The 119,328-nt window shown below is 36.5% G+C and overlaps 3 protein-coding genes across 9 annotated transcripts in view; 2 read left to right on the top strand and 1 right to left on the bottom strand.

Annotated features, from left to right (window-relative positions):
- Window positions 1-15,183, top strand: part of ASPM (assembly factor for spindle microtubules) — a 64,343-nt gene extending 49,160 nt beyond the window's left edge. For 3 of the 4 annotated variants that reach the window (XM_025855223.2, XM_025855221.2, XM_025855220.2), the window contains 9 exons: window positions 1,429-1,525; window positions 3,269-3,478; window positions 4,483-4,632; window positions 5,485-5,676; window positions 6,132-6,324; window positions 6,471-6,625; window positions 8,039-8,215; window positions 9,175-9,344; window positions 14,181-14,406. In XM_025855223.2, the coding sequence (XP_025711008.1) occupies window positions 1,429-1,525; window positions 3,269-3,478; window positions 4,483-4,632; window positions 5,485-5,676; window positions 6,132-6,324; window positions 6,471-6,625; window positions 8,039-8,215; window positions 9,175-9,344; window positions 14,181-14,283 (1,447 nt within the window). In that variant the 3' untranslated portion in view covers window positions 14,284-14,406. Of the gene's footprint in view, window positions 1-1,428; window positions 1,526-3,268; window positions 3,479-4,482; window positions 4,633-5,484; window positions 5,677-6,131; window positions 6,325-6,470; window positions 6,626-8,038; window positions 8,216-9,174; window positions 9,345-14,180; window positions 14,407-14,605 lie in introns of those variants that run through there. The other variant, XM_073884464.1, reaches the window with a different exon arrangement.
- Window positions 15,184-26,554: 11,371 nt separating this feature from the next.
- F13B (coagulation factor XIII B chain) lies at window positions 26,555-54,376 on the top strand. 2 transcript variants are annotated; one of them, XM_073884481.1, is made up of 12 exons: window positions 26,555-26,624; window positions 30,246-30,446; window positions 32,230-32,415; window positions 34,052-34,228; window positions 34,617-34,790; window positions 37,727-37,906; window positions 37,994-38,179; window positions 39,218-39,400; window positions 41,684-41,884; window positions 42,819-43,001; window positions 49,172-49,385; window positions 53,742-54,376. In XM_073884481.1, the coding sequence occupies exons 1-12, from the start codon at window positions 26,561-26,563 to the stop codon at window positions 53,860-53,862; spliced, it is 2,070 nt and encodes a 689-aa protein (XP_073740582.1). In that variant the 5' UTR covers window positions 26,555-26,560; the 3' UTR covers window positions 53,863-54,376. The 2 variants fall into 2 exon arrangements, with proteins under 2 accessions (XP_073740582.1, XP_025711081.1); XM_025855296.2 differs by lacking the exon at window positions 53,742-54,376 and adding an exon at window positions 52,829-53,222.
- Window positions 54,377-71,992: 17,616 nt separating this feature from the next.
- On the bottom strand, window positions 71,993-100,464 carry CFHR5 (complement factor H related 5). 3 transcript variants are annotated; one of them, XM_073884556.1, is made up of 10 exons: window positions 100,284-100,464; window positions 97,404-97,616; window positions 96,112-96,288; window positions 89,637-89,807; window positions 88,158-88,340; window positions 87,862-88,041; window positions 81,433-81,609; window positions 77,087-77,269; window positions 73,772-73,954; window positions 71,993-72,455 (listed from the first exon to the last, which is right to left on the bottom strand). In XM_073884556.1, the coding sequence occupies exons 1-10, from the start codon at window positions 100,360-100,362 to the stop codon at window positions 72,259-72,261; spliced, it is 1,743 nt and encodes a 580-aa protein (XP_073740657.1). In that variant the 5' UTR covers window positions 100,363-100,464; the 3' UTR covers window positions 71,993-72,258. The 3 variants fall into 3 exon arrangements, with proteins under 3 accessions (XP_073740657.1, XP_073740658.1, XP_073740659.1); XM_073884557.1 differs by having other exon boundaries at window positions 97,404-97,601; window positions 100,284-100,456; XM_073884558.1 differs by lacking the exon at window positions 77,087-77,269 and having other exon boundaries at window positions 100,284-100,460.
- Between the last annotated feature and the right edge of the window lie 18,864 nt (window positions 100,465-119,328).

Below are 119,328 nucleotides of genomic sequence, written 5' to 3'. Positions count from 1 at the left end.
TGTGTGTGTGTGTGTGTGTGTGTGTGTGTGTGTGTGTGTGTGTGTGTTAGCCAAGTCTTTATATAAAATAATAGTGCTTATTGATTTTTCTTTTAAATATTTGCTATGCCTAACTTGTATGGTTTGTTTTGTTGGTCTTATCACCATTAATGTAACAAAGTATATCTCTAAGACTATCTTATTTTTTGAGATAGAGCCTTGATATAATTCAGTAAAAAGTACTTCAAGTTGATTTGGTTTCATATGGGGATGAGGGTAAAGGGAAGTAAATAAAATAATCCAGGAAAATATTGGTTTCCTTATTAGTGCATTGGTCCGTTTTGTTTGCCAATTTAGCTACTGGCAAAATGTGTTTTCTCACTCATTTTTCTTTTCTTTTTTTTTTTAACTTAGCCCCCACACTCTTTTACCTTAATGATGAAGACCTAATTACCAACTTATTTATGTTCATTGTATTTTCCTATTCCTTGTTCATTTCTTTGAAACACCTTTTCTAAAGCTCTTAATCAGATTATCGATATTATTTTTTATTTCATAGTGTAAGAATTTTTCTTCAGTTACCAGAATTGATGAATTATTGTATCAGTGGTGGTTTTAAAGATTGTTTTAGGAGAACACACTAGTGTTAGAAGAGTTTCTTGATAGATTCCATGGGTAGAAGCTCAGGGCTTGCCATATAAAGATATAGTTGCTGCTATCAGCTGTTAAGGACCAGTATCTAAGTTTCCTGTTCCAAAATGCTGAATTTTTCTTATTAATGCTCAGCTTTGTTTTCTAAGAAATGTGGCAACATGTAAGTTAAATCCATTCTCAATTTTTATGTATTACACCATGTTGACACCTAAAGTTTAATCTCTGGCCCTCACTTTCTAAGTTTTTCTCCAGTTCTACTTACAGAATATTTCTTTTTAAATATTTGCATGATGCCTAGCTTTCCTTTCAAACAAGTGTCCATTTCTCATTTGCCTGATGCTCTTCTAATCTCCCAAGTTCTCTTAGTGACCCCCTCCTGTCTGCTCAGTGACTCAATTGCAATGACTCAGATTTTATACTCTGCCATTATTTCTACCCGCACCCCCTTTATCTAGGCTTTGTCTAGGTCTACATAATTGTACTTTCTTTTGATCCTGTTCAGAATTCTTTCTCATTCTAGAAATTCATATTTCTTATCACTGAAATATTGCCAATATTGCTAATTGCAAAACTTCTTTTTCATTGTGTCAGTTCAGGGTGTGTGTATGTGTATGTATAAAATTCTGATGACTACAATTTAAATATAAATTATACTTTTCCACTTTCTTTTATTCTCATTATCTTTCTTGTGTTTTCTTTCTCTAGTATTTAGCTGGGGGGAGTGAGGTGTACAATAAATACTTATTGAATAGATTAAAGACATTTGTAATTGCTTTCCCAAAAACTACTTTTTAGGTTTCTGAATGTGAGAGCATCAACAATTATCATTCAGAGAAAATGGAGAGCTACACTTGCTGGAAGAATAGCTCGTGAACACTTCTTAATGATGAAAGTAGGTGCAGAAAGAAAAAAATAGCTCCTTTGCAAAGAATTATTTTAGGAAACAAAAATTGTTTTTTGTTAACTATACATTTTAAACACATCACTGCAGTTATTTAAAAATTGTATTCACTCATAAAAATATTTTATGAATGCTTTTGTTTGTATATTTATAAAATATTCTCAAATCCAAGTTTGAAGTAACTAATTTTAGAGTAAATAATTTATTTGGAGGAAGTCCTAATAGATGTAGCATATTTTGTCTACTATAAGTCAAACACTTAATAATATAGTCTTTAACAAAACCAGCCACATCCCTGTCATACACGATGCCATCGGCCTGTGGGTCCCAAATTCACGGTCCAGCTGCCCTCCTGCCTGAGTCGGCGTGCACGGCCTGTCCCCTGCTAAATGCCAAGTCAACACGCCTGCACCTCAGATTGCCAAGGGCTCAAATTGACACTGTTCCCCTCAAATTTCAGCCCCTGTACCCAAGTTTGTGCACAAAAGTGGGAATAATTATAACAGCAGAATGAAGCAACCTATTTCTGTGGAATACAGAATGGATAAAAGTTGTGTGCTAGGCTGAGAACATCTCCAGAAAGCACATGAACAATACATACAGCATGATTCTGGTTAGTTAAAAAAAAACCAAAAACCTGGGAGGAATAAAACAAGATGAAACCAAAGAGGGAGACAAACCATAAGAGACTTCTTAAGCATAGGAAAGAAACAGGCTTGCTGGAGGGGAGGTGGGGGGGGATGGGGTGACTGGGTGGTGGGCATGAAGGAGGGCACGTGATGGAATGAGCACGGGTGTTGTATGCAACTGATGAACCACTGAACTCTAAAACTAATAATACACTATATTGTTAATTATTGAACTTAAAAAAAAGGAAACCCCCCAAAAAATAATATAGTCTTTAAACTACAATTGATGATCTATTAAAAATATTTAACATCAAAGTTTAGAATAGCTGCAGTACCTATAGCCTTTTATTAAAGAAATCAAAACTAAAATTCTACTTATAAATTTCAACATTCATGTAATATTCACTATTATTATGTAGCCATTATTATTATACCTACTAGTGTATATTTGCTAATTGGATTCTCATAATCACCCTCTGAAGTAGTTATTAGCATACCTATTTTACAAATGAGGAAACTGAGGTCTAGAGAGATAAAGTGACTTGCCCAAGGTCATTCGGCCAGTTGGCCGGGGAATCTATGTTTTAAAGCAAACCTAGTTCCCATTTTAATTTATATACTTCTTCAGGTGTCTTAGAATTTGGTTGTGGAGATGTTATGTAATTCAAACTAAGATGTGCTAGTTCTAAGATGTACTCTAAGGTTCTTGAAGCAACAAACAGCTTCCCTGATAGCTGTTTACAATACCCATTCTGTTCTTTACATTGCTAGCATTTTTATTAAATGTATAGGTCCTGTGGTAATATTCGTTCTTTTCTCCCTCACAATGAGAGGTATCAAGAAGATGAGAGGGAAAGAGCACCAGATATCTATTGACCTTGGCTTGCACCTTCATAAAAATTTAATTTTTAGCTGTAGACCTATATAGGTTTAGAAATTATACACCATCACCTTTTCTTTTATATGAAATATGACATTCTTAAGCTAAAAATGTAAGGAAAAATCACAATTATACGATCTCATTTTACATTGAGAAATTCAGAAACCTATGGGTTGAAATTATTAAGCCTTTCTATTAATGCCACTTGTACATTTTTCCTTATAGAGACATCGAGCTGCTTGTTTGATCCAAGCGAATTTTAGAAGATACAAAGGAAGGCAGGTCTTTCTTCGGCAAAAGTCTGCTGCTTTGACCATACAGAGATGTATACGAGCCAGGAAGGATGGAAAGTGTGAAAGGATAAAATATGTAGAATTAAAAAAATCTACAGTTGTTCTGCAAGCACTAGTGCGTGGTTGGTTAGTAAGAAAAAGAGTAAGTATTTATAAGTAGAATATCTCAGTCCTATGAAATGAAAATATTTGATGTTAAATTGTGTTAAGAAATTTTAGATTTTGGAGAATAATTTCAGAGCTAATATAACCATTAACTTGAATTTATTCAGCTTGTGCAGAGCCATGTAACAAGATCACTGTCTGCTATCGAGTTTTGTTCTTTGAGCCTGTTTCTCATAGATGCTCACCAAAAATGCAAACTAAATTTTCTCTTGTGATGAATCTTAACAAAGGAACTGAAAGAAGAGTGAGGGAAGAGCTCCACACATGAAGGAGGTTGTGATTCAGGTAGCCATTTGCTACCACCAAGCAACTCTTTGAGGTGTTCTGAGCTACCATTCCTGTGATAACTTCCACATCTTCAGCAAGAGAGAATCCTCTGGGAGAGTTCATGATGTTTTTGGCATCTAATATATATATGAAGCACTGGCAAAGACAAAAAAATTTGAAATGAAAAAGGAAATCTTTTATATTGTGTTCATTAAATATAAATTGGAAGTTTAAAGGCCACTATTGAGAGGTTCTGCTACAGGAGTCTTGTGCTAGATTTGTGCAAGACTGCCTAATAACTGGAGAAATTGATTCGAATAATTTTGTCTGACTTACTATGACCATCTCTAGCAGTTCTTCTTAGAATACTGTAATTTGTTTTGAGTTTAGTATTCATACACTTCTCTCATTATAGTTAGTACATCCAAAGCTTTAATTAGCTGTTTTTGTGTAGTCTAGTTAAATTAAATACTGTTCTTTAGTAAGGTGCCCAAAATACAATTTTGCTTTTTATACCCTGAGTTAGGGGTTACACATGTGGAAATATTGTATGGTAAAGGATTATAATCACTTTGAGTTACAATGTAAATAATCTTAATTAAAAGTTAACTTATTGCTAATTTACATAATTTGGTATTGAGGAAATACAAAAATAAACATTGATCAGTTGTCCTAAGAGTCAAATATCTGGTTAATTTTTTATTTCTCTTTTAGATTTTAGAACAGAAAACCAGAATTAGGCTTCTTCACTTCACAGCGGCTGCATATTATCACCTGTCTGCTCTTAGAATTCAAAGAGCGTATAAACTTCACATGGCTTTGAAGAATGCCAACAAGCAAGTTAATTCAGTCATCTGTATTCAGGTTAGCTTTTCCTTTGCAGCAGTAAAACTATGGAATAATTTTTGTTACAAATTTTCTATCTTAATAAATAATTTCCAAATACCTTATGCTAAGGTCATATAATATGTAGCCTTTTGCTTATAGGATGACATATTTAGGATGGCTTGATGGGTTAGAAATAGGTTGATGTTTTAAGGCACAGGAATAAAGCTATGAATTATTTTCTGAAATAATTATACTCATTTATACTCATAGCAAAGTCTGAGGGTGCCTGTTTCTCTACATTCTTGACAACACTGATTTTTGCTATTTTGATGAATGGCAAATTGCATCTCATTTTTGCTTTGGATTTCCTTTCATTGCTAGCAGTTCTAAAAAATGTTTCATGTATTGGCTATTCAAATTATTATCTGTGTATTGTGTGCTTTTTCTTAATGTATGTGTGTGGTTTTTTTTTGTTGTTTTTGTTTATTCATATACTTTGCCCTTTCCTCTTTTGGATGTTCTTTTTTCTTATGATTTATAAGAGTTCTTTATGTATTTTGGATAATAACTCTCTTTACATACATTAACATATACTTATATGTAAAATATTGAGTGAGAAAACAAATTGCAGAATGACACGTACAGCTTGCTAGAGTTTGGATAATTTGTGAAATGAAGGCTATGTTGTACAGGGTTAAATTGACACATACCCAATGAGGACTGGAAGATTTGCACCCAGTGGAGTGGAGAAGTAATGCCACTGGGGAGGGTTGAAAGATATTTCAATATAATCTTCTGTTTATTTCACTTGTGTATGTATGTGTATATATGTATTTATTTGTTTTAAAAACCTGAAGTAAAGAAAATCTCTATATGTTTTACAAACAGAGATGGTTTCGAACAAAATTACAGCAAAAGAGATTTGCTCAGAAGTATCATAGCATCATCAAAAGTCAGCATGAAATTCAAGAATGTATGAGCCAGCAAAACAGGGCTGCGTCAGTAATACAGAAGGCAGTACGCCGCTTTCTCCTCTGTAAAAAACAGGAAAAATTTAATAATGGAATCAGTAAAATTCAGGTAACTGGAAATATTATGATGTTAGTTCCAGACTTTGGTTTATGATTCACCTACATGATATCTAACATTTTAAAAACACAGTCACATTTTAAAAAGCTGAGATTTGCCAGTTGAATAACTCATAAATACTGTATCATTATTAAGCCCTTTATTTTCAAATTTCCCTAGAGACATTTAGGATTGAGGTGAAAAAGTATTTTAGCATTTTGTATAGATTTAGACATCTTTGGTCAATGAATGATGCTTCAGGTTATATACAGGAATATTATATATATTTCTTTTTATAAAAATCTGTGTAGCTATTTATTAGAACATGAACTGAGGTTTTATTTGCAAAGTGTCTGATTATATCCTATAGATTTACTGAAAATACTTATTTTGTAGAAATAGATGTAGATATAAGTTCAAAACATCATGGGATTAATCTTAAAATTACTGTGTTTTGTCTTTTTAAGGCATTATGGAGAGGATACTCTTGGAGGAAGAAAAATGATTGTACAAAAATTAAAGCTATACGACTAAGTCTTCAACTTGTTAACAGGGAGATTCGAGAAGAAAACAAACTCTACAAAAGAACTGCACTTGCACTTCATTATCTTTTGACCTACAAGCACCTTTCAGCTATTCTTGAGGCTTTAAAGCACCTAGGTTAGTTTTTCTAAACAATATCTTGTATAAGGTTAGAAATGCATTTTTACCTTTGAGGTGTACAAAGAATGTTATAGTACAGTATTAGCTAAAATTTCATTTTGTTGCTATGAATTTATCTCTCTCTTTTTTTTTCCTCCTTTCAGAGGTAGTTACTAGATTGTCTCCACTTTGTTGTGAGAACATGGCGCAGAGTGGAGCAGTTTCTAAAATATTTGTTTTGATCCGAAGTTGTAATCGCAGCGTTCCTTGTATGGAAGTCATCAGATATGCTGTACAAGTCTTGCTTAATGTCGCTAAGGTAGTTTTCCGTTTTAATAATGAATTGTTCATTGGTCAAGAAATCTAACCCAGCAAATTAAGTTCATGCTTGTTCACCACTAGAACTTAGATCGCCCAGTTAGAATTCATTTATGTGCAAGAGTCTTAGGGGGGAAAATATTTACTCTGTTAACATAATTGTACATAGAAGCACTAATTTTTTATGATTTTATTTTTTCTGTCTTTATGATATTAATAACTGATTACTAACATTTATTGAGTACCTCCTACGTGCTAGTGTTTTCCATGCATCATTTAATTTTTCTTACAATAATCCTCTCAGGCAGTTCATGTTGTTATTCCGATTTTATAGAGAAGGAATAATAATCCTTATAGAAGTTAAGTCTCCTGCCTAAACACTTGAGTGTGATAAGTGATAGAGCTCAATTCAGATCCATGTTGTCCACCTCTAGAGCTGGTGTTCTTATCCACCGCATTGTATCAAAACAGTAGAACCTCTTATAATCATGTCAGGCAAAACATGATGAAGGTATTGCTATCACTTAGTTACCCTGTATGTAAGACTCTATATAGGTATTAGCATTTAAGATTTTTGGCTTTGGACTAGTAATAGATATCTGTACTAAACTGTAATGCATGCAGTCAAAAATACTGAGATGACAGATTTGTCTTCCCCACCCAACCCCTTTGCCATAACTTAGAACACTTTACCTGATATTTTCTTACTGAGAAGTGGTGGTTAAGAACACAGACTGATGCCAAATTACCTGGGTTTGAATCACAGCTCTGCAGCTTATTATAGGTTATTTAGCCTCTCTTTGCTTTACTTTCTTTAACTATAAAATGGGTATAGTAATGGTATCCACCTCATAATGTTAGTGTGAGAATGAAATGAGTCAATATATATAATGTGCTTCATACATAAAAGTGCCAAATGTTAACTGTTAATATTGTTTTATTGTTGTTTTTATCTTAGTATCATTAGCATTATTTGTTCCCATGCAAATTTCAGTATGAATCTAGTGATACAATTAGGTATTTGAAGCAGGAAAAATATATCCCAATCTTAGTCTTTATCATTATTTTACCCTGTGATTAACTACCACAGATAAGTTATCTTTTTCCTGTGAGGTTCTCAGTAAAATTGCCTTGTCATTAAGCTTTTTAGGGTGTTCATGTTCAAAGATTTTAGATTTGATTCATAATTTGTGGAACTTAAAAGTCAGTTGGGAAGAAAACAATTAAAATGCAGATATGCATATAAAATGGATCCAGAAATGATAGTAAAATCAAGAAGTCATTTCACAGAGTCCTTCGGACTTGCCATAGATAGTCCAAAAAGTTGGCTCTAAGCTTTTTTTTTTTGATTGGGCCATTTCTAAGGCTAACATGTGTTTGTTACAATGTTTGCTTTCATTCTGTTCTCTTCAAGTATGAGAAAACTACTGCAGCAGTTTATGATGTAGAAAATTGCATAGATACACTGCTGGACCTTTTGCAAATGTACCGAGAAAAGCCTGGTGACAAAGTCGCAGACAAGGGTGGAAGCATTTTTACAAAAACTTGTTGTTTGTTAGCTATTTTATTGAAAACAACAAATCGAGCCTCTGTAAGTATTAGTTATCTTCCTTTGAGGTTATCTTTCCAGGTTTTTAGGTTTAAGATTTACATTTTTCCTTCAGTAATTGTCACAATTTAAATAGGGTTTTGTGTATGTTCAAACCTGCCTTTTAAAAACAAAACAAAAAAACGTGCCTTTTTTGTTGATATAGGAGGTGTTTGCCTGTTGTGTTGTGTGCTGTGTGTGTTGTGTTGATATAGGAGGTTTTCTAATGTATTAAAGAAACTAAATTTTAAAAATAAAGTTTATTACAGTTATATAAGTAGCCATTTCCCATTTACGAGGAAAGTAACAAATTATCCTAGTAAGGTAGAATACCACATATATGTGACTCCTCATCCTCCTGTTGTAACCATAAATACATTTCAAGCTTTTCTATGGTAAGACCTCTCTAGGTGTTACAGTCGAACATGGGGGAACCACAGGCTATGATAGAACAAAACCACTGAAGGATTTTACATGAGGGAGTATGTTCTAGTTTAAATTTCAACATGACTTTGGCTACTGATTGAAGAATGGATTTGGGAAAGTGTGTGTGGATGTAGGGAGACCATTCAGGAAGGAGGGACGTATAGATATGTAGTGGTCTAGGCAAAGAAGTGTACTTGACCTAGGGTTGTGAGAGATAAGTCGATAACTTTGGAAACCTACAGAAAATTCACAGGACTTGGCAACTGGATATAATAGGTCTATTGACTATAATACTTACCCTTTTATTCAGTATGGAGCTAGGTATACAATCTTTAAATATGTACCTTTTTTATAATTGTCTTACAAATTAGTTTATAACTTAAACCAGTCTAACTGCTCAACTTGGAAAGTATGGCTTTTGATTTTGTTAAAGACACATAAGTTTATTGTCTGGTGGTTATTATGGTTGATTTTACTAGCATAGAAGGGATACCAAATTTTTATTAGTTTTAATAAATGTATATTTTGTTTTTTAGGATGTTCGAAGTAGGTCCAAAGTTGTTGACCGTATTTATAGTCTCTACAAGCTTACAGCTCGTAAACGTAAAATGAATACTGAAAGAATACTTTATAAACAAAAGATGAATTCTTCTATAAGTATCCCCTTTATTCCAGAAACACCTGTAAGAACCAGAATTGTTTCAAGGTAAGCAGTAAATGTGTACTCTATAGTTTTGTGTCACTGTTCATTCATTCATTCATTCATTCATTCATTTAGCGAACATTTTTTGAGTACGTACTATAAGCAAGATACTGTACTTGACAGTGGAGAAACAACATATGAGTAAAAATAGAATCTTTGGTAAATCTAAAGTAGACCTTCTCAGGAAATAATGAAGTAATACTAACACTGTGGCTTTGGGTATTTAATAGTTATTTGATAAATTCCTTGTATTAAATAGTTAAGTACTAAGTCTAACAATTAGCATTTTATAAGCTTTGCTGTATAAACTTTTTTTTCCTTGCATGTAGAACAAACTACACTGTTCAAAAGCTGCCAAAAATCCCTCCTGGCTACAGTATCAACTTCCAACTCTTCTCCTAATCATCATGATACTTGAGATTTCTCCTTCTAAAGAAGTTCTTTATGAGACCCTGTAGTAGTTTCCCTAGAGCTGCTGTAACAAATTACCACAAACTTGGTGGCCTTAAACAACAGTAACTTATTCTCTGATAGTTCTTGAAACCAGAAGTTCAAAATCAGGGTGTCAGCAAGACGTCGCTTTCTCTGAGGGCTCAAGGGCAGAATCCTTCCTTGACTCTTCCAGTTTCTAGTGACTCTAGGTGTTCCTTTGCTTGTGGCTGTACAACTCCATTCCCTGCCTCATGGGCCTCTTCTCCTCCTCCCTCCTCCTTAAAAGGACATGTGTTGGATTTAGGTCCAGTTCAGATAATACAGGATGATCTGATCTCAAGATCCTTTAGTTAAGTATATCTGTGGAGACCCCTTTTTCAAAATAAGGTAACATTTACAGGTTCTAAGGATTAGGATGTGGACATACCTTTTTGCGGGGGGGGGGGCGGCCATTCAATCAACAGCAAACCTATAGAGATAATAGTAGCTTAACTAGTTTAAGACATGTACCTTTAGAAATTTTTTAAAAAATGGGTATTAGCTTATCTGGTTAACCAAGTAGACACCTTTATATCAGTGTCAGAGTAAGTATGGTATGGAGCTGCACCCTCTGCTTTAAAGTGCTGAACTTGTGATTATGACACAGCATGGAGCCACATACTTCAGGAGAATGACAGTAAATAGGCAAATAAGTGAATAAAGTAAAGAGAATAACTTAGAGGACCTGCTAAAATAGTGTGACTGGGAAATTGTCTCTGGGATGTAGTTACAAGAAGTAAAAGTCAGAAAGGACAGGAGAAGATAGAGTGGGAAGGGGCATTGAATCATGGGTTTTGTTTTGGAAAGCCTGAGGTTCCTGTGACAGTTTAGAGGAGGAGAGAAGCTATTAGAAAATCAGGGCTGTGGTTCTAGGCAGAACAATCAGTCTAGAGATTTAAATTTGGTAATCCAAATTTAAATTTGGATTCAGGAATCATTAGATCACATTTAAGGGTATGGTAATAAATCCAGTCATCTCAGGGGAAGAGAATTCCTAGAAGAGAAATTCCCAAACCGAACCTCAGGGTAACCCCACTTTCTCCAGAACTCAGAGAAAGAACCAGCCAACAGCTCTGAAAAAAATTGGTAATTAGATAGAAGATATTCCAAAGTGGTGTCCCATCAACTGTGTGGAATGCTGCCGAGAGGTTGTTAGATAAGGTACGAAAAATGCCCATTGGACTTGGCAAGATGGAGGTTAGTGGTTAAGTGGTGACACGTATAGATTAAAGAGGATTGAAAAACAAATGGACCGCATCATATGAAAAATTCATGAGTTTATGATGATACTAAGGAAAAACATTGGTTACCCTTGAAGAATACTAGAGAAACAACTCGTGATGCTTAGTATGGGTAAAAGGAAAAAATCAAGTATGTCCCATTTTTCTTATATAGACACTATCTTAGGGCAACCCAATGGCTGATGTAGGAGTTTTCTATTAAAAAAAGTGTTTAATAAATACAGAAGGAATATGAAATTATCATTATTTGTAGCCCCAGTGAAATAATAGGTCTACTTGAGGCCACAATTCATGCAAGTTTGATAACAAAGCTTTAGATGAATTAAATCTTTGTAGGTGACAATAATCTGTTGATGAATCTTGACATAACAAAAAGATAAGACAACCAAATATTGTCTTTCTGGGTACACAAGACCATCTGAATATGATTATTGTCACAAAAGCACACCTGAATCACCTCATGCCTTTTTGCACTATTCTGAGTGTTACCCCTAGACCCGTGCCAGGTTGCAAATTCAGTTACTGCTCTGTGTTGCTAGAAGTTCAGAAGCGTGGCGTCAACGTTTAGAAACTTATATAGTAATTTAAGCATGCTATTACATAGTTTTTTAAAGTCAGGTTTATTGGGATACAATTTACAGACAGTAAAATTCATCCTTTTTATTACGTGTAACATTTGATGAATTTCCTTATGACAAAAATTGGTCTTGGGCGCCTGGGTGGCTCAGCTGGTTAAGTGGCTGCCTTCAGCTCAGGTCATGATCCCAGAGTCCTGGGATCGAGTCCCACATCAGGCTCCCGGCTCAGCGGGGAGCCTACTTCTCCCTCTGACCCTCTCCCCTCTCATGCTGTTTATCTCTCTCTCTCTCAAATAAATAAATAAAATCTTTAAAAAAAAAATTGGTTTTCTGTTGTAGGGAACTCTAGCAACATTCTTCAGTTAGATGATATAAATTAGAATTGTAATACTGATTTAATCTACAAAATTGTTTTTATTTATGAATTCATTTTTGGCCCAAAATTTATAACATTAGAACTTCAGCTATGACTTTTATATTTTGCTGAGGCAACTAAAATTTTATTTAAAAATGATTAATTTAGCATTTTCTGGTTTTACGTTGTTAATAAAAGATTTAATTGATTTTGATGAACTAAGTTAACTGATGATGTTTAATATCCTTCTTTCCCTCCCCACTTCCTTCCTTCCCTGCCTGTCTCCATCTCCATGACTCAGCACTTCTCTACAAATCATAAATCCTACAGTGTTGACAATACACTATTTTTTGACCTGGGTTATATAGCAGTTAGCTTTATAGTTACTCATAATTATAAACTATGTAGTAGTTGTAAATTGGTTTTATGCTTACATATTTCACAGTATAACATAAAAAAGAGCCTACTTGCTTGAAACTTACTAATGAGGACCATTTCTACATTTGATTTCTATTTAAGGAATTGGGAAATTTTAATGCTAATTATGTTTTTAAAACTATAATTAACATGGGGCGCCTGGATGGCTCATTTGGTTAAGCATCTGCCTTTGGCTCAGGTCATGATCCCAGGGTCCTGGGATGGAGCCCTACATCGGGCTCCCTGCTCAGTGGGGAGCCTGCTTCTCCCTCTCCTTCTTCCCCTCCCCTTGCTCATGCTCTGCCTCTCTCTCTCTCTCTCTCTCTCTCTCTCTCAAATAAATAAATAAAATATTTAAAACTGTGATTAACATGAACTAACAGCTTCCCTTTTTCTCAGCTGAGATAAAATATTTCTATCACACCAAAGTTACCTTGTGCCCCTTTGCAGTCAGTTATCTCCTTTTAACCCCTAGATTCTGGCAACTGCTGATCTTATTTCAATACTTTTAGCTTTGTCTTTTTTATATGATTACACAAATGGAATCATACAGTATGTAGCTTTTTGTGACTGGATTCTTTTTTTAGCTTAATGTTTTTGAGATTTATTTATATTGATGCATGAATTAGAATTTCATTCCCTTTTATTCCAGAGTACTGTTCCATTGTCTGGCTATACCACACTTTGACCATTTACCAACTAATAGATATTTGGATTTTTAACCAAATGGAAAGACTAAGAAGATGGAAATGCATAACATAGTAGGGAGTTATGTGAGAAAGATGTATGAGCTCCCCTCCAATGGATGTTATTTTCTTAATGAAGTATGAGATTATAAGCATCAGCTCAAAAGCAGACCAGAGAGGGTGTGGCAAGGACATTTGAAAAGAAGAAAGGAATAAAATGGTCATCTTGGGGAAAGAGGAAGGAAGCATACTAGGCAATTTCAGGCACCCATTTAGTTCTGTAATTATTGATGTAAAATCAATCAGCCTGGTTCTGCGATCTTTCTTTTCTTCTGGTTCAGCTGTACAGGAATGGAGAAGGCAGATATTTGGATTCAACTTGGAATCCAAATAGAACTTTCCATTAGAAATTAATAGGAAAGAGAAACAGTAGCATTAATGAAATTTGCCAAGGAGCTTATATTGATGGATCTAAGCTAGACAAGGAGGGAAGTGAGGTCAGCATTCTGATGGATGATGGGTACGTGTTGAGGTCAGTGAATTAGAGATCTCAGTGGGGTGGAAGAATATGTGCAGTAGATGTATTAAATCAAATGACATGGATGAATCAGAAGTGGGAGAATGGCAGTCTCAAATTGAGATGTCAGTGGTGGGGTACTTTCTGATGATGATGAAGGCAATTATGTGATCATGTAAGAAGGAGTTGGTTGAGGGGGTACAGAAGGAAGGGGGTTGCAAAACTGCAGATGAGATTGTTGGATTTTCAGCTAGCTACATGGATGTTGAAGTTACTGAGAATGGTGGCAGGAGTTGAGAGAAGACCAAGAACCAAGTTTACAAAGAACAGAATCCCGGGAGTTTGATAGTTGACCAGAAGGCAGTCGTGAGCAAATAGCATAAGCCTCAAAGGAGGAAGGATGGTGAGAAATAGCCTGACAGTGGTAAATGGCGATAAACCCTCCCCTGTTTGAGATGGTTGTAAGGGAAGTGATGTGTTCAGGAGGAGCCACATTTTTGTTAAGACAAAATAGTGAAGGTAACGCTTTTAAGAGAAGAACTTTGTTAATCCAAGATTTTTATTCTTTTCACAGACTTAAACCAGATTGGGTTTTGAGAAGAGATAAAATGGAAGAAATCACAAATCCCCTACAAGCTATTCAAATGGTGATGGACACGCTTGGCATTCCTTACTAGTAAATGTAAACATTTTCAGTATATACAGCAAAAAGAAATATTAAAGCTAATCATGAATGTGTAAAGTGTTTTTGGCTTTCTTTTGTACAACTTCTAAAATCTGATTTTGTATTAAAATTTAAAAAAACATATATATAACAATAAACTTTTCATATTTGTTGTTTCTTTTATTATTTTATGGCTTTATGCATGTAAGAAGCCACTATGTCATAAAATGATTCTAATACTATTATTCATGTCTATTATCTTAAAATATTATGTTAGTCTGAATATAATCATATTCCAAAAGGGGAAAGAATAGCTTATTACTCTCATTTTATAGGTGAAGCGTTTTTCTAAAACAAATTTTGGAAATATAAGATTCTGCCAACACACTTAGAAGTGACAAGAGGACAAAATAATCTCACAAATGCTACAAACAACATTTCCATTTATCTCCCTGACTGACTGGACCATCCAGATAGGCAAGTGAGCTCCTCTAGGCAAATTAAATTCAACCTGCCCATTATATACTAAAAACCCTTAACTTTGAACTGATTGGAGTTATAATTTGACCTGAAAAGAACATGCTGTTGCTTACAAGAGAAACTTGTCACCTAGTCCTGATAGTGATTAGGTGTTGAAACCTAATTCGTTATTTTCAACAGCTTTGGGTCACTATTACCAGTACTAAACCAGTGTGGTTTCAGGACCACAGAAGCCTAATTCCAGTGGCTGTTTGAGATCTGATCGCATCCCAAAGTCTGTTCATATATGGAAGCCATAAAAGTTTTTAACTCTCTTAAATGAATAAAGAGTAGCTAAAAATGCAGAGATCATTTAACCACTTAGTTTACTAATTTGTTAGAATAAGGATTAAACCTAATTAGTCTGAAATTGGCTCAGATTTGGTTAGGATAGCTCTAAAGACCATTTTGGTGTATTAGAATATATTGAAATTAACTGTAGAATTTTTGGTATTTCTTTGCCATTTTTCTTTCTTCTAATAAAGTGTTTTAGGAATTCTCAGTACTCAGTATTTTTTAAACATGATTTTTGTTGACTTTCCCAAATGTTTTGCTTTTCTCTTTGATTTAACAAAATCTTAGTATAAGCAATCTATTTACCTTGGTAAATTATACTACTAGGATATAATGTTTATTGGTATTAATTTCCCTTAAGATGGTTCTTTCTTTTTTAGCAAATATTTTTATTTTTATTTTTAAGATTTTATTTATTTGACAGAGAGAGACACAGCGAGAGAGGGAACACAAGCAGGGGGAGTGGGAGAGGGAGAAGCAGCCTTGCCATGGAGCAGGGAGCCCAATACAGGGCTTGATCCCAGGACCCTGGGATCATGACGTGAGCTGAAGGCAGACGCTTAATGACTGAGCCACCCAGGCACCCCTAAGATGGTTCTAACCAAAAAGTATTTCTATATAGTATTATGACTTCCAGATGTTAAAAAATTTTCCATTGTTGAAACTTAGACTAAATTTTTTAAAATATTTATGTTAGAGAGAGAGAGGGAGAGAGCGAGCATGCACGTACTTGCGAGAGGGGAGGGGCAGAAGGAGAGCAAGATAGAGAATCGCAAGCAGACTCCCCACTGAGTTGGGAGCTCTTTCCCAAACCCTGAGGTCCAGACCTGAGCTGAAACCAAGAGTCCAACACTTAACCCACTGACCCACCAAGGCACCCCAGACTAAATTTTTATGAATTTTATATAATATCCTACACTTATATGTAGAACATTCCTCCTAAATTTATGTGATAAATCCATATCAGGATTCTAAGACCTAAAGGCTAAAAGGCTTGTCTGTCTGTGTTGATGATTGGGAGGACTGGTTGAGAAGTAATTAAACCTTTTTTACTTTAGAAGTAACTATTTTCCACAGAGATATTACATTATATTAAGGAAGGAAAATAAATATATTAACTGCAATCTAATTTTATTTTTCATGATTTCATTAATGGTGAAGTTAGGTGAGTTTCAAATTAACCTTCTTGTTAACTGTTATTAACCCAAATGTCCAGTAGATGTCATTATGCCTATACAGTATCATTTTTAATTTAGTTTTAAATGTATAAATAAATATATTGTTATATAGCTATGATTTTTGCAAATAAAATACATACTTTTAGATCCTTGGAAAATTTTATCTATATATCCCTAATACAGCTTGTTATTCCTACTGTATTTTGGCTTCATGCTTGAGAGGAATAAATTCACATTAGGCATTCTATATTCAAAATTGTTGAATTTTTTTCAATAGGTGATTTTTTTCCAGGTTTATTATCTTTGTAACTTCTAAATTTTTGCCTGTAGCATTGAAAACCTAATACATTTACATTTACTAAATAAGAAAATACTATCTTTTGGATTGCTTGTTGCCAGTAGCTAAATTTTCTAATAGGCTGGCTTGTTTTGTTTTGTTTTGTTTTGTTTTGTTTTGTTTTTAAGTAAGTCCTACCCTCAACATAGGGCTTGAAATCCTAACACAAGATCAAGAATAGTATGCTCTACTGACTGAGCCCTCCAGGTGCCCCATCTAATAGGCTTGCTTTTAACTTATATATTGTTCAGTCATTGATTCTTATTGTAAAGAAAGAGTGATAATAATCTTCTATAGTTCTGTTTTCAACAAAGAGGGAGAATCCCAATGAAAATACTTTGGTTATAACTTCTTTATTATTTCTCAAATAATGCAGAGAAATATTTATTTCAATTTATATTTGAGGGCACATATATTTGAGTGTGTGTTAAAATTTCCAACCTATGTAAAGGAAGAAGGAAATATTCTAAAAACTTGCCTATTTCAAGAAATGTTTGTGGAGGACCACCTAAAACAGCTTCTGAAGCTTGTGTAAATTAAGGACACATTTTTACCTGATAAATTTATAGAAGCCTATTTCAGAATGTAGAGTTTTATCCTATGAATAATATTTCATTATTACTGCAGATAACTTTTTATTTGTAATGGTGGTATTTTTATTTGTAATAGTGGTATTTTTTACAATTTTACAATTATGATCTAAATGAAAACAAAATGAATTTGATCTAAACTTTGCCCTTGCTTTGCCAAAGCATCATTAAGTTTTATATCTGCCGAACATTGTTTGAATATTTGAAATAAATTCTTCTTGCTGTCAATCTTTGCAATTGATCTTTATCAGGGTACATCAAAAGAATAGTCCAATAACAATTACTTTCACAGTGTTACTGAAGACGTTGATTTACAATGTTGCTCAGAGTCTTCCTCCTACTGTTACTTTCTCTTGAGGCCATCTGAATTCCATTGCCATTTTCCTAAAAGACCTTTCAGTTCCATTTGTGTTCGAGGTACTGACTACTGGTAAGCAGAAGCAAGCTCCTTCCCATCATACCCAGGCAGCTTTCCCAGGAAACACTCGTCTTGATTCAGAGCCTCACTGTCAGCCTGCAGATCTCTGATATTGTGCACTCTGGGGATACTGTTAATTTCAGGTTACCTGGAAACCAATCAAGGAAATTTAGACCACAAATGATGAGCCAAAAGGTGGCTCCAGGCAGATACTGGTATTCAAATCCCAGACAGTGTTGCATCACATCTCCATTTTGTCCAAGTGGAGACTGGGCAGATTCATAAATCAGCTTGAGTCCAGTTTTTCTTCTCTGGGAAAACGGGGTCAAGTGGCTTCTAGCATTAGCCGTTAGCACCAGAGCTGAGAGAGACAGCTAAGAGTATTTTCAGGTAAAACCCTCTTGTTTGCCAGAACTCCTATTCCTTTTCTTGCCTACTGTTTTAACCCAGACCTTCCTCCCCTGGCTCAGATTTATTAATTACCAGTAAAGCAGACAGTAACATCAATCTTACCATGGCTTCCCATTTGTCCTATTCCCAGTGAGATGTGTTAGATTTGACAGATAAAGAATTATAGGACTGCCCTTGCTGCTTAGTAATGGGACTGCAGATAACCCTAATTTAGCCACATAAGGGAAAGGTGTGATGGCTCTGACATTCTTTTAGGAGCACATACCGTCAACTTTAATGGTATGAACGTTGCATTGTCTTGTGCATTGATAGCAAGCTCCACTAGTACACAGCAGTGCAGGGCCAGTCTGGAGACAACTGGGTCAGTCAACAGAAAAGAAAATTTTGTGAGGAACAAAAAATAGAAAGTATCACTCTATCCATCACCCCTCATTCTCATTTTCATCTCTGGTTCTAGATGCTTTTCCAGTAGAGTCTCCTCTTTGCTCTTTATATCATATTGAATGTGTGAACAAGTTCACTTAATTGACTTTGTCAGCTCCTCACATCTTTTCTCCTGGTTTATTTGTCCATTACAATTTTCAATGAGACCACTGCTCTGAGGGAGTGAAGCAATGCAGTATGTCTGCCCAATATGTTTCTTTGCATATTTATATATTGGTAACATCCTCAGGAACACTTTCTACAGTCAAACATAATTTTAAAAATTCTATATAGATGAATAGTGTTATCTCATTGTGTTTTAATTTACATTTCTCTAATTCTAATGATGTTGAACATCCTTTCATGCATTCTTTTGCCATCCATATGTCTGATGAAGAGCCTGTTCAAGTGTTTGTCTACTTTTTTTTTTTAAGATTTATTTATTATTTTAGAGAGTGCAAGTAAGTGGGGGAAAGGGACAGAGGGAGGGAATCTTTCAAGAAGACCCCGGCTGAGTGCAGAGCCTGACCTGGGGGATTTGATCCCATGATCCATGAGATCATGACCTGAGCCAAAACCAAGAGTCAGTCGTTTAACTAACTGAGCCACCCAGGCACCCCAAGTCTTTGTCTACTTTTAAAAACTGGGTGGTTTTTCTAAGTTTTGATGATTCTTTATTCTGGATAGAAGTCCTTTATCAGATAAATGACTTGCAAATATTTTCTCCTTGTCTGTTACTTGTCTTTCCATTCTCATAACAGTGGCTTTTGAAGAGTAGAACTTCTTAATTTTGATGAAATCCAGTGTACCAATTTTTTCTTTTATTCTTTATACTTAAAGTGTTGAGTCTAAAAACTCATTACTTAACTCAAGGTTACAAAGATTGTCCACTGTGTTTTTCTGCTAGAACTTGTATCATTTTGTTTGTTGTGTTTTTTTGAGCCATTTCAAATTTATTTTTGCATATGGTACAATGTATGGATCAAAGTTTATTTTCTTACATCTGGATAACCAATTGTTCCAGCATCGCTTATAGAAATGACTATCCTTTCTCCACTGAATTGCTTTTGCACATTTGTCAAAAATCAATTAGCCATATAAGTAATGGTCTCTTTCTGAATTATTTTCTTTTCCACTGACCTGTTTATTTTTTTGCCAGTGTTATGCTGTGTTGATTACTGCAACTTTATAATAAAGCTTGAAATCAAGTAGTATAAGTCCTCCAAGTTCTTTTTCAAAGTAGCTTGACTATTCTAGGTCCTTTGCATCTTCATATGAAATTTAGATCAGTTATTCATTTCTTCTCTTTACTTGCAATTTCATTTGGTCTTCATTTTTTAATTCTTGTTTTTTTTTTAAGATTTTATTTGAGGGAGAGAGAGACCACAAGCAGGGGGAGTGGCAGAGGGAGCAGGCTTGATGATGTGGGGCTTGATCCCAGGACCCTGAGATCATGACCTGGGTCAAAGGCAGACACTTAAGCGACTGAGCCACCCAGGTGCCCCCATTTTCTAATTCTTGATGTAGAACGTGAGTCAATATTTTGAAATCCTTGTTTTCTAACATAGGTAATCAGTGATTTAGATTTACCTCTAAGTATTGCTTTAGCGTATATCTCAGAAATTTTCATATGATGTTTTTCATTTTCATTTAGTTCAAAATACTTTCTCTCTTTTTTTTTAAAGATTTTATTTATTTATTTGAGAGAGAGAGAATGAGAGATAGAGAGCACGAGAGGGAAGAGGGTCAGAGGGAGGAGCAGACTCCCTGCCGAGCAGGGAGCCCGATGTGGGACTCGATCCCGGGACTCCAGGACCATGACCTGAGCCGAAGGCAGTCGCTCAACCAACTGAGCCACCCAGGTGCCCTACTTTCTCTTTTGATCTCTTGTTAGATCCATGGATTATTTACAGATGTGTTTATTTTTTTTAAAGATTTTATTTATTTGAGAGAGTGAACGTGAGAGAGATCACAGAGGTAGAGGGAGAAGCAGACTCTCCACTAAGTGGACAGCCTGATGTGGGGCTCGAACCCAGGGGCCCTGGGATCATGACCTGAGCCAAAGGCAGATGCTTAACCTACTGAGCCACCCAGGCATCCCTATACATGTGTTTAAATAACAAATACGCGCAAATTTTCTAGCTCTTTTATTAGTTGTGGAAATCTTTAGGATTATTATGTTGTCTTGATAAATTGATCACTCTATAATTGTAGAATGAACTTATTTATCCTTGGTAATATTCTTTGTTCTAAAATCCATTTCACTTGACTTAAAACAGCGACTCCTGTTCTCTCTCTTACATAAAAATATTTGTGTTAAAATATACATAACATAAAACTTAACATTTTAATCGTTTTGAGTTCATTGGTATTGATTACATTTACATTGTTCTATACTCCAGTTCTCTCTCTCTCTCTCTCTCTTTTTAAGATTTTATTTATTTATTTGGGGGGGAGAGTAAGAGAGAGATCATGAGCAGGGTGGAAGGGTAGAGAGAGAAGCAGACTCCCCGCTGAGCAGGGAGCCCAATGTGGGACTTGTTCCCAAGACCCTGAGATCATGGCCTGAGCAGAAGGCAGACGCTTAACTGGCTGAGCCACCCAGTTGCCCTCCAGTTCTCTTTTAATCATTGTTAGCACGTGGATTAGTTTCATAGAGCTTTCGTAACAATTGCCACAAAATTGTTGATTTAAAACAACAGAAATGTATTCTTTCATGATTTTGGAGACCATTCATCTGAAACCAAGGTGTTGGCAGGGCTGCACTCTCTCTTGAGGGCTCTGGGAGAGAATCTGTTCTTGCTTTTTGCAGTTTCTGGGTGGCTCCAGATGTACCTTGGCTTCTGGCCACATCATTCCAATCTCTGCCCTTGTGGCCACATTGTCTTCTCTTCTATATAATTTTCCTCTGCCTCACTCTTCTAAGGGCATTTGTCATTGGATTTAGGGCCTACTGTGATAATCCAGAATGATCTCAAGATTCTCAACTTAATTACATCTGCAATGACCCTTTTTTCCAAAAAGGGTCACATTCATAAACTGCAGGGATTATGCTATAGACACATCTTTCTGGGGCCACCATACAACCCACTACAGTGTGGTATATCTATCCATATTTTACTTTTAACCTATTTGTATATTTGTGTAAGATGGGTTTCTTGTTGAATGCATATAGTTGGGTCTTTATATTTTAATCCAGCCAGCCCATCTCTGCCTTTTACTTTGGATATTTAGACTTTTTACAGTTAATGTAATCACTGATATGGCTGAGTTTAAATCTGTCCTCTTGCTGTTTATGTTCTATTCATCCCATCTGCTTCCCTCATTACCACCCTTTTGCTTTCTGATCTGTTTCGGATTAATTAAATAGGTTCTTTTCTTCTTTTTTAATGATTCCAACTTATCTACCTTGTTGGCTATTACCTATAACTCTTTGTTATGTTATTCTATTGGTTACTTTCAGGTTTTTAGTAAATATCCTTAACGTATCAGAATCCACCTGTAAGTGATATTATACCAATTCACATATACTATAAAGAAAGGCCTTGCAACATACTACATTTCTGCCTTCTCAATCTTTCTGCTCTTGTCAACATTTTACTTTTAGTATATTATAAACCACAATAATTTGTTATTTTCATCATTTTTGCTTTAAACCATCAGATATCTTTTTAAAAGATTTAAATAATCTAAAAATCTTTAAACTTGCTCACATAGGTGCTGTTTTAAGGTGCTCTTCAGTTTTTATGTAGATCCAGATTTCCATCTGGCATCATTTTCCTTGGGCCTGAAGGAATTCCTTTAATATGGTTCATCATGCAGGCCTGTTAATGAAGAATTTCAGCTTCTATATGTCTGAAAAACATATTTTGCTTATCTATTCTTTGGCTTTCATTTCTTAAAAGTATTTTTACTGGGTATAGAGTTCTAGGTTGCAGGTTTCCTTTATTTCTTTCTTCTTTTTTTCCTTGTACTTAAAGATGTTGTTTCAACTGTTTTCTGACTTGCAGTGTTTCTGACAAAAAGTCTACTCACTTCTTGTTTTTTTTCCTCTGGGGTGTTTTTCTTCTGAGTGCTTTTAAATTTTTCAATTTCTAGGTTTAAGCAATTTGATTATGTTTTGTTTTACTCTAGTTTTCTTTATGCTTCTTGTTCTTAGTGTTTGATCACCTTTGATCTATGTTCTTATAGTTTCCCTCAAATTTGGAAAATGTTCAGCTATTATTTCTGCAAATACTTTCTTTCCTTCCCATTCTCTCCTTTGGGGACATTGTGAATCTTACCTCTTTGGTTATTGGATAATTTTGTACTCCTATAAATACTTTTGAGTTTGTTCTGGAATTCATTTACTTTACTTGGGAACTGATCCTTTCTGGTATTGCTTTAAGCTCAGCTTTTCCCCACTACTAAGGTAAAAACCTCCTGAGAGCATTATGAATGCCCTGTAAATCATGAAGAGTTCCACTCTGACTTGTGAGAACAGGAATTCTCCCCAATCCCAAGTGGACTCCAGGCATTCCTCCCTTTAATCTTCTCAGATGATACCTTTCTTGGCCTCTGATACGTTTTTCATTCAGATGTTCTGGTCAGTACTCAGCTAAAAACCTAACGTGGACGCTCTGCAGATCTGTCTAGGCAGCTCTCTTCTCTCCTGTACTTTGCACTCTGAATCCTACCTGCTTTGGTTTCATAATTCTCAGTTCTATCTCCTCACCTCAGGAAGACCACCATACTGTGTAGTGTGGCAAGAAACCCTCAGGCACTAGGCTTGGGTGATCACAGGGCTCATCTCATTGCCTAATCTCCAATGTCTTAAAAACTATTGTTTTTTTAATTTTGTCTTTTTTTTTTTTAAGTTGTTTCAGGTGGGAGGGTATATCCAGTTCCTGTTACTCCATCTTAGCCATAAGCAGAAATCTGTTTTTGTTCCTTCCTTTCTACTTTCTGGTCTTTATTTAGGATTATCATGTGTGAGTTTTTTGTAATTATTTTTATCCCTTTAATCTATTAATTACACATTTTTTAAACATTATTCTGTAGTGGTTAACCTCGAAATTTTATATACTGAACCTTGAGTAATGATAATTAAGTAGGCATTACTACTTCTCCAACTTCTTTGAAAGTCCTAGAAACCAAGCACACTGAGTCCATTTCTTCCCTCTTGGCTTTTGTGTTATCGATGCCATGCATTTTAATTCTACATATCTATTTGCTATGTAAGCATTATTGGTTTTCTTTTGTGCAGTTAATATTCTCTTATATTTACCCACAGACCTAAGCTCCTTCCCTCACCCCTTATTCTTTGGTCTTATTTCCTTCCTGAATTTTCATGTTTCATTTTCCTTTAGTCTACAGCACTCCATTTAGCCATTCTTTAGGTAGAGTTCTACTACTATTCTTTAGGTAGAGTTCTACTAAAGTTGAACAAAAGTTCTACTTTAGGTAGCTACTAGGTAGACATACTCTTTATATTTTTATTTATTTGAAAACATCTTTCTTTTATTTTTGAAAATATTTTTAGTAGTTATAGCATTCTTGGTTGGCAATTATTTTCATTTAACATATTAAAGATGTTATTCCACTTTCTCCTTGTTTTTATCACTTATGTTAAGAAGTTCATCAGTCCTATTACTGCTTGTTTGAAGGTAACTTTTTTTCTTTTAATAATATCAAGATTTTCCCTTTCCCTTAATTTCCATCATTGTTATACTGAGGCTCCAGTTAGATGATGTTACCCCACATACATATATGCTCCCAGTACTCCTAATAGCACACCACAAAACTGGCCTGGGCATGAGCTGCTTCTGCCAAGATCTTGAAGTTGAATCAGGAACACACCTGCACAATGCTGGGGTCAGGACCATACCATATTTACTGTAATTGTTATCAACAGTAAATACTTCATAACCTGCCCCTTGACATCCATGAAGCTAGACACTAGAGTCTCAGGCTTCTGCTGCACCAGTTTCAGTAAAGCCATGTGCTTCCAGGATTGTTCAAACTAGGCAAAATGGTAGAACCAACATAAATGTGGCTTCTGCTTTATGATATTCACTTTTGACATCTGTTTTTTTCTGAGCATGCATCTACTGGGTAAAATCTAGGTTGGTATAAGAGCTGCGGTGTCCTAAAGTCTTGGACGTGTATTTTGGCATGTATTAAGCAAACTTTACAGGAGATACAAATAAGAGAAGTGAGCCACACTTTTCGTTGTTTATCCCTAATGTGCGAATTTTGGAAAAATGTTGGGTATAAATGATATTTTGTCAAGTATGTATATAGTCCATAGAATATACTCAGTTATATAATTAAAAAGAAACTGTTGTTATAGTTGGCTATTCAAAACCTATATGAAGTAGAGAGATTTTAGATTTTTATTATTGACAGGTAAGTTTGAGAGATAATGAAGGAAGAAAGAAGGAAAGAGAATTAGAGAGAATGACACATTTATAATTTCATCTTTATTATCTTTTAATATTTCCACTAAATGCATTATTACCCCTTTTCCCCCCTGAATTGAGATATACTTCCTTGGAATGTAATTATGAAATTTGGCTTAGGATCTTATTTCTAAAATCATTTTTAATAGCGACTTTTTTAGGGATCAGCAAAATGTGGAGTACTAAATTATCCTCAGTAGAATTTCCATAACATGCTTGAGGTAGCTACTATTTTTACAATTATTTTAGAAATGTGGAAATGTAGGTACAAATGAGTCCTCATTTTCCAAAGTCACAATCTGGATATTGAGATTATAAATCAGCATTGAGTGACTCCAAAGTCTTCCTAACATGACAACGCTCTGGAAAAAAATGAGGCTGTGGGGCGCCTGGGTGGCTCAGTCAATTAAGTGCCTGCCTGCAGCTCAGGTCAGGATCCCAGAGTCCTGGGATCCAGCCTGAACCTGAGCTCCCTGCTCAGCGGGGAGTCTGCTTGTCTCTTTCTCTCTGCCCCTCCCCCACAATTGCCAGAGCGCACGTGGGCGAGCTCTCTCTCTCAAATGAAATATTTTTTTAAAAAAATGAGGTTGGGTACTTTTCTGACACTGTTCACAAAGATTTATTTTACATTCATTGATTAAAAATTAAACCAAAGGAGTGTTGTAAGATACCATGGCAATATAGAGAGAAAGGGGAGAGAGAGAAACGCGCACGCAAGTGAGGGGAGGGGCAGAGGAAGAGAATCCTTAAAGCAGACTCCCCCGTGAAACAGGGAGCCCGGATGCAGGACTCAATCCCACAACCTATGATGTGCTGGTATATTCTGTTTCTTATTGTGAAATGTGTTCAGCTAGTGAGAATTCATTGTTCTGTGCTGTTATGGCATGTGTACTTTTCTCCGAATGTATTTTATTTTAATAAAAAGTTACAAAATAAAAATAATAACAGCTCTCACCTCACTATATTATTTTATAGTTCAAATTAAAACGCATTAGAATGTAAACTCCATGAGGACCGTAATTTTAATCTTTTTCTTTCCACTGCTATATACCCAAGATTAGAGCAGGACCTGGTATACAGTGATCACCTAGAACATTTTTCACACATGAATGATAATAGAGCACATGCTGAGTTCATCACCTGCCACAGAACACAAACGCTCTAAACATTAGACATTACTATCAGTAATACAGTTTTATCATTGCTTGAGACAAGTAGGTCATTTTTCTCTTTAAGCAGTGTAACCTAGACAACTGTGTTTTCACATGAGGTATCCATTACCTCATGTTTCTAAGTTCACCTCTCCATTTGATCAATGGTGGTAAAGAAATCAATGACCACAGGTGAACTTTACTCCATGGACTTACAATAGGGAATTGAAGTTGAAAATTTACCTTGATCTTATGCAGCCTGAGTTAATGATTTGTGCTGTTGCTATTGTTGCCCTTATGAATTATCGCATTCTTATTGGACTCTGGCATGAAAAGTATTGTTGATTAACATAGTCATGTTATTTTAGAATTATTTGAAAATATTTTAAATGAAATATAAGTTTTGTTACAAAGACACTTTGACAGATGTTGTAAATAATTAACTTTTTCTTCAGGCAAAGTATTGTGTACTTAATGAGTCCCTATTGCTTTAGAATTGTTAAAATCTTTGTTGGGCACACCATTGAAGATGAGGTCAAAAGATTTGGCTTTTATCATCATATTAATCATCTCAGGAGAAGTCTATGCAGGAGGTAAAATTAATTTTTCATATTCCTTATTCTCTAAAAATTATAAAGGGAAATTCTAACATTCATTTAACTTGAACTTTTATAGTCTTTCATTTTTACGTATCAACTTTATAAAAAGCATACTTCTTATAATTTGTTATAAATACATAAGCAGATTTTTTTTTTCCTTTGGGCATAACTAGTAAACTATTCTTAGAGTGACAAACTTAGAAAAACAAAAGACAAAAAAGGAAAAAAAAAACAGCTTTGTATCTCTAGGTTTTATGACATAGGAGGTGAGGATCTAAACACTTTAAAGGATTTTCAGTCTAACAGTACCACCATTTAGAAGTCATATGTTAATCTTAATTCTAATTTCATACTAGAATTTATTCCTAACATTGCACAGCTTGTACAATTTTAATTTTCTCTTCATAAAGTTCATAAAGTGAGAGCTTAGTGTAGGAGATTTGAAAAAGAAATAGCCATGAATCATCAAGATTTTTGAATCTTCACCCTTTGATTTTTATCCTAATTTATTCATTGGTTGAAATTTGTAAGTAGTGATTAGAAGGAGGACTGTATAATTGGTTATGCAGATAAGGACATTTTTGAGAGTGAAATGGAGCTCTATTAATAATTATGTGAGACACCAGTATAAGTTAGGACTGTCCAAACCAATACCCATGGACTCCCTAACTCTTAGAAATCTTTATAGCCAGAGCTCCGTGTGTAAATAAGTGTGAGTGAAGCAGGCAATAAATAAGTGTGGGTTATTTAGGAAGAGTTAATAGTGTTATTAGGCTGTAGGGATAAGAAACAAGAAAGGATAATTAGGTGTCAGCAAGAGTGAATATACAAAAGAGGAAACCACAGCAGTAAGACTTTTCTAAAATAAACACCTTAGGGAATCTGTTGAAATAAAATATTCTATGGATTATAATTGCCTTGTAGGTAATAGTTTGCTACAAATTTCCTACCAAAAAAGGTCTGCAATTAAGATTATGAAAGTGAAATAAATAGAATTCATCTTATTTGATACATTCAATTCTATAATAAGATAATTTTTGCATGAATAGTTTCCTTTGGTTTTATTTTTCTGTCTAAATAGGGAAAAACCAGCTGATATAATTCTCTGTCATCTATATACCATGAAGACATTGCATTTTCCTCAGGATGCCTGGGTGGCTCAGTTGGTTAAGCGTCTATCTTCAGCTCAGGTCATGATCCCAGGGTCTTGGGATCAGGTCCCGCATCGGGCTCCTTGCTCAGTGGGAAGCCTGCTTCTTCCTGTCCCTTCCCCTGCTTGTGCTCTCTCTCTCTGACAAATAAATAATAAAATCTTAAAAAAAAAAAGACATTGCATTTCCCAGATAATTTCCTAATTATTATACGGTTATAACCTTCTTTTACTCAAACAAACAAACAAGCTAACAATAATCTCATCTTTCCATGCTTTCTCTCATCCCCATTAAGAATATTCGGGGCAAGAGTTGAATTAATGGTACTTCTCATTTTGTGGCAGGCAATCATCATTGGCCTATGAAAGTTTCCACTTTTGCTTTATTTATACACTTCCTCCCTTTATCCCTGACCCTGAATTCCATTTCCCCTACATCAAACTGGGAGCCACTATTGTGTGTTTGATATATTCTTAAATATGATATGTGACTATCTTTCTGAATTATGTCTTCTTTTGTGTATGTGCTTTACATTCACATAAATGAAAGCTTGCCATCAGTTTGATCTCTGTACTGTTTTGTTTTACTTGCTATCATTTAAATACAGTTCCATGCTGCTGAATCTATTCTGTTGCTTTTAACTGCTGCATAGTGTTTCAGATATTTTACTTATCCATCTTACTTGTGATGGACACATCATTACCTCTAATTTCCTTCTAACCACAAATAACATTTAGAATTATGAATGTGTCATATAATCACCTTATTTCTTGTTACAACTTGTCCTGTATATGTTCACATGTGTGTGTGTGTTTTTTTTTTTAGATTTTATTTATTTGACAGAGAGAGACACAGTGAGAGAGGGAACACAAACAGAGGGAGTGGGAGAGGGAGAGGCAGGCTTCCCACTGAGCAGGGAGCCCGACGCGGGGCTCGATCCCAGGACCCCGGGATCATGACCTGGGCTGAAGGCAGACACTTAACGACTGAGCCACCCAGGCGCCCCATGTGTGTTTGAAAATTGCTAAGAGAGCAGTTCTTAAAAGTGCTCATCACAAGGGAAAAAAATTGTAACTCTGTGGTGACAGATGTTAACTAGATTTATTGTGAAATCATTTTGTAATATGTGCAAATATACATGTGGAACCATTGTGCTGTATATCCAAAACTAGTATAATGTTAACCTCAATTATACCTCAATAAAAAATTATGTCAGTACATATAATATTTACTTATGTGTGACAGTCTTCTTTCACTAAGTAATATGTTTGTGAGATTCACTATTCAACATTCACTACTGCTGCATGATATTCAGCATTGCATTGCTGTATAATATTCCACTGAATGCATGTCTAAAATGTGTTTGTCTTTTCTTCCATGGAATGGGCATTGGGATTGTTTCCAGTTTGGGACTACATGAATAGTGCTGCTATGAACATTCTTTTACATGTCTTTGAGTGCACAGATAAATACTTTTATTCTATCTTTCATTTTGTTGATGTGGTGTGTAACATTGACCAATTTTCATATGTTGAATCATCCTTGCATTCCAAGGATAAAGCCCACGTGCTCATGGATCCTTTTGCTATGCTGCTGAATTCTGTTTGCACTATTTTGTTGAGAATTTTTGCAGCAGTGTTCATAAGGGATGAGTGCTTTTTAAAAATGGCATGCGTACATTCTGCCTTAATATTGCCAAAGAAAGCCGAGTACTTTTTATGAGGTCTGTGACCATTTACATGTCCTGTTTTGTAAAGCTCTTGCTCGAGCAAGATTTTTTAAATTTATTAAATAAGATTTTTTTAAACTTATTTTTTAATTATTTTCTTATTATTTATAATTATTTTTAATTAGTTTTCTGTCTTTTTATTTAAAAAAAGCCATTCATTTCAAAATTTTGTGGGTTTGCCTATTTAAGTAGAACTTCATCTGTTCTAGAACCCTGCTGTCCAGTATGGTAGGCACTAGGTATATACAGCTATTGAAATGTGGTTAGTCCAAATTGGGAGGGGCTGTAAGTATAAATACACTCTGGAGTTCAGACTTAGTAAGAAAAAAAATGAAAAACATTTTTAATATTTTAATGGGTTAAATAAAATGTATTATTAAAATTAACTTCAACTGTTCCTTTTATTAATGTGACTACTAGAAATTTTAAAATTACATATGCAGCTTGCATTATATGTCTATGAGAAAGTGCTGTGTTACAAAGTTAGGGAAAGCATCCCTGAGGAAGTAGCCTGACCAGCTTTATTCTGACTGTTGGTTATTGGGGTTGCTAGCAGATTAATTCTGACTGAAAAAGATTGCCACAGAATCCCCTTAAAAAGCCAGGTAATAAAAATAAGTACGAGTTAAAGTCACTGCAAACACTTTGAATTTAAAAATTTACTGCCATTTGATCACACATTCCATGGTTTTAGATATGTTTTTTAGTTTTCAGCTTGATATTTACTCATTTCAGAGAAACCCTGTGGTCTTCCTAGTGTGGAAAATGGAAGGATTGCCCAATATTACTATTCTTTTAAAAACTATTACTTTCCAATGAGAATAAATGAAAAACTGTTGTTTTCCTGCTTGGCTGGTTATACCACTGAAACTGGGAAACAAGAGGAGCGAATCACATGTACCCAAGAGGGCTGGTCTCCAGAACCACGTTGCTTCAGTGAGTCTGTGGGCTGTGTCCACAAAATGTTTATAATATTTAAAGAGATCAGTCCATAAAGGTCCAAGAAAACTTGGTGGGTGGTGAAACCTTTTGGTCGATAAGAACAAATTACAGGCCCACTGTCTCTTTTACAAAATGAAGACATATTTTGAAATTCTGTAAATAATATTTCTTATTAAAGTGTTATTGTCTTTGTTTTTAATAATACCCTATAAAGAGAATACGGATAATTATTGAAAATGGTATTATCATATTGCAAGAAACAGATGCAAATGAGTTACTTTAAGGAATGAGGAACTTATACAGATAATAATGCATAGGAAGCCAGAAAAATGCTTGACACTGGACTTAGGAAGAATAAAATTGTTACTCCAGTGTTTTATCCTTTGAAAGACTCATCTCTCCTTTGTGTGCCAACTTCTCCCACAAATTCAGAAAAATGTGTTTTCTGAATTTTGAGTTCAAATTTAGAAAAAGGAAATCTGATTGGTTCATCTCATTATTTCATGCCAGGCTACCCTATAGTCAAACTATTAATGGGCTTCCATTAGATCAGCTGACCTCTCCTGAACAAAAGATTCTCTAAGCTCTGTTTTGCAGAGTAGAGGCTTTAGTTGGGTTTGTTTTATTTGGAAGAGGAAATGAGTATGATGGTTACCATGCTTAATATATCTAGTGACCATATCCATTTAGAATAATGATCCTTTCCATGACTTGAGAACAGACCATAAATTTAAGCATTGCACATTTAGTATTAACATAGACCACAGATTAACTCAAAGAAAGAAAGAAAGCAATATTCATAACTAGAGCTTAAAAATAAATTTAACATTAGCAAGAGCTTTGAAATAGGCACCAGAAGAGAAGAACTCAGGTTTAGCATGTAGTCTAATGGTTAAGATACAAGCTCTGCAGTTCACCTGCCTGCCTTTGAATTCTGCTCCACCATTGGAAAGTGAGCATTGTGAGCCTAAGTTTCTCATCTATAAAATGGGCATAAACCTGCTTCACTAAGATAATCCATATAAAGTGCTTGCCACACAGCAAGTACTACATATATTTAATACTAACCTTGGATAAGTCTCTTAACCTTTCTGAATTGGTTTGTTATGAGGGTCTAATAGTAGGGCTTAAAAAAATTACTGAGCTGAGGTACATATATTATCTAACACAACATTGTTGCAAGTATTTGATAAAAAATAACTCTGCAAACTCAAAGGTTTTGAGTAACATGTCTATGATTCAGTCACGGTCTACACAGCCTGACCATGGACTGGCTACACGGACTTATTGTGTGGCTGAATTAAAAGAAAAAAAAGAATGAACAAAGTTTTCACATTAAGGTATCTGCAGACTTATTTAAGGATCCATAAGCTGGGTATGTGCTTTTGTTACATGGTGTTAAAAATTGTCAAACACAGTAGATTTAAAAATATTAGGAAGTAAATCCAAATGAAATTCCTTCCATTTGCCATTAATGACAGTTAGTGAAAGAGCTCTGTTATATTTTCTAAAAGTAGATATGATAGGGTGGGAGTCACTACAAGAACTGAAGTCAATAAGCACAAAGAATGTCATTGTGAAGTTGAATCAGTTTTTGAAGAAATTTGATGCAGAACATGCAGGATAATTCCAAAATTAAATCAAATCAAGGAATTGAGTGAGATTTTTCTCTCTCCTTTAAATTCCAAGAAAAATATTAAACTTTTGCCTTGGTTTTACAACTAAGTAAAAGACAAGCTTAATTTCACCAAGTTAAGCAAAGATTTTTTTCCCATAGAAAAATGCACTAAGCCTGAGCTGAAAAATGGTTACATCTCTGATGTAACATTAGTGTACAAAATTCAAGAGAACATGCGTTATGGTTGTAATTCAGGATATAAAACCACTGGAGGAAAGGATGAAGAAGTGGTTCAGTGTCTTGCTGATGGATGGTCTTCTCAACCTACCTGTAAGAAGGAACATGGTATGTGTTTAAGAATCACTTCCCAAAACTGAAGATAAGAGACTGCGAGGCTAGTACTTTCTTATATTGATAGGCATTTTTATTTAATAGAATTAATTTTTCAGTATGTCTGCAAATGCAAGAAGTTGATATTATATTGTTTTTCTTAAATGTTAGGTGTTTCCTTAACCCAAGAGTTCTCAATTCCCACAACTCACCTACTCCATTAGTTCCTATTTAATTTTTTTAATATTAATAGACTTATTTTTAGAGCAGTTTTGGATTTGCAGAAATATTGAGCAGCTAATACAGAGAGTTCCCATGTACCCCTTCTTGCCCTTGCCCACATACACTTTCCCCTATTATTTGCATTTTGCATTTAGTGTAGTATATTTGTTGTAATTGATGAGCCAATACTGATACATTAATTGAAGTTCACACTTTAGGGTTCATTCTTTATCTTATACATGCTGTGGATTTTGTCCAGTGTATAATGACATGTATCCACCATTAAGATATCATACAGAATAGTTTCAATGCCCTAAGAATCCCTTGTGTTCAACCTATTCATCCATTTTTCCTTTCCACCAACCGTTGGCAAACCTTGATCTTTTTTTTTTAATTGCAGTAAAATATACATAACATGAAATTTTAACTATTTTTAAGTGTACAATTCCATAGCATTAAGTTCATTCACAATGTTGTATAACCATCACTACTATTTCCAAAACTTTTTCATCAACCCAAACAGAAACTCTGTACCCATTAAACAACAAACCCCTCTATCCCCCACCCTACCCCAGTACCTGGTAACTTCTATTTTCTGTCTCTATCAGTTTCCTTATTTTAGGTACTTTGTATAAGAGGAGTCATGCAATATTACTCTTTTGTGTCTGACTTATTTCACTTAGCATAATGTATTCAAGATTCATCTAAGTTGTAGCAGGCATCAGAATTTAATTTCTTTTTATGGCTAAATAATATTCTATTGTGTATGTATATAAATATACATATACATATATAGATATATCATATATACACACTTTGTTTATCCATTGATCCATTGATGGACACTTGGGTGGGTGGCAGTTCTTCTAAAAATTAAACATAGAATTACCATAGGATCTAGTGAATAAATGAAATCTTAGAAAAAAAAGAGTGGAATGGAATAGGATGAAAAAAACTTTAGACCTTTTTCTGGCAACATATATAAATTACTGTTTCCTTTATTAGAGAAGAATTCAAGATAATGCCCATTATCTTTATTGGTAAACCAATATCAGGCATACTTAAAATAATCCAATAATTTGAATATGTATACTTTGTTAGTGTGTTTTTAGTTGTTTAAATTGTACAAATCCTCAGATGGCACAGAATCAAAAAAGCTGTACAAGGCTTCAGTTGAATTGTGGCCTTCTGCCAAGTATACTAGAGTAGAATTTCAAGAATAGAAGACTGGTGGCATTAAGACACAAGGTGTATTAAAAAAAAGGAAATAGAGACACAAAGGCAAACTGGCTGTTTTTCAATTTGGCCAAAGGTGGATTCAGCCAAATATGCTTAAGATTTTGTGAAAATACATTTTGAGATTTCTTTTTAATATTATAGTTTTAGTGATAAATTTCATAAAATAAATAACATTGATTTTTTTTTTTAGAAACATGTTTGGTCCCTGAATTATACCATGGAAATTATTCCACAACGCAGAAAACATTCAAAGTGAAGGACAAAGTACAATATGAATGTGCTGCTGGCTACTATACAGTTGGAGGAAAGAAGACCGAGGAGGTAGAATGTCACACATATGGATGGTCTCTCACACCAAAATGTACCAGTAGGTTCTCATTTTAAAGACAATCTAGTCTCATTTTCAAAACTTTCTCTCGTCCAGAAGTGTATATAAATTGTCACACTCATGTTTCATTTTTCATACTTTTTTGGGTTTTTTTTTTTTTTTTTTGCTTCTGGTTTTAATTATTTTGATCATAGGCTTTGATCACTTAAAGATCTCAAATAGAAAAAGAATTTCTTTTAGCTCAGATTACATTAAAATAAGCCTAATGATATTTAATAAATATAGGAATTGACAAGCTTTTGTTATATATAACAAAATATGGCAAATTTACTAATTTCTATTCCAGATATGGAATATAAGTAGTAGGTGAATTTTGTTCAACAGAAAAAATAACACTTTTGTATTTTATTTGTTCTTTCATTTTTAGAATTAAAGTGCTCTTTAAGATTAATAGAAAATGGTTATTTTCATCCTATAAAGCAAACATATGAAGAAGGAGATGTAGTTCAGTTTTTCTGTCATACAAATTATTATCTAAGTGGATCTGACTTAATTCAGTGCTATAACTTTGGTTGGTACCCAGAATCTCCTGTATGTGAAGGTAATTTTTAAAATTTCACACTCGTACAAATAAAATATCATGTCTTAATCAGCTTTAATGTCTATGAAAAAAATGTTTCTGATGATATCTAATTCTTGTCCTGAGTGCTTTTTTTTTAAGTTTCAGAGGCAGAGTTTAGTGATTTATCAGTTGCATACAACACCCAGTGCTCATTACTTCAAGTGCTTTCCTTAAAATGCCCATCCCCCGGTTACCTCATCCCCCCACCACCTCCCCTCCTGCAACCCTCAGTTTCCTAGAATTCAGCGTCTCCTATGGCAGCATCTCCTATGGTTTGCCTCCCTCTCTGTTTTCGTCTTTTTATTTTTCCTTCCCTTCCCCTATGTTCATCTGTTTTGTTTCTTAAATTCCACATATGAGTGAAATCATATAGTATATGTCTTTCTCTGACTGACTTATGATTACTCAGCCATCAAAAAGAAGGAAATCTTGCCATTTGCAATGACGTGGATGGAACTGGGGGTATTATGCGGAGGGCTATTTTTAAAAATAAGTATGGTCTTTTAAATCATTGCTAGATATTTTCAGCAATATTTAATCTGGAAGAAATCTTAAATTTTGCATTAGTTTGTAAAGTGGATATAACTTTTAAACTCTCTTATTATAAGGAATAAAATATTTATTGGGAATTACTAGACCCAACTATCCCAAGCTGGCAGCTTTGTGAGGCATCTTTCCTATTTGGCTACATATTTCCTGATGTGAAAAAACAGTCTTCAAAATGGTGTGGGTAAAGAACAGAAAAATCAGGAGAATATTACCCAGAGTAAAAATGAAAACTATGGTCCTCGAGTAAGAACTCTCCTAAAATGTAATGTCTATGTATGGTAAGTTTCTACCACTGCACATGTCCAAGCAGATAGTATGATCACCTATTGGGAAACAACAATTCAAGCATCATTTAAACATACCTACAATGAGATATGAAGGAAGTCCAAGCCTAGCAGAGGGAACAAATTTGAAAAAGTAATTGACATAATGTGACAAATATAATCAAGTCAGGTATAAAGTATTTGAACAAACCCTGAAGATTTTGATTGGTATGGTGTGGGATACCATTTTTGGAGGTGATGGATAACATTTGCACTGAAAGATAAAAAGGAGTTTGAGGATTTGGGGGAATGGGGAGAGGTAAAAGTCTTGATAGCCTCTATTTTCTCTGCGATATAGAAATTAATGTCATTATTGATAGACAAGAGGAAGACAGGAAAGTGGAACTTGGAAGAGGGGGTGAAGATTTGAAGCAAATGCTAGGAGGGGGTGGAAGAGGGAGATGACCAGGGGTATGAAATGAGATTGCCCAGAATGATCCTAATTCTTTAAATGCACCAAATGATAACTTCAATGTTTTTATTTTAGTTTTTAATTTTCCAGTCCTGCCCAAGAACTTTGGTCTAACAGTAGAGAAGAAGAATGTTATCAAATTGTCTCTAGCATGTTATTTCAGAAATAAATGGTAAACCTACTTAAAATCTACTCCATCAGCCCCCATCCAAATTAGCATGCAAGTGTGCCTGTTATTTTCGCTAGTAAATAGTCATTAGATGTATGGTAGGCAGTGCAGTTGGCTGAATAATAATAAATTACATCCTAATCCCCGGAACCAGTGAATGTTACCTTACTTATATGGCTAAAGGGACTTCGCACATGTGATAAAATTAAAGATCTTGAGGTAGGAATAATTTCTGGGATTATCCATGTGGACCCTAAATATAATCACAAGCCTCTTTATAAGAGGGAGGCAGAGGGAAATTTGACTACAGAAGTGGAATAGAGATGTGACAATGGAATGGAAGCAAGAGGTTGGAGCAATAAGAGGAAAGGTCATGTGCCTAGGAACGCATGCAGCCTCCAGAAGCTTGAAAAGGCAAAGAAGCTGATTCATAAAGCTTGCAGAAGGAATGCAGCTCTCCTGACAACTTGATTTTAGCCCAGTGAAACTGATTCTGGACTTTTGGCTTCCAGAACTGTAAGAGAATAAATTTGTGCTATTTTAAGCCACTTTATTATAATAATTTGTCACAATAGCAATAAAAAATTAAGACAGTCTGTGTTTTAGAATACTGAAGAACAGATTTTATTTAATTCATATGGACATAGGTACAAGAACAGATCCACCATTTAATAGTTAATTTACTTACTTCAGAAGTTTCAGTTTATTTATCTATAATATGAGACAAAAATTATCCCTGCTTAATAAAGTTATTTTAGGATTAGAGGAGGTAATGAATGCTGTTTTAATTTGCTTGCTTTTTTAGTTTTCTATTGGTCCATAACAATGCCATTACAAATTTAGCAGCTTAAAACAGCACACTTGCATTATTTCATAATTTCTGTAGGAGTCTGAGCCTAACTTATCTGGCTCCTCTGCCCTCCTGTTGGACAAAGCTGCAATAAAATGTCAGCTGGGGCTTCAGTCTCATCTGAGGCTTGACTGGGGAAGAATCTGCTTTCAAACTCATGGTTATTGGTAGCACTGAGTACTTGGCTGACAGCTGAACTGAGAGCCTCAATTTCTTCTTGGCTGCCAGCTGTAGGCAGCCCTCTGCCCCTTGCCCCCTCATTTGGAAACTTACAATGTGGGGGCTTGCTTTTTATCAAAATCAGCAGGAAAATAGTCTCTCAGCAAGAATGGCCTTACCATCCTCTGTTGCATATCATGCATACATAATCACATACTCCCATTTTCTTTGCTGCATTCATTGGTTAGAAGCAAGTCACAATTCCTGCTTATGAGGAGGGTTATCACATAAGGAAGTGAACATCAAAAACATCAAAAGTGGAGATCAAGGGGGTGACCTTAGGGTCTGTCTTCCATACTTCCTATGGTACTTGGCTCTATGAATGTGCTTATTAAATCTACATATTATTTTTTGTAATTATATGACCAAATATGGTGATTTTTTTTTAATAAGGAAGAAGAAATCGATGTCCTCCTCCGCCTCTGCCTCTAAACTCCAAAATTCAAAGATATTCAACAACTTATCGTGATGGAGAAACAGTTCATGTAGAATGTGAACTTAATTTTCAGATACAAGGATCAGAAGAAATACGTTGTAAAAATGGAAAGTGGACAGAACCTCCAAAATGCATTGGTTAGCAACACCTTAATCAGCTTTCCCTAAAATTAAGTCTGCATGTACAGCCAAATGGTCTCTTCTCTTTAATTGGTCTCTTTTCAGAAGAAAAGGAGAAGACAGCCTGTGGGGACCCACCCTTCATTGAGAATGGTACAGCAAACCTGGACTCTACAATTTATTACAATGGGGATAAAGTGGCATATGAATGTAAAAGTGGGTATCATCTTCGTGGATCAACAGAAATAACTTGTAAACGTGGGAAGTGGACACATCCTCCTGAGTGTGTTGGTATGTATGCTACACTTACCAGCGATAGCTGAGCCTGTTGTGTAAAAATTTTTCATTTTCCTTATTTAATCCACATATTTCTTAGAAAACACACTGATTCAGCACCTACTCTGCTACTTTTTTTGTGTATATGCAGCCTTCTTAGAATTTAACCCAATATAAATAATTGGGAAACTAAAAAAATTTTTTTGAATATACATTAGTGCTAACTAAGCACTCTTATCTGACCTGTTTGACACCATGACTTCTGAGCTTTAGATGAAAGCACATAAGTAACAGTGGAATGGGTGACTGGCCTTGATCATGATCTTCTTTCTCTTCCTTCATGTCCTACAAAGTCATGTTAGAGCACTCTGTTCCTGCCTTTGGGTCAATCCTTCTGATATTACTTATGCATCTGGCCAGTTTGAGCCCTACACCATTCTGAGACCTGTCCCTGGTCTTTTGTTTCACTAACGCACAACCAGGCTATGGTCACACCCACTCCTGGGTGCTACAGTTCCTGTCACCCTTCTCATTTCTTGATCTCTCCTAGAAAGATCTCCACAAACATGTTTACTTAAGATATTTATTGCATAAGAGAAAAGCTATTGAGGATGCTAAAGAAATGAGCAGAGTAAAAGAAAAACTAAAGAGAGAAAAAGTAGACAATTTCATCCATGGATTGACCGAGATCTGGGATGAAAAGAATGAGAATTAAAAAATAAAAGTGGATAATGACAAAAAATAGTTTCAGAATTGACCATAATCTTCAGGTTATTGTTTACCTTTCTATACATTTTAAGAATATCTGTATCATGATTCCTTCATAAGAAAAGTGACAGATATGTGTTTTTAGGCAAAACATTTACTGTTTATTCTTAGTAAATTTTTAAAATATTTGGTCTGAATAACATTTTTCTCATTTCTGGAGAATTTAGAAATCAACTGTCCTAAACTATGTAATACAAATAATGAGGGACAGGAGTATGAGTAACTATATGATATCATTAGGTTGTTATACATTCATATGAATTTTAAAATAACCTCTTTTCTTAGAAAATAATGAGAATTGTAAGCCTCCACCTGATGTAATAAATGGGGCTGTTGTTGATGGATTATTGGCAAGCTACACAACAGGATCCTCGGTGGAATATAGATGCAATGAATATTACTTACTGAGTGGAGCAAAAGTATCTCACTGTGAACAAGGAAGATGGTCATCCCCACCTATTTGCTTAGGTAAGACAGAGAACACATTGTATTTTTTTTAAAAAATTTCCCAGCTCTATTGAGATACAATTGACATATAACATACGAATTTAAGGTGTACAATGCCATGAGTTGATACACACATATGTTTTGAAATGACTACCACAATCAGGTTAATTAACATTCCCTTCATTTCACATAGTCATAGTTGTACTACTGTTGTTCTTGTCTTTATGATGAGTGCATTTAAGATCTACTCTCTTGGCAACGTTCAAGTATTCAAAACAATATTGTTAACTATAGTCACCATTATGTACGTTAGATCCCTAGAACTTATTCCTTTCATAACAACCCATTGAATTTCTTATACCATTACATTTGTATTTTTATGTGATTTTTTATATAACATTTTATAGCATGGGAATGATGATTTTTGTATAAATCTTTTTTTCCAAAGTGTTTTTCCTTCTCATTTTTGTAAGCAGAATATCTAATATCAGAGGGTCTAAAACTACATTAGTTCTTACCTACTACTTTTTAAAAAATTGTGGTAAAATTTGAACAACAGAACTTTACCATGTTAGCCATTTTTCAGTGTTCATTTCAATGGCCTTAAGTAGATTCACATTTTTGTGACTGATTACTTTTTTCCTAACTGATATCCTTAGCATCTCTCCCTATATTATCCCCAGAATGTCATTTGGGGAGAATAATCCATCCAATTCTTTCCTTGGTAGAGCATATTGTTAATAGCTTTCTTGGCTGTCAATTCCTCACTTGGATGGTCACCTTTGTTCTATTTTGTTGAGCAAATAAAAACATGTTTATAGTTTAATAATAATTAATTAATTAATTAGTATTAATAATTAATACTTTAAATGTATTTTGAAAGACGTGGTATAACTAACATTAATGATTCAAGTGGAGATTTAAGAGAACTATCTAAATAATTATCTCATTTGAGATAACTTTCAAAACATAATATTCACCTTTCATTTCAAGCCTATAGATTTGCCTCATTTTTTAACTTTGCTAGTCAGAATTACATTTAAAAGTAATGTAATTGGTCACTACAGTTGCAATGAACTTGTTACGTTGTAACTTTTACAAATAGGTAATGGTATCATAAACTTTCTCTAAGTTAAAATAAAATAGTCACTTAATTATAAATATTAGCATTTCAAACTATAAATGCAAATCATTGTTATTTACCAAAAAAAATAATCATATAGAAGCAACTAGAAGAAAACAGAAAATATCAGTAACTTGGGCTGAAATAAATGCTATTAATGACTTAGATAATGGTTTTCTAAACCTTTTTATACACACACACACACATACACAACACACACAACACATATTTACAAAAAATATATGCTGTCATGAGAGGCTAGTAACTCGTTTTTTTCCCACAAACTATATTATGAACATGGTTGGGTATACTTCTACAATATACAATTTAATGGCTGCCTAGTATTCCATAATGCAGATATGCCATAATTAAATTAGTCACTTTTTGATGGAAGTTTAGTGTGTTTTCAACATTGCCAAATTGTCCTTCAGAAAGTTAATCCACTCTACCATCAGTGGATTAAAGAGTAGTTGTCTTAATCCTTGTCAACTTGAATATTTTAATCTTCATATATTGTTAACCCAACAATTAAAATTATTTTAATTTGGTTTATTTAAGTACTAATCAATTGAGTTTATTTTCATTTGATTTGTTTAAGTATTAATATATTAACTTTTTAATATATATTAATATCTTTCATTTGGTTTATTTAAGTATACTAAATTGAGCATTTTTCAATTTTCTAGTGGCCACAGGTTGTTTTATTCAATGATAAAGTGCATCTCTTCTAGCTTAAATAATTTTTTTAAGATTTTATTTATTTATTTGACAGAGAGAGACAGCAAGGGAGGGAACACAAGCAGGGGGAGTGGGAGTGGGAGAAGCAGGCTTCCCGCTGAGCAGAGAACCCTATGCTGGCCTCGATCCCAGGACCCCGGAATCATGACCTGAGCTGAAGGCAGACCCTTAACTGGACCACACAGGCGCCCCTTAGATAATAGTTTTTAGTGTTCAAATTAAGTGGTTTTAATTTATAATATAACAATAATAATAAGAGATGTATAAATTCATTTGATAGCAATAAAGTGTATATTATGTATATGTGTGAGGAGTTTTAATAATGTAAATGTTAAATATAAAACTTTGCTTTTGATACCTGTCAAAATTTTTCTTTCAAAAATACATTAAACTTCATATTTGTCAAATGAATAAATAATTTAAAAGAACATTTTGTTTTACAGAGCCATGTACTATTAATGTGGATTACATGTACAGAAATAACATAGAGATGAAGTGGAAGTATGAAGGAAAGGTCTTACATGGAGATTTAATAGATTTTGTATGTAAACAAGGATACGACTTATCTCCATCAACCTCATTGTCTGAATTATCTGTACAATGCAATAGAGGAGAAGTGAGATATCCTTTATGTATTAGAAAAGGTAAAACAATGCTTTCTGACAATTTCTCAAGTGATCAATATCACCACCCTGGGTGCAAAGTATAAGAAAGACCCTACCCAACTCACCACCATCATCTTCTAATCTATAAATTGGGAATGATCTGACCAATTTCCAGTAAGCACATACACTTAAATAGGATGACTATGCTGACATCTTTTAATTCCAATAAGTCAGTTTTATAAAGGGAGAAATTAATAGATCTTATAGATATCACCAGACTATCAGAGGACTGATCCCCCTAATGTGAACAATCAACAACTCTGGAAAACATTGCTTTTCTTGGGGTTTGCTGGAGAGTATTGTTTCAGAAAAGGGCTTGATCAGATTGAAAGATTTTGTGTGCTGCTTGGATATGGAACTATTACTTTTAATAAGAAAAAAATGGAAGAGAATACATGCAGGAAGCATGGCTTCAAATGGGTTTCATACATTTTCACATCTAGATAAAAAGGGAAAAATATAATAATGTTTATTAATACTTTGCCAGTTTTAAATATATTTTTCAATATTATAATGAGATTCTAGTTACAATAATCAATTTTATAGTATGAAGTTGTTGTAGAACTATGCTCTCAATAGTTAAAATTTGACAGCTATCTTAAAAATGCTTTTACGTGAAGTATCTCATTTTATTTCTTTTTGTTTATTTTTTTTTAGAGAGAGAGAGAGCATGGGGGGGTGGGGGGGGCAGAGGGAGAGAAATCCTCAAGCAGACTCCACGCTGAGCACAAAGCCTGAGGTAGGGCTCAATCCCACACCCCTGAGATCATGACCTGAGCAGAAATCAAGAGTTGGTACTTAACCAACTGAGCCACCCAGGAGTCCCTATCTTATTTTATATCTATAGCAATTATTAAAGTATTGGATGTTTTTTATAGAAATTCATTGTATGCTTTTAAAATCATTTTTTCAGAATCTAAAGGAATGTGTGTATCTCCTCCACTTATTAAAAATGGAGTCATAATTAGTTCAACATCAGACATCTATGAAAATGGTTCCTCAGTAGAATACAAATGTTTTGATCACCATTTCCTTCAAGGATCTAGGGAGTCCTATTGTTTAGAGGGAGTGTGGACTATGCCACCATTGTGTTTAGGTATGTACTACAAAATATCCACCTATTTAATAAAATAAAACCATATCTTTTCCCACTTTCTCGTCTGTTAGTTAATATAATACTACTATAATGCTTAATTTGCTATATTTGTGTACCAGTGTGCCTATTTCATCACTGGTTTCTATTCTCTCCTGTAGATCGTAAATAACTATAGTCCATCTTGCCCTAACAAATATTTACTAAATACAAACCATACACTAAGCACTGGTGTTTTATGGGGCTATAAGATGAATAAGTCATGGTGGTGTGGGTACATATGTTAACAGTTATCATTTAGTACCATGTGACTGGTACTATAATAGAAAACATGAGTGCAATGGGGAAACAAAGAAAGTTAAAGCAAGTTATGCCTTATTAGTGAAAATTTTCAGGAGACATAAAAAAGCATATCTTTAAATAAAAAGAAAATATTTTTTTGTTTCCATATCTAACTTATTTACTATCTTATTTCACCAGCTTGGACTTGAGTACAATACTGAGCAGAAGATGTAGTGGGTATCTTGTTTCCCAATCTCATAAATAAAACCTTCAACAATTCATCTTTAATTACAGTGTTATAAATACTTCAAAATCAAATTAAAAATATAGAAAGTTTAATTTCTATTTTTCTAAGAGTTTTTAAAAAAATCTTGTGAGTTTAATTTTAGCACTATCTATTGAAATAATCACATTATTGCTTTTTCCTCCTGGAATTATATTTCTTCTTCTTGAATATTAAAGCATGATTACATTCCTGTAATTAATCACATTGGTTGTGATGAATTATGCTTTCTACATGTTATTGGATTTTATTTGCTTATATTTACTTAGAAGGTTCACATCTATTTTTATGAGAGAGATGAGTCTGTTATTTTCCTTTGGGTTTGGTATGAAGTTTCTGCTTTCCTTATATGGTGAATTGGTAAGCTCCCTCTTTTTCAATTCTCTGGAATTTGTGTAAGATTGGTACCATTTCTTCCTTAATAATTGTAAGAATCCACCAAACATGCCATTTGAACATCAAGTTCTCTCTAAAGAAAGATCCTGACAGCTGTCAGTTTTCGTAGGGTGGTTTATAGAAATTTGTTGATAATATCTAAATTGTCAAATTTGTTGACATAATGTTGTTTACAACATCCTTTTACATTATTTTTAATGCCTTTAGTGATATGTCATTTGTTTTTACTGCTATTAAGCTGTATCTCTTTCTTTCTTGACATGGCTTGCTAAGAGTCTATTACTGTCTTTTTTTTTTAAGTTTGGGGTTTTTTAAAAAAAAGATTATTTATTTTAGAGAGGGGGAGAATCAGGAGCAGAGGGAGAGGGAGAAAGAAAGCAGACTCCCCACTGAGCCTGGAGCTCAACCTAGGGCTCTAATTCAGCACCCAGAGATCATTCATGATCTGAGCCAAAACCAAGAATTGGTCAGTAAACCAAATGAGCCATCCAGGCCCTGGGTCTATAACTTTTATTAGGCCTTTCAAACAACTAGTATTTACATTTGTTACCCTTTCATCAAATGTTGCTTACTATTTTAATAATTTAAATTCTTATCATTCTTTTCTCTCTTCTAATTTCCTAAATTTATTTTATTACTCTTAGCTTTTTAGGTGGATACTTATATTACTGATTTTCAGCCTTTCTTTTTTAAAGGATTTTTAAAGAAAATTTAATTTAATTTGCTAATGATACAATATGGATATAATTATATCTTTAAATTTCCTACTGAGCACAACTTTATCCCACTCATTTTTATATTTTGGAATTTTATCATTATTCAGCCATCCAGTTAAAAAATACATGATACCCTTTTTGATATCTTGTATGCACTCTGAGTTATGTAGAAGTTTGTTTTTTAGTTTCTAAGCATTGGAAGATTTTCTAGTTTCCTTTCGTTATTGATTTCTAATTTGAATCCATTGAGACACACTTTGAATTATATAAGTCTTTTGAAATTCATTGATACTTACTTTATTACAAGCATTTATTTATTGTAGGTACACATTCTTTTGTACTTGACATAAACAAATAATTGTCATTGTTGGATTCACTGTTGCTGCATATTAAGTTCATTCATATCTGTGCTGATTTGTGTCTGTTTTTCTATCAGTCACCAAAAGAAGTATGTTAAAGTCCCTTATACTCTGTGCATTTAAAAACATTTCTTGTATTCTCTCAATTTTTGCTTTTGTTTTTTTATGCTATTCTACTAGGTACACACAAATTCAAGCATATTAAATCTTGGTGTACTGGCCCTGTGTAATTTTAAAAGAGTCCTCCTTTATCTATACTAATACTTTGTTTTTGTTTGTTTTTGCCTGAAGTCTACTTTAGATGTACAAGCTTTCAACAAGTATTTACAAGGCATATATTTTTTCATTCTTTAACTTTCAACATTTTGGTTTCTTACTTTTAATGTGTATATATTGCAAGCAATATATAGTTGTTTACTTTAAAGCATATTTATTTAGTCTGACCATCTTTTTATAGTATTTGTCCATATACATGTTATATAAGTACTGATATATATCCTTTCTGTTCTTTCTTCTTCTCTCTCTCTCTTTGCTTTCTTCTGGGTAAATCAATTCTTTTTAAACCATGTCACTCTCTACTAGCTTGTCGATTATTCTTTTCTCTTGGATTCCTTTCAAATTGTTATCACATAAATTACATAATTCAATCATGACTTATTACAGTTGAATATAAATTAGGACTTATACCACCTCTCCAAGACCCAGAACACTTTAGCTTGATTTACCCTTCCCACTTTTTGTATTACTGTGTCATACATTTTCATTCTACATATTGTTTAAGTCCCAAAGATACAGTGAATATTATGTTTTCCAAAAATATTCTTTAAGACTTCTTGATATGTTTGTCAGTGATTCGTTTCTCATCTTCTCCTGTTTGTTGCTATTTCTGATTGGGATCATTTTGCACATGCCTGAAAAATATTATTTCTTTATTATTTTCTCAGTTTTTGTTTGCTTGCAAATTTCTTGGTTTTCCTTCACTTTTGAAGAGGAATTTTACCAGAGATAGAATTCCCTTTTTCTTTCCATGCTTTAGAAGATGTCATTTTTATCCTTTTCTGCATTTATAGTTTTTTTTTTAAAGATTTTATTTATTTATTTGACACAGAGAGAGACAGCGAGAGAGGGAACACAATCAGGGAGCGGGAGAGGGAGAAGCAGGCTTCCTGCTGAACAGGGAGCCTGATGTGGGGCTTGATTCCAGGACCCTGGGATCATGACCTGAGCCAAAGGCAGATGCTTAACCGACTGAGCCACCCAGGCACCCCTGCATTTTGTAGTTTTTGTTAGTCAATTGCATTCTTTATTTTTTTAAAGATTTTATTTATTTATTTATTTATTTATTTATTTATTTATTTATTTATTTATTCATGTGTCAGAGAAAGAGAGAGAGAGAACACAAGCAGGGGGAGCAGCAGGCTCCCCGCTGAGAAAGGAGCCCGATGCAGGACTCAATCCCAGGACCCTGGGATCATGACCTGAGCTGAAGACAGACACTTAAACAACTGAGCCACCCATGTGTCCCAGTCAATGCCATTCTTAGTGGTACATCTTTGAAACTAAGTTTCTTTTTGTACTCTACTGGTTTTGAGATTCTTTTTCCCTTTATTTTCAGTAGGCTATTTATGCGGGGCCTTGATATGTGTTTCTCCGAGCATTTCACTCTTTTCTTTTTTTAAAAGATTTTATCTATTTATTTTTGTGAGAGAGAGAGAGAGAGCATGCGCACATGAATGGGGGAGGGGCAGAGGGAGAAGCAGACTCCCCACTGAGCGGGGAGCCTGATACACAACTGGATTCCAGGACCCTGGGATCATGACCTGAGCCAAAGGCAGATGCTTAACTGACTGAGCTACCCAGGGCCCCCTGAGCATTTCATGCTTCAAGTTGGTAGCACTTCTTGAATCTGTGGCTTTATGTTTTTCATAGTTCTGGAAGGTACCTTTAATCTTCTTTGTTCCCATTTGGTAATTTTCTATTGATATATCTTCCAATTCATTAATCCTTTCTTTAGATGTGTCCAATCTGCTTTAAACTCATCTATGGAGCTCTCAATATCCTTGTATTTCTAGAATATCATTTTATGCCTTTTTTTTTGTAGATTTCAGATGTCTGATGAAAAACTTTATCTTAACATCTATTTCTTTACCATGTTAATCACACCTATCTTTAAGTCCTTGCCTGCAAACTCCATTATCTGGATCATCTGTAGGCCTATTTCGATTTCTAGCCTAATTTTTTGCTATTTCTGTTAACAGTTGATTGAATATCAAATATTATGTATGGAAAATTTTAGAGACTCGAAACGATGATGTCATCTTGTTCCAGAGAATACGCATCTCTTCTTTAGGCTGATAGTGTAGGGGAAATTGGCCTCAATCTAATTAGAAATGCAGCTTTTTCTAAGCTTATTTTCAGACCTTTGTTTGCTCCTACTAATAGAACATAACCCTGCAGGGTTCTTCACTAAGAGTTTGGTGTTTATACCAAGGTTCCTCATTCTTGACTGCCTTTCTTATTACTGGGAGACTGCCAAAAAAGCTTAATGTAGCTTTTCATTCACTTTCTGCTTGGCTCTTTATCCTCTCTCTTTGCACAAGTCAAGAATAGGCAAATGCTTCAAGGGAACAAACAGCCAGTGCAGAGTATCACATTCATTCTCTGTATCTCCCATTCCTCTGGGTTCTTGACCACTCAAGTCCTGGCTGTCATGTCTGACTTAAACTTCTGTGTTTCTATCCTCAACAACATGAGATTTCCAAAAGCTCTGCTAGCTCTATGTTTGCTGTTGACCATTCTCTACAGTCTCTCAGCTCATGCTGAGAATCAACAAATGCCCCAAGAGGAAATGCCCCAACACAGAATGCTGGACTCATCTGAATGAGCTTTTACCAGAACCTTGGCATCTTGAGTACTGAGTGCCTTTGAAATGCTCTAATTCCTTGAAATACGTACTTCGTGTCAGTTTTCAAATTTTCTAGTTTTTGGTAGAAAAAACTGGTCTGATATAGACTATTCTGTCACTATTCTGATTAGCTGGTCTGATATAGACTATGCTGTCATAGCTGAGAGCAGAAGGTCCATGAATTAATTTTTAACTTGTTTTAATTAAAATTTTATGTTTTGTAGAACTATAACATTTTATAGTGCTATTTGACCTAATTTTCAAAGATATTTTGCAGTGACTATAGAGATTCTCTTAGAGTCTTTCTGATTCTTTTTCTTCATTTTTATTCTGTCTATAGAACTTCTAGCATAACATCTGACACTTTAGGAATTCAATAAATACTTACCGAAAATATTGAATAAAGAAGTTTGTTAATGTATTCCAGTTGTATGATTTATATGCTTTATTAACAACTCTGGACCTTTAACCTGTCTCAGGACCTACTGTTTGGTGCCATGTCATCCAGGAGGCAAAGAAGAACACAAACAACTCATTTTCTGAAATAACTTGACATTTTGAAAATATCAATATTTTTATTATGAAAAAAGATCAAAGGAATTTGTTGAGTATCCTAATAATTATCTTAAGTTTTTATTTTGTTTTGTTTTAATGAATTAGTGAAAGGACACAATAATATTTTCAATGCTTAGAATTCAAAACATCTTAATCTAATATTGATATTGATAACTGGAAATTTCAAAGAGAGGAAACTGTCAACCACTCTGGATGCCATCAGGTCATAGAGTTTGAGTCATTGTTAACAATCCAGCTTCTTTCTACATTTCCATAATATTTTATCTATCCAATAATCAAACAAATACTTTGTTTCATGGGGAATTTATTTAAGTTTTCTGAAGAAAAAAATAAGAAAAAGAACATTATTTCAATAATTATTGGTAACTATCAATGTTCTTTATAAAAACACCCTTTTTGTTTACTATCTTTGAAAACCATAATGGCATAAAGCTAAGTGACTGGCAGGACATACATCTTTTCCAAGTCCAGGACCACACAGACAAATGGCAGACTGTTTTCTGTGAGCCTTGAACATATTCTCTGACTCAAATATTAATTCTAACTTAGTTGCCACTAGAGTCTGGGAATTTTAAGGTCATCATGAATAGGAACCACAATGCTTCCTGTTAGTGCCAAGATGTGTCAAGATAATTTTCTTCTTTTTATTTTTTCAGAGCCTTGCACATTATCTTTTGTTGAAATGGAAAATAATAATTTACTCCTTAAATGGGATTTTGACGATAGACCACATATTTTCCATGGCGAGTATATTGAGTTTCTTTGTAAGAGAAATACGTATGTAGCTGAGTTCGCTATTACTGGATCTGAACTCAGAGTGCAGTGTGACAGAGGGCACTTAAAATATCCAAGATGCATTCACAGAGAAAGGTAAGAAGAAGCTTGTGCCTACAACTAATTATTTTCTTCAGATTGTTATTCAAGAGATTCTTTATGTTATAAATTTCAGAAATACAGGTTCTACAAAACTCCTACTTCATGGTCATTATATAGGATAAAATAATTTCATTTTTTAAGCTAGAAGTATTAATTAATTCAACAAACTTTCTGAGTTGTCTGAAGTCAGAGTACTGTTTGCTATTTCATATCTGTGACACTTTGGCAATTTGGAAAATAAACTGATTTATATGTGCAATATTTAAATGTGGAAAAATTAACCTATATTTTGAGAAAGAAGATTGCATTTTCTCCCACTTCCCAGTATAGGTCCAAGTATAAGTTATAAAGATGGGAAACAAAGTTGTACAAATCTTTCTATTGATAGAAGAGCATATTAATAACAATGATTAAAATTAAGTTATTTTCAGGAACACATGTCTGTGTAAGAGCTTGGAAACACTAAAGTGTTTCCTCATAAGATAATTTAAAAGTACATATTTTATACTTTTTTGTTTTTTTTCCTCATTCTTTTCTGTTTTTTATTTGAGGATAGTTTATGTACAATGTTACATTAGTTTCAGGTATACAACATAGTGATTCGACAATTCTATTGTTATGCTATACTCACCACAAGTGTAGCCATGATCTGTCACCATACAATGCTATTATAATACCATTCACTATATTCCCTATGCTGCACCTTTTATTCCCATGCCTTACTTATTCCATAACTGGAAGCCTGCCTCTCTCACTCAGTCCTCTTTTCCAATTTTGTCCATCCCTCTATCCACCTCCTCTCTAGCAACCATCAATTTGTTCTCCATATTTATAGATTTATGTCTGCTTTTTGTTTCTTTGTTTTTTTAGATTCCACATATAAATGAAATCATATGGTATTTGTCTTTCTCTGTCTGACTTATATAAAGTCCCCAAAAAGCCAAAGCAATCTTGAGAAAGAAGAACAAAAATGGAGGTATTGCAATTGTAGATTTCAAAATACACTACAAAACTGTAGTAATCAAAATAGTATGGTACTAGAATAAAAATAGATACATAGATGAACAGAATAAAGAGCCCAGAAATAAACCCATACTTTTATATGGGCAATTAATCTATGACAAAGGGGGCAGGGATATACAATGGGGAAAAGAAGTTTGGACATAAACGGTATGAGGAAACCTGGACAACTACATGCAAAAGAATGAAACTGGACCACTTTCTTACATCACACACACACACACACACACACACACACACACACACACACACAACCTCAAAATGGGTAAAAGATCTAAATGTGAGAACTGAAACCATAAAACTCCTAGAAGAAAACAGGTAGTAATCTCCTTGTCTTTGGCCTTAGTAACATTTTTCTAGATATGTCTCCTGAGAAAGAAAAACAAAAGCAAAAACAAACTATTGAGACTACATCAAAATGAAAAGCTTCTGCATAGCAAAGGAAACCATCAACAAAACAAAAAGATAACCCACTGAATGGGAGAAGATATTTGCAAAGGATATATCTGATAATGGTTAATATCCAAAATATATGAAGAATTTTATTTTATTTTTTAAATATTTATTTATTTATTTGAAAGAGAGAGAGTGAGCTTAGTGGGGAGGGGTGGAGGGAGAAGGAGAGAATTCCAAGCAGACTCCTCGCTGAGCATGGAGCCTGATGTGGGGCCTGATCCCAGGATCCTGAGATCACGACCTAAGCCAAAACCAAGAGTTGGACCCTCAATTGACTGTGCCACCTAGGTGCCCCAATATATGAAGAATTTTAATCCCCCCCAAATGGGGTGCCTGGGTGACTTAGTCAGTTAAGTGTCCGACTCTTGATTTTTGGCTTAGTCAGGCCATGATCTCAGGGTCATAAGATTGAGCCCCATATCGGTCTCCATGCTCAGTGCAGTCTTCTTAAGATTCTTTCCCTCTCCCTCTGCCCCCTCCTCCCTGCTCATGCTCTCTCTCTCAAGATAAATAAATAAATACCCAAATAATCCAACTAAAAAGGGGCAGAGGACATTTTTCCAAAGAAGATATACAGATGGCCAACAGACACATGAACAGACAAAAAGACACTTAACATTACTAATCATCAGGGAAATGCAAATCAGAACCATGCGATATCACCTTCCACTTGTCAGAATGGCTAGAATCAAAAAGACAAGAAATAACAAGTGTTGGCAAGGATGTGAAGAAAAAGAAACCCCCATGCCCTGTTGGTGGGAATGTAAATTGGTACACCCACTATGGAAAACAGTATGGAAGTTCCTCATAAAATTAAAAATGAAATACTATATGATCCAATAATTCTACCTCTGGGTATTTTCCCAATGAAAACAAAAACAGCAATTCAAAAAGATATATGCACCTTTTTGTTTATTGAAGCATTATTCATAATAGCCAAGATATGAAAGCAGCCCAAGTGCTATTGATAGATGAATGGATAAAAAAGATGTAGAATATTATATATACAATGGAATATTACTCATCCATAAAAAGGATGAGATCTTGCCATTTGTGACAACATAGGTGGACCTAGAGGTTATTATGCTAAGTGAAATAAGTCAGACAGAGAAAAACAATAACCCTATTTTATATTTCTTGATGAATGAAATATAATCCTGTTTTTAATAAAATATTACAATAATACAATAAAATGATGTAAATCATTTTATAGAATCAGGATTTTGACACTTTTAAAGATACAGTATAAAATGGAAATTATACTTTATCTTTGATTAAGAATATTATAAAAATATGGGTGCCTGGGTGGCTCAGTCAGTTAAGAGTCTGCCTTTGGCTCTAGTCATGATCCCAGGTCCTGAGATCAAGCCCCCCATCAGTCTCCCTGCTCAGCGGGGAGTGTGTTTCTCCCTCTGCCCCCCCCTCATGCTTGTGCTTGCTCTCTCTCTCTGAAATACATAAATAAAATCTTTTTTAGAAAAGAATATTATAAAAATAACTTAATGGCAAAGTGTTTGTGTTCTAATCATTGTGAACAATGAACTATATGAACAACATAAGGATAACTTTTTAGATACTTTGAACAGTCTATAAAAACATTCATAAGAGACACATGGGTGGAAAACTTTAAAAATTTTTAACTATGGTAAAATCAGGACAGAAAAATTTTATATGTGTTTAAGTGTCTTAGTGTGTCTTGTATTTCTCATTTCAAAGAGAAAAAGAGGTAAATAACTTAGAAAAAAATGTTTAAAATGGCATTATTCTATCAAATGACACTGAGATTTGAAAAAGGAATTTGTGGTATAAATCACCAAGTCTGTCTACTTGCTTTTATCAATAACTAGCTAAAACAATGACTAATTATATGAAGTGTTGAAGGGCTAAGTTATAACAAATACTTGACCAAAAATGGTGCTTATTTCAAAAATCTCTCTTCCTTCTCTCTCTTTCTCATCAAGGATGCTGTCTTATCAACAACCCTTCAGGACATAAAAATGTATGGCAGAAAGAAGAATAGTGTATCAAAAAAAAAAAAAAAGAAGAATAGTGTATCAACACATCATAAAATCCTTTATAAAACAATTTTTAGAAGAAAAATTACAAGTCTCTAAGTTTTAACTTTTGAAGATTTGAATCTAAATTGTCTATGTTGACCTTTTTTATTTATAAATAAGCCAGAACATGTTGTTTCCATTCTAATTTGACTGATCTGACATGTAACCTAACCTTTATTGCATGCTTTCCCTCTGTTAAAAAGATTGATCTACATGTCAAAGTATTTCTGTTTCCTATTATCCATTCATTGTGTTATATAATTGCCTTCAAGATATTTGTTTTTATCATATTCATTAACATTGGGTTTTCTGGTACTTTTAATTCAATCTTTCTGTCAATATTAAAGAACCAAACACTAGAGATAAGAAACTATACATCATATTAGAGGATTTACCTTATTAAATAGAGAAAAGACTGCCCTTTATACTTTCTAAATGTAAAGAACTTCAAAAAATTAACTGTAGTATTAGCTTCAAGGTTAATCAAATTATGAGGTGGTGAACTATCCACATGTTAAAATGTTGCCCAAGGAACGTGGCTAAAAAAAGAACAACACTTTCCATTTTTATATTTTACACTTTCAAGTAATATTTTGAAGTAACAGTTATACTTCCATTTGTTATTAGTGTTCATTCATAAGCCTGTGTAATAGCACTACTGGGGTACTAAAACCCCCTAGTGGGACTGGTTGTTGTTACTAGAATAGCACATTTTCTTATCTGGAAGCTATTCAGTTCATCTAACTCAAGATCTTCTCAATATGATGACATTCTTTTTTTTTTTTTAAGATTTATTTATTTATTACTTATTTGACAGAGAAAGACACAGCAAGAGAGGGAACACAGGCAGGGGGAGTGGGAGAGGGAGAAGCAGGCCTCCCACAGAGCAGGGAGCCCGACGTGAGGCTCGATCCCAGGACCCCGGGATCACGACCTGAGCCGAAGGCAGAGGCTTAATGACTGAGCCACCCATGCGCCTTGATGACATTCTTTAAACCCTCAAGCTTCAATTTTCTAATGAAGGACAACTGGACCTAACTCTGTGGATTAAATATGAATTCATTCAGTGTTCAACATGTATATTTCAGAACTGTCCTTGAGTTCATAATCATTCTTTTAATATGCTATAGTCATTGTCCACAGTGGATCCTATAAAATTGAAATTTGATTGAAATTAAATATCAATAGAAAAGTGTTAATCATTTTCAATTAATCAGTTAATCCATTAATAAACAATATTGAGCGCCTGCTATATCTCAGAAAACAGAAAATTTGCTCAAGGTGGGTAACTGTCTTGGGACTACGTATTTAGTATTGTCATATCTTCTGATTTTTTAGTGAAATCTACTGATTTTTATATGTGGAGAGGGAGTCTAAAAATATTTTGTGAGCAATGTGGCTCATGAGCCGTCAATTTATAAACTCTAAATGCTAAATAAATGAATGTGTGAAAAATGCAACAATGGAAGCATGTGCAAAGTAAAGTGGTGGCATGGAGGAGGTGGTAATTAACTTTTTAGGGGGGTGTATTGGAAGCTTCCTGGGAAAAGCCTGAGGTCTGCAAGCCTAGAGAAGACATCCCACAGAGAGGGAATGGCACACACTAAGTCAAATATTAAGCAGGCACCATATGCTAGGCATCATGCTGAGCACTGGGGGAAAACAGTGAATAAGACACATTGTTCCTGCTGTTATGGAGCATGTGCTCTGGTGGGAAAGGAAGATGTGAACCAAATCTATAGAAGATGACATGTGCCAAGAAAGACACTCTCTTTGTCAATGAACACCAGGGGATGCAACCTAGTCCTGGATGCTCAAGAAAAGCTTCCTTGAGGAAGTGATATATAAGCTGAGACTTGAAGGGAGAAAAGAAAATATTTTGGGTGAGGGAGGATCATATGGAAAGCATGTGCAGAGAACATGATGTTTCCAAGAAGTTAGTATATAGCCAGTGTGGAATGAGTGGAAAGGAGTGAAGGAGAGAGTGAAGCAAGGTAAACCTGGAGAGATTGCAGTCCCGTGATGAAGGCCTTTGTAGGCCAAACTAAAGATATTGGAAGTCACTGACTGAAATGAAATGTTTATAGTAATTGCTAAAAAGACACCACTGACTGTTGTAAGGAGAGACTGGTCTGAAGGGGGGGAAATGTAGGCATAGAGAAACCACTTTTAAGAAAAGAATGCCATCATCCAAACTATGATGGTAATTTACACTGGAGGCTGTTGGGGAAGGTCATCAAAAAGATGTGGCCACCGGTTGACCTGTGAGCTGGATCTCTGCTCCTGACTCCCTCCCCTGTCCTTGGAATATGGGTTCCATCTGCCTTTCCCACTGCCAGAGGTTACTCCAAAGACATAGATAGATAGTCATGGGGTATTGAGAACACCTGCATGGTACGCATGACTGAACCTAGTTAAGGCCTCTATATAAACCTTAAGATCTGATGAGCAGGTGCAAGGATCCTGTGATCTTGCTGCCGTCCAAGGCAAGCTTCATATGTAAGTCCCCTTTGCTTATTACATCTGCCACCTACCAACCTGGAGTGGGCTGCCTCTCTTCGTTCTCCCTGCCCTCCGCCCTATCCAGCTCACAGAGTACAGGGGCCAGTTTCAGATTCTACCTGGGCAACTCCCAGGAGCGTTGCAAATCAACAGATGCAGCAGCAGGGAGGGTACAAGTTAGATTGGAGCAAGAGGAATTTAGGATGTGAAGTCATCATGACATTTAGACTGATCAGATGTGGGTGGGGGTGAGGCAGACAAAAGGTTCAGGAGGACACTTGGGTTTCTGGCTTGACTAAGTGGATGATAGCCGTCTGAGTGTGGTAGGAGGGCTCGGAGGAAGAAGCAGTATGAAGGAGTGGAGTTTAGCATGAAGCGTTTAGTGTCAAAAATGTTATTTTTGAAGTATCTCTTGGGAAGCCAAGAAAAAATACTAAGTAAGCAGTTGATTCTTGCAGTCGATGCTGTGATGACCGACGCAGATTCCTTTCAGAAAAAAAAGACTTACTCTCTCAGCTGCTGGAAGTTCTCAATTATCAGCTTCCTAAGGCAGTTGATTCAGCTGAAGAAAATCTTTCCTCCCAAGGTCATAGCTCCTTCCAAGGGTGGCCTGCCATTAACCAGTGCCTGGCCAATAAGAATGATTAAGAAAAGACCCTCCATTGCAACTGAGGACACTTCTAAAGGGATATCCCAGTTGCAGAGGTACCCAGAGTTGGCAGACGTCACTGCTCCCCGCCTTTCCCTTCCACAGATGTGGATCCTAAGAGTATTCCCTAAAAATGCTCCTGGCTGCTAATTTCCATCCCACAGTCTGGGAACCCAATCTATGAGCATTATACAAGCCTGGGTGTCAGAACAGAGCTCTGAAAAAATTTGCAGTTATCAGTTAGCAGATGTCTACAAAACTAAGGCAACAGATGAGTTTTTCAGGGTTAGATGCAGGCCTAGTTCAGGGCTTTGAGGGTATCCGAAGTGTAGTGATTGCCGTAGGAAAAGGAATGATGAAAGAGGCTGATAAGGAATGGCTGGACTGCTCCATTGAAAACCAGGAGAGAGGAGGATTGAAAATGCTGTTTCGATGTTATTGATTACTTGAAAGGAACGTCACCACCATTAAGTGTGAAATTGAGAGAGGAACAGGTTGAGGAATAAACGTAAGGTACAAAAACCAGAGACATGACTATAGTGAGCTTGGCAGTAAGTGTGACAGCGAAGGGGAGAGAGGTAGGGTGGTATGGGGGAGATAGGGATAAAGCAGGAATTTTTTTAATGGGATGGAAGAAATTTGAGCATGTTCTAATTCGATGGGAATGGGTGAGTAAAGAAGGACAAGTGGCAGGTACTGAGAACATATTGCACAAGAGATCGAAGAGGATTCTTGAAAAAGGGAGAAGAGATGGGACCCAAGATACAAGTAGAGGGTGGCTCTTGGCTGGGAGGCGATTCACCGGGGTGCTGCCTGGTTCTGCAGAGAGAAACTGATTTTTCAAAGGGAAGTTAAGATCGTAGATATCTGTTACTTCGTAGTGAAAGATCGCAACCCTAGAGAACATTACACATTAAAACTGAATTCAGGGAAACTCAGCATGATTCCTTTGGAGGAAAAATGGAGAGCATGAGAAGTATAAAAAGTCTAACCCGAACTGAGAAGTACATTGCCTCATACACTTCTTCTCAAATGTAATTTGAGACTAATCATCAGACAATAGGCAAGGTTTCAACTGACAAGGATCTTAATTTGTTTTTATATACTTTATTTTCTCAGGAATTATTCTAGTCTTTAAATGAACACTGCGTTGTATTTTATATACTTCAGTCTTTAAATGTACATTACAAGGCCCGCAGAACGGAACCTATGGTATTGCAGTAGCAGGTGGGAAACCTCTGGTCATGATTTGGTCCGCGTTCCGTTGTTGCTCTGGAAGGCCAGGAGGCCTGTGAGCACCGCGAAGAACCAGGTGGTCCGCAGACCCCCCTGTGCCGTGACAGGCTGCCCGGCACCTCAGGTTCCTCAGTGCTGGAGCGTGTCCAGGCCTCAGTGCCACAGGTGCCCCTTGGGGGATCCAGGAGCACTCCTCAGAGGACCAACACTGATGTGACAAGTCTCTTTTCCTTCTTCCTCCAACATGCAACATCAAAAAAAAAAAAAGAAAAAAACAAAAAGAATACCTTTTTATTTTGTTCAATCCACTATCAGTAATATTTAATGTTATTAAGGTATTGTTTTATAATATTTTATAGTATATGTACCAATATATATAAAAATTATATGCATGAAAAATTATGCCATTAAAAAGTAACATCCTATAAAAAGTAAATAAAATTTTGAATATATGTAAGTTCAAAAAAAGAAAAAAGAAAGAAAAAAGGAGAAAATAAAGCCTTACTTTGTTTTACTTGCCATTTATTGTAAGAAAACTTTAAATCATTTTTAAGGAAACATTCTAAAGCAAGGTTGGAAAATGTCTGATCTTTCTATAGAAAGCTGGGTACAGTGTAACTGCCGAAAACCCACTGCCCCTCTGTGGTCCATGGAACCCAAAACATACAGATGTATTTGATGTTCTCAGCAAGAGAAAGAAAGTATGGTCCAAATTAAATATTCCAAAGATTAAAAAGTTCAGTTTATATATAATGCATTTAGCATCAGGTAAATTTTTCTATGGCCAGGTATTTTTTAATTTACAATTTTGAAGTAATGTATTATTTTTGTCATGTATAAGAGCAACTCTTCCACATTGTAAAACAGTTCAAACAATACAAATGTAAACAGGATAAAGAATGAAAATTCCCTTTATTCCTCCCCAAACCCCATATCTACTTCCTCAGTCCAGAGATTCTGACTGTAAAGAATTTGCTCTGTCTTCCAGATGCTACTATACACACTTAAAAATGTATTTTTATACATATGTGCATATTTTTGTTTTTGTATATATTAGGTGGCATATACATTGCATATCATACATTTTATATATTGTTCTAAGACTTTCATCTTCACTTGGTATATGATAGACCTATCCCCATATCAACACACATGGATTGATCTCATTCTTTATAAGATGTCAGTAGTATTTCAAAAGCTGGTGGTAACATATTTAATTATTCTCTAATTGACGGACTTCTGTTTCATTTTCCTCACTTCCTTTCTACCTTCCTTCTGTTTTTCTTCCTTCTTCCCTTTGTTCCTTCCTTCGTAGGTTGTAGGTGGAAATCAAATATAATTTAAAGCTGAAATGAAATCAAATTCTAAATATATGTAAAACAACAAATATAAACACCAAGAAAGATCTTAACATTCAATAAAATTAAATGATGGAGGAGAGGGAGGGAAGAAGAAGAAAGGAAGAAGTTGTAAGCTAATTTTATTGTTTCTCATCATAGGGACAAATAGACATTGCCTGAAGCTTGTGGGAGTAAATTTTATAAAGCAGGAACTACGTCAGACAGGTAATAAGGCAAGTGAGTAATTGTTTCAGTCTAAAATACTTCATGTGAACAAAATATAGGTAAAGGATATAGAACATTCTAACAAGTAGTCAATAAAGTACATCTTACAAATTTATGTTAATTTTGTACCCAAATAACAGTGGGCATGAAGCAGTCATGAAAACTGGCTGTATATATTAAGCCATAAAAAAATCTAATTAAATTCCAAATCTATTATATAAGAAAAATTCTCTGGTTATATGCAAGGCATTTACAACTTAAGCAAAATAAAAAAGGCTATTCTAAAAATGTACAAACTTTCTCTTAGACAAGTTGGGTTGAAATGGAAATATGAACTAAAATTGCAGGATTTCTAGAAAACATAATGAAAACATTACATATCAGACTTTATGGGCTATAGATAAAATAGTGCTCAGAGAAAATATTAGCTTAAAAACTATATCAATTAATGTTCTTAAAAACGTATTAAACAACCTAATAGTTGGAGAAAGAACAGTAGGTGAAACAAAAAGAAAAGGAAGAAATTGGGTGCCTGGGTGGCTCAGTCGGTTGAGTGTCTGCCTTTAGCTCAGGTCATGATCCCAGGGTCCTGGGATTGAATCCCGCATCGGGGCTCCCTGCTCCGTGGCAAGCCTGTTTCTCCCTCTCTCTCTGTCTCTCCTGAATAAATAAATAAAATCTTTTTAAAAAGGAAGAAATTAACCCAAATAAATAGAAACCTTAATAAAATAGGAAACAAAGAGTAAGTAAATAAAAATTGACTTAAAAAGATAGAAAAATAGAAAAATAAAGATACAGTAAAACACAAATATAAATGACAAGAAATGATATGGAGTAATAGCTCCTCAACTCACTGAAAATTGTCTTCTTGCTCCATTATTCAGTTTATTCTAATCTGGAAAATTCAGGGAACATATGTGCATCTCAGCCTTAATTTTTTTTTAATTGAAGTCTTGTTGACACACAATGTTACATTAGTTTCAGGTGTACAACATAGTGATTCAGGAAATCTATACATTATGTTGTATTCCCCACAAGCCTAGCCACCATCGGTCACCATACAATGCTATTACATTACTACATTACCATTGATTATATTACCTTTTATCCCAATGATTTATTCATTCCATGACTGGAAGCCTATACTCCCCTTATCCCATTTTGCCCAGAGCCTCCCCCACACCATCCTCCCCTCTTGCAACCACCAGTTTTCTCTCTGTATTTGAGAATCTGTTTCTGCTTTTTGTTTCTTTGTTTTTTAGATTCCACATTTAAGTGAAATCATATGGCATTTGTTTTTCTCTGACTTATTTCACTTAACATAATACCCTCGAGGCCCTAGAACTATATAAGACAGGTATATATACTGTATCTTCTTTATCCATTCATCTATCAATGGACACTTGGATTGCTTCCATATCTTGGGTATTGAAAATAATGCTGCAATACACATAGTGATATATGTATCTTTCCAAATTAGTTTTTTTGTTTGGGCAAAAATCCAGTATTGGAATTACTGGATAATATGGTATTTCTATTTTTAATTGTTTGAGAAAACTCCATGCTGTTTTCCACAGTGGCACTATTGAGTATGATGTTAGCTGTGGGTTTTTCATATATAGCCTGTATTATTTTGAGATAAGTTCATTTAAACCCACTTTGTTGAGTGTTTTTTATCATAAACAGATGTTGAATTTTGTCAAATGCTTTTCCTGCATCTATGAGATAATAATATGATTTTTACTTTTTTTTTTTACTGATATGATGTATCATGATGATTTGCCAATATTTAACTATCCTTGCAACCCCAGAATAAATCTCACCTGATTGTGGTGAATATCTTTTTAATGTATTGTTCAATGTGGTTTACCAATATTTTATTGAGGTCTTTTGCATCTATGCTTATCAAGGATATTGGCCTATAATTTTCTCTTTTGGTAGTGTCTTTGGCTTTGATATCAGGGTGTTGATGGTCTTGTAAAATGTGGTTGGAAGTTTTCTTTCTCATTTTATGGAATACTTTGAGGAGAACGGGTGTTTTACCTATTAACTCTTCTTTTTCTTTGGTAGAATTCACCTATGAATCTATCTGATCCTGGGCTTTTGTTTATTGGGAGCTTTTGTTTTGTTTTTCTGATTACTGATTTTTTTTTTTTGTTACTAATAATTGGTCTGTTCCGATTCTTTATTTCTTCCTGATTCACTTTTGGAAGATTGTATGTTTCTAGGAATTTATCCATTTCTTCTAGGTTGTCCAATTTTTTGGCATATAATTCTCCATAGGCGTCTCTTAAAATCATTTGTATTTCTTCTTTTGTTTCTGATATTATTCATTTTTGTCCTCTCTTTTGTTCTTGCTGTGTATGGCTAAAGTTTTATCCATTTTGTTTATCTTTTCAAAGAACCAATTCCCGGTTTCATTGATCTTTCCTATTGTTTTTTGTTTTTTTGTTTGATTTTAGTTTCTATTTCATTTGTTTCTACTCTGATCTTTATTATTTCCTTCCTTCTGCTAACCTTGGGCTTTGTTTATTGTTCTTTTTCTAGTACCTTTAGGTGTAAGTTTAGATTACTTAGTAGATTTTTTCTTGTTTCTTGAGATAGGTGTGTAGCACTAAAGATTTCCCTTTTAGAACGGCTTTTGTTGCATCCCAAAGATTTTGGACTGTTGTGTTTTCATTTTCATTGGTCTCCGTGTATTTTTTTATTTCCTCTTTGATTTCTTCATTGACTTATTGGCTATTTAGTAGCATCTTGTTTAGCCTCCACATGTTTGTGTTTTTTCTAGTTTTTTTTCTTGTGATTAATTTCTAGTTTTATTGATATCACGTTGATTTGCCAATATTTAACCATCTTTGCATTCCCAGAATAAATCCCACCTGATTGCGGTGAATAATCTTTAATGTATTGTTCAAAGTGGTTTACTAACAATATCTTGATGAGTATGATACTGTTGTGGTCAGAAAAGATGCATGATATGATTTTCATCTTAAATATATTTCATTTAGGAACCAACAGTAAGTAATAGGACCGGAAGGCTTGGGGACACCTGAGAAGAGCTACTGGTTTGCAAGAGTGACTTATATTTTCCTTCTCAAACCAGGTGACTGAAGGTTGGTTACCAGGAAAAAACCCCGAGAAGGAAGAGAGTATAGCTGAAAATTCATGTTAGATGCACACATATTTCTTTTTTAAAAATTTTTTTTGTTTAAAATTAAGAATTTAGTTAACATATAGTGTATTATTAATTTCAGAGTTAGAATTTGTGATTAATCAGTTGCATAGAACACCCAGTGCTCATTACATCAAGTGCCCTTATTCATGCCCATCACCCACTACCAATTGCACCACCCCCTCCTCCAGCAACCCTGTTTGCTTCCAAGAGTTCAACATCCTTTATGGTTTGCCTCCCTCTCTGTTTTTATCTTATTTTATTTTTCCTTCCCTTTCCCTGTGTTTATCTGTTTTGTTTCTTAAATTCCACATATGAGTGAAATCATATGGTATTTTTCTTTCTCTGACTTATTTCACTTAGCATAATACCCTCTAATTCCATCCATGTTGTTCCAGTTGGCAAGATTTCCTTCTTTTTGATGGCTGAGTAATATTATACACACACACACACACACACACACACACACACACACACCATATTTTCTTTATCCATTCATTCGTCAATGGGCATCTGGGCTCTTTCCATATTTTGGCCATTGTAGACACTGCTGTTATAAATGTTGGAGTGCATATGCCCCTTTGATTCGCTATGTTTGTATCCCTTGGAAAAATACCTAGTAGTACAAATACTGGGTCATAGAGTAGTTCTATTTTTTAACTTTTTGAGGAAACTCCATACTGTTTTTTAGAGTGGCTGCACCAGTTTGCATTCCCACCAACAGTGTAGGAGGGTTCTCCGCATCCTCACCAACATCTGTTGTTTTCCTGAGTTGTTAATTTTAGCCATTTTGACAGGTGTGCAGTGGTATCTCTTTGTGGTTTTGATTTGTATTTCCTTGATGCTGAGTGATGTTGAGCACTTTTTCATGTGTCTGTCAGCCATTTGTATGTCTTCTTTGGAGAAATGTCTGTTCATGTCTTCTGACCATTTCTTAACTGGATTTTTTGTTTTTTGGGGAGTTGCATTTGATAAATTATCACTTAGGATAAAGGGTGAGTACCCTTTAACTGATATGTCATTTGTGAATATCTTCTCCTATTCTGTAGGTTGTCTTTTAGTTTTGTTGATTGTTAACTTTGCTGTGCAGAAGCTTTTTATCCCGATAAAGTCCCAATAGTTCATTTTTGCTTTTGTTTCCTTGCCTCTGGAGATGTGTCTAGCAAGAAGTTGTTGCAGTCAGGGTCAAAGAAGTTGCTGCCTGTGTTCTCCTTTAGGATTTTGATGGATGCCTGTCTCACATTTAGGTCTTTCACCCAATTTGAGTTTATTTTAGTGTATGGTGTAAGAAAGTAGTCCAGTTTCATTCTTCTGCATGTGCCTATCCAATTTCCCAACACCATTTGTTGAAGAGGCTTTTTTCCATTAGATATTCTTTCCTGCTTTGTCAAAGATTAGTTGCCATAGAGTTGAGGGTCCATTTCTGGGCTCTCTATTCTGTTCCATTGATCTATGTGTCTGTTTTTGTGCCAGTACCATACTGTCTTGATCAGTATAGCTCTGTAATACAGCTGAAGTTTGGAATAGTGATGCCTTGAGCTTTGATGTTCTTTTTCAACATTACTTTGGCTATTTGGAGTCTTTTCTGGTTCCATACAAATTTTAGAATGATTTGTTCCAGCTCTGTGAAAAATGTTGGTGGCATTTTGATAGGGGTTGCTTTGAATGTAGAGATTGCTTTGGGTAGCATAGACATTTTAACAATATTTGTTCTTCCAATCCATGAGCATGGAATGTTTTTTCATTTCTTTGTGTCTTCCACAATTTCTTTCATAACTCTTCTATAGTTTTCAGAGTGCAGATATTTTACCTTTTTGGTTAGATTTATTCCTAGATATCTTACGATTTTGGTGCAATTGTAAATGGGATAGATTCCTTGATTTCTCTTTCTGCTGATTCATTGTTAGTGTATAGAAATTTGACAGACTTACCTATGATGATTTTAATCCTGGGACTTTGCTGAATTCCTACATGAGTTCTAGCAACTTTTGGGTGGAGTCTTTTGGATTTTCTACATAGAGTATAATGTCATCTGAGAAGAGTGAAAGTTTGACTTCTTCTTTGCTGATTTGGATGCCCTTTCTTTTTGTTGTCTGATTGCGGAAACTAGGTACTTCAGTACCATGTTGAACAACAACAGTAAGAGTGGATATCCCCATCATGTTCCTGACCTTAGGGAAAAAGCTCTCAGTTGTTCCCCATTGAGGATGATATTTGCTGTCGGTCTTTTGTATATGGCCTTTATGATGTTGAGGTATGTTCCCTTTATCCCCACATTGTGGAAGGTTTTTATCAAGAAAGGATGCTATATTTTGTCAAATGCTTTTTCTGCTTCTATTGAGAGGATCATATTGTTATTATTCTTTCTTTTATTGTGGTATGTCACGTTGATTGATTTGTGCATGTTGAACCACCCCCGCAGCCCAGGAATAAATCCCCCTTGGTCATGGTGAATAATCCTTTTAAGGTACTGTTGGATTCTATTAGCTAGTATCTTGGTGAGAATTTTTGCATCCATATTCATCAGGGATAATGGTCTGTGGTTCTCCTTTTCAGTGGGGTCTTGTCTAGTTTTGGGATCAAGATAATGCTGGCCTCATAGAATGAGTTTGGAAGTTTTCCTCCTATTCTTATTTTTTGGAAGAGTTTCAAAAGAATGTTTGGTAGAATTCCCCTGGGAAACCATCCGGCACTGGACTCTTATTTGTTGGGAGATTTTTGATTAATGATTCAATTTCTTTGCTGGTTATGCGTCTGTTCAAGTTTTCTGTTTCTTCCTGCTTCAGTTTTGGTAGTTTATATGTTTCAAGGAATTTTGCCATTTCTTCCAGATTGCCTAATTTGTTGGCATATAGTTACTCATAATATTATCTTATAATTGTATTTCTTTGGTGTTGGTTGTGATCTTTCCTCTTTCATTCATGATTTCATTTATTTGGGTCCTTTCTCTTTTCTTTTTGATAAGTCTGGGCAAGGGTTTATCAATGTTGTTAATTCTTTCAAAGAACCAGCTCCTAGTTTCATTGATCTGTTCTACTATGTTGTTTTGTTTTTTTATTTCTATGTCATCGATTTCTGCTCTAGTCTTTATTATTTATCTTCTCCTGCTGGATTTAGGCTTTATTTGCTTTTCTTTTTCCAGCTCCTTTAGGTGTAAGGTTAGGTTGTGTATTTGAGATTTTTCTTGCTTCTTGAGGTATACCTGTATTCCTATATACTTCCCTTTTAGGACCACCTTTGCTGCATTCCAAAGGTTTTGAACTGTCGTGTTTTCATTTTCATTTGCTTCCATGTATTTTTAAACTTCTTTAATTTCCTGGTTGACCCATTCATTCTTTAGTAGGATGTTCTTTAACCTCTACTTATTTGTAGTCCTTTCACAATTTTTTTCTCGTGGTTGACTTCAAGTTTCATAGCATTGTGGTAGGAAAATATGCATGGTATGATCTCAGTTTTTTGTATCAGTTGAGTCCTGATTTGTGATCCAGTATGTGATCTATTCTGGAGAAGGTTCCATGTGCACTCGAAAAGATCATGTATTCTGCTGCTTTAAGATGAAATGTTCTGAATATATCTGTTAAGTCCATCTGGTCCAGTGTGTCTTCCTTCCTTCTTGATCTTCCGCTTAGATGATCTGTGCATTGCTGTGAGTGTTCAAGTCCCCTACTATTATTGTATTATTATCAATGAATTTCTTCAAGTTAGTTATTAATTGATTTATGTATTTGGCTGCTCCCAAGTTAGGAGTATAAATATTTACAATTGTTAGATCTTCTTGTTGGATAGACCCCTTTATTATGATATAGGGTCCTTGTTTATCTCTTATTACAGTCTTTGGTTTTAAATATAGTTTGATATAAGGATGGCTACTCCAGCTTTCTTTTGATGTCCATTAGCATGATAAATTGTTCTGCACCCCCACACTTTAAATCTGGAGGTCTTTGAGTCTAAAATGTATCTCTTGTAAGCAGCATATTGATGGGTATTTTTTTAATCCATTCTGATACCCTATGTATTCTGATTGGAGCATTTAGTCCTTTTATATTCAGAGTAATTATTGAAAGTTATGAATTTAGTGCCATTGTTTTACCTGAAGAGTTGCTCTTTCTGCAGATTGTTTCCGCTCCTTTCTGGTCTTTGTTACTTTTGGTCTCTCTTTCCACTCAAAAGAAGAAAGAAAAAGAAAAAAATAACAAAAACAATAACAACAACAACAACAACAAGCTAGATCCTGGGTGTGTTTTGGTCTGCTTGTTAAAAGAAACTAGATCCCAAAATAAAGATAGATAGATATATAATATACATAATATTATTATGTATTAATCTATGTATGTAATTATATATGTAATATTATGTATATATGTATGTAATATATATTATTATGTATTATAATTACATATAATCATACATATTTACATATTATATTATCCATAATACAATATAGATTATATTTTACATATAATTATACATATTATATAATATACATATTATATATTAATATATGTATTATGTATATTATATATTATATATTATACATTATAATTATATATAACTATATATTATATATAAATAAAATAAAATACAATGAAAGGAAACAAAAAATAAGAAAAATATGTATAAAAATAAAATTGAAAAAGAATTAAAAAATAAGAAAATAACTGAAAAAATAATACTAAAATAATAAAGAATAAAAATACAAAGAATGCTATATACTGTTTTCCCCAAGGGTTGAAGCTTTGGAGCCCTCCATGATCGGTAAACTTGGTGTGAACGAGTTCTTCGAGCTGGTCTTCTGGGGGCGGGGCCTGTTGTACTGATTCTCAGGTGGACTTGCCCTAGTGGACAGGAGCCTCCACAGTGCAGGGAGGCCGCGCTCGGTGTAAGCGGCTCTGGACTCCACTAGATGGTGCTGTTTTGCTCCCTGAAAGCTTTCAGCACTGATGGGTGGGGCGAATATGCTGTGCCCTGCTTTCTAGACCCGCTCCTGAAAATTTGAACCCACCACTCTTCATTGAGCCTTCACAGAAGAGCAATCAAGCACTCTTGTCTCACAGAAGAGCAATCAAGCACTCTTGTCTCCCCAGTTTCCGCCAGAACTCTGTGTTCACCCAGACTGTGGCCTAGCGTTTTTATCTCGGCCATGCAACTGAGTTTCAAAACTCCAAATTTTAAGGACTTCTGCTGTTCCTCCCGGGATGGGTCTTTCAACACTTCTGCCTTTTGCCAGACCCCTCCCTGGAAAGCTGTCGCATGACCCTGCGGTTGTTCGCAGGTTATGGCAACACAGAGCAGATAGCTGGAGCCTACATTCACTGTTAGCTGGTTTCTCCACTCGGGTGCCTGGGAACTTGGCTGCACTCAGGCACCACCTGATCTTTTTGAGATCCCAGGGATCCTCAGACCACCCTGTCACACCTGGGATTCCACCCTGCTTTCGCCATCTGAGCACATTTGAGCCAGGCACGTCCCCCACTGTAGCGGACTTCTAAAAGTTCTGATTTTGCCCTCTGCTGCTTATTCTACTTTAGGGTAGCTTCCTTAAGCAGGCTCCCTCCCCTCCGCCTAGCCTCAGCTACGTCACACTAGATTCAAGTCTCAGCACCTCCTACCTTCCAAACAGTGGTTTTCTATTTCCAGAATTGCAGTGTTTGTTTTCTCAGATCTCTGATTGATTCCTTGAATTGAATTCTACCAAACATTCTTCTGAAACTCTTCCAAATCATTTCAGAATGATTTGATAACTATCTAGTTGTATTCGAGGAACCAGACAAACTTAGGGTCCCCCTAACTCTTCTACCTCCTAACTCCCGATGCACGTGTATTTCTGATAGCGCAGGTCTCCTGGCAATGGCTTGCCCTGGCTAATTATTTTACTTTTCTTATTTCTGAAAATGTGCTTATGTTGCTTTTTTTTCCTTGAAGGATTTTTTTTCACTAGACATAATATTTTGAGTTCAGAATGTTTTATTTTCGTGTTTAAAAACTGTTTTCCATTATCTTCCAGCCTCCATATCTGCCAATAAGAAGTCAGCCTTCACTGAAATTATTGCTCCACTGTATGTAACGCATTTTTTTTTTATGGCTGTTTTCAAGAGTCTCATTATCTTTAGTTTCCGGTAGTTTGTATATAATACATTTTCTTTGTATTTATCTTGCATGGACTTTATTAATTTTCTAGATCCTATATAGTTATGTCAGTCATCAAATTTGAGGAATTGATGGTCTTGCTTCTTCAAGTATTTTCTTTCCATATTCTCTTTCTCCTTTCCTTCTCAGACTCCACGTACATATTTCCTTTTCCTATTGTCCAACCATTCCCACAAACTCATTTTATAATTTTTTCTTTTTTATTTAAATTGGATCTTTTCCATTGTTTATTTCCATTATTTTCATTTATTTTTATGCTCACTGTCTTTTGTCAATTCCATCCGTTTTAAGTCTCCCCAGTGAAGATTTTTTTTTTCAGATATTGAACTGTAAGTTCTAGAATTTCTTTTATGGTTTCTGTTTTTCTATTCATGTCTTATATTTTTATTCATTGAGAGTGTTTTTTTTTTAAATTTTGTTCTTTAGAATAGCTATAAATCTTGTTTAAAATACTTGTATATTCCGATATCTGGATAATCTCACACTCAGTTGATTTTCTTTCTCTTGAGAATGGGTCTGGATTACAGTCTTCTAGGTACTTGTATATCACATAATTTACTCACCTGACAACTAAGAAATGCTTTCTGGAATTTCCAATCCTACTCTTTTTTTTTTTTTTTTTTAACTTTCTTTACATCTTAGAGGAGAGTAGTAAGCTAAGGGTAGCAAAGCTTCTCAAATACTACATTGCTGCTCAAGCAACTTGTTTAGAAATATGTGCCACAAATTAGTTTGAGAAAGAAATTCTCAGAAACTGAGCAAGAATATCCAAGTTTAAAATACTGTTACAGGGGCATCTGGGTGGCTCAATCAGTTAAGCATCTGGCTCTTGATTTTGACTCAGGTCATGATCTCAGGGTCGTGAGACTGAGCCCCATGGCAGGCTCTGCCCTCAATCAGGAGTCGGCTTGAGATTCTCTCTCTCTCTTCCTCTGCGCCCCCATGCTCCTTCTCTCTCAATTAAATAAAATCTTTAAATAAAATACTGTTTCCTATTCTCTAAATAAACATTTTTTAATGTATTTTATCATTCTAAAATTTTAACAGTTCCCTTTCAAGAGTTCCCCCTCAGAACTGAGGAGGAGAAATGAAACTTCTACCTGCCTTTCTCCTATCAGCTGTTTTAATAGTCAGTGTGAGTTATAAGTTTTTACTTTTTTATTCAACCCCATCAATCTTTTAGTATAAATTCATTATAAATTCTGATACTGTCTTAATTTTTCATTTTATTTTTTAATTCCTGGTATTTGTCATGATTTTAAAATGTTGGCCACTATTTTTTTGAATCACTTTATTGAGATATAATTCACATATCATACAATTCACTCATTTAAAATGTATTGTGCATTCAATGTTTTTTGGTATAATCACAGAGTTGTATAATCATCACCACAATCAATTTTAGAACATTTACCTCTGTTAGCTATCCGCCCCTGCCTCCCTCCTCCAGCCTTAAGCAACTACTGATTTACCTTCTGTCCCTATATAATTGTCTATTCTGGACGTATCCTAAAAATGGAATCACATAATATGTAGTCTTTTTTGACTGGCTTTTCTCACTTAACATAAAGTTTCTGAGGTTCATCCATGTTGTGGCAGGTAATAGTATTTTATTCCTTTGTTATAACCAAATAATATTATATAATATATATGTTTTGTGTATATCGATAAGCATCTGGATTGTTTCTACTTTGGTTATTATGAATAATTCTGCTATGAACATTCATATACGATGCTTGGGTGAACATGTGTTTTTATTTCTTTTGGTATATATCTAGGAATAGATTACTGAGTCTATAATAACTCTATGTTTAACCTTTCAAACAACTTCCAGATTTTTTCCAAATTGGGTGTACCTCTTTACATTCCCATCAGCAGCATATGTGGATTCCAATTTGTCCATAATCTTAACAATACTTGTTACTATCTGACAGATTTTGATTTACATTTGCTTAAAGATTCATGATGTTAAGTATCTTTTCATGTGCTTATTGGCCATTCATACATATTTTTTTTGAGAAATGTCTATTTAGATCTTTTGCTCATTATAAAATTGGGCTGTCTTCCTATTTTGAGTTGTAAGAGTTCTTTAATTCCAGATATGAGTCCCTTATCAGATATATAATTTGCAACTATTTTCTTCTATTATATCTGCTGTGCTTTCATTTTCTTATGTCATTTGAAGCATTAAGGTTTTTAATCTTGATGAAGTCCAATTTGTCCTTTTTTTCTTGCTTGCTTATGTTTTGATGTCATATTGAAGAATCTATTGCTATATCCATAGTCAAGAAGATTTTAAGCCTTAATTTTTACCTGTATTTGTCAGCATATTCATAGATACTTAAAAAAAAGAAAGAAAACCTGTTGACCAAAAAATATTTTAACTATGAAATGCTACTTAAAATACAGGAACATGCAAAGTATATTTCTAAAAGTTCCTGTTCAGTATTTCCCTGAACTATGGTATATCAAAAAATAATGGAGTTTTTTCCCGAAATCAGTTTCATGACCTACAGGGTCTTTACTCTCTCATCTTCACTTTCTTGGTTTCTCATCACAGTTCTTTTTTTTTTTTTTTTTTTAAAGATTTTATTTATTTATTTGACAGAGAGAGACACAGTGAGAGAGGGAACACAAGCAGGAGGAGTGGGAGAGGGAGAAGCGAAGCAGGCTTCCCGCGGAGCAGGGAGCCCGATGTGGGGCTCGATCCCAAGACCCTGGGATCATGACCTGAGCCGAAGGCAGACGCTTAACGACTGAGCCACCCAGGCGCCCCTCTCATCACAGTTCTTGATAACTCTCATCTAACTGTAGAAGCAATATAATTCAAAATGAAAAATTATAAAATACAGGAAGTATAAAAATTTGCAAGTATTCTAATTTCTTAAGCCTATTAACCTCAAACCACATAGAATTATTACAGCCATACTTTGTATTTCCTCTCAGTATTCTTTTTTTTTTAAAGATTTATTTATTTATTTGAGAGAGCGAGAATGAGAGAGAGAGAGTACATGAGAGGGGGGAGGATTAGAGGGAGAAACAGGCCCCTCGCCAAGCAGGGAGCCCGATGCGGGACTCGATCCCGGGACTCCAGGATCATGACCTGAGCCGAAGGCAGTCGCTTAACCGACTGAGCCACCCAGGCGCCCCCTCTCAGTATTCTTTAAGTATTTATATATCTAGATAATACTATAAATACAATATTGTAACCTCCAAATTTTTACTTATAACTATAGTCACCTTTGTGTATGTTTATATCGCCTCTTGACTATACTAGTAGTTCTGTACTAGGATTTGTAAATATTTTAGTCTTCTACTCATTTGAGGAAGATGGTATATTTGTGCCTTTAAGCATTATTTAGTATTTGATGAATAACTAGGCTCCCATTAGAGGACTTATTAATACTTACTAATGCTTGCTACAAGCATAAGAGGTGATAGTTTTTATATTTTTATGATGTGATAGATAGATATTACATTAACAACTTTATTTCAGAGGAAGTAAAGTTGACTCAGAAAGCCTTGAAGTTATCTCATAAATTTTAGACAACTGGAAGAGTTTAGTTGGAATTAAGTACTGAGTTGAGGCCCATGCTCACTTTCTGTGGGTACTATACGTATAGGAGACCTAGTGCTATGATTTGCCAGGTAGAATGCAGTCCACCTAATGAGTGAAGCACTGCTCTCAGCTTATAAATTTGTGAACCTCTGAAAATCCAAGTTCAAAATAAAACTGAGATACACAACACTTGAAAGAATAAAGAAAATAAGTATAGAATTGACTACATAATGCATACATATACATGTAGGTTTACTTTTTTTTTTTTAGATTTTATTTATTTATTTGAGAGAGAGAGGGAGAGTGAGTGAGAGAGAGCACAAGCAGGGTGAAGGGCAGATGGAGAAGCAGACTCCCCGCCGAGCAGGGAGCCTGATGTGGGACTTGATCCTGGGACTCCGGCATCATAACCTGAGCCGAAGGCAGACACTTAACGACTGAACCACCCAAGCACCCCATGTAGGATTACTTTTAAAATATATATTCAGCAAAACTATGCTGGTTTCATTCACACGTGGGAAATTCAAATTTCCCTTCATGACAGAGTACCCGAAATGACTGCATTGATGTCTTTGCTCTATATGGCCATTTACAGTCAAATTCCACAAAATCCCCCGTTTTCACATAAAGTTTTTTTATTTCTTTACTTCTTAACTGTATGTTATTTTTGTTCATGTTACCTTCAGAAATTATACAAGCATCTGAAAGAAGAAATAATAAAAAATAAATTATTAATAGTATAACTTTTCCTTTCCAAGAATAGTGAAATTTCATCTAAGAATATTTTGGAATTAAATAAAATTATGAAAGAATATTAAAAGCTAATATTTATTGAGTTTGCCAGGTACTGTTCTGAGTACTTTGTATGCATTTTTTCTAAATACTGCACATCATTTCCCTGGGCTACATAAGAGGAGATGGGGGTTCAGAGAGATTGAGTAATTTTTCCAAGGTCACATACTTTAGTGAGTATTTTGAGCCAGAATATGGACCCTGGCAGTTTGACTTCAGAGACTATGCTCTTAATTACTATGCATTATATACCTATAATACCAAATAGGATTAAATTAAAATGTTCTATTAGGGTCAATGTTATTCACCTTCCTTTCCCAACTCAGGATCCTCTTTTACATTGTTTCCAAAGTGTGCAGTGTGAGCACATGAATATATTAACTTCTTACTAAATATTATAGTAAAAATAAGTTTATTTCCATCTATCAGATATATAGTACAGAAAGTGGGCTGAAGAAGACAACAATATATATAAAAACGAACCATCTCTTTAAGTATTCACTTAGCATATTCTTGAAGGTAACTATAAATGAGACCGAAAACTCTACTAGCTATTATATTGCTTGTTTAGAGCTCCTTTTCTACAAAATAATTATTGATGGTTCATAACTTTTGTGAAACCTTGATTTCTGTAGAAAAGCAGTGTTACTTCCCCTCCCCCCATGATCAGAGTCCACTCATTCTTTTTTAAATTCAGCATTGTGAGAGGTAACATTTCCCTGAGTAAATAGCACACCCTGGCACTACTAAGCAGTATGTTCTCTACAGCCCATAATCTCTGACAATAGGAATTATTCAAAGTTGCTGAAAAAGCCCAAGGTGAAATTTGAGGAGCCATCCTAGGCAGTGGTAACCATAAGGAACTTTTTTTAGTACCTAGATTTGTCCAAGCCCAGGAGATTGTAAGATATATTACTGAGTGTTTTCCTGATAACATATGATAGACTAGTCCTTGTACTGTTAAGGAGAGGTTGACCTTTTTTCTCCCTGACTTTTCTGTAGACATGAGAGGCCACCAGAGGATATGGCTTAAATACATGAAATTTGGAACCAGATTGCTGTGTCTAAATCCTAACTCCACCAAATACTCGTCAAGTGGCTTGATCAATGTCAGACAGGTTTTCAGCTGAATTCAATTAAATAAAAGTCATCCTATGAAATTAGTCCATGAAAATTTTACTATGAATATCAAATCTCAGACTCCAGGAGAATATGAAGAACTCACCTATGCATTTTGGTGGTTCTGACCACTGTCCATTTCTGCATATTACATCTATGGAGCCCCGAAGCTCATAGAAAGACTGGCAACGGTACTGGACTGTTGATCCTGGAGGATATACTGATAATGGGAATGATGTGATATCTCCATTGTTAATAGATGGAGGGGCACCACAATATTGTGTAGACTCTGGAAAATAAATAACACGTATATGTTGAGAGAAAACCAACATGTAGTTTAAGTGAAGTAGTATAAATAAATCTCCTTATATTATATCTTCAGTGTCTTATATGATGTCTGAGAGCTCAAGTAACTCATTGTATAATTTCTATAATATAACCTGATAACCAAAAAATATTATAGTGCTTCCTTTTACCCTAAAGTAAAATACTCTTAAATATTAAGTGTATATGTATTATAAGGGCATGCAAGTATAAGTATTAAGAATAGGGTTTTTTTTTTTAAGATTTTATTTACTTATTTATTTAACTGACAGAGAGAGAGGGAACACAAGCAGGGGGAGTGGGAGAGGGAGAAGCAGGCTTCCCGCCAAACAGGGAGCCCGATGCAGGGCTCCATCCCAGGATCATGACCTGAGCCCAAGGCAGATTCTTAACCGACTGAGCCACCCAGGCGCCCCAAGAATAGTTTTTATTTAAAGCATGATGAAGAGATAAGTAAATCTTATCTGGTCTACTGCCTACCATCTTCATAAAAATTTTTACTTAAGGAGGAAAGGTAAAAATAAATAACTCCCTTTCCATTTCTATTCTCTGGGACTACTGTTATTTTATGCAAATAGCATGTGCCTATCAGTACATGATCATAAACTCTTAGTTTTACTGAAATGAATTATTGACATACTACTTTCCATTTATTTTTCTGATTCCAAATAATAGCATCTTTCTCTGTCAATAAATGTTTCAACTTCATGTTAAGAATGACTGGGACAGGGGCCCCCGGGTGGCTCAGTCGGTTAAGTGTCTGCCTTCAGCTCAGGTCATGAAGCCAGAGTCCATATTGGGCTCCCTGTTCAGTGGAGAGTCTGCTTCTCTTTCTGCCCCTCACCCCACTCTCATGTTCTCTCTCACTCTCTCTCTTTTTAATGAATAAAATCTTTAAAAAAAATGAAAAAAGAATGGCTGGGATACAGGGGCACCTGGGTGGCTCAATTAGTTAAGCGCCTGACTCCTGATTTCTGCTCAGGTCATGATCTCAGGGTCATGAGACTGAGCCCCACATTGGGCTCCATGCTCAGTGAGGAGTCTGCCAGAGATTCTCTCTCCCTCTCCCTCTTCCTCTGCCCCTTCCTCTGCTCTCTCTCTCTCAAATACGTAAATAAATCTAAAAAAAAAAAAAAAAGAAATGGCTGAGATACATTCCATTGTACTGATTTGTCTTCCCATATTCACTAAAGATATAGATAAGAAATGGCCAAATAAATACTCTTATCCCAAATAACTTCTTCTACCTCTTGTTTCATTGAGTTACTATTCCTGCATTTTTCTCCGACTAACTCTTTCATGTGGGCACAAGATTCCTTCCCCTTTAAATTCAGCAAAAACCCTACTCCATGAATTGTCCCCTTTTGTCTGTATCATCAATTTCTCCCTACCTGCCAAATCATTCATCAACATACAAACATGCTGAAAATGTCACAACAGAGTAAGGTAAAATTTCCATTTATCCATACCCCCTGTCTAGCTACTGCCTCATTTCCCTATTCCCATTAGAGCAGAACTACTTGTTTCCTATCCTCCCTGATCTGACTGTATAACCCCACATTCTCTCTTGAACACACTGCAATTAAGTATTCCCCCCTGCTGAAGTACCTCTAAGCAAAGTTACCAATTACTTCAGGTAGCTAAATTCATTGTTCAACTATCACTCATTTTGTCTAGCTCTAGGCAGTCTTTGACATATTCGCTGTCCTGTTGAACGACATTTTGCAATATGTCCTTCGCATTGCTTCTGGGACACCAGCTCTGGTAATGTGATTTATGATAAATATTTGTCTTTCTCCCCATTGCTGGCACAGAGATCCTAAAACCCTTGGGATTTCCTAAGTGATGAGAGTAGTACATGTGTCTTTTGTTATGTAATGAGATAAATTTTGGAAAACCCATAGGTAACCTGAGGATAGGCTGGTTGCTAGGAGGATTAACCATGTGATTAGAAGGTGGAACTTTCAGTCTCATCCTGACATGTGGGGAAGGGAGAGGGGCTGGAGGTTTGAATCAATCACCAATGGCCAAAGGTTTAATCAATCATGCCTATGTAATGAAGCCTCCATAAAACCCCAAAAGGACAAGGTTCTGAGAGTTTCTGAGTTGGTGAACTTTTGGAGATGTGGGTAAAGTGTGGGCTGGAGAGAGCATGGAAGCTCTGTGCCGTTTCCCCATACCTTGCCCTATACATCTCTTCCATTTGGCTGTTCTTGAGTTAAATCCTTTTATAATAAACCTGTAATCTAGTAAATAAAATATTTTTCTGAGTTCTGTGAGCTGCTTTAGCAAATTAATCAAACCCAAGGAGGGGGTTTGTGGGAACCTCCAATGTATACCCAGTCAGTCAGAAGCACAGATGACAACCTAGACATGCTACTGGCCTCTGAAGTGGGGGTGCAAGGAGTAGTCTTCTAAGACTGTGTTCTTAACCATGAAGTCTGATGCTATCTCTGGGTAGATGAGATAGTCTCTGAATCTAGGTGAATTGTAGGACACCCAGCAGGTGTCCTAGACTTGCTTGTTGGTTGTGGGGGAATCCCCCTACACACACACACACACACACACACACACACACACACACAACGTAATTGTGTCCTTGAATCATTTTATCAGCCTTCATTAGTTTTCTTCCACAACCCTATCTGGGTGCTCCTCATTTCCCAGATCTCTAATAATGGAGAGTCTCCAAGGCTGTCCCTTTGACCTCCTCTCTTACTTAGCCATTTGAATTCTCTATGTGGTCCCATCCAGTTCTATAGCTTTAGATATCATCTGTATACTAGCAGTTGCCAAATTTACATCCTAGCCCTGACCATTTCCAAATTGCCCATTATACGTCTTAAGCTGCATATCAAGTAAGTATACTTAATAGAAGTGGGTATCTCAAGTATAAACTTATTTCTTCTGTGGCCACTGTTGCCCATAGAGAAACAGTTTTTTTAAAAGTGAGAGAATTGGGTAACTAGATGACAATTTAATGCTTTAGAATACAGTGCAATAGATAAATCATAAGTTCTTTTTCCTGTTCTTTAGATAAAGCAAAGAAGATTAGTAAACACTTTTTTGTAGCACTATTTAGAAAAAAACTACTAACCAATACACTGTGGTAATGACTGCCATTGTCCATTTTTACACACAATTTCTCTTGGTCCGTGAAGTAGATAATTTTCTTTGCAGAGAACAGCTACTTTTGTTTTATCCCAATAATTCACTGTGGTTAGCATATTCTGAGCATTAGGTATCTGAGGTGGAGGTGGGCAGAATTCTCTCCATCTTTCTAAAAAAGTTTGAAATTAAATTATTACAATAACAAAAGCTAAGGAAAAGCAGCTCAACAAGATAATGCTGTTATAATTTCAGTATAGTGGAACATCAAATAACTAGTAACTCCTTCTCTGTGTGTGTGTGTGTGTGTACATATGATGCTATAGTAACAAATATACTTTATCTTAACCTAGTTTATGGTTTGCAAAGCACTTTCACGTTATAACCACTGGGTTAAAATTTGTATTTAAATAAAAATATTTGAACACCTAACAAAAATTAATAAATGACACTGCAAAATTCCTCAACAAAGAGGAAATGAGGCACTGAAGTAGGAAAATTTCTGCAGAGTAAATGGCCCCATCTATCTACTGAATGTGCCTGGTCTTCTTTTCATGTGCTATCCATAGCTTGTCCTCTAGCCTGTGAATCAGACTTCACTAATTGAAAATGTACAATAACAGTAATATCAGGCTAATCTTTTTTTTTTAAGATTTACTTATTTATTTGAGAGAGAGAGAGCACAAGTGGGAGGGGCAGAGGGAAAGGGAGAATCCCAAGCTGACTGTGCTGAGTGTGGAGCAATAAAATAATTAATAAAATAAATAATTCCATTCTCTTTTTCCCAAGATTTTTTGTGTAGATTTTGCCAAGATGAAGAACCTGACCAAGAAATACTGTATGGAAAGGGAACTCAGGACTCCAAAGAGAACTCCAGGGAAAGAGAGGTGTGCAACCGGAAGTCATCTCAACACTGAGGGTGGGGTAGACAGACTCCCTGGATGCTTTATTTAGATTTTCTTGCCCTAACATCAGATGTTAGCAGGGCACTTGGAAAAGATTGACACATGTTTTTTTGTTTCTGAGCTCTTAGAAATTTTAACAGTCATGCCGGCCTTCATTCCACCTATAAATATTCTTTAAAAACTCTATTTTATTTATATTTAAGTTTCTGATGGCTATCCCACCCTCTCACCGTTCTAGGAAGGACGGAAGCAGCAACATGACTTTCTTTTTTCCTTGGAGAGAAATTTCTGGAATTTCATTTATTGGTTTCTTAGCTCTCTGATGGACTGTTTTTTTTTTTAATACTGTAATTTTATAGTTTATCTTGATTTTTCTTGTTTTCAGGGTATAAGTAACATTACCTTCTTCCTTTTCTTAATAAAAGAAACTAAATTCTACAGCCGTAGTAAAGTTACTCTTGTGGCCCAGCTTGTTTCATCATTTTTCCTTTTATCCTACCACATATGTGTAATTTCCAGTTTTTATTTTCTACTCTAAACATACACATATGAATCCACAATTAATATATTATTAGTGTCTGTGTATTTATCTTTTTAGCATTTATAAGGGCTATGCTATAGCATATTGTAAGGCAACTTGCTTTTTTCATGAACTATGATGTTTTAAGACCCATATATGTTTGGATATATAATACAGAGCATTAAAAGAATATCCTTATTTCCTTTGCCTAGTCCTCCAAATTCAATTATACCAAGATGTAAAGTGAGATGATAGGGGCGCCCGGGTGGCTCAGTCAGTTGGGCGGCTGACCCTTGATTTCAGCTCAGGTCATGATCTCAGGGCCCTGATATGGAGCGCCCTGTCAGGCTCTGCTCAGCACAGAGTCTGCATGGGATTCTCTCTCTCTCCTTCTGCTCCCCCTCCCCCATCCCTTCTTGTGCTCTCTCTCTCCAAAAATAAAATAACATAACATAACATAAAATATAAAAAAGTAACATGAGAAACCACTTTTATAACACATGCCAAGAGATTATAAAATATACTCTGCCACTTTTAAACTAGTATTACAGACATGAGAAGCTAAAGAAATGAGTTTTAAAGAGCCAGTAGTGAAGGTTTCTTTAAAAAGTGCTGTCTGTATGTTATATCATGGGAGAGAGAAGGGAAAACTCCCATTGAACTTAAGCCAAGTGAAAGTAGAAAGCTTCTAAACAATTGTTTTTCCTATAGAATTAATGGTACAGGGAATAGTCTCCGACCCACATAAAATTTAAGATGAACAGAAGTGGTCTGTCTGGTAAAACTCCTGAAGACATAGCTGCACTGGTGATCCTCTCCATTTCCGAATCTCAGTGGCTAGAAGTGAACCCATGGGAAAAGGCTAGCTGTGGGGTGTCTTAAAAGGGCTCTCCCCGAAAAGTCAACTATGGGGAGTGAAATAACTCCAATGGAGAAATGGACTCAAAATCCAGGGCTGGTAGAGTTTTACCAAGGCAAATACACATGGATAAGGGAAATCTCCAAAAATATCATTCTCCCAAGATCTGTAAATGCCCTTTTCATGGTATTTTCCTTTTCAATTATGTTTTTATTTTCAAAATTGTATTCTTATATTATTTTTCTTATATTTGTATTTTTGTCTGCTTTTTGGTTATAGAAATGCCTATTTGGACCCGTCCACTATTCTTCTTGACTAGAGTAGAATTGATTAGAAGGCCTGTTTATTAATCTTTTCCAAAATTAGTATTATTTCATGGATCAGCTGTAAGTAAAATATCCTATTTCATTCACACTGCTTTTACTTTTATTATCTTACCTCCTAATATCTGGAGTTAACTTTTCCTAACTTTTGGGGAGATAGATAGATATCTCCAAGCTTATTTTTTTAAGGCTATGAATGTCACTCCAAATTTTGGTTAGGTTGCATCTCAAAGGTTTTACTATATGTTCTTACAATTATCATATAGTTCTTAGTATTATAAAGGCTATATTATCAAGTCATTTGGAAGTGCATTATTTCACAAGTTGAAGGGTAGAGGAGTAGATAAATGTTATTATTTTAAATATTATTTCTTTGTGGTTATAGAAAGTGATCTATAGGGTATTAATATTTGAAACATGTGAGAATTATTTAATGCACAATAAGTGGTTAATTTAAGTAAACATTCCAGAGGCATAGAAAAGGTTTTAAAATTCTTGAAACTCTCAGAACAATATTTCTTCCTTACATAAAAATAAAAATACATTCAATAAAGAAATTTAATAAAAATTAAAACATTTTACTTGTTTTAAACAAATCAGTTACGTTCTTGAAATTATTGCCTATTTAAATTTAACATATTCTACTTTTCACTCACAATTTCTAATGACATCACGCTCTTTTGTTAAGAATTAATACTTCATCTTGCTGATTGGTATATATTTTATAGGATTTCTTTCAAAGGATGATTTCAAGTGGTAAATTCTCTTGGTCTTTCCTATGTTTAAAAATTTCTTTACTTTACAATCATCATAATCACATGTAATCATAAATAATTTGGTATAGAGAACATTTGGTTGACAATTACTTTCTCTAAGCACTTTAGAGATATTACTGTGTTTATTCTGGCTTCTTATATTGCTGGTGAGAAGTCTGAAGTCTACTCTATTTTTTCTATTTTATTGTCATTTCTCTGTAAGCACTCTATCTTCTCTATAACTGGTTTATTTAATTTAACACGGTGCCCATTTTATAATTGTTTGTAATATATAATCCTGTTACTCAAATAATTTGAAAATAAGCCTTTGAGGAATGTGAGATTTAATCTCACATTATTTATTTATGAAATAATGTTAAAATTATTTATGAAAATAATTTCTTAATCAGATCATTTTTCTTCCCGATTTTCTACTTTTGGTCCTTCACAATGTTATTGGGTTTTAGTTGTTTCCTAATGTCATTGAAGGTCGAGTTTTGTTCGATTGTTACAGTTCTTTTTTATTCTTTTATGATTTCAAGAGTTTGTAATAGAGTAAAAATGGGCTTACTCTATCATCTTTACCAGAAGGCAAGGGTTTTTAAATGATAATATTTGTCTGAAAATAGTGTTATGAGTTGTCTCGAACTTCATCACTTAAAAATTACATATTGGAGCACTTGGGTGGCTAAGTCAGTTGAGCGTCTGCCTTCAGCTCAGGTCATGATCTCGGGGTCCTGGGATCGAGCCCCGCATCAGTCTCCCTGCTCGGCGGAGAGTCTGCTTCTCCCTCTCCCTCTCCCTCTGCCTCCCCCTCCTACTTGTGCTCTCTCTCTCTCAAATAAATATATAAAATCTTTAAAAAGAATTACACATCACAATAAATAATTTAATTTAAAAACATACTGATTACAAGAGAAATTTTCTGATAAAGATGTAACAAGGTCTACAAAATCTTTAAAACAAACCTTACCTCTGCAGTCTGGTTCAGGATACCATTTCCCATTTATGCAGACTGATTGCATGTATTTGACCTCCCACAAACATCTGTAATTTATTCTGGCACTATGATTATATTCCCTCATATATGGCTTCATCAGTACTCTTGTATGAAGCATTGGTCTTTCGCAACTCTTAAGTTGGTTTGTTGCTATAAAAAATTCATATATGATAAGAATATTGAGCAGAAACTAGCAATTATTTCAATAAAACATCTAAAATATTAATGGTACAATTAAATTACGTTTGATGCCTTCAAGCAATATCACATAAAGCTGTTCTTAATTTCATTGCATGGACTATGCTGTTGAAACAGGAAAAAGGAAACAAAAATCTGTATTCCATCTTTGAATGACAGAAAAATATGTCGAAGTCTTTTTGGGAAATGTGAGTGCAAGACGGATTAGTCTGGTCCAGGGTCTTGACTAGAGGACAGTCCTTATAAACTTCATTCAGCCTAATTTTTAAAGGCCATGAAAAGGCATACATATGTCATTGTTTTCCACTAAACTATGTTAAATAAATATTCTCAAAGCGTTTCAATAATAAAAAGAGGTGATGCATGAGTAAGTCTGTGGGAAGTACAGTCTTAGGAGAGAGAAATCTGGATGTCACTTGAGGTTCAATTACTCCCACATTTCAGAAGCTTAGTAAAGACCCTGACTTAATAAGGCAGAGTAAGCTCAAAGGAAGACCACCCTGATGACAACACTCAGAACAAGCCTTTACAATGGGCCACTTGCTTGTCTAGGTAGTTTTTATTGCCATAATTCTTCCCTATTGTCCAAAATATATAGATCATTAATGGAACCTTTCCTGAGGGTGTCAAAGGATGGGATAATGAGACATAGATTGCTCTGCTACTTCTCTCCATTTATGTGTTTTTCTCCGGTAATCCCTATTTTTACATTTACCCTGTGTGATGCTAGTGATTGGATGTCTGTATTCCCCTTATATAAGAATTGTTGACCATGAACATATCTAATTTACACCTTCTTATAACAGAGTCCAGGTTCTTGGGGTTGGAGAACATTCCCTGCTGGTCATCATGAGTGGACAGTGACCAGGTATCTGCAACAGCTACAGTTTTCATCCCCTGGAATGGGGACGCTGGTTGATAATCCAAAAATCTAGATGATGAAGGAAGAGAGTGGTCCTGGGTTTTCTACTTTAGAATCTTGAAGAATAGCAACAGGGTCTGCTAGTCTTTAAAGCTTAAAATTAAAGGCTTGAATATATTGGGATTGCCGGACATCGGACAAAGGAGAACAGTAGCTGAGGACATCAGGAGAAAACTTGCACACACTTATGCATTATGTCTGAAAGCCCAAGGACTGCTAGAATGCGGGGTGAAAGAGCAGATCGCACAGGCTGGTGGACTGAGAGAAAAACCTGAAATGGATTTTACTACGTCTGTGGAAGAATCATGTAGACAATCATGTAGACAAGAAAGTCTAGAAGAGAGTTAAAAGAATTAGAGGCACAGGAAGAGCAGGGATCAGATCTAGTTCCTAGATCATGTATCCAACTCTTTCTCTAAGAGGAGACTCCAAACACCTCAGAACTTAATGGGACTTAGGCTATTGTTTTGGTTGTTATTTCTGGACAAGGCAGAGGTATTTTTTTTTTTTACTTAGTTCGTATTTTATTGGGACTGACTTGACTGATTTTCACCATTTGAGACGTAATTACAACAGTACTGAATGTCAAGAGCAAAAGGAGCCACCCACAAATGAGTAAACTGGAAAGGTTCATTAGCTTTGGATTGGAATTGAGGGGAAAAAGCTGTTCAGAGCTGAAGGAAGGTCCTTAAATCAAGACTACTAGGTCAGTTTATGGAAATAAAAGTCCCGATTTGTACAAATGCCCACTAGGCAGGAGAAACGGGCAGGACAGAAGACGTGGGCTGTGGGGACAGCTCATCTGCACCAGGGACGGCTGGGCTGGGTCCCGGAGGTAGGAGGCTGAAGTCTAGAGGTAGGTTAACACATTCACCCAAAACCCTTGTTTCCCAGTCCGTCTCGAGGATGCAGCAGTTTTCCTCATACAAGGAGAGGTATTTTTATGAGCTAAAGCAATAAAATAAAAGAGATTAAACTGTAATTATTTATAAAAATAAAATATCCAAATTAATTATTAGAACTAATATGGCAATCCAGCAAGAATTGGACCAATATACAAAATTAAATTACAATCTTGCATGTAGAAAGTATAACTCTCCATATATATAAATTAGTAGAAAATCTCATTTGTTTTATCAATAGAATCCCAAAGGACTTAGGGAAAAAATTTATTTAGAAATAATTTTCATGAGGTTTGATATAAGACCTGAATGAATAGATTAAAGCATTATATTCATGAGAGGAAGAATCGATAATAAATAAAATTGATTACAGTTAGCTGAATTTATAAATTTCATACAACCCCAAACAAAATTAAACCAGAATTATCAGAGAACTTGTTTTTGAAATACAGATGGATTGGGACATTTTAAAGAATAGCCAAGATGATTCTAATAATTAAGTGATTAAGGTTGTTATAATAATAATGACTTCCATATTAGCATAAGAATAGACAAACAGGTTAAGGGAGCAGAAGAGATAATCTAGAAATAGATATATTTATAAATAGGGTACTAGTAAATGGCATATGGGGAAATAAATATTAGTAGAAAATAGAACAGACAATTCACTTAGTATTGATATAGTTTTCCATATAGAGACAAACGAAAGCACTCTGATATAATGTAAATATATCAGATAGATTAAAGAAATAAATCTTAGTAATGAGATCATAATGCTTAGAAAAAAAGGGAGTATCTTTATGCCCTAAAAAAGTAAGGGATTCTTCAACAAGATACATATACATATACAATTGAAGAAAGGAAGATTGATAAATGAGTTTAAACAAAACCTTCCAATGAAAAAGACATCATAGAAACATTACAATAAAACAAAAATACTTTAGATCATTTACAATATAATTATGAGAATATTCAGTTCAGAACTCAAATAAATCTTAAATCAGTAAGAAAGTACAAAATAAAAGAAAAACGCTCATTGCACAGAAGAGAAAATCCTAGCCTCCTACAGATACTTGTACTGATGCTCAATATTACTATTATTCAGAAAAATAAAATTAAATGTGAGATAATGATTTTGACCCATCGACCTGGAAACAATTCAAAAATACTAAAATATCAAGTGGTGACAAAGAGGAGTAAGGTCTCTGTATATATTTGGCAGTACCTTGTAAAGTCAAAAGTATCTACAACCCGAATCCATTAGCTCCACTTGTACGTGTATACTTAAGGAAATATTGAAGCATGTCTTTTATACCAGGACAAAAATAAATAATTTCCATTTCCAGTAGGGTAATGAAGTAATAAAACAAGGTACATTCTTAAGGTAGATGAAGACACAGTAAAATTACAATGTTGAAGGAAAGAGCATTTTGCAAGTAGACAGTAATTGTGTAAGTTTAGGAAAAAAACACAAAAATCTCATCCTACAGGTTTTAAAAAATAATATATATATTACTTATATAATTTATAAATAAGTACAAATTCTACTCAATTGGGATTTCCTTCGGGAGGACGATAGGATAATGGATACTTCCCTTTTTCTTCAATGATTTTATTTAAAGGATTTATTCTATTACCAAGTATTTGAAGCAAATAATGTCAAAAATGTAAATTCTGAATAGTGGAACATGAATTTTTCTCTTTGTTTTTTCCCCATTTTTTTCAACTTTAAGCAAAAATTGAATCAAAGTACCTCAGCTATGTCTTCTCATCTAGAACCCCTCTGGGTAGTGCAATTGCTGGATCGTATGGTGGCTCTATTTTCAACTGTTTGAGGAACCTGCATACTGTTTTCCAGAGTGGCTGCACCAGCTTGCATTCCCACCAACAGTGTAGGAGGGTTCCCGTTCTCCGCATCCCCGCCAACATCTGTCATTTCCTGACTTGTTAATTTTAGCCATTCTGACTGGTGTGAGGTGGTATCTCATTGAGGTTTTGATTTGGATTTCCCTGATGCCGAGCGATGTTGAGCCCTTTTTCATGTGTCTGTTGGCCATTTGGATGTCTTCTTTGGAAAAATGTCTGTTCATGTCTTCTGCCCATTTCTTGATTGGATCATTTGTTCTTTGGGTGTTGAGTTTGATAAGTTGTTTATAGATTTTGGATACTAGCCCTTTATCTGATATGTCATTTGCAAATATTTTCTCCCATTCTGTCGGTTGTCTTTTGGTTTTGTGGACTGTTTCTTTTGCTATGCAAAAGCTTTTTATCTTGAGGAAATCCCAATAGTTCATTTTTGTCCTTGCTTCCCTTGCCTTTGGCGATGTTTCTAGGAAGAAGTTGCTGCGGCTGAGGTCGAAGAGGTTGCTGCCTATGTTCTCCTTTAGGATTTTGATGGACTCCTGTCTCACATTAAGGTCTTTCAACCATTTTGAGTCTATTTTTGTGTGTGGTGTAAGGAAATGGTCCAGTTTCATTCTTCTGCATGTGGCTGTCCAATTTTCCCAACACCATTTGTTGAAGAGACTGTCTTTTTTCCATTGGACATTCTTTCCTGCTTTGTCAAAGATTAGACCATCTGACCATAGAGTTGAGGGCCTATTTCTGTCTTGATGATTATAGCTTTGTAATAGAGCTTGAAGTCTGGAATTGTGATGCCACCAGCTTTGCTTTTCTTTTTCAACATTCCTCTGGCTATATGGGGTCTTTTCTGGTTCCATACAAATTTTAGAATTATTTGTTCCATTTCTTTGAAAAAAGTAGATGGTATTTTTATAGGGATTGCTTTAAATGTGTAGATTGCTCTAGGTAGCATTGACATCTTCACAATATTTGTTCTTCCAATCCATGAGCATGGGACGTTTTTCCATTTCTTTGTGTCTTCCTCACTGTTGGTGGGAATGCAAGCTGGTGCAGCCACTCTGGAAAACAGTATGGAGGTTCCTCAAAAATTCAAAATAGAGCTACCATATGACCCAGCAATTGCACTACTGGGTATTTACCCCAAAGATACAAATGTAGGGATCCAAAGGGGTATGTGTACCCCGATGTTTATAGCAGCAATGTCCACAATAGCCAAACCGTGGAAAGAGCCAAGATGTCCACCGACAGATAAATGGATAAAGAAGATGTGGTAGATATATACAATGGAATATTATGCAGCCATCAAAAGGAATGAGATCTTGCCATTTGCAACGACATCGATGGAACTGGAGGGTATTATGCTGAGTGAAGTAAGTCAATCAGAGAAAGACATGTATAATATGATCTCACTGATATGAGGAATTCTTAATCTCAGGAAACAAACTGAGGGTTGCTGGAGTGGTGGGGGGTGGGAGGGAGGGGGTGGCTGGATGATAGACATTGGGGAGGGTATGTGCTATGGTGAGCACTGTGAATTGTGTAAGACTGTTGAATCACAGACCTGTACCTCTGAAACAATACATTATATGTTAAAAAAAGAAGAAGAAGAAGAAGAAGAAGAAGAAGAAGAAGAAGAAGAAGAAGAAGAAGATAGCAGGAAGGGAAGAATGAAGGGGGGAAATCAGAGGGGAAGACGAACCATGAGAGACTATGGACTCTGAGAAACAAAGTGAGAGTTCTAGAGGGGAGGGGCGTGGGGGGATGGGTTAGCCTGGTGATGGGTATTAAAGAGGGCACGTACTGAATGGCGCACTGGGTGTTATATACAAACAATGAATCATGGAACCCTACATCAAAAACTAATGATGTAATGTATGGTGATTAACGTAACATAATAAAAGAAAAAAAAAAGCAGCTGTACCATTATACATCCCCACCAGAAATTTATGAGGTTTCTACTAGGTATCCTAGTGGGCGGGAAGTGATATCTCACTGTGGTTTTGATTTGTATTTTCCTAATGACTAATAATGTTAAGAATCTTTTTATGTGTTTGTTATAATTTTTATTATGTCTTCTTTGGAGAAATACATATTCAAATCCTTAAAAAAATGGAGAAAGATATTTCAGGAAGAAAGCAAAGGCACAAATGAGGAATAGCATGGAGATTTAAAAGAACATGGCTTATCCAGAAGCTAAGGAAAATCAGTTTTGCATGGTGAAGATGAGACGCAACAGTAAATACCTAGAAAAAAGCAATTTGATATTATTCTGAAGCAGAAGTCTCAAACTCTCTTGGTTCACAGAGCCCTTAGCATCTCAGTAATTTTGCACAGTGTACATAGGTCAAAGAAAATCTTTAACAATTCATTTTTTAAATAATTAGGAGCAAAGAATTTAACATCTTATATCCTAATTATTTAATACCTTATGGGCACCAGCATGTGCTGGTCTAAATATATTTATTGATTTAAAAAATTATAAACAATCAAATACAAAAGTAAGAAATGTATTCTCACCAACACACTTAGGAAGTTCAGTCCATGTTCCATCAGTACAGGTAATTACATTATTTCCAATCATTGTATATGTATCTCTGCAATTCAGCTCCACAGAAACACCATGTTGAACAGGAAGAATAGAGAACTGGGCATAGCCATTGTTGAGGTGAGGTATGGAGCCACATGCTTTAACTTGTCCTAAGAAAATGTAATAAAAGATCTTGCTTTTAAAATATTTTAAATCTTTTTATATATGTATTTATATATAAGTGCAAAGTTTAAACTGTTCTGTTTAAATATTAACATCTATTTACCAACACAAGTGGGCAAATCTGTCCATTCTCCATCGATGCACTGTATTTTCTTTGGCCCTGTCATTAGAAAATGGGGAGGGCACTCATATTCCACCATCTCACCGTGTCCATATTCTTCTTTCCTTCTCTGTTTTATTTTACCGTTGGGGAGTTGAGGAGGTTGACTACATGACTGTACTTTCCCTATCATAAAAAAAAAATATTTAAATAATGCTTAAAGAGTCTAATGAATCTGGCAAAATGTGGAATCACTGTTTTGGTTGACTTAGAACTAAATTACCTTTATGCTAAATTCCTATTTTTTTTCAGGTTTGCTTTTTACCATGTACATAGTGTATTAAGTATTCTTTTTCTCAAATATTGACTTTTTATTATAAACAATTCTGAACAAATTAAAGAAAAATGAACACATATACTGATCACCTAGATATATATTAATGTTACCTTTTGCCCAATTTAATTTTTTTAGCGAAGTAATTTATTTATTTAAGATTTTACTTATTTGAGAGAGAGAGAGAGAGCACAGGGTGAGAGAGAGAGAGAGAGGGCACAAGAGGGGGAGGGGCAGAGGGAGAAGCAGACTCTCCATTGAGCAGGGAGTCTGATGCCAGGCTTGATCCCAGGACCCTGGGATCATGACCTGAATGGAGACACTTAACCGACTGAGCCACCCAGGTATCCCAAAGTAATTTAAAGTAAATGATAGACATAGTAAAATTTTTCTTCTAAATTCTTCAGAAGGCCTATCTAAGAAATAAGGACATTGACCTGCATATACAAAACACCTTGTTGCATTTCTTTAAATTAACAATAATTTTTAGTGCCATCTTACATTTTTTTCTATATGTAACTATTCTGATTGTCCCAACCCCCAGTATTTTGCAGGTTATTATGCCAGGATATTAACTGTGCCCTGAAGATTTTAAAGTAGTTCAATAATCTGGATATCATATAAAAGTAAGTAGTTATTGAATATGTGGTATAATATATATATGCAAATTATACTTATTACATGTTTTTATTAATATGTATAAATATATAAAATAATTTTATCAAATATTTTTAAAAAGTAATGTCATCTGAAGCAAGTAACAAATCATTGGTTTATAGTGAATAATTCATATGTTTATTTGAATACTTCTTGATTACTTAATAAAATATAATAAGACCCATACAATATTTTTTAAAGTATAATTTTTTATTGAGTTTGGGGGAAAATCCCTAACACTTCCCCGTTCTGGCAATTATATTTTCATCTATAAAATTCCATTATACATTTCAAAACAGAAGAAGAATTACCTCTTGATAAAGGAAACATAAATAATCTACGGCCCAGCACCTCCTCTCCTTCTCAGTTAAAATACTACCTTTGCCATTTTTTTGCAGTTTGTCAGATTATATATATAAGACCAAGAAAATACATAGACATTAATATAAATTGATGTAAGTTGTTTCATCAGTTCTAAAATAAATACTGACTTTTGCATGTTGGAAAATTAGGTGACCATCCAAAGTAATAGCATTGAACTGAATCTGGTCCAACTCTTTTAAGTCTTTGTCCACAGGAAAATTGCAACACATCTCCAGCATTGTATTTTACTTTTCTTGGATAAACATCTAGATTTGCTTTTAAAACTGGAAGAAGACATTCTATATTGAAAATAAAATAAATAAATATATGTGAAATAATCACTGCAATATTAAATTTAATACATGCTATTAAATAGCAGGGGGCTTCATACAAGGAGGCACTTACATTCTTACCTTCAAGAATACCCCTACTTATTTACACCCAACAAATGTGTGTAAACCCCTTTAGAGAAATTAAGGTTGAACAGCAAGGTAAAATTGTGTATGACAATCTCCTCAGGACTGAGGAGTCCCGAGCAATCATATAAAGTAAATTATTTCATTTATTTATTTAACAATAAAAGTTTAATAACTTTTATATGTCTATAAAATGGCATATGAATAGTTTTCACAGGTCACATGAAAATCAGTTTTTCAAGTAGTAACAATTAAAGTGCAACATATTTAATTAAATGATAGGTATGTTTAAAAAGTTAGTACCTGGAATGGTCCAAACGAGAATTATGTCTAGTACATTTTAAGTAGGAGGGAACGTTAAAAAGCAAATAATTCCTAACTTTACAAATGGGGAACTGTATTTAGTCTATGGACTTTTTAAAAAACACACGGCCAAGTTGCTTCTAGGTGTTTGGAATCTTTCCATTATACCCAACCACATCTTTAATATCTTTCTAAAAACCAACACATTATGAATACCTTTTGATTCAAGTAAAAATGGATAGATAGATAGATAGATAGATAGATAGATGAATATATATGTGTATTTTTCTCATTTAATCTGTTATTCATGGTTCATTTCTTAAAATTAGATATTGAAATTCACATGTGAAAATATAAATGACAGGGGCAACTAGGTGGCTTCAGTTGGTAAAGCGTCTGCCTTTGGCTCAGGTCATGATCTCAGAGTCCTGGGATGGAGCCCCACATCAGGCTCCCCCCTCAGTGGGGAGTCTGCTTCTCCCTCTCCCTCAGCCCCTCCCCCCTGCTCATTCTCTCTCTCTCAAATAAATAAATAAAATCTATTTTAAAGAAGAAAATATAAATGACATTCAAGACAAATACTCTCAATAAATCAAGCATATATCACAAAAATATGATGAAATATTTTCTAACTAAATCTCAGAAATATTATTTAAACTAGCCAGTTTTATGCATTGTTATTGGCAATTTAATACTTTAATAACGGTTTGTTCATATCCCCCTGAAATGTGACTCACTCACTTTTATGAAAAGTTGCACCCCTGTATCTTTGTATTTTATTCCATTAATTTTGTATGACAATTCTTTTTTGGTTGTTTATATTCCCTTTCTAACCCAGTTGCAAAAAAAAAACTATTGAAAATAACTGATCTTGGCTGATGTAGGATTTTTCAGCTGATTTATTCAAGTATGGTTATTACATGGTATTATAGACAGAACCATGGCCTCCCCAAAATGTCCACGTGCTAATCCCTAAAACCTGCAAATATATTACCTTCCTTGGCAAAACAGACTTTGTAGATACAATTAAGTTAAAGACCTTGAGATAGAGAGATTATTTTGAATTATTTGTATGGTAGTGGACCCAATGTAATCAGAAGGGTTCTTACAAAAGGAAGCAGAGGTGTCAATCAAAGTAGGAGTTGTAGCAACAGAAACAGAGGTTGAAGTGATATGAGGAAGGGCGGTGAGCCAAGAAATGCAAAGGGCTTCGAGAAGCCGTAAAAGGCAGAAAACAAATTCTTTCCTAGGACCTCCAGAAGGAACTGTGATTCAACATCCTTGATTTCAGGACTTTTGACCTCCAGAACTGTAAGATAATAAGTTTGCATTGTTTTAAGTAATTAGATTTGTGGTAATTTGCTACAGCAGCAGGAGAAAACTAATATATATGGGAAAAAAATGTACAGCCATATTTAAGGAATGGTGTGATTTGGCATGACCTGAAGGCATTCTGTCCTGCATTTAAGTCAAAGACTGTGCAACACCAAGATTGAACTGTAATATAAACTATGGACTTTGGGGATTATGGTGTGTCAAATTGTTCATCAATTGTACAAATACAGTGTGCTGATCAGTCAAGTTGATAATGGGACAGATTATATTGCATGTGTGGGGCAAAGGGTATATCTCTGTACCTCCCTCTCAATTGTGCTGTGAAACCCAAAAATGCTCTAAAATAAACAAAAAGCCAAGTCTCTGACTATAGATTTCTTTTTAAGATTTTATTTATTTGAGAGAGACAAAGCACACACAGAAGGAAAGGCAGAGGGAGAAGCAGACTCCCCACTGAGCAGGGAGCCTGATGTGGGATTCAATCCCAGGACCCCGAGACCATGACCTGAGCTGAAGGCAGACACTTAAATGACTGAGCCACCCAGGAGCCCCAAGTCTTGACCATAAATTATGAGTTTATAATCAAATGACAAGGAAAAGGATGAAAATCAAGGAGTAAAACATCTAAAGTTGTTGTAGCATGCATAGCAGACTATAACTTGGGTAACGTTTGCCTCATTTTGAATTATTTGGCAATTTGAATTTGAGGTACCTTCAAAACAGCATTCATCTTGGTCGTAAATATTACAATGCATGTGGCATATAAACAACCTTATTTTGGATGAGCTAAGTGCTTTTCAAAGATCTGTTATTAAATCAATATTTAACATCGGTCTCTTAAAGCTATGTGGAGTCACCTTAAATTTTGATGATTGTTCTTTAGTAAACATCTTTCAATAGAGTCTACTAAAGAGAAATACATTCAGAACTGCTTTTTATTTCCTAGAAGAAAAAGGACTTACCATCTTCACCACATCTTATGGAACCTGTGATACTTCCGTCTCTGTCTTAGATCCATCATGGCATTACAGTCCAACTTGTCACTGAGTTTAAACCATACACCCTTACCTTTGTTTCTGGCATTCACGAATACTGTCATATCATAAGACTCAAGGCATATTAAAAATCATGGTCTTATTTCTAATGTTATCCCAAGCACACAACAAGCGGACAAAAACCTTTAATTATTATGTACTAGTGGATAAGTGATCTTTTAGGAAATTTTATTATGAATAATTTAGTAAAAATTGATTTTATGCACATTTTCCTTATATATCAACTCCTAAATAAATTATACTATTTTTAAATATACATATGTATTCACCATATAAATATATATATGTCTGTGTATATATCTACCATGTATAGTATATTATATATTCTATTGGTGGTGCAGTAAGTGCCTGATGTGTGTGTGTGTGTGTGTGTATGTACATGCATATGGAAATATATCCTCCTTTCAGGAAACATTAGTTCTCTAGATCAGAGACTAAATAGGTTATTACTCACAAAGAGCTATATTGCCAGTTCTCTGAGCTCCAGTCTCTGACCCGGCAGACTCCAACTGATCAGATGCAGTGACGGCCCAAGGTGATCGTCATGCTCAGGGAGTGGCTTTGCGCCATAGGAAAGGAACCTCTGAAGTAAGAGACTTGGAACTTTTACAGGGTGCTGGCCCATTGGCCCATCCTCCCCACAAGAGAGAAAGGGAAGGAGACTTTTGCTCTGGAACAGAGACAAATTTGTGGGGAGAGAGAGGAAGGTTTTTACTCCTCTGAAACGTAAGCAAATGGCTCCAGAAAGATGTCTCTGTCTCACTTGAGGAGCATATACTCTAAGGTCCAAGGCTTGTTTGCGAATCATTTTCTGGCCAAGTTTGCTAGCACTCTTCCTTCAGAAAGCCTGGACCATGCAGAAATGTGAAAACCTCATAGGAACTGTCTCCTGTTAATGGGTGGTAATGAATATATTAAAGCATAAAATGCACGTAGATGAGTATAAAAATCAGAAGTTCAGTAAGTTTTTACAAAATAAGCACACTGCTGTGACTGCCATCCAGCTAAAACAACAGAATTATGACACGTGTTCGAAATTCCTCATGACCTAACCACTAACACTCTCTTTCCTGCAAACACCACAGAATAATTTTGCCTGTTTTAAAATTTATGGAATTTTTTAAATCTTATTTTCATATTGGTGAATGTCAGATTTGTTTTTGTGATTAGCTGTAGTTTATCACAGTATTTCATTATTTAAATAGATCAAATTTTTAAAGGTTAAGTACACATTCTAAAATCATCTAAAAGGACAAGTCAGTGGCAACATCCTTCTGATAGAATTACTAAAATTTAAAATTTAATTTACTTGCATATTACTTTCCTAAAGACATAAAGTTGCTTAAATATGAATAATATGGATGACTTCTTTTTAAGACTGTAGCATTAAGAGTAAAGCCAATATATTTTTTTAAAATGGGTGATTTACAATGTTGTTAACACTCCCACAAAATTTAAAAGCATATGTATATCATGATTGATTTAATGAAGTGATTAATGATTTTATGCACATTCCCGCAGCTTATTTTGGGGAGCAAAAGGTGTGCAAGCTTCTGAAAAAGTTTAGAACTCTTGTTCTAGATATTTATTTTTCTCTATTTTTTTCTGCACTCCTATTTTTTCATCTTTCTGAATCTCTCTCCACCATTTCATTATCCAGTCTTTATTTCTTCCTTTGTCACTCTAATTCTTGTTAAAAGCCATTTCTCACTAAATATTTGTCCATAAATATAACACAGTCAGTAGAAAATAAGAGCTTCCACCACAGGTGGAAACAATTTATGGATTTAAAGAAAAATTGTTATGTTTTAATCATTGTTACCTAGATAGTTTAACATACTCATTTTGTGGATCAGTAACCTTAGCTCAAATAGGTGATCATTTACTCATGGACACAGAGGTGATTTTTCTCAGAACCCATGTTGGAATCCAGTTGCCTGAAATGTCATTGACTTTCCATGGTGTTCTTGATCCAACACCCAACCTTGGATACACAGAATTTTTCAAAGGCTAATGAAGTCTCACAAAATGTACTCAGGAGCCAGCTTGTGTGGGTTGCTACTGGTCAAACTGAGTTGTCAGGCCTCTAAAATACAATTGTTGGGCTGACAGTTGCCATTATCCCACAAAATGAAGAGAGATGGTTCTCGAGATGGAGATGACAATGAAATATTTATACCATAACTGAAGGCTTATAAATCATGAACCCTGTTCAACCACTGGACATTTCAAGTAGGAAGTCAATAAATATGTTCTTTTATTATTTTTCTGTAAGTATTAGTCACTTGTAAGCCCCTTGTAATTGAAAGAGATTGTGGCCTAACTGGTAAATGAGTATTTTAATTCAAGCTGCTTTAAAAAGACTCTATTTTCTAGAAGTTTAAATTTAAATAATGAAGTTCTGGAATAACATTTAAAAAAAAAAGCATATCATTAGACTTCATTTCCTGATAAGATAGATTAGCTGGCATCAGCATACCCTCCTATCAGAAAAAAAAAAACATTAGAAGACTGTACAAAACATATCTCTAAAAGACTGGAAACTACGCAGTGCAAGTCTGTGATGATAAAAAAAAAAGGGGGGGGAACACCCAAACCCAAAAGCACTGTCTATGACTGTTTCAGCTTTCTACTAGGAGAGCACTTTCCAGACTGTGTTGTGGGGGCAAGGGGTAGGGGGAAGCCATGCAGAGTCCAGGGGTCTTCCTGAACTGAGAAGAGCAAGATCACAGTATTGGAGACCATGGTGGCTAGAATGGCTAGAATTTATAGGGCAGAATAACAGAGAGAGGGTATTATGAGGAGAAAGAGCTAGAGAAGTTTTCTGAAGAGTGTTCTTGAGTCTTTGGTTGAGTACTAAGCTGTGCAAGCATAGGCTGGAATTCCATGAACTATCTTAAGAATGATTGCCAGAGAGTTGTAAAGATGAAGAATTGCAAGTGTTCACACAGGTCTGGGAGAAGCCTTCATATTATACAGTTTCTTAAGGAGTTGTTTTCCAAAGCCACTGACAAATAAGCATAATGCTCACAGGTACAAAATATTTTAAACATAGAAACTGATGGTTTATTGAATTAAGCCTGTGAATTTAATAAACACACATAAAATAACTATAAAAAACTATCTTATTCATAAGACATTTTAACTAGCATTGGACTTATGTTCACTTAAATAGTCTATTTTCAGTTTAATACTCCAGTTTTAAATAAAGTTGATTTCCAACTAACTTGATAATTTTCACGTAAGCAACAAATGGGTGTTCCTTTAACATAAAGGGACTGTCTTCTAATATTTTTATTTATTGCATGCACCAGATTCATGTAGGCAGGCAAACTATGCTATTTGTATATCTATCAGACTCAACTGGAACCGAAAAACAAATGCATAATGATAAAAGCCAGTGGTGAAACCTACACTTAGCCCCTGACAATAGATATATTTTTTTAAAAAATCACATCACATGTCAGGATGTGAAAGGACAGCATTTTACTTACTGGTGGAGCTGCATTTGGGAGGAGAAGACCAGCCATCTTTCATACATGAAATGGTGTCACTATTATTAGGAAGGCTGTAGCCGACATCACAGATAATTTGCACAGTGTCACCTTCCAGGTGTGTTTGTCCTGAAGATGCAGAATGACCATTTTCCACAGAAGGAAAGAAACACAGTCCTAAGAACCAAAAATTGTTTAATGTACAAGATGGAAGTGGTAAAAAAAAAAAAAAAACACCTAAATTTCCTTTTTACAATATTTTAAGAAGAATGGCAAACTTTCAAAACTGAAATCAGGTATGAAAACAAAATTTCTAAAGAATTCTGATCATGCTACTATATACATGATATTACTTTACAGAAGTAATTTAGAAGAAGATATTTAATTTACAGAAGTAAATTAACATTTCATTCCGTTCTATGGTTTTTACAAAAAAATATTTGATTTTTATAAACTTTTCTAGGTACAAAATTAGATTTTAATATATCCATTTCTCTCTTAATTCTCATAAATGTTTCTTACAGAAGGAGAAAGACCATTACTGTCTCCTTTGTTGGCTCACATTTTCTGCCTGCCATTGTTTTTTTCTTTTTTCTTTTTTTTTTTAGATTTTATTTATTTATTTGAGATAGAGAGAGAAGGGGGGGCAGAGGGAGAGGGACAAGCAGACTCCTCGATGAGCACAGAGCCCAGCACGGCGCTTGAGCTCATGACCCTAAGATCATGATCCGAGCCGAAATCAAGCATCAGATACTTAACCAACTGAGCCAGCCAGGCACCCCCCATTGCTTTTTGCTTAATATACCTATTCTCTCTTGAGTCTGCTCGTCACATTCACCTAAGGATTAATATAGATATCACTGTAAGAACAAAAGACGTGTTTTATGGAAAATATGAAAGTGAAAATATTTACACTTAGACAATCTTTTCAATACTCAAGAGAATGGTAAGTTTCAAAACAGAATGTGTATGTAAAAAGATTTGTTTTAAAGGAAAAATATGCCCAGGCTAATACCAAACAAATATTAGGAAATACATATTAATAGTCAAATATATAAATCATCAGTTTAAAATTAAAAGGTGTAAAGCACTTCTAGGTAACACGAGAAAGTTCACATATTTATTCTTCATTTGGTTTTCATAAAAGCCTTCTCAAGAAAGGACTACATTTCTCATCTTCGCTGGCTAGTGCTGATCCGTGTGATTGTCTGCCAAGGGCCTGATGTCACATCTGGAACATCTCTATTTACTGAATGATGCATCCACATCTACTGATCAGGGCATTTACTCACTGAGACACTTGGGTGTTGGTGACCATCCTTCCTCCGTGCAGATTATGCGAGTCCAAAAGGATCGTGAAGGAGATGCAAAATTATATTCACAAGAATAATAATAAATTTCCCCAACAGTACTTAGGGAAGGCTCCTCATCGGACTCTTTGCCATATATAATTCCATGGTTTATTTTTGGGAAACCACAATAGGAAAACGCTGGGAAAAATAAAACTGAAGAATTAACCTACATTAGTAATTCATTAAGTCATCTTTTAATCATCTCTTTGATTTTATTTTCTTTCATCCAGCTCAAGTTCCTCTACCTTACATGCCTTGCAGTGTTCTAATCAGTCGAGAACAAAAAAACAATCTCTAATTAAGAGCACAAGAGTATTTGAAAAGTCTGTTGTCAATGAACATGAAATTTATGTTTGGAGTCATGTGGAATAAACTCTTCCGCAGTAACTCCGAGAAGAAAATCCCACACAGCGGTCTATGAGCGGCGGCCGAGGGGAGCAGGTCACGGGTCCACACCGCGAGCTGACAGGCAGGGACAGAGTCGTGTGGGCTCCCCCGGCCTTTCCTTTTTCTACTCTGATTCAGTCTCTGTGCTGTCTGGTTTTTCCTGGTGCTGGGAGGATGAAGCGGTTTTGTTTTCTCCTTATGTGAATAAAGAAAACAACTTCCAGAAACTCAGCTCACCAACCAGTTACCTCAGGAAATTCTCTTTTGCATTTGTCTAGAGGTGACTTTCCGTGTGGCACAATATTTCACACTAGTGATGCCTGTGGTTTTTAACCTGCGTAACTCGGGGTTACTTATCTGTTTACAATTTGATACGAGGTGGAGGAAAAGACCCTCCGTTAAACATTGACAGTCACACCTCCCAAAATTATTTTTCCAGATATGCTTTGCGCTCCCCTCAAAGTACAGCGTTTGATTTCCATGCATTTCTACCTATGTATACTTCACTATCCAGAATAATGTCCCTTCCATTCTCCCATCCTCCCCCTTCTACCTATCCTTCAACACTCATTCTGCAACATTTAGCAAAAATATTCATTGTGCACACAGCAGTGTGATAGTTCTGAAAGTTAACTTCTCTTGGCAGACCTCCCTTAGCCAGTCACCCTCTCCCAAAAGTAGGAGATGTGTGCTGTCTCTACACTCTGATAAAAGCTCATGACTACATTTCCAATGAAACTGAGACACACACTCATATATATACACACATATATCACACGTATCTACATAGACACACAGTCTTGCAATCTATCTACTTATTGACACGTTTTGCTTTCCTCCAAGGACACTCAAAGCTGTAGTGAGGCACAGAGTTTTCATTTTCTTTTGAGCTTCTTTGCTGCAACATGCAGCATAATACAGTGCTCGATCAATATTTCACTACGGAACGCAGGCAGGGTTTTTATATAAGCGTGACTTTAACACACTGCTTTTGCTCTGGGACCAGAGCACCTCAACACGCACCTCAGCCTAACTGCAACACAAAATTAGAAGCCATTTAACAGTGACACAAATTCTGGATAGAGCTTCACTGAAGGTTCTCCGGAGTTTGAAGTTTGAATATCTTTTTCCGGGTTCTGGGTTGTAAAAATTCTACATATTATTCTCATATTTTACACTTCTTTTCCTCTGCTTTTTGCCCATTTAGAAATCCTCTCAATGCCATCACTAACATGTTTAAAACAATATTTATCAGACCCACGGGTAAAAAATAAAAATCAAAGACACCTATCTATACAGTTCTTCAATGAGGCTGTTGTATGTCTAATCAGAGAATTTGGTATTTTTAATTGAGACTAAGCAATGCCTGTTGCACTTTTACCCCCATCAGCTAATGATTGTCCTGTGATTCTATCTCAATGCTAAAAGTAGTAACAAACAAAAGGAGTTTCAAGTCTATAGAAATAAGGTTTTATAACTTTTATGAGGGTGGCTCTTAAAGCATTTTTATTGTTCCTATTTTTCCTCTTAAGTTAGGATTAAGGAGAAACTTTCCCCAAAGAACATCTATTATATGCAAAAATTAGCAAGCAACAAACTAGCAAAATAAATCCCTTCTGGTAATCAAACAATAAAAGGTAGGACTGAAAGTCCACTTGCACATGTGGTCTAATCAGCGGTCCTGGATCTTGTTAAAGAGGTTCCATTTGCAATTATTTGGATATGATGACTTTTATTTCAACATGAAATAAGATGAGACGGTTTTTAAAATATTGTAAGATGTGGTTTATAGTTTGAATAAAGAAAGGATGGACAATTTCTTTTCACTTTTAACATTTGTTGAAGAGCTCAGAAAAGCAAATAACAACCAAAAAAAAAAAAAAAGAAAACAACTCATTGACATTTCACTGGCTTATTACACACAAAAATTAGGACATACTGCACTGTTTTACTAAAAGAGATTCCCCTTAGTTGAATGATAATTAGATTGAAAAAGGAAGTTCCTGGTTTAATAATATTTAAATCTTAAATTAACAAATCTATGAAAATACAAATATTTTGAAGGTGTCCAGATTTTCTTGGGATGTTTTTCTGGCCAGTGGCATTGCAGAGCTTATGGAGAATTACACTGGTACTTGACCCTTTTGACTTTATGATATGCAGCTTTTTCATCCTGTAATTCCTCTCCAAATGTTGTATTTGGTGGCTATTCACATGGGAACTTAGAGGACAGAGAAAATAATTTCATTCTATTTTCTCTTAATTTCATATTAGAAAACATTTTGATAAAATAGATTAAATTATAAGCCTTTATTCAAAACGTTCTTACCTATTTATTCATTTTAAAACAGACTTACACACTAATACACACCCAACACACACATATGAGAGAGGAACTAAATATTCAGGTCTGCTTTTGTGTTTTCAACTTACCTTGCACCCCAACAGTAGAAATCCAGAAGATTGGAATGGCATTAATTAAAAGCAGCATGCTAGATTCTCCCAAGCACATATACTTAGAAATGGTCCAACAATGGCGGTGTTGCTCCAAATCTTGCTTTCATTTGGGGTGATATGCATGACTTTTGAATTTCAATGCATTCAGTACCGGGAAGCTGGTGTAGTGAAATACTTTCGGTAAATATCAAAGTTCACAGAGGGTAGTGTGAAAAAACTAAATAATGTCTTATTCTGTTTTCACATCAAGACTCTAAATACCTGGGCAACTTCCTGGCTGCAGTTACAAAGTTTCTAAGTTTGAAGCATTCGGAAATGGACCTCCCAGGAGGGGAAATGAAGCTCTCCCTTGCCTCTCTTCTTGCTAGCCATGAGGTAAGCATTTCAGAAGGCAACCAAGTGTAGGTCATTCTAATGCCATGTCCATCTTTAGTTATTATAAATTCCTCTTCAAACTGGCACTAGGAATCAGGCTCCCTCTTAATAATTGTTATACGTTTGTAGTTATTTTTTTAAATGTAGTCAAGAATAATTTTGTCAAATAACGCTTCCTGAAATTTTTTGAACAAAGTATATTTCAAACTCCTTTAGGTGGGACTGGCAAGAATGGCTAGAACTGGAGTGTGGTAGATTCCCTTTCCAAAAGGCAGAAATAAAACTGGACAAAATTATAAAAAAGAATAACCATTTATAGTTTCTGTAAATTGGCCAAAGAGCATACTGTTGAGAAATGTTTATTAAAGAAAATCTCCGTAAGTCTCACTAAAAAAAGAGTGGCTGCTCCCAACCTGCGGCTCACACGTTTGACTCAGATGGGCGGGCAGGCATCGTGACTGGCGGCTTTGCTGCCCTTCTCGGGCCGGATGACTTTGTAGTTGATCTTGGAAAACATCCACACCCAATGACACTGTTGAACACAATAGAGATTACAGTGCGAAACAATCCAGGAAGGCTAATGTCTACATGATACTGTTGGGGCAAGTAACAAAATGGCAGGCTAGCCGGAAATTTAACAGGGAAATTTGGAGGAAAAAGCCAAAAAGGGCCCCACTAAGATAATACGTACTGCTGGTGGTCCAGAAGTCGCTGGACATAGAACAACTGTGCCCAGAGAAACCAGAGAGGGCCCTGTGAGCCACTAGTTCCTGGTTAAATGTGGAGCAGACTTGTACACTCCCTGAACATTGAAAGCATTTCCTAACCCACATAACCGTTTCAGAGACAAAAGGTAGGATGTTTAGTGAGTCGATGTGTTTAAGCATAACCTTTGACACATTATGGGGGTTGACTAATTCCAAGGCTTAACCGACACAAATGTGCATATTCCCATTAGGGGCAAAGCTGGGGGCATCAGGACTGTTTGGGCAGAGTGGGGCCAGGAGCGCTGACCAGGGCACTCTCAGATACCTGGGGGCCCCTGGTTGCTGATGAACATCAGGACCCCATCAGACAGCCAGTCCAAATGGGGACACTGTTGTCAGGTTAGAGCTGGTGTCTCAGAAAGACTTACCGTGGGTGGGCTCCTTCTACTTGGAGGGCACTGAGGTCATTGGTGTGCCCCTGCAGCCCAAGGCCGGGTTACAGGATACAAGTACACATGAGCAGGCCTGGAAGTTGAGGCCGGAAGGAGATCTGCAACAGGCATTGGTGGACGAGGCGTATCACAGGGGAGAGCTAGTAGGGGTACAGGGTAGCAGCCTAATGAACAAGGCCTACCTACACATTATGGAACATTCCCCCCAAAAGAAGAGCTGGAGGATTTTCAACTGCCTTACTAGGAAGTGGCCTCCCTGGCAGGACAGGGTATCCGCCGTATGGAGACACAGGGGAGTCCTGATTCCTACAGAAGCCCTAGAGCCTGGCAGGCAGTAAGTCTGCATGCTGACTGCCTGTTGCCCTTTCACACCTCTTGGCTCAGAGCGATTTTCAAAAGGTGGGCTCCCTCCACACCAGGGGTGATGCTGGTAGTGGAGGTCTGAATTCCACAGGCTTGGAGGGCAGGGTCTGCCCAAAGCCAGCTTTTGGGGTACATACTGCCCATGTGCAGGCCTCCCAGGTAAGGGTAGTCAGGGACGGAAAAGAAGGCAAGCGTCCAGAGATCCCAAGTTCCAGGAGCATGCTCTCAGGGTACAAAGAGTCTGCCTAATTCTAAGCCCCAACCTATGCAAATGTAAATATTCCCTCTGAAGGCATAGCTAAAGTGTTCTGGATTGCCTTGCCCTGCATGGACCATATAAAGGTCATGCTTCCTCCAGTAAGAGACCCCCCCCGCCTTGGGAGCCTTGGTTGCTAGAGAAGCCAAATACCCCATCAGGCAGCTAGTCCAAATGGGGACTCATTGTCTCTAGTTTAAGCTGGAGCCTCAGGATGATTTTAGTAGGGGTGGCTGTCTCCACCCTACAGGCCAGCAGGTGTTTCAGGACCCGCCTAACCTCCACAGGCAGAGAGGGCCCCGACAGCCAGAAACCAACTGACAGACTATGGACCACTCAAGCACAGCCCACGCAAGTCCAAGTAGCCAGGGTAACCAGGAACCTGGAACTGGGCGATGTTGGCTGAGGTTGGGTCACAGGAGGGGGCAACTGGGATACCTGGCCTCTGCCCGATACCAAGGCTTAACAGACAAAAAGGCACACATTCTCCCTGAAGGCAGAGCTGGAAGAATCTGCACTGCCCTGCCTCAGTGGGGCAAGAAGGGGTGGTCGAGGAACCCTGTAATAAGAGACACCTGGGATCCTTAATTGCTGGAGAAGCCATTGGGTAGCCGCTTCCAATGGGGACGAACAGTCAGCAGTTAAAGCTGAAGCCTCAGAAAGAATTTCAAGCTCTCCCCATGCTGGCAGCTAGTGGGTATTTGAGGACTGGCTCGAGCCCCACCGGCCTGTGAGGGCCCCAAAAGCCAAGGGTCGGCTGACATTGCAGGTCAGGGCGGTAAGGGACCCTGAGATGGGTGATGGCAGATGTGGCGGGTCACAGGAAGGGGCTATTAGGGAACCTGGCATCCACCTAATTCCAAGGCTTAGCCTCCACAAATGCATATATTCCCCCTGAAGGCGGAGCTGCAGAAATAAGGTTGGCTTTGCCTGGGCAAGGCTAGGCTAGATGACCGGAGGATGCTCCAATAAGAAACACCTGATGAAACATAACAATAAAAAATTAAAAAAAAAAAAAAAAAAAAAAAGAAAACACCTGAGAGCCCCGATGGCTAGAGCAGCCTGATACCCCATCAGGAAGCCAATGCAAATGGAAGCAATGCGGACTGTTTTAAACTGGGCCTCAGAAGGATTTTCAGGGGGTGGGGCTCCCTCCACCCTGAGGTCATTCAGGTGCCTGGGTTCGGGCTGGAGTTCCACGGGCCTGGAGTGCCCTCTGCAGCCCAAGGCCATCTGTAGTGTGCCAACAGCGCATACGCTGGTCTGCCGGGTTAATTTGGCCTGGGATCTGGAACAGGGCAGAACTGGAGGATTTTCAACAGCCTCTCTGGGGAAGGACCAGGCCCACAGGACGGGGTATCTTCCATTTGGAGACATCAGGGGGTCCTGGTTCCTAAAGAAGCCCGAGACCCCATGCAGAAGCATGTCCACATGGGGATCGTCTCCCATTAGTAGGGGTCAACTAGAAGTGATTTTCCTAAGGTAGGCTCCCTTCTTGCGGGACGCTATGTAATTGGTGAGGGCCTAGCCAGGGTTTCACAGGTTCTGAGGGTTGGGTCTGCCCAAGATTGGCTTACAGGATATGCATGTGCCTGCATGGGGGTGTAGGTCAGGGGAGCCAGGGACCTGGAACAGGGCAAGCATCTGGAGATGCCAGGTCAGGGGAGCAGGCTCTTGAAGTTTCAAAGCATCTGCCTAATTCCAAGCCCTACCCTACAGAATTGTACATATTCTCACTGAAGGCAGTCCTTGAGAAATCTGGAGTTTCCCCCAATAAGAGACACCTGGGAAGGGTGCTTGAGGCAGAAGCCCAGACCTCAGGACAGTAAGGCCACATGGGATTGACCGTCACTCATTTCAGCAGCTCAGAGTGATTTCCGATTTTCAGGTAGTGATTGGGATACGAACGTGCATATTCCAGGTGAAGGCAGACTTTGAGTAGTCTGGACTCCCTTGCAGGGCTAGATCAATGGGATGGTAGGGGTAGGGTATCCTGCAATAGGAGACTCCTGGGAACTCTGATGGACGCAGAAGCCCAGGACTTCAGCACGCAGTAAGTCAACGTGAGGACTGACTGTTGCCCTTTTCTATGGCCGTTACAGAGCAATTTTCGGGAGGTGGGTTTGGTGTCCCCCACTGTTGAGGCACAAGAGCAGGCTATCAGAAGTACCTGGCATCTACCTGTTTCCAAGACTTAACCTACACAAATGTGCACATTCCCCTGGAAGGCAGAGCTGGGGAAATCTGGTTGGCCTTGCCTGGGCTATGCCTGATGGCCAGTACACCCTCCAATAAGAGACACCTGGGAGCCCTGATTGTTGGAGAAGCCAGATACCCCATCAGGAAGCCAATCCAAATGGGGGCCATTACCAATTTAAAGCTGCTGCCTTAGAAAGATTTTCAGGGTTGGATTCCTTTGTCCTGGAGGCTATGCAGGTGGTTGGATACTGGCCCCAGCTGGAGGACCTATGCTGCCTGGTGGGCCTATGCTGCCCTCAAACTGACTACCCGAGTGCATACTGCACAGTGCAAGTCACACAAGTCAGGGAAGCTGGGGACCTGCAGCAGGACAAGTGTCTGGAGAGGCCTGGTTTCAAGAATGAACTCTAGGGTGTCCATGACACCTGCCTAGGGCATATTCCCCCTGCAAGTAAATCTGGAGGATACTACCCTCCTTTCTTAGGGCAAGGCTGAGCAGGCCAGCTTGGGTATCTATCATCTAATAAGAGATACCCGGGAGTCCTGCTTGATGACAAACCCTGGAACCCTTACAGTCAGCAAGTTCAAATCAAGACTGACAGTGGCCAATTTGCAGCTTCTGCCTCCAGGTGATTTAGGGGCTGGGCCGTTAGCCTGGAGGCGCCCAGCTGCCTCAGGCCATCTGAAGGGGCATGAACAGCCCGTGCATGGTCAAAGCAGTTCAAGGTAGCCAGGCAGCTGTAAAGGGTATGGATCCAGGTAGGTCATGTCAAGGAATAGGATGGTATGGACAAAAGGCATGTGCCTCAACTCAAACTGTAACCTATGCAAATATATAGGCTTCCTTTGAAGACAGAGCTGGAGGATACTGGTCTGCCTTGTCTGGGGAGGGCTGGGCTTTCTCATTGGGGTATTATCTAGTAAGAGACACCTGGAATCCTGGTTGATGAAGAAGCCCAGGACCCCTTCAGGCAGGAAGTCCAAATGGAGACTGTTAGTGGCCAATTTGCTGCTGCAGCCCCCGGGGTGATATTTGGTGGTGGGCACGACTCCACACTGTAGCCTATGCAGGTATTGGTGTCTGGTACAACTTCCAGTCCTTGGAGGTTCCTAGCTGTCTCAGGGGGATGAACTGCATGTGTAGCACTGTTCAGGGGAGCCGGGGACCTGGAACAGAGCACTGGTCTTGGGAGGCTGGATTAGAGGAGTGGCTCTTAGGGACAAGATGTATGGGTACTTGCAATCCCTATCTTTCCCCACAGGCACTATCCCCTCTGAGGCAGAGCTCAGAGGTTACTGGACTGCTATGGTTGTACAGGGCCAGGAGCTCTTTCCAGGTATCATCTAATAAGAGACTCTTGAGAACCTTGTGGGAAGGAAAAGCCCTGGACCCACTCGGGCAGCAAGTTTAAATGTGGACGGACTGCCCCCAGGTTGTACCTGCTACATCACGGTGATGTTTGGGGCTGGTCCCATCCACACTGAACCTATGCAGGTGTTTGGCTGCAGGGCCCCAGCAACCCCACAAGGCTGAAGTGGTACTTACTGTACATGCGCGGGCCAAGAAAAGAGGTCGGGTTAACCAGGAACCTGGAAGAGGGCAAGTGTCAGGAGAAGCCGTGTCACAGGTGTGGACTCGGTGGTGCAAGGTGTCAGCTTAATTGTAAGGCTACTCATCCATCATATAATACTCCCCCTGAAGACAGAACTGGACATTTTCCAACTGCTTTGCCAGGGATGGGCAGGGTATGTAGGACAAGGTACTTCCATTAGGAGACACCTGGGAGTCTTGATTCATAAAACAGCCCTGGACCCCATCAGGCAGCAGGTCCACATGGGGACCGACTGTTGCCCATTTGCAGCTGCCACTTCAGAGCATTTTTCAGAAGATGGGCTCTCTCCATGTCAGAGGCTATGGAGGTGGGTGGTGGCCTGGCTGGAGAGCCAGGTTTGCCCAAGACCAGCTTACAGGTATATTCTGTGCATGTGCAGTATGCACAGGCCAGGGTAGCCAAAGATCTGTTATAGGATCAGGCTCTTGGGGTTACAAGTCACCTGCCTTGTTTCAAGCCCTAACCTAAACAAATGCACTTATTTCCCCTGAAGGCAGATCAGGAAGAAGTTGGACTGGGCAGGGTGTTGCTGGGCAGAATGGCCAGGGCATCCTCCAATAAGACACCTCAGAGGCTTGATTTCAGGAGAAGATTTGCGACCTCATTAGGCAGCCAGTCCAAGAAAGGATTGCCTCTCACCCATTTAAAGCTGTCACGTAAGAAAGATTTTCAGGGAAGGGATCCCTCTACCCAAGAGGCTATGTAGGTGGTTGGGGACCATCTTGAGCTGGAGGGCCCATGGCCACATGATGTGGTGCATACAGCATATCTCTTGGCTGTGAAAGTCAGGTAGACAGGAACCTGGAATGGTGACCTTTTGTGGGTCAAAGACATCTCCCTAATCCTAAACCCTAACCTTCATAAATGCAACTATTGCCTCCAAAGGTAAGACCTGGGGAAACTGGATACCTTGCCAGGGTGAGGCTGGGCAGTCTGATTGGAGTATCCTTTAATAAGAGAGACCTGGGAGTCTTGATTGCTAGAGAAGTCCAGGACACCATCCGGCAGGCAGGCAGTCAAATGGGGACTGTTTCAAGTTTAAAGGTGATACCTCAGAAGGATTTCGGGGTGAGCTCCCTTCATCCTGGAAGCTCTGCCAGTAATTATGGACCAGCCCAGCTCCACATGCCTAAACGTCATTGGCTGCCAAGTTCAGCTATTAGGGTGCATACTGCACATTTGCTGGCCATGTAGATTTGGAAAGCCAGAGACCTAGAACCTGCAATGTATGGAGAATCCAGGTCTCAAGAGTAGTCTTTTGGGGTTCCATGGCATCCTCTTTATTCCAAGCCCTAACCAACCCAAATGCACATATGAGGGCCAAGGCAGGCCACCCAAAATGTGCCACTTTGGCATATTAATAATTTTGATTTAAAGTTATGCAAGAAACAGTGCAAGAAAGACACCCAGACTGCCCCCCTTTGTCTCCAGAAAGCAGGAAATGAATTTTGCTTTTTTTCTCCTGTTAATCTATCTTACGTCAATTTAATTCTTAGGCCAGCTAGAAGACTGTTGAAGAGTACAGAAATATTTTGCCTCCGCAACACTTGGTGTAATCAGCAGGAAAAACTTCCCTGGCTGAACACAACTGCAGCTGAGAGATCCTGAGACACCTGACAAAAGCACGAAGTAGGTAGGAGTTTTTGCCACATCAGCCCCTGGCTCTCTGCCTGGGGCGGGGGGGTCTAATGTACCTGCAAGTGGTGAGAGTCCTTTTTCTCTCTCTTTCTAAATTTAGATCAGCTGGAGAAAATATTTGTGGAATCAGTTGCTTGGATTTGGCAAATCTAGTAAATTTGGTAGAATAGTCTTGGTTTGACTGATCATTTCCTCCCTGAGGTGGTCACTGTTTTCCCTTATCTTTGTGTCATCTGTCATAAATAGGAATTACTATGGGGAAAGAATGCGGGCATGGGCTCTATCAGCCTGCTGTTCGAATTGGGCTCATAGACTGGTGTGTTCACAGTTCTCCCCAGACTGGTATCTGTTTGGACAAACTTTGCTGTGGGCTCCCTTTGTAAAAACCAGATGAAGTTTTTCCTTTCATCTTGTTCTACATTCTGAGTGCTTGACTTAGTGACCAACAAGAATATTCTGTTTGTCTCCACCATTCAGAGGGTACACCTTGGTAGTCAGTTGAATAGACTGGTTATATAAGGTCATAAGCAGCACTCTGTCCAGTAATGCCAGGGGTTTGTCATAAGAGGTTGCCGCCCAAAGGGACCTTTGTCATCTTGAACTTTGTTGCTTCGTAGCCCTGGAAAAGTCCCATTCCAGTAGTACCTGCCTGATCAAATAGCTTAGTCTGAGACTGGAAACATCTTACATTTCCATGGGGGGACCAGAGACACTGTCTTCACTACACCGTCCTTTTTGTTATTGGACAAGGGCCCATTGCTCAATGTACAGCAAGCCAAACACTGATGCTGGTTTTGTGGTAGAGAAAAAGGGTTTTATTGCAGGGTGCCAAGCAAGAAGATGGGAGAAAATTTCTCAAATTTGCCTCCCCAAAGGGTTTAAGTTGAGTGTATTTAAGGATAAGGGGTCAGGATGACAGGGTATGTAGGTTGAATGGAATATGCTGATTGGTTATATGGGAAAAGGGAGGTGTGCTCCTCTCTGAGCATGGGAATTCAGGAATCCTGTCTTTTCATGGGACACATGTTCATGAAATAGCAGGGTAAGCATGACAACTGGGGGGTATCTCAGAGTGTGTCATAACGGAAGTTACTTTCATTCACTCTTGGTCCCTTCTGTGCGACTGCAAGAATTCTTCCTGGTTTGCTCCAGTCTCAGCTAGTCTTGCTGGTGGTCAGTCAACTTTTGCAAAACAAGCTCATAAATCAATCAGGTTAGCCAGAGTTTCCCTAGAGTAGAACAGCCAAGCATTTTTTTCACTCAGCATATTGGTTTTAGTCCCCTCTATCATTAGATCATTCCCCAGTCTTGAGGGAATGGGATGATGACCGCTCTGGCTACTTCCTGCTGGTTTTAGGGGCACAGTTTTGGGCTTGAGGAATGAAATTATTTTGCACTTACTTGGAAGTATTTTCTTATTCCTGGCTCTGCATGTACATTTTGCATAACTCGGATATTAGTTCCTTCTTTGACCATCTTGGAACAACACCATGCACACATTTTGTCATTCCAGATGAATTAGTATGATGCATATGGACATGTCCATTGTTATTAGTCCCTGTAACATCAATGCCTTAGAGGATCCATGAAAATAAACCTGAAAACCAGTCTGATCCCAGAATCCCCATGTCACTATATCCAATTTTTTTGAAACATAGGCAATTGGTCTTCTCATGTTACCAAGAGTCTATGTTAACACTCTAAGACTCACCCTCTGTCTTTCATGAATGGACGAATCAAAGGACTTTCTTATATCTGGAAGTCCCAATGCTGGTGCCTTTAACAAATTTTTTTAATAACAAATGCCTGGTGACATTTGTGACATTCTCCTGTCTAATTACAGAGTTTATTGTTTCCTCAGTTGAGGGCTTCATGGAAGGGCGTAGCTGTGAATCCAAAGTTGGGAATCTAGATATGGCAGAATTCTGCCAATCTCCACAGTTGCCTCTAGGTTGTGGGTACCACCACCCTGGCTAATGTCTCTTCCCTACTGGGGAGGAAACTTCTTTGCCTCTGAGACCAAACAGCAAATATTTCACAGAGGGTTGAGAAATTTGTCCCTCTTTTGTGTATACCTCATCCCCAGTCAGCTAGAATTTTTATTTTTTATTTTATTATGTTACGTTAATCACCATACATTACATCATTAGTTTTTTTTTTAATTACACTCTGGAATACATCATTAGTTTTTGATGTAATGTTCCATGATTCATTGTTTGTGTATAACACCCAGTGCTCCATTCAATACGTGCCCTCTTTAATACCCATCACCAGGCTAACCCATCCCCCCACCCCCTCCCTTCTAGAACCCTCAGTTTGTTTCTCAGAGTCCATAGTCTCTCATGGTTCGTCTCCCCCTCCGATTTCCCTGCCTTCATTTCTCTCTTCCTACTATCTTCCTTTTTTTTTTTTTTTAAACATATAATGTATTATTTGTTTCGGAGGTACAGGTCTGTGATTCATCAGTCTTATACAATTCACAGCACTCACCATAGCACATACCCTCCCCAATGTCTATCACCCAGCCACCCCATCCCTCCCACCCCCCACCACTCCAGCAACCCTCAGTTTGTTTCCTGAGATTAAGAATTCCTCATATCAGTGAGATCATATGTATCATATGGTACATATGATACATATGATCTCAGCTAGAAATTTCTGAGTCAAAATAGTCTTTAGTCTCTGGTCTTACTGGCTATCAAAATGTCATCGACATATTGAAGCAAGGCACCCTCTGTGAGCTGAAGTTCTCTAAGATCTTTAGCCAGAACCTCACCAACAATAGGGCATTCCTAAATCTTTGGGGGAATACAGTCCAGCAATATTGCTGCTTAAACTTAGTGTTCAAGTCTTCCCATTCAGAAGCAAATAGCTCTTGAGATTCTGGACTTAGAGGCACACAGAGAAACACGTCCTTTAAGTTGAGCACAGTGAACCAGTGAAAATCTCCACACAAGGTGTTAAGCAAGGTATAAGGACTAGGTACCACCAGGAGACCATATTCCATTATTTGTGTGATTGCTCTGAGGTCTTGGACAAAGTGATATTCTTTTGTGCAGTCTTCTGAACCAGCAAGATTGGAGTGTTGGAGGTGAGAGTGGCAGGACTGAATTAGTCCTATTCCAAAAAGGCAATCACCAGCATTGGTGGTATAGTGGTGAGCATAGCTGCCTTCCAAAAAGGCAATCACCAGCATTGGTGGTATAGTGGTGAGCATAGCTGCCTTCCAAAAAGGCAAAAACCAGCATTGGTGGTATAGTGGTGAGCATAGCTGCCTTCCAAAAAGGCAATCACCAGAGGCTGCAAACCTCACTTAAGACATTCCCTTAGGGAACACAATTTTAGGTTTGGAATCCTTGCCTTAGGACAAAACCTCACCTGGATAGGTGCTACGGTTTTTGCCCATCCAGTCCTCCCATCTGTCCAAATGTTGGGGTTTACCTTTTGTAGACTCTTCTGACAAGTCCTTCAGCTGTTCCTCTCCTCACTGCAATATTGCCTGGAATGCACAAGTTTCTCTGGTCGTACTTTGGTATCTATTTGTCCAGACAAAAAAGTGACTTGTGTATTGAGCTTATTCCGCAAGTCCCTTCTGAAGAGTGGAGTGGGGCACTCAGGTGTATACAAAAAACTATGTTTCAAAGAAGTTTTTCCAATTTGACAACCTAGGGGTTAGAAGAACAGTCTTTGCAAAGGTTCTCCTGATACTCCTGTTACCTTCATGGAGGATAATTTTATTAAGCAAGTATTTAATACAGAATAGATGGTGCCTACGTCGATCAAAAACTCAGTCATCCATTTTCCCACTTTCAATTGTGCCAGGGCTCCTTGTGAGAAAGGTTAGTGGAGCCTGTGGGTTGTAATGGAGTGAGGGCTTCATCACTCTTGATCCGTCTCAGTAAGCTGGGACATTTCAAGAGTAATGAGATCTTGCGCCCCTTTTTCCCCAGGAGCGTTATTTAATCTAGGGGCAATTCTTTTTTCCAATGGCTTTCTTGTTTACAATAGGCACATTGCCAAGGCCCTATTGTAGTGTGCCCCTTCTGATTCTGCTTGCCAGGAATTCTTACCCTGGGTCTGTTACCTCTTCTTTGTCCTTCCCGTGTGAGGGCAGTAGCAAGCAAGGTCACGTGCTTCATCTTGCATTGCTCCTTTTTCTCCTGTTCGTGATCTCTGCCTTTAAAAACCTTAAAGGCAATTTCACCCAGTTGTGACATAGACATCTCTATGGCCCCTTCCAAACTCTGTCGTTTCTTTTGAATATCTAGGACACCAGCATAATTTCCCCCTATCATTTGCAACTCAGTTGGGGTCAGCCGCCAGCACCACCATGGCAGCTGCAGCCCTTACAAATTGCCTGGAGCCTCAGCCTGGAGCTTATCAGCTTCTTCTAACATCATTCTCCACTCTTCTGACATAAGGGGAGTGGTGAGTAAACTGTGTACATTTGCCTGGATGAGGTTATGGGTGGCAAAATTGGGGAGAACAAGTTTTCCATTCCTTTGGGGTCATCTCTATATGTTGGCATATTATTTTTCCAATTAAGCAAGTTGGAAGTAGAGAAAAAGGTTGATCATTTCAGTCGGTTGATCACCATTATTTGTTTCCCCAGTGGGCACTTGCCTTAAAGGGAATTGCCCTGCCTGAATTTGAGTGGCTCCCTGGCCAAATTTTGCTCCCTGCCCTGTTGGGTATGAGGAGAGACTATTCCTTTTTGTTCTGATTCCTCATGAGCCTGGGACCCTAGAGCCCATGGCTCTGAGGTTTGCACAGCTGAAGCCCCTGCTGCACCTCCCTATGGAGGTCAAACTGGAGCCTTTGGTAAATTCAGCTATATTAGTTGAGGGGTCATCCTGTCACTCATTAGACTCTGGTAAAACCTTTGGGGGTTTATTCCCCTTTTGGACCATAGTTTCTTCTGTACCAGCTTGTTCTGCTCTAACAGCATGAAAGATAGTACATACACAATGTCATCCATCTTGTTTCTCCTCTCTTTTACAGAACGATTCTAACTGGAGAATAGTATTATAATCCAAAGGCCCATTTTCATGTCATATTTCTCCTAAGTCCAGGGAGCATTGTGGCCAAGCAATATTACAGAAAAATATCATCTTGTTTTTCATGCTATCATGACTACTAGCTGCCCAGTTTTTAAGTATGCATATCAAAGGGCTGCATGAAGAGATCAAATTACTATTACCCATGCTTTGGCTTTAATTTCCTTCCTTTATCCTAATCAAGATATTGCCTAATACAATCCTAGCAAAACTAGATGCACGTTATCAAAAATTCAAGAAACAAGAAAACAAGAGAACTTCTATGGGTAGGGTCCCTAACTCTTCCTTGATGCCAGCGTTTCCCCCAACAGAGGCTTCCTTTCAGAAGTCAAAGCTTCCTTGTGGAACTCTATCAAGTTAGCCCCTAGAAGAGCATCAAGGAGAAGAAAAACTTGTCCTGTGCTGTCACACATGAAGTATTCAACAACAGACTTTTTCCAAATCAAGTCCTGTTTTTCCACCACAGAAATGAAACTAAAATGCAGAAGGGTGACACAATCCCACCATGCGGGAATCCCTAGACACCTCCCTGGATCAATGGTCCAGGCAGCTGCTGGACCCTTTCACAGAATCCTGGGCAAGCAAGGGGCAGCGAACCATAGACAGGTGTGCAGAGAGGACTCAGAGTCCCTTCTTGGTCACCAGTTTTGTTACTGAACATGAGTCCATTGCTCAGTGCTCAGCAAGGCAAATAACATTGATGCTGGTTTTGTGGTAGAGAAAAAGGGTTTTATTGCAGGGCACCAAGCGAGGAAATGGGAGAAAATTTCTCAAATCTGCCTCTGCAAAGGGTTGCAGTTGGGTGTATTTAAGGATAAGGGGTCAGGATGTCACAGGCATGTGGGTTGAATGGACTATGCTGATTAGATATAGGGGGAAAGAGAGGTGTGCTCCTCTCTGAGTATGGGAATTCAGGAATCCTGTCTTTTCATGGGACACATTGTTTATTAAATGGCAGGATAAGCATGATGATGGGGGAGATCTCAGGGTATGTCATCACAGAAGTTACTCTTATTCACTCTTGGTCCCTTCTGTGCAACTGCAAGAATTCTTCCTCATTTGCTCCAGTCTCAGCTAGTCTTGCTGGTGGTCAGTCAACTTCTGCAAAATAAGCTCATAAGTCAATCAGGTTAACTAGAGTTTCCTTAGGGTAGAACAGTCAAGCATTTGTTAATTCAGGGTTTTGGTTTTGCTACCTGTGGAGTGAAGATCTTTGCTTTCTTAGACTATTTTTGGGAGTAGACTTTTGGATCATGGGGGCTGTGTTATCTATGCCCTCTCCAGGGACGCTTCTTGTGTCCATGGTCTAAACCTGGAGAGTGGCTCCAGTCTCTCTTTTTTCAATTAATTAATTAAAATTTTAATTCCAGTGTAGTTAACATACAATGTTACATTAGATTCAGGTGTACAATATAGTGATTCAACAGTTCCATATATTACTCAGTGCCCTTCAAGGTAAGTGTACTCCTACATCCTACCAACAGTGCACAAAGGTTCTTTTTTCTTCATATCCTCAGCAACACTTGTTGTTTCTTGTGTTTGTGATTTTAGACATTCTGACAGGTATAAGGTAATATCTCATTGTAGTTTTGATTTGCATTTCCATGATGATGTTGAACATCTTTTCATGTGTCTGTTGGCCATCTGGATGTCTTCTTAGGAGAAATGTCTGTACATGTTTTCTGGCTATTTTTAATTGGGTCATTTGGTTTTTGGGTGTTGAGTTATAGAAGTTCTTTATATATTTTGGATACCCTTTATCAGATATGTCATTTGCAAATATCTTCTCCCCTTCCATAGGTTGCCTTTTAGTTTTGTTGTTTCCTTTGCTGTGCAGAAGCTTTTTATTTTGATGTAGTCCCAGTAGTTTCCTTTTGCTTTTATTTCCCTTGCCTTCATATCTAGACATATCTAGAAAAATGTTGCTATGACCAATATCAGCAAAATTACTGCCTGTGCTCTTTTCTAGGATTTTTATGGTTCCAGATCTCACATTTATGTCCTTAATCCATTTTGAGTTTGTTCGTGTATGATGTTAGAAAGTGGTCTAGTTTCATTCTTTTCCATGTAGCTCTCCAGTTTTCCCAACAGCATTTGTTGAAGAGACTTTTCCTATTGCATATTTTTGCCTCCTTTGTCAACTAGATTATATATTTGGGGGTTTATTTCTGAGTCTTCTATCCTGTTCCATCGATCTATGTTTCTATTTTTATGCCAGTACCATACTGTTTTGATTACTACAGCTTTGTAATATAACTTAAAGTCTGGAATTATGATACCTCCAGCTTTGCTTTGCTTTTCAAAGATCACTTTGGCAATTCGAGGTCTTTTGTGGTTCCATATAAATTTTAGGATTGTTTGTTCTAGTTCTGTGAAAAATGCTGTTGGTATTTTGATAGGGATTGCATTGAATGTGTAGATTGCTTTGGCTAGTGTAGACATTTTAACAATATTTTTCCAATCCATGAGCATGGAGTGTTTTTCCATTTCTTTGCGTCATCTTCACTTTCTTTCACCAATGTTTTATAGCTCAGAGTTACAGCTCTTTTACCTCTTTTGTTAGTTTATTCCTAGGTATCTTATTATTTTTGGTGCAATTGTAAATGGGATTTTTTCCTTAATTTCTCTTTCTGCTGCTTCATTTTTAGTGTATAGAAATACAACGGATTTCTGCACATTGATTTTTGTATCCTGTGACTTCATGGAACTCATTTATTAGTTTCAGTAGTTTTTTGGTGGAGTCTTCTGGGTTTTCTGTACATAGTATCATGTCATCTGTAAATAAAAGTTTTACTTCCTCCTTAACAATTTATATGTATTTTATTTCTTATCTGATTGCTATAACAAGGACTTCCAGTACTATGTTGAATAAAAGTGGGGAGACCGTCCTTGTCTTGCTCCTGACTTTAGGGGGAAAGCTCTCAATTTTTCTCTATTGAGTATGATGTTTGCTGTGGCTTTTTTATAGATGACCTTTCTTATGTTGGGGTGTAGTCCCTCTAAACCTACTTTGTCAAGGGTTTTATCATGAATGGATGTTGTATTTTGTCAAATGCTTTTTCTGCATCTATTGAGCTGATCATATGGGTTTTTATCCTTTCTCTTATTGATGTGATGTATCACATTGATTGATTTGCAAACATCGAACCACCTTGTATCCCAGGAATAAATACCATTTTATTGATTTTTTTTCATTGTATTGTTGGATTGTATTTGCTAGTATTTTGTTGAGGATTTTTGCTTCTATGTTCATCAGAGTTGCTGGCCTATAGTTCTCCTTTTTTTGTGGTCTTTATCTGGTTTTGGTATCAGGGTAATGCTGACCTCAAAATGAATTTGGGAGTTTCCTTCCATTGTTGGGAATAGTTTGAAACAATACATACTAAGTCTTCTTTATATGTTTGGTAGAATTTGCCTGTAAAACTGTTTGGTCCTGGACTTCTGCTTGTTGAGAGTTTTTTCACTATTGATTCAATCTCCTTGCTGGTAATCGGTCTGCTCAAATTTTTTTATTTCTTCCTGCCAGTTTTGGTAATTTATGTTTCTAGGAACTCATTCATTTATTCTAGGTCGTTTAGTTTGTTGGCATATAGTTTTTCATAATTTTTTCTGACAATTGTTTGTGTTTCTGTGATGTTGTATTTCTCCTCTTACAAGGGTGATTTTGTTTATTCAGGTCATTTGTTGTTTTTTTTTTAATGTTTTTATTGTTATGTCTTGATTGTATATCCTGCCACTTTACTGAATTCCTGTATGAGTTCTAGCAGTTTTGGGGTGGAGTCTTTTGGGTTCTCCACATACAGTATCATATCATCTGCAAAGAGTGAGAGTTTGACTTCCTCTTTGCCGATTTGGATGCCTTTGATATCTTTTTGTTGTCTGATGGCTGTGGCTAGGACTCCTAATACTATGTTGAATAGCAGTGGTGAGAGTGGACAACCCTGCCGCATTCCTGACCTTAGGGGGAAAGCTCTCAGCTTCTCCCCATTGAGAATGATATTCGCTGTAGGCTTTTCATAGATGGCTTTTATGATATTGAGGTTGGTACCCTCTATCCCTATACTCTGAAGAGTTTTGATCAAGAAAGGATGCTGCACTTTGTCAAATGCTTTTTCTGCATCTATTGAGAAGATCATATGATTCTTGTTCTTTCTTCTGTTGTATCACGTTGATTGATTTGCGGATGTTGAACCAACGTTGCAGCCCAGGGATAAATCCCACTTGATCATGGGGAATAATCCTTTTAATATACTGTTGGAACCTGTTGGCTAGTATTTTGGTGGGAATTTTTGCATCCATGTTCATCAAGGATATTGGTCTGTAATTCTCCTTTTTGATGGGGTCTTTGTCTGGTTTGGGGATCAAGGTAATGGTGGCCTCATTAAATGAGTTTGCAAGTTTTCCTTCCATTTCTATTTTTTGGAACAGTTTCAGGAGAATAGGTATTAATTCTTCTTTCAATGTTTGGTAGAATTCCCCTGGGAAGCCATCTGGCCCTGGGCTTTTGTTTGTTGGGAGATTTTTGTTGACTGCTTCAATTTCCTCAGTGGTTATAGGTCTGTTTAGGTTTTCTATTTCTTCCTGGTTCAATTTTGGTAGTTGATACATCTCTAGGAATGCATCCATTTCTTCCAGGTTATCTAATTTGCTGGCATAGAGTTGCTCATAATATGTTCTTATACTTGTTTGTATGTCTTTGGTGTTGGTTGTGATCTCTCCTCTTTCATTCATGATTTTGTGGATTTGGGTCATTTCTCTTTTCTTTTTGATAAGTCTGGCCAGGGGTTTCTCAATCTTGTTAATTCTTTCAAAGAACCAGCTCCTAGTTTCGTTGATCTGTCCTACTGTTCTTTTGGTTTCTATTTCATTGATTTCTGCTCTGATCTTTATTACTTCTCTTCTCCTGCTGGGTTTAGGCTTTATCTGCTGTTTTTTCTCTAGCTCCTTTAGGTGTAGGGTTAGGTTGTGTATTTGAGACCTTTCTTGTTTCTTGAGAAAGGCTTGTATTGCTATAGACTTTCCTCTCAGGACTGCCTTTGCTGTATCCCAAAGATTTTGAACAGTTGTGTTTTCATTTTCATTGGTTTCCATGAATTTTTTTAATTCTTCTTTAATTTCCTGGTTGGCCCATTCATTCTTTAGTTGGATGCTCTTTAGCCTCCATGTATTTGAGTTCTTTCCGACTTTCCTCTTGTGATTGAGTTCTAGTTTCAAAGCACTGTGGTCTGAAAATATTCAGGGAATAATCCCAATCTTTTGGTACCAGTTGGGACCTGATTTGTGACCTAGGATGTGATCAATTCTGGAGAATGTTCCATGGGCACTAGAGAAGAATGTGTATTCCGTTGCTTTGGGATGGAATGTTCTGAATATGTCTGTGAAGTCCATTTGGTCCAGTGTGTCATTTAAAGTCTTTATTTCCTTGTTGATCTTTTGCTTAGATGATCTGTCCATTTCAGTCAGGGGGTGTTAAAGTTCTCCACTATTATTGTATTGTTGTCAATGTGTTCCTTTGCTTTTGTTATTAATTGCCTTATATAATTGCTGCTCCCATGTTAGGGGCATAGATATTTAAAATTGTTGAATCTTCTTGGTGGATAGACCCTTTAAGTAGGATATAGTGTCCTTCCTCATCTCTTATTACAGTCTTTGTTTTAAAATCTAATTTGTCTGATATAAGGATTGCCACTCCAGCTTTCTTTTGGTGTCCATTAGCATGGTAAATGGTTTTCCACGCCTTCACTTTCAATCTGGGAGTGTCTTTGGGTCTAAAATGAGTCTCTTGCAGACAGCATATCGATGGGTCTTGTTTTTTAATCCAATCTGATAGCCTGTGTCTTTTGATTGGGGCATTTAGCCCATTTACATTCAGGGTAACTATTGAAAGATATGAATTTAGTGCCACTGTATTGCCTGTAAGGTGACTGTGACTGTATATTGTCTGTGTTCCTTTCTGGTCTATGCTGCTTGTAGGCTCTCTCTTTGCCTAGAGGACCCCTTTCAATATTTCTTGGAGGGCTGGTTTCGTGTTTGCAAATTCCTTTAGTTTTTGTTTGTCCTGGAAGCTTTTTGTCTCTCCTTCTATTTTCAATGACAGCCTAGCTGGATATAGTATTCTTGGCTGCATATTTTTCTCGTTTAGTGCTCTGAAGATATCATGCCAGTCCTTTCTGGGCTGCCAGGTCTCTGTGGATAGGTCTGTTGCCAATTTAATGTTTCTACCATTGTAGGTTACAGATCTTTTCTCCCGAGCTGCTTTCAGGATTTTCTCTTTGTCTCTGAGACTCGTAAGTTTTACTATTAGATGTCGGAGTGTTGACCTATTTTTACTGATTTTGAGAGGGGTTCTCTGTGCCTCCTG

The sequence above is a fragment of the Callorhinus ursinus genome, unplaced genomic scaffold (genome assembly GCF_003265705.2).
Source record: "Callorhinus ursinus isolate GAN/ISIS: 27379988/994484 unplaced genomic scaffold, GSC_fseal_2.0 scaffold57, whole genome shotgun sequence".
In the NCBI taxonomy this organism is placed as follows: Eukaryota; Metazoa; Chordata; class Mammalia; order Carnivora; family Otariidae; genus Callorhinus; species Callorhinus ursinus.
This window is presented reverse-complemented; position numbering and strand designations above follow the sequence as displayed.

Bases quoted from the DNA above. Each gene is read 5' to 3' on its own strand.
- F13B (XM_073884481.1), top strand. From the start codon at position 26,561: ATGAGGTCAAAAGATTTGGCTTTTATCATCATATTAATCATCTCAGGA. The intron at 26,625-30,245 runs GTAAAATTAATT...TACTCATTTCAG, and splicing joins AGGAGAAGTCTATGCAGGAG to AGAAACCCTGTGGTCTTCCT. The intron at 38,180-39,217 runs GTATGTATGCTA...CTCTTTTCTTAG, and splicing joins ACATCCTCCTGAGTGTGTTG to AAAATAATGAGAATTGTAAG.
- CFHR5 (XM_073884556.1), bottom strand. From the start codon at position 100,362: ATGTGCTTGGGAGAATCTAGCATGCTGCTTTTAATTAATGCCATTCCA. The intron at 96,289-97,403 runs GTGAGTAAATGC...TTTGGTTCTTAG, and splicing joins ACCAACACCCAAGTGTCTCA to GACTGTGTTTCTTTCCTTCT. The intron at 88,042-88,157 runs GTAAATAGATGT...ACATTTTCTTAG, and splicing joins AGATTTGCCCACTTGTGTTG to GACAAGTTAAAGCATGTGGC.